The sequence below is a fragment of the Gigantopelta aegis genome, chromosome 8 (genome assembly GCF_016097555.1).
Source record: "Gigantopelta aegis isolate Gae_Host chromosome 8, Gae_host_genome, whole genome shotgun sequence".
NCBI classification, from domain to species: domain Eukaryota; kingdom Metazoa; phylum Mollusca; class Gastropoda; order Neomphalida; family Peltospiridae; genus Gigantopelta; species Gigantopelta aegis.
This window is the reverse complement of record NC_054706.1, coordinates 74,312,999-74,434,894: the sequence shown is the minus strand read 5'-3', so window position 1 is coordinate 74,434,894 and position 121,896 is coordinate 74,312,999. Positions and strand designations below refer to the sequence as shown.

At 36.6% G+C, this 121,896-nt stretch overlaps 5 protein-coding genes across 6 annotated transcripts in view; 2 read left to right on the top strand and 3 right to left on the bottom strand.

Moving 5' to 3' along the window:
• Positions 1–1,195: 1,195 nt before the first annotated feature.
• Positions 1,196–7,215, top strand: LOC121378913 (soluble calcium-activated nucleotidase 1-like). Its single transcript, XM_041507298.1, has 3 exons — positions 1,196–1,951; positions 3,858–4,061; positions 5,318–7,215. Exons 1-3 carry the CDS (start codon positions 1,291–1,293, stop codon positions 5,686–5,688), a joined length of 1,236 nt encoding a protein of 411 aa, XP_041363232.1. The 5' UTR covers positions 1,196–1,290; the 3' UTR covers positions 5,689–7,215.
• Positions 7,216–13,991: 6,776 nt separating this feature from the next.
• On the bottom strand, positions 13,992–48,250 carry LOC121379257 (eukaryotic peptide chain release factor GTP-binding subunit ERF3A-like). The gene is made up of 16 exons (XM_041507779.1): positions 47,953–48,250; positions 41,826–41,900; positions 40,633–40,674; positions 39,448–39,636; positions 38,909–38,942; positions 38,408–38,485; positions 37,396–37,576; positions 36,929–37,083; positions 36,196–36,342; positions 33,732–33,825; positions 32,933–33,013; positions 31,260–31,361; positions 29,327–29,398; positions 28,693–28,782; positions 27,783–27,954; positions 13,992–19,652 (listed from the first exon to the last, which is right to left on the bottom strand). Exons 1-16 carry the CDS (start codon positions 48,158–48,160, stop codon positions 19,609–19,611), a joined length of 1,764 nt encoding a protein of 587 aa, XP_041363713.1. The 5' UTR covers positions 48,161–48,250; the 3' UTR covers positions 13,992–19,608.
• A 2,787-nt stretch (positions 48,251–51,037) lies between these two features.
• Positions 51,038–82,617, top strand: LOC121378316 (luc7-like protein 3). Of its 2 annotated transcripts, none has more exons than XM_041506425.1 (11): positions 51,038–51,157; positions 60,509–60,575; positions 62,461–62,500; positions 62,755–62,893; positions 64,372–64,449; positions 66,800–66,895; positions 70,780–70,947; positions 71,452–71,699; positions 72,344–72,603; positions 73,914–74,259; positions 82,208–82,617. In XM_041506425.1, the coding sequence occupies exons 1-10, from the start codon at positions 51,056–51,058 to the stop codon at positions 74,225–74,227; spliced, it is 1,512 nt and encodes a 503-aa protein (XP_041362359.1). In that variant the 5' UTR covers positions 51,038–51,055; the 3' UTR covers positions 74,228–74,259; positions 82,208–82,617. The 2 variants fall into 2 exon arrangements, with proteins under 2 accessions (XP_041362359.1, XP_041362360.1); XM_041506426.1 differs by lacking the exon at positions 70,780–70,947 and adding an exon at positions 70,565–70,726.
• Positions 82,618–94,535: 11,918 nt separating this feature from the next.
• Positions 94,536–94,997, bottom strand: LOC121379825 (tyramine receptor Ser-2-like). The gene has a single exon (XM_041508477.1). The coding sequence runs from the start codon at positions 94,995–94,997 to the stop codon at positions 94,536–94,538; it is 462 nt and encodes a 153-aa protein (XP_041364411.1).
• A 21,007-nt stretch (positions 94,998–116,004) lies between these two features.
• LOC121379824 (sodium-dependent multivitamin transporter-like) overlaps positions 116,005–121,896 on the bottom strand; it is a 15,846-nt gene continuing 9,954 nt past the window's right edge. The window contains exons 10-15 of the mRNA XM_041508476.1: positions 120,586–120,653; positions 119,758–119,844; positions 119,076–119,287; positions 118,068–118,159; positions 117,559–117,677; positions 116,005–117,048 (exon numbers count right to left, since the gene is read on the bottom strand). Of these exons, the coding sequence (XP_041364410.1) occupies positions 116,815–117,048; positions 117,559–117,677; positions 118,068–118,159; positions 119,076–119,287; positions 119,758–119,844; positions 120,586–120,653 (812 nt within the window). The 3' untranslated portion in view covers positions 116,005–116,814. The remainder of the gene's footprint in view (positions 117,049–117,558; positions 117,678–118,067; positions 118,160–119,075; positions 119,288–119,757; positions 119,845–120,585; positions 120,654–121,896) is intronic.

The following is a 121,896-nucleotide window of genomic DNA, read 5'->3' as shown; positions in this document are numbered from 1 at the left end:
AGCCCCCCCCCCCCCCATCATACCATAAAAAAAAATGGAGCAAGCACGCCCATGTATCTCCAGGGTCTACTCGTCTGGGGTGGGAGCTCTACATTATGCTATTTGAGATAATCAGCTCCTAGACCCCCCCCCCCCCCAGAGGACCTTATTGGTCGCTACCTGCCACGGAATGTCCTGTGGGTGTGGGTAATTTTTGACATGCTCCATCAGAGGGGCGGGACGTAGCCCAGTGGGACAGCGCTCGCTTGATGCGCGGTCGGTTTAGGATCGATCTCTATCGGTGGCCCCATTGGACTATTTCCAGCCAGTGCTCCACAACTGGTGCAACAAAGGTCGTTGTATGTACTATCCTGCCTGTGGTATGGAATGGTGCATATAAAAGATCCCTTGCTGGTAATCGAATAGAGTAGCCTATGAAGTGGTGACAGCGGCTTTCTTCTCTATATATCTGCGTGGTCCTTAATCATGTTTGACGCCATATAACCGTAAATAAAATGTGTTGAGTCCGTCGTTAAATAAAATATTTCCTTCCTTCTGCTTCCATCCGAGAACTGTTCAAACACGCCTGTCGTGGGAACAACTTCTCACTTCGCCAGAGAGTTCTGTCCATGATAGGCGGGATGTCCTTGGCTGGCTGCTCTGGCTGTTCTCCAGTCTCTGGCGTGGTCATCTCAGTAGGAGTAGTGGAAGGGAAGGGAACAATATTAACGTGCCCACATCTTTACGGTTCGGGCACGCCCACCATGGATTTGGGTTCTGGTGTAGTGGTGATGATTTTCCTTGTCTTGCCTTCTTTAGGGGCCACTTAATCATAATGGACTCTCCTCTAACTGCCGTCGAGGTTCTGTACGATCGAGTAGGCTCAGGGTCCATGGGCTTGGAATTAACGAATGGCTTCTCATTAATAAGCAGGAGCTGGAATCTTAATCCATGCCTCAGTTGTATGTCGGCTGTCTGTATAGCCTAAATATTATTATACGACAACCGGGCATATAGCATCAGCCTGAAAGAAAAAAACTAAAAAAACCCGCAGCAAATACGATATTTAATAATATGAATTATAAGCATATACATTTGTATATTAATATTAATGTAACATCCTATAGACTTTTTATTTTAATTTTGAAGATATAATACAAATGTATTTAAACCAAACAATCGACGTATACATTATGTGCGAATCTGTAACGTTCAATATGGCCGCAAGAACAGGAAGTAGTTGGTTTGTAGACTAAATAGACACGTTGTTAGGCTGTTTTGTGTTTTATGTCATGATTTTGACATCTGTAAATGCTAAAGAAAGCATTCTCGATGAGTCTGCCATCAAATGAAGAGGAACTAGATATGATATCGGCCAGCTACCCGTCGTCTGTGCAAGAATGGATGAAAGCCATTCGTCGTCCCACGCCGTACAGAGTGGGCAATGCCAAACTGCATTTGAAAACGAGAACTGTACTTTACACAGCCTTGTTTACCGGGGCTATACTTATTCTCTTCATTATGTTTATACCACGGACATCGAATATAGCATGCAATGACTCGATGGTGGATTACACTCACTTATTGTTAGGTGTACCTTTTAACAACACGTATCCATTAACAAAACCTACAAAGGTCCAAGGAGGGTTCATGTACAAAATTGGTCTTATTACAGATCTAGATACAAATTCCAAAAGTCATGAGAAGAAAAACATTTGGATTAGTTATTTTAGAACTGGAAATCTGACAATTTCGGATGATAATAAGAAACTATTATGTAATTTGGAACAGCCTATTGTTCTCAGTTCCTCGCTGTCTCAAGGTGGTAGGGGTATGGAGTTGTCGGACCTTGTTGTTTTCAATGGTAAACTATATTCCATTGATGACAGGACAGGTGTTGTTTATGAAATTCTTAATGGCATGGCAATTCCATGGGTAGTACTTCCTGATGGCAATGGAAAACATAACAAGGGTTTGTATATATGAATCATAGTCACTTCGTACCCAAGTCATTTCGTACCATGCTGCCTGGTCATTTTATACCCTAGTCATTTCGTACATTGGTCATTTCGTACCATTGCAAAAAGTCATTTTGTACCCTAGTCATTTTGTACCATTGTGAAAAGTCATTTCGTACCCCAGTCATTTCATTCCAGTATATAGAAAACGAATTGACTATTGCATAAAAGCAGTGGGTTTTGTTTTAAAACTTTATTTTGACAGTTTGAAAACCAGAACACGTTATTGTGCAGCATATCGTTATTGATACCCATAATACCTGTCAACTGTTATTTCCATTTTACCTGACAAGAGCCGTATATGATATTTACTACTAACTGCCAACTTCGATTTTGTGTGAAATGACTCCAGATAATTAGTCAAAAACAACAAAACAATATAATGGACCAACAAAATATTATTTATTTATTAGGTCTTCTTTTCAAACTTGCTTATTTGCATCTTATTTGTTTAAGAAATAAACAATAACAGCCATTAAAACATTAACTATCTTACTGATTGCCAAATTAGCCAATTGCTAAAGTTTATACAAAGTGGCAATAATTTTTAGTCTTTTGCTGATAAAATATCTTAAATTAACCACAAATTTGTAATTTAATGTTATTTTGTAAAAGACATTACCGGGGTGATTGTTATAAATTGTTATACCATGGTACAATGTGACTTTCAGTTATGGTATGAAATAATCAAGGTACGAAATGACTAGGGTATGAAATGACTTTTTGCAATGGTATGAAATGACCATGGAACGAAATGACCAAGGTACGAAATGACTTTTTGCAATGGTACGAAATGACCAGGGTACAAAATGACCAAATTAGGTACGAAATGAAAATGGTACGAAGTGACTAGCAACCGTATATATAATATAAATCTGTCTCATTTGAGCTTATAATGTAGTATTAATTACTAGTAATACTCTGTGTTTTTCACAGCTCTGTTTAAGCATGTCAGCCTTCCCTGCTATTGTAGTTTGCTGCCCTATACCCTTATTTTTCTGTTCCCCTCTTTAATTTGCTGCATCCTACTAGTATTATATTTTACAGCACCCAGCTCCGCTATTTAAAAATGCATACATTTTTCACACGCTGAACATTTTTTATTAGTCTGTACACTGGACATCAAAGGAAACAAGCCATGATCACATGAGGATGTGTACGGAAATGCAACCGACTAAAAAATTTCAATAGCTTACGAGTTACCGTAATGTAATTTAACAGTGTTTTTAACCACCTCTATTGTGTCCCATCCATTTGTATGTTTGGTACACACCATAAAAGTTATAATCTCTGTGTGAAATAAAACCAAATTTGCCACCACGGTCATTCTGTCTATTGTGTCCACTGACTCTTGTCTGATATTTTATTCTCAATTGCAGATTTAAGTGGTCGTAATTGATGATTTTCACTTACTGGTAGTGTTCATCATTAAAATCATTAATCTTGGGTGTCAAATAATATATACACCACCTTTATAAAAACAAATCTACTTTTTATCAGTTGGAGATATTAATGTGATAGATTCATACAAAGAAATTTAGAAGATAGAAATAAAAAGAACAGAAATTTGTTATCCGGTAATCAAAAGCAATAACATTATGTTAAAACACATTTCAAAATTTGCTTACCATATATATCTTATTATATATTATTAGCCGATTCTTGAATAGGCCAACCCCTTACGCAGTTTTTAAAATTCAGTGGTGTGTGTGGAATATTAGTTGGAAGTGTTACTATTTTTATTTATAACATGTTTTTCCCCATTTGCAGGTTTTAAAAGTGAGTGGTGTATGTTGAATATTTATGTTTAAAGTGCTACTCTATACATTTTATCAATAATAGGTTTTGCTACACTTGCAGGTTTCAAAAGTGAGTGGGCGACAGTGAAGGATCAGAGGTTATATATTGGTGGTTTAGGTAAAGAATGGACATCAGTGACAGGGGAGGTAATCAACCTTGATCCTCAGTGGGTCAAGTCGGTCGGCCAGTTTGGTGATGTTCGACATTATGACTGGCACAATAAGTACAATGTTCTGAGGAAGAAAACAGGAACCCTCTCACCAGGTATTATATATTATACAGATCATGTCAGTTAACGTAGAAATGACCTTTTGGAGAAAAAGTGGATCACTTCTTTGAAATTTTTGTTAATATTTTACTCATTGTCATAACCCATGACTAGTGTTTTATACCATCAGACTAGCAAGTATTTATGCTCATGATGCCAGACAGCTATGGGGTTGTGCGAAATATCCTTGCCAAAATATAATATTTTTCTTTATTATTACCATATGTTAAAGCTAAATTTTATTAACATCAACATGCATATCATCTCTGAAATTAATATACCTATGTACTGTTTTAGTTTTATTAAAATCTAAGTTGGACAAGCAAAAATAATTCTTAAATCCCACATTGTAGGCATAATACAAACAGTAACTATTGACTCAGATTTGACCAAATAATTTCTTACTGCTGATAATGTTAACATTTTCTAATAAAACTAATCTAAAACAATTTTGTCAGTTCACTAAAAAGATGTGATATTTTGCATTTAATTTACATTCAAATTTTGTTGTCAAATGACATTTTATTATCTAGTATTATTAGTAGAATTTTGTGAATTTTGAAAATGATTAATTCCATAGCAAGTGGAGTTTTTGAAAATTCTATAATGCCTGCATACAACCTAATCTACATGTAGATATGAATTAACACAACATACACACTAGGCAAACAAAATTCAAGTTTCAAAATTAATTTAAACCACACTAAAATCCCAAAACAGTGTGTCACATACATGTAGTATTTAGTAATAAATATTAAAAATATCTTTAAAATTGTAAATATTTTAAAAACTAATGTGAGCATTTATTTTATATCTGCTTAAAATCATGTAGCATCCAACATGTCAACAGACAGCATACTATTGATATCGTGTGTATTTGTAGTATATTTCAGCAGGATGCTTGTAGTGCATCCCCTGCAATTAAGAAAATGACCACAGCCAAAAAACATGCTGTTGAAAAGAAACATAATATACTAGTAGTTCAAGGCAAAAAATTGCCATGGAGAATTAAAAACTCCACAGCATTGTCGATTGCCATGGGCAATTGCAGGAGTTGTAGTGTATTGCTCATTTTGGAATTTAATATACTTTTTCTGTGGTAATTTCAGTAATCAGCATTTTGTATATCTAGATATCTGATAGTAGCTATTCTAATAGTATGCTTTGTAACCTGCCCTGCATTCACTTAGTTTAGAGACAATGGGATTATATGTGTCATTTAAGTAAATGAAATGTTTTTGGTTTTTTTTAGGCTATATGATTCATGAATCTGGCGTTTGGAGTGATGTCCATCAGAAATGGTTTTTCCTTCCTCGCCGAGCCAGTGAGCATAAGTACGATGAAGTTTTAGATGAAAAACGTGGGACGAATTTGTTAATTACGGCAGACAAGTATTTTAAAGACATTCATGTCACCCACATTGGGGTGGCCACCCCAACCCGTGGATTCTCCTCATTCAAGTTTGTGCCTGGTACCAGGGACACAGTTATTATTGCTTTAAAATCAGAAGAGAATGCAGGAAAAATTGCATCCTACATGTTGGCATTTACTATACAGGGAGATATTATTATGCCTGAAAAACTAATTGGTAATGTTAAATATGAAGGGATTGAATTTATTTGATCTAAGCACATTTAACAACTCTGCTGATTTAGTCTGTACTTATGGTGTCAGAAATGTGAGATTAATTTTCTCATATTATCATACAGTGATATCTTCCATGTTGAGCAAATCTAAAGGTGAGGATAATGAAACTTTCTTAGACACCTGTTTGAGAATAACGCCTAATGAGATTTATGGTATCCAGGGCTAGCTCTGGCACTCACCAAATTCGCCAATTGCGACTTTTGAAATCGGTAGGTGAATTTTATTTTAGTTTGGCAAAATAATTTCATGTAATAATTGACATTTTTTAGAAAATAACTGACAATTTTGACAATTTTTGAAGTTTAATAGACAATTTGGCAAATTGTTTTGCTCACCCCGAGCTAGCCCTGGGATCACAAAGCGATCTTCCATGGAGGTGGGAGACCGAGTTAAAGACATCTGAAATAGATAGCAAAGCCAGTCAAATTATTACTGTAACAGATTATTCTATGACAGTTAATCTTGCAAGTGCCATAAATACTTAAAATAGGATTGGGTTGGTATAGATGTTAAAATTGTTTTTCAACCTTTTTGTTTTGTTTTGGTTCTTGAGGATAATTTAGAAATGGAAAACTTCACTTATGTCCATTAGATACCATTTTTCTTAGAGCTTGTTATTAGATCTCCAATTGCCTAGTAGCCACGACTTGTTGTAATTGTTAGTCGTAGAATTTTGAGTTAGGTCATGGAAAATTAGGGAAATGATGATTATTTCCACGCACACACACACACACACACACCTTCACACCCCATCTGAAACAGACACAATAAGAGATCAGCAATTCACGATGAAATATTGGAATACATGCAGATTATGTTGATGACTTAAGAAAAATTATTTAAAATCCATTTGAGAAAGTATAGATATTAAAAACATGTATCACCATTCATTTCACAGTGTACATATCTAACCTGTTCTATAGTTTAAATCTTAATACAACTGAAAGTTGTTGCAAGATCAGTTTGCAATGGCATTTTTTATTATTATAGGGTATTGTGTACATGCAAGTAGCTCGAGTGGTGTAAGTAGACCACAGATACCTGCAATTGAGTTTCATACAACTTCACATAATGAATCTGGACTGTTTGGTCCTGTTTGTGGTGCAGTATTTACGTACTCTGGTCAAGTACATGTTTTACTCACTTGTAATATTATTTTTGCCTCTTTTGCCACTCAGTATTGCTCAACAGACGTGTCAAATATCGTGCTCATACTGTTAAAAGTGTGAACAGTTGGCATTTATGGTCATTTTTTGTTTTGTGGATCTGTAAATATTTCCACAAATTTAATAAATTAACATTGAATAATTCACTATGCATAATTATATCTCTTTAAAGGTTTTATGTATTTACAAACACTGCTATTTACAGAACACTTTTATTAAAGGTAGACTAAACTCCAACAAGAGCCTTATGTGTTGGAAAGATGCATACCCGGACCACCAACACATACTGACACTTTAACAAATGAAAAACGCGTACTTTTAGAATTAATAAAAAACCGTGATTATTCCTGCTAACTGGAGGCAGCCATTTTGTTTCGTTTTTGTGACGTCCAGTGGTATAGCTTGGGGCGAAGTAACGTCAGCTCAGGTCCAACTTCTCTATTATGCAAATGCTCTAATTTACGACAAGGCGCTTCACTTTCATCAACCTGACTTGTAAAACAACATAAATGACTTGATAGTATAATAAACTATTTAACTAAATATATTTCAATTTGCATCAATATAACGAAATGGAGTTATAGTATTTTTTTCTTTGAAAAAATGCATATTATTAGGCCTATTGGTAGGATACGTTCGAGCAAAAACTACCACTCACGATACCCAAGTGATAATTTTCTTTTCTCTGGGACTACATAATTGGTCAGTTTTGTGATTTTAGATGGGAAAGTCTACTTAATCAAGGGTTTTACAGAATTACATACAGTAATAAAGCTGGCAAAGTCCATTACGATTTGAGGTTATCACACAATACCCTGTGATCTTAATAAAAGAGGCACGCCTTTTTAGTGTGTCTAGACACAGTGTCTAGGGACCGTCTAAATATACACCTGCCAATCAAGAACCACAGGTACAGGCCACGGAAAGAAAAGGCCAATTAAGCAAGAAAACACTCCGACTATTATTTCAGTACGTGGGTTAATTTATATACAAAATATAATACAGTTATTTCAACACTTTGACAATGGTGGTTTATTTTGTATTGAAAAATAAACCACATATACATGTTTTTGTGTTACCGGTATAGATTGCTATGCATCCGCAAAATCAGGTATGTTTCGTTTCTTCAGTTCGAAGACTAATTCCTGATGTGACACGTTAGGTATTACATAACCATCAGCTCGCCAGAGGGCATGTTCACTGGGATGGTACAAAATGGCTGCGCCCGTTACATATAATAGCCGCCACATTTTTCCGTTTTATTAATTAACTATACAATTATACTTGTTGATATTAAGCAATAATGTGCATTATGTATCGTTGAATATGCACACCAGTCCAAAAGCCTTGCTATAGCATTCCTTTAAGGGAAAATTGTTTGTTCATAATTTTATCAGAATATGATGTAAAAAAGAAAAAAGAAAGATCAGCTGAAGGCCGAAATTGACATGTTTTAATATTTCAACTGACCTATGGCAAATTTCACTATAAAGCTCTCTTTTTGTCTAAATTATAAATTGGTTAAATACAAACTTGATATCAAAGGCACAAGCATTTGCTTTTGTTATTGAAGGCTGGAGTCAGTAGATGAACAGGTCATAATTCACACATTATATTAAGAGATTGGCACTCGGAAAGTGGCTGATTGAAGATTAGTATACAGAATATTTCCAAATTTGACTTTATTTAATACTGAGTTTATGGCAGATTTGCATATTTGTCCCATGCGAGAGAATGCAAGTTTGGGCTCGATTTGGCTCAATCGGTTGAGTGCTCGTCTGAGGTGCTTGTGTCACAGGATCGCACCACCTCAGTGGATCCATTCAACTGATTGGGTTTTTCTCATTCCATCCAGTGCACCACAACTGGTCAAAGGCTGTGACATGTGCTTTCCTGTGTGTTGGAAAAGTGCATAATAAAAGATCACTTGCTGCTAATGAAAAAATGTAGCAGGTTTCCTCTGATGACGTCGTGTTAGAATTACCAAATGTTTGACATCCAATAGCCGATGATTAATTAATCAATGTGCTCCAGTGGTGTCATTAGACAAAGCAAACTTTCCTTGCTAGTCTTTTTGCATTGCAATGTGAGACTGCAAAATGCACAAGTTTAGTCAATTAGGTCCAAGGTTTACAAACCCCATAAAAACATGTACTTGTGATTTTGTTTTTGTTTCCACTATTGCCACTAATAAAAAAAAATATTAATATATTTTTGCTATCATTACCACTTACTAATTTATTATTTCTATGTGTTTGTGAATATACATATACATACGTTATTGAAAAACAGAATAATATACAAGACAAAATACAGTGAAAGCCCACAACGCCGGACCCTCTGTAAATCAGACATTTATTACAGTCCCCCTTAAAATAGCAGTACGGATAATAACCTCTAACTGGAAAATTCTTAAAATTGGTCACGTGGGTGTCCAGTTTAGAGGGTTTGACTGTACAATACGTTTTGAAGAAATCCAATTTATCGTTATATATTTATACTTTTCATAAAGTGATGTTACAAAGCATGTCGGTATCTGCATGGAGTAGCACGATATTTGACAGATATTTATTACGTTCTTGTTTTGTAACTTCTGCACCACAAAAACAGGCTGGTGTAACAAAGACTTCCATCTGATTAACTTATCTTTTATTGATGACAAACGACATTTTATGTCTGACATTTAGTAACTTGGCTAGTATTGAAAATTTTAAAATAGGCTTTTCATTTATAAATGCTGAATGTGTTATGAATTAAATACATGTAGTTACTGCCTGTGATACAAATTGTACATAATCTTATGTTATAACATGGTATGCTTATCATAAGTCTAAGATGTATGTTATGTATCTTATGAAAATAATAAGCACTGGGGCTGTGCAACAATTTACTAATCCTTGAGGGTGGAGGTATTATGTTTGTATTCAGAATACTTTTAAAATCATTAGAATGGGGAGGGGGGAGGGGGGGGGGTGTTACATAAATTGTCTGATTTGGCTTAATGTAATTGTTGCACATTCTCATTGTTTGCATTTTAAAATCCAAATATATTTTTTGGATATTTTAATTACTAGAATTTGCATAATGGAATGACACTAATTAATGCATCAGGATGTTTTATGATAGCAGCGAATAGAAAATGTACCATATAGAATACTATCCATTAAATGTTATTATGTGGTGTATTTTGTTGTTTTTATTTATGAGGTGTGTGTGGAGGGGGTATACTTGATGGTAGTTTTAAATCAATCTAATTAGAATTAGTTTCACTATTACATGTGGATCTAACAGCAGCCCATTGGAGCTCATGTCCAGTTGACCATTCATTCGACCAATCAAAACCTTACTTGCAAAATCATGCCAATGATCTGAAACAAATTTGAAAAGATTCGGGATTATGCCGAGGGTATACAGAATAATTCGTGTGAATTACGAAGTATGCCGGAAACTAATTGCAATATAAAATTTTATATAAAATTCGTTTCAAGACGGGAAAAAAAACGTGATGGTATAGCCATAAAATCTGTTTATACTAGTATACAATCCAAAGTTTATTATTGCACTTTTCCCCCTGTTTTTTCAATGTTGAAATAGACCAACAAGTTCGCCTATTACATAAATAGTCTCGCGCGATATTTTTAGAATTTGTTTGCTCCCGAATAATGTTATAAAAGGTGAAGTGTAATTGGTCGATCAATTTAATATTTAAATTGTTATTTATAGATGAAATGTCACCTGGACATGGGAGTCCATGCAATGTTGTTAGATCTACTGGTAGACCCAGTAGAACTAATTTTAATCAGATTGGTTTTAAATATTAAAATGAATTTCAGGTTTTTCCCCACACCCAAAATCCAGGCCATTGACAACATTAATATGTATCTGCATGTGCTATCCTTCATGTGGGGATAGCGGTAATAAGAGCAAGATTCCTCTCTCACAATACCTTGACATGCTTTATTGTTGTGAAATGTTTACTTTATATATACTACTCAAAAGAATTTAAGGGTCAAAAATTTATAACCAAATAAGTTTCAGAGTGTATTAGATTGATGATGTAAACTACACCAAATTTTTTATTTATTGTTCCATATTTACAAAAACCCACAAATAAATGTCACTGTATACAAGAAAGTCACATGACATGCTGTCAAAGTTGAAGGTTGTCAAACATGGATTTTACACATTAGAACATTCATTTAATAGTGTGTGAATCCACCCCTGGCGCGAATACACTCGACACATCGTTGCCTCATGCTGTTGATCAGACGTCTGAAGAACTCTTGGGAATGGCCTGCCACTCTGCCATAAGAAGTTGACCCAGATCATGAAGGTTGGCCGGAGGGGCATGGTTATCCCGAACTCTCCTGCCTAATTCGTCCCAGGCGTTCTCTATTGGGGCCAAGTCAGGCGAATATGCTGGCCAATCCATCCTGGCGATACCTTGTTGTCTGAGAAAGTCCGTTACCACCCTGGCGCAGTGGGGTCTGGCATTGCCATCCTGCAGAACTGCCCCGCCGCCAATCTGCTGATTTCGAACAGAATTCGTTGCTTGGTACCGTTGCCACAGTCGGCCAACGACACTCTGACTGACACCAAGTCTCAGAGCAACATTTCTTTGTGTATTGCCATCCTGAAGCCAAGCAATAGCCCTTCCTCGATCTTCGATAATCAGTTGAAGTTGTACCATTGTCGAATTTGGAGTGTGCACCGTACACGAACGCAAGCTCCAATTATACGGAAATTCAGCATTGGGAACATGGAATACACATGCAAAGCGTGCAAATGAAGCGCTTTGTGAAAAAGCAAGTTATGGGCAGACCTTTTGCTTTCGCCCTAATTTACGTGCAAATGTAAGCATGTTTTCGCCATTAGAACTAGTCGACAGTGTCAATGACAGTGGATTTTAATTCATTTATGGGTTGCTTAGACCCACTTTCGTCAAAATGGAACAATACCATGCGTGACATTATGGTCTAGCTAATATAATTGACATTCAGAAAATATCGTCTGACCCTTAAATTCTTTTGAGTAGTATATAATAAAGTAAAGTTAAAGCCAAACAACTGTTTTATTGAGTTGTACAGTAGTCAAATAATATGAGATTATGACTTTTTAACAAATGTTTTTTTTATCCCACTGCCCCCTTTCGTTTCACTCCTTTGAATTCCATCTCATTTCTTCCCGATCTGGCAACTCCTATTTTTCAACTTCTTTCGCAGTCGACCGGCCTCGGTGGCGTCGTGGTTAGGCCATTGGTCTACAGGCTGGTAGGTAATGGGTTCGGATCCCAGTCGAGGCATGGGATTTTTAATCCAGATACCGACTCCAAACCCGCAAGGCTCAATTCAATGGGTAGGTGTAAACCACTTGCACTGACCAGTGATTCATAACTGGTTCAACAAAGGTCATGGTTTGTGCTATCCTGCCTGTGGGAATCGCAGATAAAAGATCCCTTGCTGCTAATCGGAAAGAGTAACCCATGTAGTGGCGACAGCGGGTTTCCTCTCAAAATCTGTGTGGTCCTTAACCATGTCCGATGCCATATAACCGTAAATAAAATGTGTTGAGTGCGTCGTTAAATAAAACATTTTCTTTCTTTCGCAGTCCACCTCCACATCCCAGTCCTTGTCTCTCCAACTGAGACAGGTGCTTGTCTCTTGTGACTATCTATGCCACACACCTGCCAGTCTCCATCAGTGTTTAGTTGTGAGCTTAGTCTGGCCACTTCGGGGAGTGTTCAGTAGTTACTCCCGACATTGTTAAGAGGCACTTGTAACCACCTACTATGCACCCCTACTATCGGCGGTCATTAGTGTCGTGGGTCTGACCAGCTTTATTAGCGGCAGAGGACGCCAGGTGGGTGCAGGGAAATACACAGACTGCACCCGTGGAGGAAGTCGAGACAGGTAGGTGTGGACAGCTCAGAGGACAGCGTGAGGAAACTGACAGAAAGAGTCGAAACAGATTGAAATCGTGGGAGAAATTGGAAAGTTTTTTTATATTAAGATAATGAGAATGATAGGCAAAAGGTGATAGATGAAAAAGATGAATGTGTGAGCCAGCTTTGACGGGATTTGAACCACTGTCATCGGCTTGATGACTTATGTTTTAATTTTCAATAAAGGCCATTTCAATTTTATGAAAAACATTGAGAGTCCTGCATTAAAAATTCTTTTTGGCTAAAATGAACAAAGAGTAACAGTGAGATACACAATACGCCCATCAGGAGTTTGATGGAAAACCATATCTATATTGATGAATATGTTACGGGTATGATTCAAATGTAATTATGTGAAATTGTAATGGAATGGATGAACAGTTTGTTTTAGACCAACCACGGTCCCAAGTTGTTCCAACATGTGGTTTGATGGTCCTGTATGTATCTGCATGCAAGATACGATCTGGACAAGGATTTACTGTTATGCGCAATAGACTGAACAGTAGGTTACAGAGACCTAGAAATAGTACGAGACACCCCGCCATCCCAAGTTGTTCCTACATGTGAGATTTGATGGTCTTGTATGCAAGATATGGTCTGGACAAGAAAAAGTTAACAGATGGACGGACGGACAATGCCGTACCACAATACAACCCATAGATGGGTGGATCAAGAATTAACCCTTTTGAATAGGGACATAGTTTGTATCATTTTCTCTTGAATAGGGACGTAATTAGTTTTATTTCTATATAGTGGTCACATACAAGGTGTCCTTGTTTTCTGATAAAGGTTGTAACATTTAGCGTAGCCATATGTATATTGTAAGACATTTTGCAGTGCTTACATCAAAGCAAAAGTAGAAACAACTTTTTACTCTTTATTGGGAATACAAAGTACACAATAAAATAACCGACTGCAAATCGGGCTATGATAATGTCCCACCCACCAATAAAGGCGTAGCATGTGAGATATAGCTCTGATTTCCGAATGCATGTGGACTTACTGAGCTATTTTCCATTCCAATAATTCCTGTATAAAGCAGAAGTTCATTTAAAACACATCTCACGGTCATGGATAAAACATCGGTTGGCAGTGGGTTATTTCTCAATAGTAAGTCGATCTACTTTTGACCTCATCTTCACTCTGACATTAAAACAAAACAAACTAGTTACTGATTATTAAAAAATATACATTTTATTCATATTTTATGGAAGCTGAAAAGTGTCACAGATAAACTTGAAACTGTTCAATGCTTGTTTTACATTGAAACACCTGTGTTTGGTTTACATAGAGAAACCAATATATGGTTTACATAGAGAAACCAATATATGGTTTACAAAGAGAAATCAATGTTTGGTTTACACTCAGTAGTTTGGTTTACATACAAAAACCAATATTTGGTTTACAAAGACCAAGCTGACATCTGAAAACATAAAATATATCCCATGACCAATACACTTTTCTCAATTAAACAAGAAAAAGAGAAAAACATTTATATCAAACAGTGTGTTTCCTATGGTTCTGGTTAATAAGTTCCATTTACAACAGTTGGTATCTACAACAATGTTTAACTTGTACAACTGCTGTATTTTGATGTGTTGAATGGTGTTTACTCTTTAAGATGGTCTCAAATGATGTTACAATGATAAGTTATTTTCATTTCATATTTAATTGCAAATAACAATAATAGAAATTTTTAATGGTAAACAGAAATACAAAACAAAAATAGAAAACAAAAATTTGCATCTAATATAAATTGTGTAAATAACTGCATTTGCCATGTCTTATCAATAATGTTAAAATCTATTAGCACTGTTTATCTGTGACTTAACTAACTGAAATCAACAAATAAATAAAATGTTATAAGAGTTAACCACATTTGCGGAGAAGATAATATTTTAAAGAAAACAATTAAAAAATAAAACCAACACATATTATTTGATAATTTTATTTGGTTAACCACTTCATTTTTATTAATTTTTTTTATACAAAAGAAAATTACCTGCCAAGAAAATTACCTGCCGATAATCATCTATATATAGATATATCAGTAAAATTTCGTAATGAACTACAAAGTTTATTTACTGATCCCTTCAACGTCCATTATCCTCATCTGCATCAAGTTAATTACATCTTCCACATTTTCCAGCTTTCTTAGTCATGGTTACACAGTTGAACATTCAGGACCAAATGTACAAAGCCTCTTTCTTAAATGCAGGCATTTCAGCATTGTAAATGATGTCGTTACAAGCTTATAAGACAAACAGGCATTGTAAATGATGTCATTACAAGCATATAAGACAAACAGGCATTGTAAATTCGGCCCTGTCTATTTTTCATCTTGAAAAATGTTTTTCCTGTTTAAATAATGTTCATATGTATTGTATACTGATGTAACTGTTTGAGGTGTGAAGCATGGAGGTTCTGTATGAGACATTTAAAAGCCAGTGACAATACATGTACATGCAGCTCCAAATATTTACACAAACATCTTCATTAGTGCAGTATTAAAAGTAATTTCAAGGAAAAATGAAAATATTGCACCCTCATAATAAATAAAAATAAGAAGTTTTATTAATAATACTAAGTAATAACCTATATATATAAATCAGGTTCCCATTTATACATTCCTGGGAAAGATGGTTAGGATGGTTATCCCTTTCCATTACCACTGCCCTGTTTAACTGGCCCTTAAAATATATTTTTATGAATGTTTTATTTTGGATTGTGCTTCACTAGTCAGTGGCTTGAGAGAAAATTGTTTTAAGAAGCATAACATTACCACATAACAAGTGCAAATCATTTCTACTTGTGATTCAAATTTATAATAGTAAAATAACTTCAATCAAATATGTAAAATTGAATATATTATCAAAACACAAACAAAATATTCTATTTCTCTTTCTAATTTACACTATGTAAATGCGTAGGTTTTAATATTTAACATCAATATTGCAATAATGTAAATCAAACCCATTTGAATGTACATATTTGCATTTACAGAATCTGAATTGAGCTTTTGCTAGTGCATGTATTTCAAATATATACAGTGCACTGCAAATAATTTGTCAATTATAGGTAAAAACCATCATGTCTTAATAAAGAATACTTCTCCCCATCATCTCACCCACCTCCAGTGGATATTTTCATTATCATATCTTACTCATTTTCCATACCGATTCAGTTAATCCGTCACCAAATGGTTGGAAAAATTGACATGATTTTGAGGAGCGACAATGACATTTGAGTTTATATTAGATTTAAGTTGACAGCATTTGGTTCAGAGTCCTCCAATTTAATGACAGCCTGATGCAAAAACTGTCTAAACAATTCAACATGGTTAGAATCTCTACAAGTTGTACAAACAATTAACTCAATATGGTTTCTTGGTTTTGCATTGATGATAAGACCCGTGCTCTACTGTGTAATTTCTCACCCATCACCATACTGTAAATGAGGAAATGTTAGCGACCATAAAATGTTAGCAAATTTAGCGAGACCATACAAGACACTAATATTTGATGATGCTAAATTTAGAGACATCCAACAGACTGTTCCGAAAACCTTATATGCGATTGTTTTGTATGTGATTAACTGAAGACACAACAATGGTTACATACTATTAATTAAACCAAAGTGATAGCAATCAACAATAGTTAGTCAGCAAGCACATTACTTCAGTTTTGTACTAAATTCAAGATGTCTGTAAGCTGCATCCTGTCAAGATTCGTCAAAAGCATTATTTCAGCTCATCCTACAACTTAAGCTTATTTGTTTTTTAGTTTCTGATATGACGACCTCGCTGAAGTTCTATGTCGCTAATATGTCAACCCAAAAGATAAATATTAATCTGCTTTCACTGCCTCAAAATAATATTGGAAAGATGATTTTTGATAAATGTTTCATTCAGTACATTAAACTGTTTCAAATATTTATTAGATGCAAAAGAAATAACTAAACATTTTTTTACAATTCAACAGGGTTATTTTCAGTTGATTATGCGTCATTTTACACGACCAATTAAAAAAAGTTCATAAACAGCTATTTACAGCTGTATCAATGGCATTAATCTACTATTGGACCCACAACAGTAACATTTTGTCATTTTCCTAATTTGTTGTTCAAGTATTAATTTTTTTTTAATAATAATAATAATAATTAAAAAATTAAGTACAAGATATATGTACTATAAAGTAAATGAAATGAAACTGAATAAATATTTGCTACATTTTATTAAAAACAATCCAGAGAACGTTTCCAATTGATGAGTTTTAGAAGATTCTGTGAACGTGAAAAAAATTCCTGTACTGCAGACTTGTTTTACAGATCATGCCAAGCAAAAATTTGTTTTATTGTAAAAAGAAATTGGAAACTGATTGCAATTTTTAATAGGTTTTTTTTTGCTCAATCCACTTCCATTGAAAATACCATGAACCCTTTCAACAAAAGAAATTTGCATCATTTAATTAAACTAGTTGACACTCATTTCAGCTAAAACTAATCCTATGAAATAAAGATTTAGGAAATTCATTGTGCCTATCTTGTCAGAAGACAGATCCACCAAATCCACAGGTTGGATGGCGATCATACACACAGTCCAGCCCAAAATATTAGACAGTGCAACCCAGACAGATTAGACAGTCCAACCCAAAATATTAGATGGTCCAAACCAGATGTAATACAACAGTTCAACGCAGACCATCCAAAACAGGAAGTCCAACTTGAAATATTACAGTCCAAACCAGATAGATTAGACCGTCCAAACTAGACAGATTAGACAGTCCAACCCAGACAGATCAGACAGTCCAACTTTGATGATTAAACAGTCCAAGATTGTAGAATACACTGCCAAACTTAGTAGTTTAAGATAGTCTAAACCGGAAGAATAAACAGTCCAACTGAGTAGATTAAAGTCCAACTTGGTTAATTAAAGTCAAATACAGTAGAAGAGAGAGTTCAACCAACTAAGGTAAATACACATTCTTAACTAGCTGAGAATGGCTGAGCAGTCAAACTGAGGCTGGGCTGTCAAACAGAGACCGAGGCTGGGCTGTCAAACAAGAGGCCAAGGCTGGGCAGTCAAACCGAGGCTGAGATGGGCAGTCAAACTGAGGCTGGGCTATCAAACTGAGGCTGGGCTGTCAAACCGAGGCTGAGATGGGCTGTCAAACCGAGGCTGAGATGGGCTGTCAAACCGAGGCTGAGATGGGCTGTCAAACCGAGGCCGAGATGGGCAGTCAAACCGAGGGTGAGATGAGCTATCAAATGGAGGCTGTGATGGGCAGTCAAACCGAGGCTGGGCTGTCAAACTAAGGATGGGCTGTAAAACTAAGAAAACTGAGGCTGGGCTGTCAAAATGAGGCTGGGCAGTTAAACTGAGGCAATGCTATCAAACTTAGATTGGGATGTCTGAGGTTTGGCCATCAAACTAAGGCTTGGCTGTCTAACCGAGGCTGTGCCATCAAAGAGAGGCTAGGCTGTCTAACCAGTAACCAGGTGGAGTGTCCAGACTGTCCAATACATTTATCATACTTCCATAACAAATACACACTCAATATATAATTGGCAAAGAGCAAAACAAACATAAACATGTTAAAACAGAACAAAAGCGGCAAAAAATGCCAAATAATTTCAATTAAATTAATTTGTGACAAAACTATTATTTACGGAAACATATGCAAAGTGTGTCTTTACACACACTGCAACATGTATTACTAACTGGTTAAAACAAGTCGTTTTCCTGCCAGGAACATCCATTTCAATATTGGGCACAAAGAATTGACAATGTCAGTAACTTGTACGGTACTTCAATATATTCATCCTGCCTGCTGTATTCGTGTACAGATGTGTGAGCGAGTGTGTGCATGTACAGCCCTTGCAATTCAGAAGATATTCTTATTGTTCAAAATGCCAATTGACTAGTAATAGGTTCATAGCACAACCCTGCAATTAAGAAAACGTCCACGGCAAAAAAACGTCATTGAAAAACCCCCATGAATATGGTCCAAGACTAAAAAGTGCTGTGGAGAATTACAAACTCCAAGGCATTGCAGACTGCCATGGGCAATTGCAGGGGTTGACAGCAATATTCAGCTCTGGGGGGGGGGGGGGGGGGGGGGGGGGGTGTGTTTAAACAGAGAAAGGGAGAATACATTTGACTAAAATGTAATGAGCATTACAACTGTAAAATGCTGTCTAAAATTTTAACAAAGATCATGTCAAAAACTGTAATCCAAGATTTATTGACCAAAAAAAGAATTATTTTTTTTTTTTTTTTTTTTTAAAATTGAAGTTCAAATTTTACCCAAGTTTTTTCATCAGCACTGCTTAATGCCGATGCGAATTATGAATGAATTGATATTTAGCAACACCTCAACACGAAAAATACATCAAATTACGAGGGCTGATGTGTATATATATGCATGTCCTTGAATGGACTTCTTAAAGAGTTTGTAGTATTTTGATTGTACACCACGATACTGCTGTACTCCACACTGCTGTATTGTTCGGTCCTGTTAGAAAAACTGTCATCTGTCAGATCGTGGGCTTCCTCCACCTTGAAAATTGGCGTTTTAGGCTTTCTCTATGAGAGAAAAACAAATAATTGATGCTTTCCCTAGTTTAAAAAAACCCCACCACTTACTCATAAAAGCGGATCAACAACGCAACTGTTACCATGGTTATGGGAAGAAAGACATATTTTACACTTCAGTTTCACAGAAGATTTGCATAATGCCATGGAGTGTGTTCAAGTTTGATGTACCATTCTTATGAATGTTCAGAAATGCTTTATTCAATGATCTTCAGCACCTTTCCAATTGCTATGGTTTTACCTGAAATGAAAGAGATTTTGTTTTTACTTCAAAACAACATTAATGAACACCTTTCAAAGATAAATAAAAATACAGAATGACATTCAATCTCATCAAGATTTTTGCAAGTCAGATAAGATCTATACAAGAAACAATTCTAGTCCCACTGGTCTCAAGTTGGGTGCAAAAATCATATTTAAAAAAAAAGGAGTCACAATTTAAAGGATGGATTTCAAAGATAGCAACTCTGCTTACTGAACTTGCATGTTGTAGCATCCCAAGATGTCCCAAATGATCAAGATGTGCCAACTGACCAAGATATGCCAACTGACCAAGATATGCCAACTGACCAAGATGTCCTAACTGGATTAGATGGGATATTTTGAGTTGCAACTCAAGTTACTGCCAGTAGAGCTGGCAATGTGACTAATATTATGAATCGTAATCTGGAAAATAGTAACTAAACAAGTGACCCCCTCCTTCTCTCCTGGCATCAGATTCAAGATGTTCAAGTATTTACTGTTCAAAGATAGACGCATCTGAAAACTGATCCACGAAATGGGTGAATTCGTTAATGCTAAACCTTTATTCATAAAAACAGACTATTACATCAACAGAGTTGGCATGCAACTTTTGTTTTCTTTATAGCCATACAGCAACCGGTTAAGTTCCAAGACATTTTGGCACACTTATTAACTTTTTTTCAAATCACATGGACCAATTTTGTTTGACATCTGTCTCAGTTGTCAGTGTTTCATCATTCCACAGTTAGGTGGTGATAGTAAACATCATCACAGACAGGTAACCAGGTTTTCAAACAAATCTAATACGAATGGTTCTTCAAATCCCATATTTTGAGCTGACATTGTAAGATTATGAGACAAAATCCCAATATATCTAATTTACATCATTTTACAATGCCAGTGGAATCCTGAAACAAAATCCCCATTCAGTGTCTGTAGCTATTAGTGGTGGTCAGCATTCTAAAAGTAATTCTAACATGTTCAAGGTATCACAATTTTCAGTTGACATGAGGTATACATTTATACTTAATGGTATATGTTTATAGATGAAGTGTAAGTTTATATATGAGGTATACGTTTATTACATGAGGGACAAATTTAAGTATGTCTAACTGCTCTGCAACATGATACTGTAACTAAGGTAATATTATTTTATCCGTCTCAGTTTGAATGCAATCATCATTCCACAGTTAGGTGGTGATAGTAAACGTCATCATAGACAGTAAACAGTAGCACACCTAGCACTACAGTGGCTAAACAGACACAATCATAACATACTTCAATGTACTATAGTAGCTATTTAAGGATTGTCTGTTAGTTCTTTTACGTTCATCGGGGTATGGAAACTTTATTTTTTTTAGCTACAAACTGTGAATCAGCGAAGCCTTTCTCACAAAAGTTAACTCAATTTAAAACATACTTACTAATAATAACATTAAAAGTGCATATTTTATTTTGCATTATTTTTTATCCATAAACAATAACGCTCAATAAGATAAAGACCAATATAAAATGACGTCAGCAGATATGACGTTACCCGATGATGTAATTTTTAGGTTCATCGAGAAATGAACAAACTCCCGTTGCTACGGCTGGACCAGTGGGATGACGTTATATTGTAATGGTGCTGACAAGTGGTATGGTATTTAAAAGAGTGGTGAAGTATTTAACTCAAAAGAGATATTTACAAAGTTTGACTATCACTAGTGCTCTACGAGATAACATTAACTACGGTAATGTTTGTATCTGTCTCAGTGTTAATGTGTTCATCATTCCACAGTTAGGTGGTGATAGTAAACGTCATCACAGACAGATAGAAAACAACAGTGTACTTTGACCATTATCACATCAATACATTACATGTAAACAGGATCATACTGTACATCATATACCCACAGACAGATTCCCAATATTAACTCATCAAGAAACTATCCTACACTGGTGCGCGTGCCCCACACATCCAAACCCACAACCACACCCATACAAGGATTCTAAAAGTAATGTTATCTGGTGACAACTGATGCAGACAAGTGGTACGGTATTTAAATAATGGTGAAGTATGTAACTTAAAGAGATATTTACAAAGGTTTGCTATTACTATACTGTGCCAAATAAGTTTAGCAATTACGTACAAGATATGAAATACAGACAACCTGATTGGATGTTGAATTTATTTGTACACATTATTTCATTGATACAGCATTTCTGAATGTAGCCAGCAGTAACACGTTGTCACGGTGTCAATGTCGTCACTTTAATGTCAACTGATGAAATGGAGGGGTACATCTACCAAAATGTTGAGAGAGGCTCAATAATGTGTGTGTGCACCAGCGGCATTGATGACAGCAGTACATCGTCGTCTCATGCTTCTAATGAGACCATTAATCTCAGGAACAGTAACTGCATTCCATTTCCGGTTCAGAGCAATTTGTAGGTCATGTACATCAAGGATATGAGGATGGTTTTCGCGTACCCTACGGCCCAGTAGGTCCCATGCATGCTCAATTGGGGACAAGTCAGGGGACTTTGGTGGCCAGTTCAACACTTGGATGTGGTTCCGCTCAGGAAGATTAGTGGTTAGCCTAGCGGTATGTGGTCTAGCGTTGTCATGTTGAAACAGAAAGCCAGGATGCTGCTGCAGGAATGGAATGACCACTGGTGTAATGATCTCTTCGCAGTAACGTTGAGCAGTCATGTTTCCGTGAATGAAAACGAGATCTGTTTTACCTCCACCATGAATGCCGGCCCAGACCATGACGCTGCCACCGCCATATCGGTCATGCTGAATGACGTTGTCTGCATCATATCGTTCTCCCCGTCGCCTCCATACACGACGCCTACCATCCGCAAACTGAACACAAAACCTGGATTCGTCTGTGAATAATGTCTGATCCCAGTGTTGGTGTATTCTGGCCAATCTCAGACGTTCCTGAATGTGACGCGCTGTCAGGGGAACAGCAACAACAGGGCTGTTGTAATCCAGCAGCATGGAGACAGTTACGGACAGTTTGAGCATGAATTCTAGTGCCTGTGGTTTGCTGCAAAGTACAGGCTAAACGAGAAGCACTTTCGAACCTGTGACGTCGAGATGACGTCACTAAATACCGATCTTCCCTTGAAGTAGTTAATCGTGGTCTACCAGAACGTGGTCGATCTCGCACTTGCCCAGTTTGGTGTGTGTTGTCGGAGTCATGATATGGTACTGTCATGAACACGAAAATACTGAGCGACGTCGTGTACGTGTTGGCCGGCGTTAAGCCGTCCCATTGCTTCATGACGTTGATTTTCCGTTAAGCCTGGACGGTGACCCATTATAACAGGATAAATTCTTCCTTTTGGTTTTGGATAATGTTGGTTCAGTGCATCAAAATGTGATTTCAATACATCCGTATTGCATGCGCTTCTGCGACAGCACGAGCGCACCGCGTTTGCACGTGCAGTACATATAGCAGCGTGCGATATGACAAATGGTGTTCTTTTCATTACCCAAAGCGACAGGGCATATGCAACTAACATATTACCAAGTTTTATCACTTTATTTTAATTTATTTGGAAGCAAGTCATTTACAAAAACTTGCTAAACTTTTTTGGTTAAGTATATAGTTAGTGCTCCGTGAGACATTATTAACTATGGTATTGTTTGTATCTGTCTCAGTGTTAATGTGTTCATCATTCCACAGTTAGGTGGTGATAGTAAACGTCATCACAGACAGATAGTAAACAACAGTGTACTTTGACCATTATCACATCAGTACACTGCACTGTATGTACTACATACCCAAAACCATTTAAGCTGACATGCCTTAAAGGGACATACTCTAGTTTTTGAACACTGATGCATACTTGTTACTATTGTAGCCATTTTTGATAACTGAAATCATACTTTACTTAGATGTTATGAATTAGGTTATCAATTTCTGTGCATTCCAAGTGGTTTTGGTGTTTTTAATATCACAAAATGTATTTATTTTATTTTTAAAAATGCATGGGCGTCTGTGAAGCAACAGTTATGGAGTCAAGTTTTAGTCTATGTTTAGAGGGTATTTCACCATTTCATGGTCACAGACTCATGTTTCACTCAATTGTAATGTGTTAAGAGATTGTAGATTAAATAAACTTAAATGTTAATTTTCACGGGTTGAAACTAGGGTTAAAGTAGAGCCCTGATTGTATAATTGCACAATCATAACAACAATGGTATAAGTTTATACATGAGGTACAAATTTTGTATTTCTAACTGCTCTGCAACACAACAAAATGTGGAATGTTTATATGCAATAAAGTTTATCTTATCTTAACATTATTTTCCTATTTCGGTAATATTTATATCTGTCTCAGTTTGAATGCAATCATCATTCCACAGTTAGGTGGTGATAGTAAACATCATCATCGACAGTAAACAGTAGCACACCTAGCACTACAGTGGCTAAACAGACACAATCATAACATACTTCAATGTACTACAGTAGCTATTTAAGGATTGTCTGTTAGTTCTTTTACGTTCATCGGGGTATGGAAACTTTATTTTTTTAGCTACAAACTGTGAATCAGCGAAGCCTTTCTCACAAAAGTTAACTCAATTTAAAACATACTTACTAATAATAACATTAAAAGTGCATATTTTATTTTGCATTATTTTTTATCCATAAACAATAACGCTCAATAAGATAAAGACCAATATAAAATGACGTCACCTAGCACTATAGTTTAATGCATGACAGTAACTATATAGAATACAAATACTGACATATCCCCAATATCAACACATCACATTTAGTTTTAGGTAATTGTTCTCACTGTATTTTGTTAAAATTAGTGATTGAATATAAAATTTGCCATGTAGTTAACGACGACTTCAACAGACATTAGTTGTAGATGACCAACAAATAAAACAAATTTAGGTTAGAGATTTTAAATGTCACAGTTGCATATATTAAGGGAGATTGGGGAGGGGAGGAGGAGAGGAGGAAGAGGGGGAGGGAATTCAGCACTAGTCCAAATAATAATAACATTATCTCTATCAGATATCAAACCATTATGATTATCAATGTTTAACTAGACTTCTCGTATAAATTAGAAGAGTGATCTGCCTCAGTCTGACGTGCTTTTTCAACACAATTCTTCTGACAGGGTAATAGTCATCACAGGCAGATAATCACTTATTCATTTTCTTTACCTATCACTTTTTTATGCATAATTTTAGGCAACATTGACTGCTCTAAAATATAAAAATTAGTATAACCCACAGAAATAATACTTATCTTTTCATATATAAACATTAATTTATGGGTTTTTTAAGTGCAAATATGTGAGCAAAATTCATAAACTTGTACCATTCAATGTGGGGTTTTTCAAACAAAAATTAATCCAGTAGTAGTTAATTTACTCTAACAAAAGGAATTAATACGGCTACTACTGTTAAGAAAGAATGTTTTAGTATATGTTTTGGGATTAAAAGAAAATAACAAAAATAATGTGATTAATAAATAAAAATCATCCGCACACTGTAAATCGGCAAAGCCGTTCTCATTAAGTTTGTGGATGAATTGTTTTTTCCATACCCAGATGAACATTAAAGAATAACAGACAATACTTATAATTAAATTTAAAACACTAATAATAACATTAAAAGTTATTATTTTATAGTGAATTATTTTTTGGTTCTAAAACAGTAACATTCAATAAAACAATTTTTTTTTTTTTACATTCATCGAGATTTGAACAAAATCGCATTGTTATGGCTGGACCAATTAGATGACGTTATATTCAAAATGTAATGTAATGGAAATTTAATTATTATTGAGTGGGACAGGCCGCACTTAACTCTGTAATTATTAGCTCCATGATGGAATGAATGAATGAATGAATGAATGTTTAATGACACCCCAGCAGTTAAAAAAACCCATCGGCTATTGGGTGTCATAAAAGAGTGTCAACTTAATATACTACTAGCCCCTCTACATGTTTATGATGTCTGCCTCAGTTTGTCCTGTTTTCAGCAGCAGATCTATGACCTGGATAACTATTAGTCATCATTGGCAGAGCTTTAGAATAAAACACAAGAAATAAATTGACTGACCGATTTATTCATATCTGAAATGTTACTTAAAACTGTAGTCTACATCAGTTCAGTTTCTCTTTCCTTTTTTTTTTAATTTTTTTGAGGAGATAAAGGGACGGAGGTGAAATTCAATTGGCAGAGATTTGTTTTGGTGCATTTCATTCCAATATTTAGAATCTTTTAAGTTTTAGTATGACCACAGTATTGTAGGAATTCAAAACACTTAACTAGGATACAAAAACAAACAGTTTGTACTGTCGGACTGGCGGATGGAGCGACAGACACCCTTCTCCCAAAACCCAAACCACCACCCTTACTAACACACAAAACAGCAATACTCAATTAACCTTTAGACTACTGGATTAATTTTTAACAAAAACCACGTTGAGTGGGTACAAGTTTATAATTTTTACTCACATATATTCACTTAAATGTTTCATAAATACATGAAATAAAGTTCATATATGAATCGGTAAGTATTATGTTCGTGTCTTTTTTGGTAATTTTTATTATTTTAGATCGGCTAATGGTGATTAAAATTAGGCAAAAAATCGAAAAAGTTGCATTTACTTATGGGCATTTGTGGCCAGCTGTCCAGTATTTATGTCCATTATTGCCAATAACAGTGGTTTTCTGACCAGAATTTTTTTTAAACCCGAACTACGATTCATATTGCAATATTTGGTCATTTTCGTTGTTGGTAAAACGATCAAATTTATTATCAAATTAGCTGTTACAATCAGCTATCGATCCCTGAAAATGACCGCGACGTGCCGCCATTGTTGTCAGCGAAAATACTTGCCGAAAACCACTTTTTGAACTCAAAATTTCAAGGTATTTTCAATTGGAAAAATCAAAACAAAAACCACCATTTTGAAAAAAAATCCTTTTTCTTTAATTATATTTCCGTTTCTGGTGAGTGTCGTGTGCAAAACGGCGGGAAATATGAATTGGGGAATGCACTGTATACAGTGTACAGTATATCGACTGACGTGACGTCGGGCGAGATATCTCGCCTGCAGTAGTCAGAAGGTTAAGGAGTAGCTGGCATGGAAAAAAGACCATAAGCTGTTTTATTATATTGAGTCGGCTTGGAAATGTTCTGCCACATTATATACAAGAATATAATTGTGTACGGTATTCCAGAATGTTTATTAAAGTCTAAAACTAACTCAAACCCATCCTTAACCGTCAAACTGAACAAATAACTGGAATGCAGTACTTTGGCTGCATTTAATATTTTCTGACAACATCTTCTTCAGTCTTCAAAGCTATGTACACAACTAATTCAAAAGATGTCGGAAACAGGGGTGGGACAGACGGCACTGCCCACCCACCCAAGTCTGAAATGATTAGCTCATTGTTGGAAGGCAACTTAATACATTACTAGCCCCTCTAGTACATGTTTATGATGTCTGCCTCAGTCCATCCTGTTTTCAGCAGCAGATCTATGACCTGGATAACTATTAGTCATCATCGGCAGAGATCAAGAAGAAAAGGAAATGAAGGAAATGGTTTAATTAACCTTTGATGTACCAGTCGTGGTGCACTGGTTAGAGTGAGAGATCAAGAAGAAAAGGAAATGAAGGAAATGGTTTAATTAACCTTTGATGTACCAGTCGTGGTGCACTGGTTAGAGTGAGAGATCAAGAAGAAAAGGAAATGAAGGAAATGGTTTAATTAACCTTTGATGTACCAGTCGTGGTGCACTGGTTAGAGTGAGAGATCAAGAAGAAAAGGAAATGAAGGAAATGGTTTAATTAACCTTTGATGTACCAGTCGTGGTGCACTGGCTAGAGTGAGAGATCAAGAATAAAATGCAGGACATGTGACACTCATTGATTAGGCCAAGTGTGGACATGCAATCACAAATATACTGGACCACATGTATGCCACCTATCAGATGTGCTATGGGCGAAGCTCTAATGGACAATGGCGACTCTTTCTATGCTCCTGTAAATACTCATAAAAACAACTTGAAAAAGGATACACAGACAGATCATATACAATGAATATCACATAGACACATTATCACTTCTAGATCAAAACACTCGGAACAAACCATACCTTCGTCTCGCAATGTGAATCGTCCCATTTGTGGAAAATCTTTGAAGGTCTCTAAACAAATCATGCCCGCATTAACCTGAAACCGCGCAATGCCAACCTGATCCTGTTTAATGAACCTGGGCTTAATTTTAAGCTTTTCACCACTTTTCTTGTCCAATATACACAACAAGCTCTGCAAAATAAAAGAAGAAAAGAGAAATAATGAAACTTGTATATAAAGCAACATGACACCACCAGGGTACACCTTTGTAGAGTCAGTCATACAGAATACAAATCAAAGGTTAACCAAATAATTAACAAATAACAGACTAAAAGCTGATAATTAATTGGGTTAAATGTACATGTACAAAATAAGCAATGACATCTGTATTAGTTAACAGGTGAAATGTTCACACATGAGACTAATGAAATCTGTATTAAACTGCTCTAATGTAGTTATGTGCAACTGTAATTATAGTAACTGCTGTATTAAACTGGTGTAACTTACATGTCACAACAGTATTAAATATATGAGGTTAAAAAACAAACGAAAACTCAACCTCAGATGAAAATTGTTTAGTTTAACGACCCTACTGGAGCATACCGATTTATTAACAATCGGTTATTGCATGTCAAACATTTTGTATTTTGACGCCAAGAGGAAACATGATAAATGTTTTCCATCAGCAGCAACACACATTTTATAAGTAATCTGCCACAGTGACGGACACCAGATACATGGCATTTAAAATACAGTTGTGAGGAAAGCTAGTCTCTGCACTTCAGACAAGTGCTCTACCAAAAAACTACCACTACAACTGGTATAATAAAAATACACTTCATTATGTCAGCTTCTTGAACTACAGAGTTACACCTGTTTTGTCAAATCAACCATTTGTATAGAGAAAATCTCTAAATTGCTTGCACATACCTTGATTGTGACTTCCTCTGCACACGCGTGGATATGTAATACACAACTATAACCAGCACAAATAATCGACTTCAGTTCTAATATTACTATCTGAAAAAACAAACAGTGTGTTCAGTGTTATATGTTTAGTCACAACATCACAACCTTTACACAAAAGAAAACAATTTGATAAAAGTTCTAAATTTAATTTATCCAATAATTAAGAAGCATCTGGTATTGATTTCACGCTGAAAATTATGTCAATATAGGACAAAAGAAAAGGGTCACGAAAAGAAGAAAAAGTAATTTATGTACATTTCAAAACTGTATTGTTTGTAATTATAATATTAGCTGTGAGCAGGGTCTTGACATCACAGTACAAAAATAAAATTCAGTTTATTTTATAATAATTAAAATAAATTTATAAGTATGATTGAACTAGAAAATATTTCTGGCACTCATTCTTTTGTAAATGGTTTTTCTGACATTCGTCTCAAGAAAATCAATCCTTGGAGCTCACTATAGCTCATTCCAAGGACTGATTTTCTTGAGACGAATGTCAGAAAAAACATTTACAAAAGGACGAGTGCCAAAAACTATTAATCAATTAAAATTGATAACTCATTAAATGAAAGCTGAAAGCTGGAGTTTTTACCTGAGCATCAAAGACATGTCCTGTGTGACACAGGTTATCCAAAGGACACAACACAAAGCCTGCCGTGACATCCTGCAAAATAAAAACAAACTCTTAACTGCTGCATAGCAACAAAACAATGGCCAGTCAGACAAACAAGGTGTTTTAGATCACATGTCTGTTACATAATAATCTTTTATGGTTTAAACAATAATTAGGCAATAGCTGGTATTCCACAGACTGCATTTTGCATTTTTGTGTTTTCCTTTTAACTAAGCACTTGATTACAGAAATACAGTGCAAAATTTAACACTTTCAAAATTTCATTTCAAGACATACCTAAATTTACAGATCTTGTTCACCTTAAGAGTAAAAAAAGATACAAACATTATTAATCATTGCTGGATTTATTTATTATGTAACAGACAAGTACACACAAAGTATTTAAATATACTACTCAAAAGAATTTAAGGGTCAAAAATTTATAACCAAATAAGTTTCAGAGTGTATTAGATTGATGATGTAAACTACACCAAATTTTTTATTTATTGTTCCATATTTACAAAAACCCACAAATAAACGTCACTGTATACAAGAAAGTCACATGACATGCTGTCAAAGTTGAAGGTTGTCAAACATGGATTTTACACATTAGAACATTCGTTTAATAGTGTGTGAATCCACCCCTGGCGCGAATACACTCGACACATCGTTGCCTCATGCTGTTGATCAGACGTCTGAAGAACTCTTGGGAATGGCCTGCCACTCTGCCATAAGAAGTTGACCCAGATCATGAAGGTTGGCCGGAGGGGCATGGTTATCCCGAACTCTCCTGCCTAATTTGTCCCAGGCGTTCTCTATTGGGGCCAAGTCAGGCGAATATGCTGGCCAATCCATCCTGGCGATACCTTGTTGTCTGAGAAAGTCCGTTACCACCCTGGCGCGGTGGGGTCTGGCATTGTCATCCTGCAGAACTGCCCCGCCGCCAATCTGCTGATTTCGAACAGAATTCGTTGCTTGGTACCGTTGCAGAGCAACATTTCTTTGCGTATTGCCATCCTGAAGCCAAGCAATAGCCCTTCCTCGATCTTCGATAGTCAGTTGAAGTCATACCATTGTCGAATTTGGAGTGTGCACCGTACACGAATGCAAGCTCCAATTATACGGAAATTCAGCATTGGGAACATGGAATACACATGCAGAAATTCAGCATTGGGAACATGGAATACACATGCAAAGCGTGCAAATGAAGCGCTTTGTGAAAAGGCAAGTTATGGGCACTTAGCAGACCTTTCGCTTTCTCCCTAATTTACGTGCAAATGTAAGCATGTTTTCGCCATTAGAACTAGTCGACAGTGTCAATGACAGTGGATTTTAATTCATTTATGGGTTGCTTAGACCCACTTTCGTCAAAATGGAACAATACAATGCGTGACATTATGGTCTAGCTAATATAATTGACATTCAGAAAATTATGTCGAAAATATCGTCTGACCCTTAAATTCTTTTGAGTAGTATACATTAATGACAAACATGTGGAGGAACAAAGTATATATTAATGACATCAACTACATAATGGTTGTAGACAATGAGACTCCGTTTACTTAACTGAAATCCTCTTGGTAGTGTATGCAAGGAATAATATTTGATATTGAGCCATTATCATCAAATTATAAATTTTAACTGTTGTGATTTAAGTTTTAAATAAAATTAATGGAGCCATACATGAGCTAATATTTTCAATTAGCAACAAGGGATCTTTGATATGCACCATCCCAGACAGGATAGTATATACCACGACTTTTGTTAGACCAGTTGTGGAGCACTGGCTGGAGTGAGAAACAGCCCAAAGGACCTAGCACTTCATCACTGGGTACAACTTGCCCGACATTGTAGAATAAATGAAATTAGGAATAAATAAACTGAGAAAAAGGCAACTGCTATCTGTAACTACCTCCTCTTCTACACCCGTCAACTTCATTTTGATGTTTTCTCCCGGACTGGCCTCATCCACATCATTGTCATCTGACCAGATCTGCATTACTTTGACAGCAACCTGAAACCAAACACAGCGTCAAACTACATCAGGCCTCGGAATATTGCTAGAACAATTGTTTCGTTCATGCAAATCTAAGTTAGCATAACCTATGTTCTGTTCGCAGATTAAATATAGGACATCATTTACATGGACATAACAGGTTAAGCAAAAAGAAAATGGGTTACCTGAATTTATTTTTCCGTAACCAATAAATGGTTTACGCAAATATTCAATTCTCAGAGGCCTGTACACAGAAAATACATTAACAAACATAACACAGATGAAAGTTAATGTTTGTTTTGTTTAACGACACCACTAGAGCATATTGATTAATTAATCATCGGCTTTTGGATGTCAAACAGGTAATTTTTTTACTTGTTGTCAGAGGAAACCTGCCACATTTTCCTTAATGCAGTAAGTTATCTTTTATATGCACTTTCCCACAGACAGGAAAACAGATACCACAGCCTTTAACCAGTTGTGGTGCACTGGTGAGAACGAGAAAAAACACGCTCAGTTGAATGGATCCACCAAGGTGGTTTGATCCCACGACGCAAGAACTTCAAGAGAGCAATCCTGCCCCCTTCTATCAGATAAAATAAAGCAATTTATTAATCATATGCCATATAATATATGCTACATTTTTTGACAGGAAAACAAACCTACACAACTTCATAACCAACAAGACTTACAGCGTAGCTATGACATGTCTTGCTCTTGGCTTTGCAAACTTATTCAATTTAATCTTGTTTGAAAATGTTCCATCAAATCATAATGATAATGGGTAAAAAAAAAATAGAATACCCAACTCACTACTTGGCAAAACTGTTTATTTAGACTACCAGTGTCTAAATGTTTGTAATCTATTGTAGCCTAAGACTACTGTAACTGAAGTTTGTAAATGATGCAAATTCAAGACTGTCATATATGAATGTTTGTAAACTATGACAAATAAAGACTATCATATTTGAATGTTTGTAAACTATGTGAATTGAAGATGGTATACTCTGAATGTTTGTAAACACTGAATTTTAACACTGTCTTATTTGAATGTTTATAAATCATGTGAATTGAAGATTGTTGACTTTGAATGTTTGTAAACTATGTGAATTCAAGATTGTCGAATTGAATGTTTGTAAACTATGTTAATTCATGACTGTCGTATGTGAATGTTTGTGAACTAATTAAAGAACGTCGAATTTTAATGTTTGTAAACTATGTGAATTCAAGATTGTTGAATTTGAATGTTAAAAATGTTCATGAACTATGCTAGTCCAAGATTAATATTTTGTGCATCATTCTATTGTAACCTTGGACCATAAAACAATCTCCTCAATGCCATATTATAAAAGAATGTAAGTTGTCCTCGAGGCATAAAACCATATTCTGAAAGTCTACCAAAAATAATTATTTAATAAAAGAATTTAAACAGAATTGTAATATACTAAATATCTTCCTGTTGTTTATAAGTTATTATTAAAAGTAACCAAACCTGCAAATATACTAAAGTCAGAAAATATCAACCCTCAAAATAATAGTTTTATTACACAAACAAAATTATTCTATATACCACAGGGTTTCTATCTTACCTTATTTGGCATCATTTGAAGCGTCTGATTTTTAAAAACAACCCCTGACTCAACTTTGCCCAAAATAATTGTACCCATATCCTGTAATGAAAATGAATTATGAAACAATATGTGCACAGAGACAGAACTGGAAAATCAGAAATCATATACAGTGAAACCTGTAAACTGGACCCTGAACAAACAGGAATCTTGTCACAACAAGCAAAGTTTCATGGTCCAGAGTTTTTTTTACACTAAATTCTAAAACGCTACTATCTAAACACCGGATCCTATCTAAACTGGATAAATATTAGGTTCCTGGTGTGATCCAGTTTAAGACGACTTTCACTGTAAAAGCTTCAGTGAGGATTCTGCATTCTAAATTTTCCGATTTGATTGGCAACGACAATTCAATGTTTTACAGTATGTAGCTCTCTCTGCAGTTAGCCAAGACAAAATCCTTAAAATATTTTCTGTGGACATCATGCATTTTAAAGAGTTTATAATAATGGCAACTAGGAAACAACATTTCTCACTGGTCATAAAACAAGTTTAAAATAGGGGTGACTAAATAGTAGAACATTTCTCACTAGTTTCAAAACAAGTTTATAATGGGGGTGACTAAATAATAGAACATTTCTCACTTGTTTTAAAACATGTTTATAATCGGGGTGACTAAACAGTAGACAATTTTACACTGGTTTTAAAAGGGGTGACTAAATAACAGCTGTGTGACACTGGTTAGGGCACTCAATCAAGTGATCCCTTCGATGTGGCTGGCACGAACCATTACAAAATTATTTTCAAACACACTGCTTACCTTGTATCTATCAACAATTGGCAACCTGATTGGTGCATCTTTTGACCTGTCCATTGATGGCAAGGAGTCCAGGTATTCTATTAATGATGGTCCTCTGAAAATCCATAACAGAAATGTTTATAACACACGCATCTAGGCGCCGTTCATGACTACCAACATTTTCAAGAGTGTGAAGGGGTTAATGTCAATGTATGCTCTCATAATAATAAAATGTTAAAAACAACAATAACGAAAGGAATGTATGTCCACCTGTTGGTTAATGCCAATGTATGCTCTCATAATAAAAATTATAAAATAACAGTAACAAAGGGAATGTATGTCCACCTCTTGGTTAATGCCAATATATGCTCTCATAATAAAAATTATAAAATAACAATAACGAAAGGAATCTATGTCCAGCTCTGGGTTATATCATATTTATGTTTACAATCTTAGCTTCCAAAAGCAGAGATTCCCTTTACTTCTTAGCAGCATACATGACTGCCCTATCTTTTTATCAAACATGCCATTTCCACACACCTCTTGACACATACACCTTGTGAGAAATCACTAAAATTGCTTGCATTTGGAAACTTCATAATAATGTCCATGTAAATGTTCTGCAACTGGTTAATTGGGCTATAGACAGTGTGAGCCATGCACACTTAACTCCGCAAGTGAGTTCTACACCACCAAGCTACATCCAGGCCAACTATGAGATTTACACAGCTCGTTTCATTTCATTTCAACTTATTTTCGTGCTTATATCCAAGGTTTAAGCATGCTGTCATGGGCACACACTGTAGCTATCTGGGCTGTCTATCCAGGACAGTGGGTTAGTTGTTAGTGGTTAGTGAGAGAGAAGAGGGTGTAGTGGTCTTACAGCTACCCATTGACTTGTTAAAATTTGCTCTGGGTGGGAGCCGATCCTGGGCTGTGAACCCTGTACCTACCAGCCTTATGTCCGATGGCTTAACTATACTACTCAAAAGAATTTAAGGGTCAAAAATTTATAACCAAATAAGTTTCAGAGTGTATTAGATTGATGATGTAAACTACACCAATTTTTTTTATTTATTGTTCCATATTTACAAAAACCCACAAATAAACGTCACTGTATACAAGAAAGTCACATGACATGCTGTCAAAGTTGAAGGTTGTCAAACATGGATTTTACACATTAGAACATTCATTTAATAGTGTGTGAATCCACCCCTGGCGCGAATACACTCGACACATCGTTGCCTCATGCTGTTGATCAGACGTCTGAAGAACTCTTGGGGAATGGCCTGCCACTCTGCCATAAGAAGTTGACCCAGATCATGAAGGTTGGCCGGAGGGGCATGGTTATCCCGAACTCTCCTGCCTAATTCGTCCCAGGCGTGCTCTATTGGGGCCAAGTCAGGCAAATATGCTGGCCAATCCATCCTGGCGTTACCCTGTTGTCTGAGAAAGTCCGTTGTCACCCTGGCGCGGTGGGGTCTGGCATTGTCATCTTGCAGAACTGCCCCGCCACCAATCTGCTGAAGGCCTGGGAGAACCAACGGCCGGATAATCTCATTCAGATAGCGGATTCCATTCAGATTGCCATCCACCACATAGAGGGGGGTCCTGTGGTGGATAGAGATGCCGCCCCACACCATGACGCTGCCACCACCGAACCGGTGACGTTGTCTAACGTCAAACGTTAACGTCAGCGAAGCGCTCCCCAGGACGTCTGTAGACACGAACCCGACGTCGTTGAACTGGAGACTAAACCTGGACTCATCAGTGAACATCACTCGACCCCACTGAACATGTTGCCACCGCAGATGAAGCGTGCACCAGTGACGTCTGGTCGTTCTGTGACGTGGTAGGAGTGGTGGTCGAACAGCCTGGCGACGGCAGCGTAGATTATTGGCTCTCAGACGATTGCGTATGGTTTGATCAGACACTCGAGTTCCAGTCGCAGTCCGCAGATTGTCACGTAATCGGCGTGTAGTGGTTGTGCGTTGACATAGAGCCATATTGGTGATGTAGCGGTCCTCTCTATTTGTAGTGCTTCAGGGTCTTCCCGAACGTGGACGATTTCGAACAGAATTCGTTGCTTGGTACCGTTGCCACAGTCGGCCAACGACACTCTGACTGACACCAAGTCTCAGAGCAACATTTCTTTGCGTATTGCCAACCTGAAGCCAAGCAATAGCCCTTCCTCGATCTTCGATAGTCAGTTGAAGTCGTACCATTGTCGAATTTGGAGTGTGCACCGTACACGAACACACGCTCCAATTATACGGAAATTCAGCATTGGGAACATGGAATACACATGCAAAGCGTGCAAATGAAGCGCTTTGTGAAAAGGCAAGTTATGGGCACTTAGCAGACCTTTCGCTTTCTCCCTAATTTACGTGCAAATGTAAGCATGTTTTTGCCATTAGAACTAGTCGACAGTGTCAATGACAGTGGACAGCTCGTTAAGCTGGCAATTCACAAAAAACAAACTCACCTGTACCAGGGACACAAATCATCTTCAGGTACATTTCTGAGAAAAGCTCCCGTCAAACCCGAACAAGGCATAAAAAACACATCAGTCTTTGGTCTGAAGCCAACATTTTTTAAATATGGTATTAACTTATCCTTGCATTCTGTGTACCTGTAAAAACATATAAATCAAGAGTACATATTAATATTTAACCTTTTACTAGTGACGTAGTGGTTTTAAATTTCCTTGAAAAGCATTACACCAGTATTTTATACTCCATGTTTCATAAGCATTGAAGAGTAGTTTGAAAAGAGAAAAGGTATAAATCTTCCCAATAAACATACATATGCAGGTGATAATAAAATGGCAGTCAACATTATATCACACTTAAATCTATAGTGCACAATAAATGTAAGGAGTTCACAATAAACATACATATGCAGGTGATAATAAAATGGCAGTCAACATTATATCACACTTAAATCTATAGTGCACAATAAATGTAAGGAGTTCACAATAAATATACATAGATGAACAATTTCCACTTCTTGAGAAATAGAAAAACAAATCTCAGAATAAATAAGGCCTCTAAAATTCACAAGACTCAGGACTTTATAATACAACAGAACATTTTAGCCAATCACTGGCTGCTTGGACAATCAGACCAGTTCAATGGGACAGGGGGAAAAGAACAAAGTTGTTAGGCTACATATATGAAAAAAAAGAAGAAAAGAGTTCTTTGTTTAGTTTTTTTTACCTTTCTTCTGACCATTGAACTGTGGAGTCATCCATTTTATTTACAAGAACGACTAAATGTTTTACACCAGCAGTTTTCACCAACATGGCGTGCTCGCGAGTCTGTCCACCCCTTTCAAAGCCTGTTTCAAATTCTCCTTTTCTTGCAGATATCACCTAAAATTACACACAATAATTTTTAAAGAAAGCAATAGATAAAATAAGTTTTCTTTCATTTTTGTTACCCGTCTTACAACTCAAGTTATTACTGTAACAGAATAACACAAGATGGTTAGTTTTGTTTGTTTTTCTTGTTTTGTTTTGTTGGACTGTTTTGTTGGTTGTTGTTTTTTTGGGGGGTGTTCAAAGAACATTTTTATGTCAGCAAACTTCAATATAAGTACATCAATATTGTGGAAGAAATAACAGTGATGTTTTTCACTAAATGTAGAATCTTTCAAAAGGAACAAAATTGTGGTTTTAACTCACCAAAATGGCCATGTCCGCTTGTGATGCTCCACCTATCATGTTTGGCACAAAACTCTTGTGACCCGGTGCGTCAAGCACTGTGAAATGTTTCTTTTCCGTTTCAAAGAAAGCTCTTCCCACCTCAACTGTCTTTCCTTTATCTCTCTCTTCCTGGTTGGTGTCAAGTGCCCATGATAAATACCTGTAGAGGACCAATATTATATTTTTAGTGTTTATAAAAAAACACCTCTGTATCAGACCAATAATAATATAGTAGTGTTCATGATAAATACATGTATCAGACCAATAGCATATTTAGTGTAGAGTGTAGTGGACAAGGGGTACTTTTTGGTCATAACCCCTCCCCATCATAGAACAAGTTGATACCAAATTTATGCATTTAGCTTCAATATTAACAGATACACTTGAAAACAATATATTGCACTAAATCGAGTCCCGGATTTGACATGGGCACACATACAAATGCGGTTTTCAAAATGACCTACAATAAACTCATACTCACAACCATCCTTTTCCAACTCCCGAGACACCCCCCACTTCAAGAAAAAATAGGTTGTAACTTGTTCTAAGATAGGGAGGGGTAACACCCATTTCTAGAGCCTTTTTGAGATTTGGCCTCTACACTAATTAGTGTTCATTATAAATCTGTATCAGACCAATAATAACATACATGTTATTGTTCATGATAAATATCTGTACTGGACCAACACCACCAACCTATCAATTCTCAATACCTGTAAGAGATCAACAACGGCATGTTAACGTCCATGATAAATACCTGTATTAGACCCATAACAACACATTAGTGTTCATGGTAGTTACTTCATTTATGTATTAATCTTTGTTTAACACCCATCAGCTAATGTATTTTTTGTGATGGGATGTTGTTTAACATTCACTCATTACTATCATTACCAATTCAATGTGTGTAACACTATTAATATTTATTTTGTTAAAAATTAACAGGGTTGTGCAGTGTAGTAAAGATAGTGTTACTGTTAAAATAACTCACCATGTTTCTCTGTTCTTTTCTTTAGCTTCTCGTTCATACTTTTCGAGAGTTCTCTTGTCAACCATGCCGGTCAAGTACCTATAAAGGAAGGAATGTTTTATTTAACGACACACTAACCATATTTTAATTACGGTTATATGACATTATGACATGGTTAAAGACCACACAGACACTGAGAAAGGTAATCTGCAGTCACTACTCAATGGGCTACTCGTTTCGATTAGCAGCAAGGGATCATTTATATGCAGAATCCCAAAGACATTATAGTACATACTATTTCTGTACAGATGAACTGTTCACAGTGCATAATTTTGGTGTGAAAAATTAAAATCCTGTAAGGACACTGGGTTTATAGACAAACACATAGGGAGTCCATGAAGATTTGGCACTTGGCACAAATCCTGCCATAAATGTATACTAGAAAGGAAAGAGGTGGTAATTCAAAATAAACAAGGAAAGCCAGTGAAAATAAATTATTATAAAGGGAAAATAAATACTTACAAAAGGTGACCCCCAATTGTTGACTTCCCGGCATCTAAAAGAAACCAACCATATGTCAATATGCAAGAAAGAACACATGCTCATAATGGCTTATTGTAGTATATGCAGGTTAACTTGAAGAAAGCAGTTGAAAATATTTTTGGTGGGTCAATTCTTAATAGAAGGGCTTGTGGCTTTTATCATAGATCTACAGACGTGGATTTGACAGTAGTGACAAGGATAATAGATTTAAAAACACACACACGAGTATCTGGATATGATAGTGGTACATCGATAGTGTTGGTGGCATGGATGATAACTCTTTAACCATAGCTTTGTACATGAGATTCAGTTGCATGGATGGTACAGCTACAGAGATTTAGATGGTAAATACCTGGATACTTCATGAGTAATATATTTAAATATAAAGTTAACAATATTTGTTTTTATTAAAATTGCCTTTCTTCTTTATGAATGTTAAAATGTTTATTTAGCAACAACATGAACTGGACTGGGATTCACCAACAGGACCAATAGAAACACCTAGCACTGTGACTTACCAACGTGACCAATGAAGACGACGTTTATGTGTTCTTTTTTGTCTTTCGATGGTTCTTCACATACAGCCTTCTTCTTGGGCTTTACGCTCGACTCAGCAGCAGCAGACACGCCAGAGTCGTCATCGTCCTCCTCATCCTCTTCAATGTCCTCATCGGCATTGTTCGTATCATTGCCATCCCACTCCTCCGCTGTCAAACACAAAATTCATACTTTACACTTTATCAGCTTGTGTAATCTTTTTTGTACACAATTCAGCTTATTCTCAACATTACAGAACAGGCCATGTACTTATCAGGGGTGGGAATTGGTGAACTGTCAAAAAAGAGGATATCTAGAGGGGTCCCGGAAATTCTTGAAATCCTGGGTTAAAATCTGTGCCACCCATTTTGGAGGAAAGGACGATTAAAATGCGAGGAAACGCAATGTTCCATGAGAGGTAAACAGCTAATCCGAGAAGAATTCCCACCCTTGACTTATATTACTCTTGACTCAGAATTATGCATGATGGAAATAAGAGAATAATACACCAGTATCCAATGGAGGCTATTTATCTTATTATGAGTGGTTGCCAAATGTATCTAACGAGTTAAAATTCTTTTGGGAACCAAGACTTTAAGATAAATCGTCTCCAACAGGCACGTGTGTATTATTCTATTTCTTACACACCCTTAAAAATTTATTTTTAATATAATTTAACAGGAAAACACTAAACCAAAATCCTGAGCATTAGTTTGAAAGTTATAAGTCGATGACATCACTGACATAAATGTCGCACTAAAATGACGCCATCTGATTATGGTTACTTGGGACATTTTGGTCATGACCTCGGAACAACTAATCACAAGTCTCAGAACTGATTTTCAACATATGCTGAAGACGATATTGATCTACAATGGGTCATCCCTTATACAGGTTTGAAAGAAAATGTGTTCTACCCTATGTTATCATCAACTGGGCAGGCCTGCTCAATGCTACTTAAATGGTCCAACTGAAATACATGGGACAGTGAATATCAATTCTGGTACACAAGTTCAAAAACATTGCATCTGCATTACAATGAGCAATAAAAACCCACACAAATATTAGCTCAGAATACACATTATCACAGATCTGTGTAACGTGATATCTGCTAGTTATGTCCGATTATGCAGGAAACACAGAACAGATTTCTATGATTATCTTACCAACTGTTTCTGATGGTCCCTTCTGTACGTCTTCTGTATTATCTGAAATCAGAGTTTTATCTTGGTTTACAGTTACCCATGTAAATCAATCAAGTAAATCAATCACCATCATCTATGTAGTTCAGGGCCAGCTCCGGGTCAGCAGACAATTTCATCAAATTCTCTATCAAGCTTAAAAAACCCCAGTTATTTTCTAACAAAATGTCATTTATTACATGAAATTATTTCGCCAAAATAAAATCAAATTTACCAACTGTTTTGGCGAGTGCCAGAGCTAACTTTGTATTTAACTAATCCATAATAGTAAAACATCAAAACAAATTAGGTAATTAAAAATGCAAATCAAACATCACAGGGCTAGCTCTGGGTGAGCAAAACATTTCGCCAAATTATTTTTAAAAAGACATAACCCAGTTATTTTCCTACAAAACCCAGTTATTTTCCAATAAAACGCCAATTATCACTTGAATTTTTTTTCACCAAATTAAAATAAAATTAACCAATTATTCATAAAATTCGCAATTGGCAAATTTGGCGAGTGGCAGAGCTATCCCTGCATCAACATGTTTAAATAAAATGCTAGTTAAAAACAACATCTTCAGTGAGAACATCATCTTTATAGTTAAATGCTAGTTACAAAACATCTGCATAGTTAATCATGCTAGTGGAGGGGTAGAATCAATCACCCTCAATGGATTGTTCTTTTCCCCTATTTTATTTGTATACGTCATCACAACTGTTTAAATATCCACCGAGCTGTTTTGTACAGGTTTACATTTGTAAAACCGGCCTCAGTGGCATCATGGATATGCCACTGGTCATAAGGCTGATAGGTACAGGGTTCACAGCCGGTACCCGGCTACCACCCAGAGCGAGTCTTAATGACTTGATGAGTAGGTATAAGGCCACTACACCCTCTTCTCTCTCACAAACCACCACCAACAACTAACCCACTGTCCTGGACAGACAACCTAAATAGCTGGTGTGCCCAGGACAGTGTGCTTGAACCGTAACTGGACATAAGCAGAATTCTTTTGTTTTGAACATTTGTAAAACCAAAGTAGCCATACATGTTTTCTACACACTACACAGGTATAGAAATGTAGAATATTTCTCAAATATGATAACTATCTCCTACAGACCAATTTTCAAAAACTGAGTTGAAACAACTTTACAGGCTGACACACACTAACCTGTATCCATCGCTTCCTGTGGAGTTGATCCTCCAGGGGGCGTTTCATCTGGCACTGTAGGTTGATTAGGATTTTCTGGAACAAAACAACAGACTTAATAAATTTCACATTACTAATATTTTGTTTTTTTTACTCAATTTAACAAATGAAACTGTTCGCCAGTTTTGCAATACAATGCATTTCAAAACTACTTGGCACAAAAGTATTGCACAGCTGGTGTCCAATTATTAACAAACTTCAACACTTCACACAGAAAACATTCTAACATACAAAAAAAATGCAATGTGGATCGATGCTTGACAAGATTATGAAGAGAAAAGAAAGAAAGAAATGTTTTATTTAACGACGCACTCAACACATTTTAGTTATGGTTATATGGCGTCAGACATATGGTTAAGGACCACACAGATTTTGAGAGGAAACCCACTGATGCCACTACATGGGCTACTCTTTCCGATTAGCAGCAAGGGATTTCTTATTTGCACTTCCCACAGGCAGGATAGCACAAACCATGGCCTTTGTTGAACCATTGAGCCTTGCGGAGCACTCTCAGGGTTTGGAGTCGGTATCTGGATTAAAAATCCCATGCCTAGACTGGGATCCGAACCCAGTACCTACCAGCCTGTAGACTGATGGCCTAACCACGATGCCACCGAGGCCGGTATGAAGAGAAAAATAATTATGCATAGACAGGCCGAAAAAATGCATGTTGGTCATACTTCATAGCTTTTTCAAAATAAATATCTGGTTCAGTTTTTATTACTATTGAAGGGAAAGTATATTTTAATTAAGGTTATTTAATTCCTATGTATGGTAATATAATCTTGACATTAATGCAATTTACAGAACACTTTTAATGTTCACTCATATTCAGTAATAAATTCCAGTGTCTTGAATTTTAAAGCTAAAATGTTATTTGGCTGAGAGGTCTACATTTAAGGGGCATTCTCATTATTATGTGATTTTGCACTGACTTGTTGCATCGACATGTCACATGTGATGAATTGTACTATGAAAACGTGCAACTCGGAATGACATTAGTCTTATATGATAGTACATACCACAGCCTTTGTTACATCAGTTGTGGAGCACTGGCTGGAATGAGAAATAGCCCAATGGGTCCACCGACTGGGGATCGATCATAGACCAACAGCGCATCAAGATATTTTGAATTTTTTTCATTTGAAAATAAATTTTGAGTTCAAAAAGTGGTTTTCGTCAATTGCGGCACATCGCAGTCATTTTTAGGGATCGATAGCTGATTGTGACAGTTAATTTGATCCTACATTTGATCGTTTTACCAACAACGAAAATCACCAAATATTGCAATATGAATCGTAGTTCTTTTTTTTCTCTGGTCAGAAAACCACTGTTACCGGGAATAATGGACATAAATACTGGACAGCTGACCACAAATGCCCATATGTAAACGCATCTAAAAATCATTAAATGTAAAAAAAACCATGAAAATAATACTTACCAATTCATTTATGATCTTTATTTCATATATTTATAAAGAATTTAAGTAAATATATATGAGTAAAAATTATAAACTTGTACCCAATCAACATGGTTTTTGTTAAAAATTAATCCAGTAGTCTAAAGGTTAAAGTTCAACTGCTCAGTGTTGTCACCTCACTTTTTTTGTTGGTTTATAAAGTTAACGTGTCAAAATCCATTTGTACAGATGTGGACAACAATTGTTTTGTTACATAATATGATCAGTAAATTTTCTACATTCATGTTTTCCATACAATTTGAGTCGCTACAACATACCGCACATGACTAGTAGGTGAGACAAATTGCATAATGAGAACGCTACATAGACCTAGACTTTTAAGTATGACAGCCGAGGGTATAGATGATTGAAATTACATAGAATAGGGATGCCATGATACATAGTTCAAAATTATTATCAAGTTAGAAACAGATGAAACTTGTGACATGTGGATAAATCAACAGAAAATAAATGCTTTATTTGCCATTCATCAATCAGAAAAGGAGGTTAATCATCAGACTATTGATGTAAATTTTTAATACTCATCCATCACAATTTGCATTGACAAGTGTTAAGCGGATGGAGCAAATTGACCAAGAATTGAGCAAGTTGGAAGGAAGCAAGTCAATTTTGGTGCAGTTTGACTAGCATTCCTTTAATTAGTCAGGGCAGTCAGTGTGTTAGCTTAGGTAGGGTCAACTCAAACAAGAGCCGTATGTGTTGGAAAGATGCATACATGGACCACCAACACATACTGACACTTTAACAAATGAAAAACGTGTAATTTTAGAGTTAATAAAAAACCATGATTATTCCTGCTAACTGGGGGCAGCCATTTTGTTTCATTTTTGTGACGTCCGATAGGATAGCTTGGGGTAAAGTGACGTCGGCTCCTGACCATCTCCTGTATGTAGTGTAAACAAAAGCAGTAATTTTCGACACGGCGCTTCTCTTTGACCAACCTGACTTGTAAAACAGCATAAATGACATAATAATATAATAAACTATTTAACTAAATATATTTCAAGTTGCATTAACGGAACAAAATGGTGTTATAGTATTTTTCTCTGTTAAATAATCCAAAGGAAAAATGTACACTATTAGGCCTATTGGAATGCTATGTTGGAGCAAAAACGACAACCCACGATACCCAAGTGATAATTTTCTTTTCTTTGGGACTACTTAATTGGTCAGTTCTGTGGTTTTAGATGGAAAAGTCTACTTAATCAATAGTTTTACAAAACTATTTACAGTAATAAACCATGTCCATTACCATTTTAGGGGGGACAGGTAATATTCCACAATACCGGTATGTATTTTTGTGTCTAGACAGCGTCAATTAATTGGCTCGTCTGGTTACCAATCAAATACACACCTGCCAATCAGGAATCACAGGTAGAAGCAACTAACAGCATAGACCAATTAACTAAGAAAACACTCAGTGTATCATTTCAGTACGTAGGTTAATGCATGGACAAAACATTGTTAATTATTTCGACTTGTGTAGCCAATTTGACAATGGTCTTTTATTTTGTATTGAAAAATAATATATATAGTTCTGGATATACTTATTGCTGGCTTACTGGGATGTGTATTATTACAGAACATTGCAATGTATGACTATTTATCATCCCGCAAAAGGATGTGTATTATTACAGAACATTGCAATGTATGACTATTTATCATCCTGCAATAACAGGTAGATTGTGTTTCTCTAGTTCTAAGGCTCAGTCATGACGTTACGCATTAAGTATTACGTAACCACCAGCTCGCCAGAGGGCGTACTCACTGAGATGGTACAAAATGGCTGTGGCCGTTATATATAATAGCCGTCACATTTAACCGTTTTATTAATTAACTATACGATTATACGTGTTGATATTAAGCAATAATGTGCATTATATATCGTTGAATATGCATACCAGGCCAAATGCCTTAATTGTCCCTTCCTTTAAGTTTGACGATCTCAGTTCTGGTGCCATCATTATAAAACTTCTAGTCTATACTCAACTTGGGCATCATAGCAACACCATACAAACTGCATGCATGAGACATCATTAGAGATTGACCGGCTTCGGTGGCGTCGTGGTTAGGCAATCGGTCTACAGGCTAGTAGGTACTGTGTTCGGATCTCAGTCGAGGCATAGGATTTTTAATCCAGATACCGACTCCAAATCGTGTGAGTGCTCCGCAAGGCTCAATGGGTAGGTGTAAACCACTTGCACCGACCAGTGATCCATAAATGGTTCAACAAAGGCCATGGTTTGTGCTATCCTGCTTGTGGGAAGTGCAAATAAAAGATCCCTTGCTGCTAATCGGAAAGAGTAGCCCATGTAGTGGCGACAGCGGGTTTCTTCTCAAAATCTGTGTGGTCCTTAACCTTCTGACTACTGCAGGCGAGATATCTCGCCCGACATCACGTCAGTCGACATACTGTATACTGCTTGACAACAATGGCGGCACGGCGCGGTCATTTTCAGGGATCGATAGCTGATTGTGACAGCTAATTTGATAATAAATTTGATAGTTTTACCGACAACGAAATTCACCAAATATTGCAATATGAATCTTTGTTCAGGATTTTAAAAAAATTCTGGTCAGAAAACCACTGTTATCAGGAATATTGGACATAAATACTGGACAGATGGCCACAAATGCCAGTAAGTAAACGCGACTTTTTATATTTTTTGCCTAATTTTAATCACCATTAACTGATCTCAAAATCATAAAAAATTACAAAAACCCATGAAAATAATACTTACCCGATTCATATATGAACTTTATTTCATGTATTTATAAAACATTTAAGTGAATATATGTCAGTAAAAATTATAAACTTGTACCCACTCAACATGGTTTTTGTTACAAATTAATCCAGTAGTCTAAAGGTTAACCATATGTCTGACGCCATATAACCGTAAATAAAATGTGTCGAGTGCATCGTTAAATAAAACATTTCTTTCTTTCTTTCATTAAAGATTGAGTCAAGACTCTAAAACGTTTTATAAGCACGGGCCCTGATCCATCACTGGCTATGAATTTATATTTTCTACCCAACCAGTGCAAACTTCACTAGGGTACCAGTGCCCCAAACTTCACTAGAGTAACAATAAAACAATAAGTATTGTGCACATGAAAGTAATTACATACATTCTGTAGGGTGTATCCCACTGATTCTCAACACGAGAACTGGTCCATGTTGCTTATTAATATATTATACAAATTCTTCCTATGTTCAAATAAATCTAACCGATTGTGTAATCGAAAGTTCATTGGTTAATGCCAACTGATTATAGCCAATGATCTATGTTGAAATTTCAACCGATTCCCAACACTTACAGTTTTATCAAAACTAAAAAAAACTAAACCTGAGCATACCAGTTCACCTATTTATTTCCCCTGTGTTCACTGAAAACACTTACGTCAATAAACATGCACAACATGTTCATTCCAGTAAAAGGTATGTAAAGGCTTTCCAGACGGTTCGTACTCTGGATGTTTCGTCCACAGACGATTCGTACACCATACAATTTGTCCACGTACAATTCATCCACCCACCTTGAACAATTCATCCACCCACCTTGAACAATTCATCCACCCACCTTGAACAATTCATCCACTCAATTACAACATTTAGACCAATAAATCTAAAATGATATTTCTTAGCCATTGAAATAGTCAGTTATTTTCATTTTGTGGTAAACTACTATTAGTATATAAAACAAACTAAAGTTTAATGGCACTATCAATTTGTTATTGTCTGTTTGTGTCCATTATAGTACTTCACTGATATTTTGTTATTCAAACTGCTCTTCAATTACACCTATAATTCGGACATACTATTTAGAAAACAAAGCTAGTAACTAAACTAAAATTTCGTCAAAATCTCAAAAATGTCATTCGAAGTAACCAACTAATAAACAACGATATTATATCCATTCCGCTACCAAGTTCCAGCCAATTTTAACTATAAAAATTATAGTGGACAAATGGTCTAAGAACAATTTTTGGTTGTGGACGAATCGTCTCGAGTTCAACAGTGGACAAATTTTTCGTGCACTAAACATCTACATCCAATGTAAAGTATATAATTTTAAAATAAACTTATATTCCTTCACTAAAATAAATATTGCATGACAAGCATATGGCAATAAATTTCATAATAAATTTGTGAAATGTGTACAAGAAAACAAACCTCTCAAAGTTATAAGCCTATGTTAGGGTATTGTAGATATGCCTATTAACACAAATGAAATCAATAAAAATTGCACAATAATTAGAAATATATATTTTTAAAATAAAAATTACTTCATAAATTGGTTGATGAAAAATCGTCTTAAAGATAGGAAACCGAAAAATGTTAGTAATAATTTTTAAAAATAACATTTTAATTACAGCAAAGATCTAACATGGCTTTCCATAGGGGTTCGATAGACTGGACATTTAATCCATGTGACGATGACGTTGACTCGACATGTCTGTCTCAGTGTCTGTGAAGCTTTCAATAAATAATTTAAATAAACTAACACACACATAAATATGTACGTCTTGATCCATAGTTTACTTACAAATAATATATTATTTGGGAAGAAGAAAAGTAACTTGAGAACACACAAACAGTAAAATCACCTGTTGTATCGTCATTTTCATCTGGGGTTGTGGAAGGCACGAACACTGGGGCAAACACATTTTGACCTGGAACAAATGCAGGTGCCTCCACATTTAGAGATGAAAATGTTTTAGATACTTGAGAAACTGAGTCTCCACTACCAGCCGGTCCGGGTCCACTTTCTTCCCAGGATTCCGGTATTGAATCCTGACCATTTTGAGAAGCCATGTGTTATTTTGACGGAATGAAATCGTTGTTTTCGTTAACTTGCTTGTCCACCTCGTGGAACACCAGATCGTGACGTCACACCAAACGCAGTTTCGCACTATTGACTAAAACTTATTAGTAATATATACTACTACAACGATGTATGTGTATTTATTGATGTATATGTTGTTGTCAAAATTATTGATTTCACATTTATAAAAATATTGTAGTTTTGCAAATAAGTATGCTACGAGTATACTCGAAAATGTTCGTAAATATCCGTCCAGCACTATACTTGTGTGCCAAAGTTTTTAAATGTACACATTGCAAACCAAGATCAATTCGTTTTCGCTGTCAAATCGGTTCTTATATGAACCGTTTTAACGTAAACGGTTTTCACATCAATAGCTAAATAGTCTTTGGAAACAGAGTCGATTTCTAATTCATAAAAACTATCAGTGTAAATATGGGGAGAGAACACGCGTTGCGTATTTACATAATACCCTACAATACAAAATGCTTTATTACCGTGCTTACATACGATGTATACTTATAATTATATACGTATAAACACAGTCTAGTGACCCAGCAATAATAAAGACAATGATAAGAATAATGAACAATTAACTATATAGACAAAATAAAACAATTTATTGTTATAAGTGCTACTTGCCCCAACAGAGCTGTTTCAAGATGGGCAGCAGGGAAGTTGATAATACAGTAGCATTTTACATAGCTGTTTATTGATTGGAATGCAGGAAACTCATCTATGAGTTTGTGAAAATGTTTTTGTCTTGTTATTTGAAGTTCAGGACAATTAATAAGAACGTGTTTTACCCTCAACTGTGATACTGCATAGTTTACATAACCTTTTGTTTGTCAGTATATTATGTATTAGGCCTAATTATTATGATTTTATTTTGTGTTGGAGTGTGGGGTGGGAGCTGTTGCGCATTAGGAAGGAATTCAAAAATACAAAATATTGCATTACGTAATTGTTGAACTGACCCTATATAATATTATCTGTAAGTATAATTCTAATTTTACTATACTTTCTTTTTATCAGACGTGTTCTTTTGAGTGAAAGAAACACGCACTTTCCCCCCCACCAAACCCCCCCCAAACACGCACAAAACCCCCACAAATCCCCCAAAAAACAAACAAACAAAACAAACAAACAACAACAACAACAACAACAACCCCACAACAAAACCCCAAAACAAACCCAAACATTCAGCATGATATAAATTTATTAATAAAAAATATTATTTTCTGTCCCAACCTGCACTAAAAGTATCCTCTTAACTCACTGGCGTAGCCAGGATTTTATATTGGGTGGCAACCCACTATTGGGGGAGCAACCCACTCTATGTATGTATTGATGTATGAATATCTATATATTGTATGTATGTCGAGATTGACTGTTACATACATAGATATTAACGCACTGGCGCAGAGGATAATTCAATCCTTTCTGGCCTCACAAATTGTCCGATGCCTTTGCTGGTACTCGAACCCGTGACACCGAACCGCCCGCAAATTGCAGACTAACCACGATGCGCTCTGCGCTATTAGGGCATCCATAAAAAGGATGCTCTTTAACTCAACCACATGCATGGAGCCTAAAATCTACGCGGTCGATCCCCTTTACGTGCATGAAACAGTGGGCAGACCTATTTATATATTGTATGTATGTCGAGGTTGACTGTTACATACAATTAGACTCGAACCTATGGCACCGAATCGCCCGCAAATAGCAAGATTAACCACGATGCGCTCTGAGCTATTAGGGCATCCATAAAAAGCATGCTTTTTAACTCAACCACATACTGGAACCTATGGCACCGAATCGCCCGCAAATTACAAGACTAACCACGATGCGTTCTGAGCTACTGAGGCATCCATAAAAAGGATGCTCTTTAACTCAACCACATGCATGGGGCCTACAATCTACGCGGTCGATCCTGTTACGTGCATGAAACAGTGGGCAGACTAGCTGGCTAGCATGTATTGATGTATGGATATCTATATATTGTATGTATGTCGAGGTTGACTGTTACATACATAGATATTAACGCACTGGCGCAAGGGATAAATAAATCCTTTCTGGCCTCACAAATTGTCCCGTGCCGTTGCTGGAACAAATAGATGTATGTACTTTTCAATACATTTTCTCTCCTTTTACGTCAAGCAAAGTAAAATTATTTATTGACACCACCAAACAAAAAAGAAGAAAAAGTTTGTTTTGTTTAACGACATTACTAGAGCACATTGATTAATTAATCATCTACTATTGGATGTCAAACAGTTGGTAATTCTGGCTCATAGTCATCAGAGGAATCCCACTACATATTTTTCATAAGCAGCAAAGGATATTTTATATGCACTTACCCACAGACGAGAAAGCACGGCCTTTAACCAGTGGTGGTGCACTGGTTGAAATACCCCCCCCCCCCCCCCCCCCCCCCCTTAAAGATCACTTCCAAGCATCCATGCATAATAATAATAATTTAAAAATAATAATAATCTTAATTTAAAGAAGGTTACACAAATAGTAGTGCACTGATCTCCCTTGTGGCCTGTATATTAAGCATTAAAAATTATTACTCTACATATAATGAAATAAACAATGTAGTAACAAAACACAACATATTTATCCTTCATTAAATGCATCGAAAATATCCATCCATCCATTTAGCCAGTAACGCGAATACATTGTACCTGTATTTATATTTTCTAAATTTAAAGAAAAAAGTAATTGTTAAAAATATTTTTATCACATTTTCACTTTTTGGTCTGACAAGCATCTCTTGTTGGACAATTTTGTAATAAAATTATTGGCACACAGCTGTATTGGTTTTCGGCTATCTGATTGAACGAAAACGACCGATTGAAACCATTCCGGAACATACCAAAATGGCGGCTAGTGCAGCGGCGTTATTAGATGAATTAATGGGAAGAGGTAGAAACCTTGCCCCAACAGACCAGAAAAGTGAAGTTCACTGGGATGATCCAGAGGTAGGTATCATGACATTTCTTTTATCATTATTGGGTGTTTGTTTAGTTGATATTTGTATTAAATTGCCGTCACAAATGTAATTTCACGAGCTGTCCTCTCCTTCCCCCACCATTATTGTCACCAAAAGGAAACACTGTAGATCCAGTCCTTGGAAATTCAGATAATTTGGCGAAGGCAATTGTGTAGAAATAATAGCAAAGTGCATACCTGATAATAATAAAAATGCTGTTGCAGACCAATTTTGCTACATTTTAAAATATGTTTTTCCCATCATCCATGGCAATGACTGAATGAGATCAGGGTGCTAAGGACATGAGAATGAAAGTTATAGATTTGCATCCACCGCCTGCATGCCGTGAAAGGTACCGCTCAAAATTTTCATTATTTGCACAAAAAGGCACTTAATGATCATCGCACAAATTCAAGTTCCAAATCGTCAATAGTGGTAATGTCTACGAGGTCCTTCGCGCCAAAACTGCCATCTCCGTCATAAATTCTGAAGTGTAGCCCAGTAGAGCATCGAATCCTCAAGCAGGAAGCAGTATATTCCAAACATTGACAAAAATTGCCAAACTCTTGATGTGTCGAACGATGTGATTGGTCAGTAGTTTATATTCCACCTTCAAACATGCCAAAGACCTCATTTGGACTTGAATCTACTATGGCAATAATAGATCAATAAAAATAATAAAAAATGAAAAAAAGCCTCATGGGTTTTTAAAATTGTTCGGACGCAAATCTATAACTTTCATTCTCTTGGCCTAAAAATAGTAAAATGGCACCGCTACCAAAATGGAACCAGTTTGCCTATAATGGCACCTCAATGTTTTGGTGATAACGGAACCTGTTTCGGTGAAAATGGAACCATTAAATTTTTTTTTAATATAGGCCTAGCAGGGGTGCAGAAAGTACTCGCTCGCCAAATGCTATTAATAATTTTGACGGACGAGTTAAAAAATGCAACTACCAATTCAACGGGCAATCCATCGTTTTCTGACTAACTGTAAATTTATATATATTTTTTTTTAACGTTGAATCTGCGATTCCGCTTCAGCCATGCCAGAATTCAAAACCATTCAAACAAAAGGGTCAGCATTTGCTGACTTTAGAGTTCCGAACTGCGCAGGCGCGACATTCCAGAAACGGGTTATAGCGAAAATGGAACAGTGCCAAAACAAAACCAAAATGGACAAAACGGGACCAAGAATTAAAAAATGTATGGCTAAAACGGCATTACAATTTCGTGCTAAAGTGGACATGGAGTGAAAAAATCAAATCATGTTATTCCTTACATTATTAAGATTGTTTTTAATGTAAAATTGTCTGGAGAATCCAATCTGATAATTAGCATATTGTAAAATAAATGGATGTGTTTGACTTTAGCTGGGCAATGCCACGGTAACTGACGCAACATTCAGATATTTTTTAATGTCTTGATTATTATTATTTTTTAAAAGTATTCAATAAAATTCTTAAGAATGTTTTTGATTGAAATAAATATGTTGTGACAAAGTCATGTCAAAAGAAAATTTCATTGCATACAATCTCAGCGCAACTACAATCACAAATGAAGTAACTTGTATTTGACATCTTTGAACTTGCCATAATTCTCTCAAAGAAAAAAGTATTTCATTTTATTTAAGAATCAAGTTTTTAGGTATATATATATATAGAAATGTGTAGTGCACAGGTAATCTATGATCACTAGAACAAGAGAACTAAGTTTTCAACAAGGAATTTTTTATTAACTTTTTTATTAATGGGTAACTGACGTAACACTAAAAGTAACTGATGCAACATTTGCCAATCATAAAAACTAATGAGAACATATTTTGAAAATAAAACATTTGTCTTTGGCAACTGGTTCATCTGAATTGTAAGAAATACATAAATCTTAAAGGGAATTAAAAAAACTAACAATAGGGGCATGTTCAGGGTGGTGGTGTTGGGGGGTCAAGCCCCCATTTCCAGGGATGAGAATATGGTTATTTTGGCCAAAAAATCTGAAATTCCAAGTTTCAGCTTAATCGGACCAACAGTTTCTGAGTTATGGCCTTTTCGGTTTTTTAAATTGCCATAACTCAGCAACCAATGGTCCAATTTTGACAAATGAGGTATCATTGGAAAGGGGGAATGTTTCATTAATCAGCAATTTCAGATTGAAATATGTTTACCTGTTGTTCTATGCTCTCTGTATAGACTGCATGCCATTTCACTATTAAATGTATATGCGTCAACACTGTAAATGTTATGAATGTTAATGATACAATATAGTGTGGCAACCAGGCAACCAATTGATTAAGGAAAATAGAATCTATAAATCACTACTGGTAGTTTCCTTCATCTTTTGTTAATGTTATATATTATTGTATTTCTGTTTATTTGAGGAGTCTGACTACTTGTTTGAAATCACAAGCTTTCTAGTCTTTAACTATCCATGTTGAACAGACGTTGGAAATTCTGACGAGATCATTTTGGCAGATACTGCAATTCATGGATGAAAGTAAAGTAAAGTTTGTTTTATTTAACGACGCCGCTAGAGCACATTGATCTTTTATCTTATCATCGGCTATTGGACGTCAAACATATGGTCATTCTGACACTGTTTTTAGAGGAAATCCGCTGTCGCCACATAGGCTACTCTTTTTACGACAGGCAGCAAGGGATCTTTTATTTGCGCTTCCCACAGGCAGGATAGCACAAAACATGGCCTTTGTTGAACCAGTTATGGATCACTGGTCGGTGCAAGTGGTTTACACCTACCCATTGAGCCTTGCGGAGCACTCACTCAGGGTTTGGAGTCGGTATCTCGATTAAAAATCCCATGCCTCGACTGGGATCCGAACCCAGTACCTACCAGCCTGTAGACCGATGACCTGCCACGACGCCACCGAGGCCGATTTCCTGGATGAAGATGGATGTCAAGGATGGGGTGTTTATAACGCAAAGTATATCCCTTTCTGGAATCCAACACCTGTCTACTTTTGACGGCCAGTGGAACTGCCTTGAAGGTCCATGAGGGTGCATGAACTTGACGTTATAGTCTCCAAATTCCTCTGAAACTTCATCCACCAAACCAATCCAACGAAGACAATCATAGAGGCTGCAGACAAAGTTCTGCGCCTTTATCTCTAGTGGAATTTGTGAATCGTCAGTACTGCAGGGTTTTGTTTAACGACACCACTAGAGCTCATTGATTTATTAATCATTGGCTATTGGACGTCAAACATTTTGTAATTTTGACCTATAGTCTTAGAGAGGAAACCTGTTACGTTTTTCAATTAGTAGCAATTGATCTTTTATATGCACCATCCCAGAGACAGGATAGCACATACCATGGCCTTTGATATACCAGTTGTAGTGCACTGGATGGAGCAAAAAATAGCCCACTGACAGGGATCATTCCCAGACTGTCAGTGCACCAAGCGGGTGCTTTACCACAGGGCTACATACCTCCCCTGCCCTCTATTTAACTATGTACAATGAAATAGCATTTGTTTGGCATTTTAAAAAGTTGCATATATATGACTATTTTTCTGCCATTTATTTTAAATTCCTTATCCATTAAAAAAATTTGTTTTACCCTTCATTATTTATACATGTACAACATTGTAGGCCTATCACTAAGTGCTATAAGTAACTTTTTTCAGTTGGATTCTCTGCTGCTTACGGTACAGGCCTATGCTTGAAACCTTAGAAAATAAGTGTCAAATTGTGATGCAGTACCTATGGTGAATAAACTAATTATTATTTAGCAATCTTACCATAATGACTTGCTCAATGACATGATGTAGATTTTAAAGTACAAACATTCTTCACTTCATCAATAAGGATGTAAATGTACACACATAAGTGTGCCAGTAGGCCTACAGACCACAGATAGTAATTAATCTTTAAAATAATTATCAATACTAATTACATATATAAGTAATAAGGATCAATTAGCTCTTTTGTTTGTCAGTTACCTACTGGAGATTTTCTGATACTTACATTTTAATGGATCTTGGAAATGGAGGGAAATCCGAGATCTAATGGATAAACATAAATTTCTTCGATTTTAGATATTCATGCAGCATGCTCAGAATTGGGGTTGGGGGGCTGCAGTTTCCTCCACATGGGGTCAAAAGTCCATTCAAGGGGCCATAACTTCCTTTCAATGTAGTCCCCATCGTAATATAGTTTAGCCTGTTCTAAACAATATGAGATGTTGGCACAACATGTTTTTGATAATTAGGCAATATTTCAAAAAATTAATCTTAAATCTGTTGGATGCTGGACTATATTGTTAGAACATTCATGACATTTACAGTGTTGATGCATGTACATTTAATAGTGCTTAAATACATGTGCAGTCTATACACAGCATAGAACAGCAGCAGGTAAACATATTTCAATTTGAAATTGCTGACTAATGAAACATTTTCCACCTCCAATTTTTTTATATGTTGTAAATAACATGTTGGGCTATAATTTTAATCAAAGGTCATCTCAAGGTCATGTGTCCCACAAGGTCAATTTCAAGGTCAAAATATAGGTCAAACGGTCATCAGCCCAAAAGTAACCCAAATGTCAGCAATAATGCCAGATTTCGATTCTTTGTAATTCCCCCTTTCCAATGATACATCATTTGTCAAAATTGGACCATTGGTTGCCGAGTTATGGCAAATTAAAAAAGGGTGGCCACGCCTTTTTTTTTTTTTTTATACAAAATTTAAAAAAAAGAAAAGGCCATAACTTGGAAACCGTTGGTCCGATTGAGCTGAAACTTGGAATTTCAGGTTTTTTTTTCATTGAAATTGGAGAGGGTAGGGTTTAAATTTCCTTTTTTTGGGGTGATTTGACACGGAATGACCCTATACGAAAATAAAACAAAAGTGTAATGATTTTGGGGTTGTTGTTTTTTTTGCAATTTCCAAGTATATATACTGCATTGACTTTTTTATGACAATACCATATCACTTAACTGAACTAAATATTTCGTAAGAAATCGATGGGAATAAGGCAGATATTGTAAATAACCCATATTCTTTCTTTAAAATCTGGGGTGGGTTTTTTTCAGCATGCTGTCCTATCTCATTTTTATTCCTGTTTCATTTCACATTTGCTCCATTTTTGACTATTCTCTGTTCTTTTCCCCTCTCCAGCCTCTTTCTATCTTCGTTCAAATGTGCTTGATTCTCGTTCATTTTCTAGGTTGCTGTCTTGGGAGGTATTCTACTAAAAACATCAGCAACTTGAGATATTTTTAGGAGTAGTAACCAATTTATCAAATAAAAGGACATTTGCTATCTTATAGTTGCATAATATATTTCCAAAAATTATTATTATTTTATTTATGTTTTGAAATGTAAAGATTATTCTTGAATTAAGTTACATGCCCATAAAATATTACAACCAAATAACTTCATTTACAGGTAAAAAAGAATTATATCATTATAAAATTAATTTCAGGTGACCAACAGTTAATTGCGTGAAATCACATTTTGAATTTGAGTTGCAATTGCCAAGATGACAAAGGATTGGCTGTTTTGTTGAATAACTGATGCAAACTGTTTATGTACTTTACAATTTTAGCCAAGAATTCACGGGAAACCACTGTGGCAGTACGGTGTAATGTTGATTTATTTTTCTGAATTAATTATGAAAGATTATGTATGAAATCATCTAATGTGTAGTTATTTATCATAAATAAATGTAATAATTGGCAAAATAAGTGACTTGCCCCTACATGTATGAAACTGCAATTTTAAATTTGTGTTTCCACAGTGCTCTACAAAGTGAGTAAAATACTCGCCATGGCGATTAAAAACATTCCCTGGCGTCTAAAAAATAAAATCACATTCGCCAGTTGGCGACTGTCCAATAATTTTACTTTAATCTGTAAACAAAACTGGACATCGGAAAACACAGTGGACCAGTAGCAATTTATCTTCCATAAAACGTGTATTCTATCAATAATTTATTTGAAAAATAAAAATTTGAGACATGTTAATCGGACTATGAATAACGATTTTCCAGTATTCAAGAGTAAACACGGTGACGTTAAGTTGGGGGTAATACTTTGTTATGATGTTATCTCCCTTAACTTGAATATCAAGCGTTTGGAAATAATTCGGCCCCAGTTCATTTTACGACCAAGTCGGTCCTGTCCCATTTAGAGCCAAGTTTTATTTATGTATTAAAATGACATTGTTGAGCCACTGTATGTCCCTTCTTGTCTGTTTGAAACTCAAACGTTAATTATTTTAAATGTCGACTTGTGTATGTGTTATGCTGCGCTCCAATCGTCTCGTCCTTATCGTGATAACGGGTCCCTTCACAATAAGGATGTCAAAAGGTAACTGATGCAACGAGGTCATACTATAAGTTCAAGTTTTTATTCATAAAAATCTATTCCAAATTTATTAATTTGTGTTGTTTGGGAATTACCATTAAGATCTTAGAAACAAAATGTAATACTTACCTTTATGATATTCATACAATTTTAATTACATTTTTAAAAAAGATTTCAATGCAATTTGGGTTCTATTCTTAGGAGGAAATAGCACAAATTAAAGATAGCCGCCAGGTCACATGACACGGTTTTGATTAAAACATGAGTATTTTATGGTTTATTGATTATCAACAAATAATTCTATGTGAAAAATAAAGGCATAACAGTGAAAACAAATTTCACTCAAAAGGTGTCATTTTTCGTGGAATTGCCCAGCTATTTTATGAGGATACCGTCACACTAAAAATATGACACTTACGTAATATACACTATGAACTTGTGTACAGCAGCCATGTAATTGAAGGTTCATAGATATATGTAATCAAGGAATCAACTCATATTCTCTGAGTAAATGTTAATGAACATAATCATGCACATTTACTTTCAAATTCATGCATTATTAGTAAAATTATAGCTGTCAACATATGTTACATAATTCTGTTACCATAGGTTTGTAATTCCGTTAATGCCTTTGGTATATTTTGTCAAGAAACACTTTAGTATAAACCTACATAATACATAGTACTAAAATCTACACTCTTATTCATATACTCATATCAAGTGATGTAACAAAATCTTTTTAAAAATCCATATGGTAATAGTACTAGTAGTGACACCAAATGCATTTGCGGAACACCCATAGCAAATATAAAAGTCATCCACTAACAATATAGAAACTAAGGAAATCTGATCAACCAAACTACTACTAAAAAGCTTCATTATGCTAACTAAACATCTGCAAATCTTCAAACTTGGAAATAGCGTCCAATATGCTTTACAGCTAATGTAAAAAATAAATATGTATTCCTTGTGTGTGCAATCAAAATGTTTAATCCTTGCAAACATGGTATATGAAGTAGGATACAGTTTAAAATTGTCATATTCAAATTAAATTAGACATTAACGCGGTTCTGGAATCTGCTCTTTGCAAATGAACAGGGGCATACAGCAAGTGCTACTAACAAGTTTATAATTTCCGAGTTCATTTGAACAAAACATAAATATTATGAACTGTATTCTTATAAAACTTTCAACTTTGTGTAAAATGAACATGTGAGGTGAAGTTAGATTTCATTAGCCTTACGTCATAATCGTGACAAGTTAGATTTTATTAGCCCTACGCCATAATCGTGATGGTGTGATGCCATCTAAGCATACATGAATATATTCTTTTTTCTGCTTTATTAATAGTTTTTAACAAATAAATTATGCTCAATAAATTAAAAATACAAGGCTGCAATTGATGTACATCCCTTCCCCTGTTGTTGTTTACCAAGCCTGCACTATTTAAAAACATTTGCAGAATAACAGCTTTGAGGGTAAAAACATCCTAGAGAAGTGTTTTGGGGCAGAGAGTGTTAAATAATATACTTAAAATAATGACACATGGCCAAAATCCCCAAACAATTTTGAAAGTGGAAAGGGATCTCACTATATCCACAGCCATACAACAAGTGGTCACAAAGACATACATTGACAGTGACACAATAATTATATTTAGATGAACAAGTGGACACTATTAAACAAATAACAAAGTTTAAATCAACAAATGGACACTATTTAAAAAAATAAAGTTTAAATCAACAAGTAGAGAAGACAGTGGATACTACTGGACAGACATATATATTTAGTACTTCCTGGGTAAGTGTTGTAACCTACTGGAAAAATTCTTTATTTGTGCAATTAAACCAATTACTTTCAAGATTATTACATTATTAAGCATTGTATTAAATTAAATTAAATAGGAGTAACACAATTGGTTACCTTAAGAAGTTTGGGCAATTTGGAAAATATATAGGCAAGTAAATATCTGATTGGCACTTGCCCTGTGGCAAGTAATATTAAAAAAAAAATTGGAACCCCTGACTGTCCACTTTCCATAAATGTAGTCATGTTCAAAGTACCACTTTATGCTGAGGCCTGTTTGTACACTAATTGTTTGATTGGTATCACAGCTCATCTTGGTATCAAAGATCGTTACTGATAGTCACTTAACAAACAACATGACAAGTGTGGTAACAAAAGGATTGCATGACTATTGTGTAGGTACCTTTATTTTGTCACTCAGATGGTCTAAATACATTTTTCTAAATATTTCTAATCTGCTTTCGTGCCGTGTTGGGTTACTTCACACTTTAGACCTGTAATCGAGACCACCACTTGTAAAAACAACAGGCTTTGGTTCGACACTATAGCACCCCATACGTAAAATCACTAACCATTGGATGGGCATAACGAAATGAAACAGATGTGACCAATCACAAGAGCCATAATGATTGCACTACTTAAAGCTTTTCATGGCGGTAAGCGTGTGAACATTATTAATTAGGCTAAACATGGTAAAACGATTGGCTAAGGAAGAGGAATCACAATTTTGTTAGAAAATGTGACATTCCAAGTAAGGCACTGTGTGTTTACTGTAATGACTTGATTAATTACGGTTCACATCATAATTTTGAAAAATCCCCGAACCCCCACACGTGGAGGGGGGGAATCCCCCCTCCTCGACCCTCACCCCTCACGGCCTTTGGCCGTGTACTGTCCGCTTTGTGCACAGTTCGCAAAGCTTTCAGCTGATTTCATCAAGTGTCATTGTCATGCCTGATATAGCCTCATTAAAGCAGTAACATTTAGCTAAACATAATTAGTACAAAAAGATAGCTATGTGCATAATAAACACACTGTTTTCGAACATATATTTGCCAAATTTAACTTTAAATCACATTTGATGATATGGTGAACAACAGCTTAAACACTGCATAAAATTATTGTTTTACTATATATTGTGAACTGTTAAGTTATGTAATCTAGTAAATGAAGTATGTTCATGTTTTTTTGTTTTTTTCATTATTTGTAGATTTGTAAATATTTCCTGTGTGGCTTCTGTCCACATGAATTGTTTGTCAACACCCGGGCTGATCTTGGTAAGTACATTTTCTAAGTGATCTCAAAAGTACATCTTTTAACTGAACTCAGTTAGGTACATTTTCAAACTGATCTCAGTAAAAATATATTTCATTTTAATGGAGTCATTTTCAGAAATGATTCTTTGACCATTTTAACATGGATAACCTACTGTGATTCATAAATCCATCAGATTTCTAAAGAATCACAAGGATCAGGGTTGAAGAGGATTACGGCTAGGGTCAGTGAATCAGGGCTGAAGAGGGTTAGGGCTGAGGTCAGTGAATCAGTGTTGAAGCGGGTTAGGGCTGAAGTCAGAGGTCAGAGAATCAGGGTTGAAGCGGGTTAGGGCTGGGGTCAGTGAATCAGGGTTGAAGAAGATGGTTAGGGCTGGGGTAAGTGAATCAGGGTTGAAGAGGATTAGGGCTTGGGTCAGTGAATCAGGGTTAAAGAGGATTATGGCTGGGGTCAGTGAATCAGGGTTGAAGAGGGTGGTTAGGGCTGGGGTCAGTGGATCAGGTTGAAGAGGATTAGTGCTGGGGTCAGTGAATCAGGGTTGAAGAGGATTAGGGCTGGGGTCAGTGAATCAGGGTTGAAGAGGATTAGGGCTGGGGTCAGTGGATCAGGTTGAAGAGGATTAGGGCTGGGGTCAGTGAATCAGGGTTGAAGAGGGTGGTTAGGGCTGGGGTCAGTGAATCAGGGTTGAAGAGGATTAGGGCTGGGGTCAGTGAATCAGGGTTGAAGAGGATTAGGGCTGGGGTCAGTGAATCAGGGTTGAAGAGGGTGGTTAGGGCTGGGGTCAGTGAATCAGGGTTGAAGAGGGTTACGGCTGGGGTCAGTGAATCAGGGTTGAAGAGGGTGGTTATGGCTGGGGTCAGTGAATAATGGTTGAAGATGATTATGGCTGGGGTCAGTGAATCAGGGTTGAAGAGGGTGGTTAGGGCTGGGGTCAGTGAATCAGGGTTGAAGAGGATTAGGGCTGGGGTCAGTGAATCAGGGTTGAAGAGGGTGGTTAGGGCTGGGGTCAGTGAATCAGGGTTGAAGAGGGTGGTTAGGGCTGGGGTCAGTGAATCAGGGTTGAAGAGGGTGGTTAGGGCTGGGGTCAGTGAATCAGGGTTGAAGAGGGTTACGGCTGGGGTCAGTGAATCAGGGTTGAAGAGGATTAGGGCTGGGGTCAGTGAATCAGGGTTGAAGAGGATTAGGGCTGGGGTCAGTAAATCAGGGTTGAAGAGGGTTAGGGCTGGGGTCAGTGAATCAGGGTTGAAGAGGATTAGGGCTGGGGTCAGTGAATCAGGGTTGAAGAGGGTTATGGCTGGGGTCAGTGAATCAGGGTTGAAGATGATTAGGGTTGGGGTCAGTGAATCAGGGTTTTAGCGTAGCAAACATTACTGTACATATTCAAACATTATTGTGTACTATTAAAGGGTAATTATATATAAGATAATGGTTAACCATGAGCTATACAGTTTAAATGTATTTAATTTTATTGTTTACTTTGTATTCCTAATAATGAGTAGAGTGTTATTCCTACTTCTGCTTTCACACAAGCACTGCAAAGCATCTTACAAACTACAGGTACCTCTGCTAAATTTTCCAAACTTTCTTTGACGTCATTCTAGATCATTTTCAACACATACACAACACAGCAAATAGGACAATTTTAGCCGGAAATCTTTTTTAATGCAAGATTTTCAGTTATTATTTTTTTAAATAAGTGAATAGTCTTTATTGAAAATGAAAGCATATGCAATGTCATCTTGGTTAAAACATTTTTGTCTGGTTTTAACTTACTTCTTTATAACGTATCTTTAAATTAATCTTTAAAATATTAATTACTGTACATTATTATGGTTTGTGTATACATTGCCATGACTGATTAAAGTTTTGTTTGTTGTTTTCTTGCAGGCCAGTGTCCTAAGGTGCATGATGATATACTTAGAAAAGAGTAAGTAACATTGTGCCATGATATTTTGTATCGACCTCTCTCTCTCCGGCTTTACTTTGTATTTGATCAAATGTACTAAATGCTCATTGAAGATTTATGAATTTGCAATTGTGTATTTGTAAATGTTTTAGTGGCCCTTTCTGCAATAGAAACAAGATGATACACACACTAAATTTTTAACTGTTGTCGTGCACTTCTATTATAAAGAAATTAAATGTACAAATTTATGAGCATGTCATATTTTGTCCTTTTAGATATGAACAAAGTTCCCGTTTTCAAAAATGCGGTTATGAAGAAGATTTTATGCGGTTTTTGCAAAGTCTGATAGCTGATGTGGAAAAAAGAATTCGAAGAGGACATCAGCGACTGGCATTAAATGCTATGCAAGGAACCGTAAGCAGCTGCTTTGAGTATTCATTTGTTTACTTAATGCTATGCATGGAACAGTAAGCAGCTGTTTTGAGCATTCATTTGTTTACGTAATGCTATGTAGGGAACCATAAGCAGCTGCTTTGAGCATTCATTTGTTTACTTAATGCTGAGTAGGAAGCTATAAGCAGCTGTTTTTGAGGTCCATAATATTATGCAAGGAACAGTAGCCAGATATTTTTTAAAATCATGCTATTCCTTGGAATTTGTTTTAAAATATAATTGCCCAATTGAAAAAGTACCTTGATTAGTGACAAAGAATTGCAGTAAGCAGAGCTGCCAACTGCTACACTTAGTCGACGTTTGCTACTCTCATGCCCAAATTTCTACGCTCAGTTGAAAAAAAATCCAATATGATAAGCTGATGAAAACCAGTAATAACTTTTGCAACAGATAAACATAACTGGATGATTAGTTTCTACTAACAAATTATGTTTTATTTGCCAAGGATATACGTATTATCTTTATCACAAATTATAGATCTACAGAGTAGAGTACAGTTGAAAAACGGGCGATTTCTGGCAGTTATACTAAAAATTGGATGTAATCTTGGAATACAGTAACTAAAAACTGAATTCCTCATTGCTGTGGCTTTTTTTTTGGTTTATTATTCCAACATATAATTTGTTGATTAAAAACCATTGTAAAACAGTTATAGTAAGATGTATTCATTAACAGACCGACCCCAGTGTCGCGTACTATAAAACCTTCAAAGAACTGTTCTTTAGTTATGTTATGCTTGAATGCCGTGACTATAGAAAACTGCAAGTGAACGTATACCAATTATGAATAGAGTAATTTAAATTTTAACTTGAAAAAGAATATAAGCATTCAAATTTAGTATTGATCACATCATCGCACCACAGTTAATTTGGGTTTATTGCATTTCAATGCTGTTTTTAAAAAAAATTCTGGTCATTCATAATCCTGTTCAAATTGCCTGACTTATTTGACAACATTCGTTACATTTCGGGTATGTCCGTATCCCTTAACCGACGACAAGCGTTATCTATGCTAAAAATAGCATGACCCAGTCTTTTGCGGTTGCTATGACGTAGTCTTCATTATTAACCAATGAGCGTTTGCGTTGGGGGAAAAAAAAAGACTCATTTGTAACAGGATCTGTCTCGAAAGTTTATATAGCAGTTTCTTTCAACTTAAAATTCAAGAGAACAACCGTATGTGATGCTAGTAGAATGAATAATGCATCTTTGCGTTCAAAGTTATTTGGTGTTTTCTTTTGCTGCTATTTATGACATTCGGTCATGCTACGCTCAAATATCATTTGCTACACTCACTTTTGGCTAGGGGTTGGCAGCTCTGAGTAAGTATTGTGGTTAGAAGATGTGAAATGCACAGGTTTAGGACAGTAGTATCTTGATTGGGATTTATCTGGGTGATGAGGATAGGATGTGTGAAAGTCTATATTATTTTTGTTCCAGCTAAATGGAAGCTTTCCCGGTGCTAAGGAAGACAAGTCTGAGATGCTCACCGAGAAGATCAACGAGCTCGTTAATCAGGTACGTGGCAGGTGTAATTAACTCGTTAATCAGGTACATAGCAGTTGCAATTAACTCGTTAATCAGGTACATAGCAGTTGCAATTAACTTGTTAATCAGTTATGTGGCAGGTGTAATTAACTGGTTTATGAGGTACGTGGCAGTGGTAATTAACTCGTTAAACAGGTACGTGCCAGTGGTAATTAACTTGTTAACCAGGTACATGGCAGTTGTAATTCACTTGTTAATCAGGTAACAATTGTTATTAACTATCAGGTACGTAACAGTTGTAATTAACTCATTAATCAGGTACGTAACACTTGTAATTAACTCGTTGATCAGGTATGTAACAGTTGTAATTAACTTGATAATCAGGTACGTAATGGTTGTAATTAACTCGTTAATCAGGTATGTGACAGTTGTAATTAACTTGTTATTCAGGTACATGGCAGTTGTAATTAACTTGGTAATCAGGGACATGGCAGTTGTAATTAACTCGTTAATCTGGTACATACCAGTTGTAATTAGACCCAGTGGTTTTCTGTTTCAAAAAAACATTTTTTTTCCGTTTCATATTTTTGTAAATTCCGTTTCATTTCCGTTTCAGGATACAATATGTTGGCCTAATTAACAATTTAAATAACATAAGTTGTGACAAATTAACATAACAGGCAGACAAAACACTGTTTACTTTTTAATTTTTCATAATTCTTGACAAAATATTAATTTTTTAAGTTTTAAAAGATGAAAAACATAAAAAGTACCTATTGTCAAATATATCATTAAAAAAATACCGTTGGTTTGGTTTTATTTACTTTGTATGAAACCAAAATAAGGGTCTGAAAATTGACTGGCGTCAACATGCGGTGCTATTTGTTGTTAAATCAAAGTAGGCCTTCATATTAGTAGCAAAAAATCGGAGCAGAGGTTACAGTTATAACAAATACATAAAGCATAATTGTCCAACAACTGAGTGCACTGTTTTATTCAACGGGGCTTAGTGTTAACAAAACATAAACATTTATTTTTATCACCGCTTTGACAGTCTAACATCGTCTGCAATGTGAAGTATGTGCATGACACAGCGGAAATAAAGTAACGTTGCAACGTTCAACCAGCTGTTTTTTGCTAAACGTTTGCAAACATATTTTGACTGGTTCCCGAAGTGGTCATTACCGTGAAGCGTATAATTCAGTCTAGTGGACGTTTTTCCGCTTGGTCTGGCTGAATGTAGCCCTGGTAAATACGACACTACGCATTTGCCAATAGTACTGCACATGGGCCAATCGTCAGTTTTACAGTGTGTGACAATAGTAAAATGGTAATAATTTTTTTTACTTCGTGGAAAATCGTAATTCCATTTCACAATGGGAATTCCGTGAATTCCGTTCGTTTTCCGCGATTGCGGAAAATCACTGGGTCTATGTAATTAACTCGTTAATCAGGTACGTAACAGTTGTAATTAACTCGTTAATCAGGTACATAGCAGTTGTAATTAACTCGTTAATCAGGTACGTAACAGTTGTAATTAACTCGTTAATCAGGTACCTAGCAGTTGTAATTAACTCATTAATCAGGTACGTAGCAGTTGTAATTAACTCGTTAATCAGGTACATAGCAGTTGTAATTAACTCGTTAATCAGGTACGTAACAGTTGTAATTAACTCGTTAATCAGGTACCTAGCAGTTGTAATTAACTCATTAATCAGGTACGTAGCAGTTGTAATTAACTCGTTAATCAGGTACGTAGCAGTTGTAATTAACTCGTTAATCAGGTACATAACAGTTGTAATTAACTCGTTAATCAGGTACGTAGCAGTTGTAATTAACTCGTTAATCAGGTACGTAACAGTTGTAATTAACTCGTTAATCAGGTACCTAGCAGTTGTAATTAACTCGTTAATCAGGTACGTAGCAGTTGTAATTAACTCGTTAATCAGGTACGTAGCAGTTGTAATTAACTCATTAATCAGGTACGTAGCCGTTGTAATTAACTCGTTAATCAGGTATGTAACAGTTGTAATTAACTCGTTAATCAGGTACATAGCAGTTGTAATTAACTCGTTAATTAGATTTGCCTTATTTTGACGGTTATGTCTCTGGAAACTTATGAGCTGCTGAAATTTGTTAGGCCCATTAGTGGTACTCTCAGATTGCTGATTTTTTGTTTCTGCAATCATGATTGTTTGCAAACACTGATTCATATTTGTACTTGAATAAAGTAGCCTAATTGATAGAAGTAGTTATAAATTTAAAACCTAATTTAAGGTAGGCGGTCAGTTAGAATCAAGTATTTTTAAAAGTTGTGGTAGAATGTTATATAATCGTGATTGTGTTGCTTGTACAAAGTTTGTAATGTGTATTTCTTTAGGCTGAACAGCTGGGGTGTGAGGGTAAGGTCGAAGAAGCTCAAGGTGTTATGAAGCTGTGTGACCAGTTACGTGAAGAAAGGCGCCAACTCGAAATGGTAGGTGTTTTTCCTTCTTTGTTTTATTGTTGTACTACATGTACTTCTATTGTATTATCAGTAAATGTTTGCTCTCAGAAATTTTCAAACACTTTCTGTCCAGAATCTAATAATGGTTCTACTATATCGGGTGCATTTCAAACACTTTCTGTCCAAAACCTAATGATGGTTCTACTATATCGGGTGCATTTCAAACACTTTCTGTCCAGAATCTAATAATGGTTCTACTATATCAGGTGCATTTCAAACACTTTCTGTCCAAAATCTAATGATGGTTCTACTATATTGGGTGCATTTCAAACACTTTCTGTCCAAAACCTAATGATGGTTCTACTATATCGGGTGCATTTCAAACACTTTCTGTCCAAAATCTAATGATGGTTCTACTATATCGGGTGCATTTCAAACACTTTCTGTCCAAAATCTAATAATGGTTCTACTATATCGGGTGCATTTCGGAGATTTAAGAGTTTTAAGGACTCGTTAGCCAATTGCTAATTTTTATACAAAGTGGATACAATTTTTAATCTGGCTAATAAAAAATATCACTAAATTAACTACATTTAATAATTTTCAAACAAATATTAAATATATCTGAAAATTAGCTAAGGCCAATAATTATTATTATTATTTATCATCATTATCATTGTTATTGTTGTCGTTGTTGTAGTAGTAGTAATAGTAGTATTGGTATGCACTGTTTGTGTATTTCCTTAAATTAATGGGACATTTGTATTAATTTCGTTGTTCTTAATTTAAATACTTTATGCAAACATTTGAGATGCATTAATAATAAGACCTGTTGATTTAAGTGAAGATGAGAATTAAGCTGAATTGATACGATTATATTTAATCGAAATAACCTGTACCAAGGCTATGTTCGTACATTTGGTTACTTCCGTGACCGACTAAGCTGTTCGGTGGTAGCTAATCAGGGGAAGGAACTCTATTACAAAAGCTTTTCCATAATTTCTCGATGTTTTTCGGAAGGGAATTACATGTGCAAAATGTATCGTATAATAGTACGTAAACAGTGTGCAAGGAAGGAAATACTCTTGTTTGGTGATGTTGTCCTCTTTTTTTTTTCTTTTTTCTTTTTTTCAGTTTAAGATTAGGGTCGGGGAGGGGGGGTAAAACTAGGGACGGTCGGTCAACTGGAAACACACCTATTTTTTTGTTTGGCCTAAAGCAAAATTTGTTCCAATGAAAATCCTGGAGTTGTTTTTATAAAAATTAGAGTTTTGTTTTCCTTCATTGTGCAAGTTTCTTTGATTTATTATGTATTACATATAATGTAGGTCATCAGCAAAAGTCCTTTTAGCCACACCGGCACATAAAAGGTGGTATGTGCTGGCTTGTTAACATTTTCTTAAATGATGGCTGGATTTAACTCAGTTGGTAGAGCACTCACTTGAAGTGCTTTGGTCATTAGATTGATTTTCTTTAAACACATTTGCTTTAGTAATCGCCAACAGCATTCTGAAAATGGATATTGTGGCAACATGTCATTCATTCAAATTTAAAAACAACTATATTATTACTATGTTTTATTACACCAAAATAGTTCTGATTTCCACATTGTGCAGACAAGGCTGTTTAAATGTTACAGTATAATTTTTTTTAAAATAATTTTTGATAATGCATTTACTATTTCATTCCCATTCTTGATTAAAAAACTACCGTAAAACCCCATTCTCGACTGCTATCAAAATTCACATGAGTTATCTATCTTGATTCTGTGAACACTAGAATCTGGTAGAATAACAATCAAACTCGCTCCAGGGGCGGCAAAAATGCCCTTCACAGGTGTATTTGAAAGAAGAGTCTTGCAACCTCGAGCCGTACCACTATTAGTTTTTTTACACTCTGCCACGCCTGGCTATGTACTGACTGGTATTCATATTTAAATTGTGTATTGCTATATCAAAAGAAAACAACAGTCTATAATTGTGTAAATGTTATTGATGATGTAACAAAAATATGTGATTGATTTTTTAAAATTTTAAAATATTTCTTTTAAAACATGTTGTACATGTCATTATTTAATGAAAGTTGTAGATGTTTAAAAAGATGTATTTGCCAAAAATAACTAATAATACAACCTTTAAAGAAGATGATGGTTGGGATTACTCATAGTCGAGTGAAAGTGAAAATAAACTTTATAAAAGCGTCATAAACTAACATCAGTGATCATGATTGTAGAGTGGGTTTTTTGTTGTGTTTTTTTATATTTTTAAAACTATTAATTAGTTCTACTGTAAATTTAATTATGGTAATTAGACTCATTAAGATCTCCCATAATATTACACACATCAAGAGTATGTTATGTTAGTTGCTTTCTTACAGTTTTAATTGTAAAATTGTGAAAAATGGAGGTTTAAAATGTCAAGTTTCACATTGGAAACTTGGTTCAATGATGACATTTCTGAATGTAAAGCTGGATGCATAAGAGTCTAGTAAAAAAATTTAAATTGAAAAAGAAAAGAAAAAAATACCATAGTTCAGATATAATATTTAAGAAATAGCTGTTGGATATACTATATTTTTTTGTGTACGAAGCCAAAACGATTGTGTGGGAATTGTCTGTTATTGACTGCAGTTCAAGAATAAACCCGTTCACATTGATTTCATAAAATGTGAGATGAATGTGCAATGTTTTGCATGTATATATGTTTTATTCCATTTGTGTTATATTGTGATTAGTAGATTTGTCATTGACAAGTTGGAGGAGATCTGAATTAGTGAAAAAGAGAGATCACAGTAATTAATCTACATAGTTTTATATTGGGTCGATTAGTTCAACTTGACATTTCCCTAAATTCATTAAAGTTTAACACGAGAAAGTATTTCTTCTGAAATAAGAAAAATAGTTTTACTTGTACTTTAAAAATGGTGAATTTCTCCTGAAAGGAAATGAATACGTTGAAGCAGTGTTTCGCAGACCATTTGTCATGAATGTGAAGTAACCAAATTGAGTGTTTTTGTTCAACCATCATGAGTTTGAAGTAACAAAGTTCAAAGCTTCGTTGAGTTTGAAGTGAGCAACTTGAGAACTGCCACTGAACCATCGTGAGTTGGAAGTGCCTAAGTGGGGGAGGACTGCGACTAAAAGTGATCTTCATGATAATGAAGTGACAAACTGCAAACTTACTATTTGTGAATTTGAAGTGGCTAAGTTGATGAGAGCCAGTGCGTGGCAGGAGTTAAGGTGCCTGGTAGCCTTCACACACAGCCATCTTCAGAAGACTGTTTATGCAGCTGTCGGATTACACAGTGATGCAGCAATTTCATTGCCGTCTGTCATCAAAGAGTATTTGTGCAGACTTGTTTGTTTATTCAGCTGTCAGTTTACTCGGTAATATAGCAATTTGGTTGCCATCTGCAATCAAACAGTGCTTGTGTGGATGTGTTCTATGAAACCTGCAACTCCTGAACAGAACTGTTGTATACACCACAGTTCATCTGTAAAATGTAGCTTTGAAACAAACAACCGGACTGTTATAACCACTCAGTTTATCTGTAAAACATGGCTTTAAGAACATCAGAACTGTTAAGCACCCAAATTTCATCTGTTAAAAAACCCCACCCCAAAATGGTATGTTTTACACTACGCACAGACCCACCCTGCTTCGTAGATTAATTACTGGATCTGTCTTTTTTACTTGACAGCAACCAATGCCCGAGCTACCGCCGCTAAAACAAATGTCAGTGTGCGAAGTTTGCGGTGCGTTCTTGATCGTTGGAGACATGCCCCAGCGGCAGGACGAGCACATACTCGGCAAGCAGCATGCGGGCTATGCTACTGTGCGAGCCACGGTTGAGAAATTCAAGGTGAGTGTCCTTCAATGAGGTCGTAATGTTCTGTCCTTTTCTTCATGTTGTAGAACCCTTCCGGGCCCCAGTGGGCTGAGCCCGAAAAGACACTGGAAGTGTGCAGTGTGTGTAGTGCTTTCCTCGTTGTCGGGGACGCTCAGCAGCGTATTGACGAACACTTGTACGGTAGACAACACACTGGATATGCACGAATTAGGGCCTATGTTGATGACAAGCAGGTAGGGCGGCTCACGTGCCACGTGTTTATTGTGTCTTTGGTATTGTGGGGTTTTTAAATACCTTTAATAGCCAATAACTAAAATTGTCATTTCTAGTGGGGACTTTCGGTGGAAGTTGTGAATGCTGTTACTGGGTCAAAATACACAAGTTAAATGTTACTGCATTACATAAAGCTGGTATACTATTAGAACCTACTTTGTTAAAATACTGGGTCAAAATACACACATTAAATGTTACTACATAACATAAAGCTGATATACTATTGTGGCCTACTTTGTTAAAATAGTCTTTGATTACACTTACTGCATTTTGATGATGGATTTTGATTTTGATTTATACTACATATATTTTTTTAATGTGTTAAAAGTCGTGTTTTAACTTACTAGACAGAATAAAACTAGCAGAATTATTTTTCTATTGTGCATTAATTTAGGTGGTTAAACATTATTATTGCAGCTTGTACTGTAATTTAAAGCACATTTTCTTTTTGTTTTCTCTGTTAGAAAAAACACAGAGAAGAAGCTGAAGAAAGGGAGGCCAAGGAACTAAAACTGGCAAAAGAACGTGAAAACCGCGAGAAAGAACGTGAGAGAGAAAGAGAGGAAAGGAGGAAAAAAGAAAAGGAAAAAGAGGATAAGGAAAGAGAAGAACGAAGGAAAGAAAGAGAAAAGAAGCGAAAGGATCGTAGTCGATCAAAGAGTAGAGGTCGACGGTCGCGGAGTCGTGATAGACGAGATCGTAGTAGGGAGAGGTTAGTAGTGTTTGTTTTTGTAATATGTTTCTGAGTAACAGACGTTTTAACAGTTAAAATTACCTGTTAAATACATTTTTTGTTTGTTGACAATATCGTGTGTGTACATATCACGTTTCTGGTCATCCTGATGTGTGTAGTAGCTAAAAGTTCTCTTTTTTTCCAAATATGTTTTCTATTTGGTAGAAATGATCAATGCATGTACGCAAATTTTGCAGGTGATGCTGATATGGGTTAACTTTAATTTTTCTTGTTAAACATGTTGCATAGTGATATATATATATACCCCCGATATATATTTGACTTTTTAAACACATTTGTTTAGATTAAAGGGGTAGAGTTTTTTCCTGTTGTATTCGTATTTAGAAAATTAATGTTGAGTAAATTTTTTATATTGATTAGAAAGTCTAGCTCCTCCTTGAGTTTTGATTGGATAGTTCGGATTATTTTGTAAATTAGAATTTTCAATGTTTATTAAATTAAAAAATGTGTAAATCTAGTTTTCATAATTTTAAAACATTAACTAGATGTTGCTAATCAATTTTTAAATTAATCAGCACTGTAGCTAATCAAAATTTAGAAAACAAAATGTTCCCTGCTTATTAATTACTGTTTATTAATTACTGAATGATATTGTATTACAGAAAACGGCGTTCACGCAGTAGGAGCAGGCACAGAAAACATTCACGAAGCAAGGACCGCCACAGGTCGAGTAGATCCGCTCGCTCATCGCGCTCCAGGAGCAGATCGCGGAGACGATCAGGGAGTCGGATTCGGGGTCGCGACCGGGACTCGAAACGGGGGACCCGGAGTCGAGAAAGAGACGTGAAACGCAGATCTCGAAGCAAAGACCGCGATGGCAGACGAAGATCACGGAGTAAAGATCGCAATAGCAGGGATAAAGGTAATGCAGAAAGCATCCATGCTAAGAACAGTTAAAAAAGAATATTAGGTAGTTAATTTAGTAAAGATATGGATGGGAGCTCCAAAATATGAATATTCGGTAGACTATAAAATTCTTGTTCCAACCAGTGCACCACAACTGGTCAAAGGTTGTATGTGCTTTCCTGTCTGTGGGACAGTGTATATAAAAGATCACTTGCTGCTAATGAAAAAATGTAGTGGGTTTCTAAATATTTGACATCCAATTAATAGCCAATGATTAATTAATCAATGTTCTCCAGTGGTGTCGTTGAACAAAGCAAACTTTTAACTTTGTTTACTACTTGCCCTTTTGATACTAATAAAACTGGGGGCGGGATCGAGCTCAGTAGGCCTGAGGTGCTTGTGTCAATAAATTGAACCACTTCAGTGGACCCAGTGTACTATGACCAGTGTTCAAGATTAAAAATTTTGGGCAGTATCCCATTTGGGTACTAATATTTCAAAATTTGGTATCGCACCTGAGAATTTAGTATCCCACTTAAATGAAATTCATAAATAACATTGTAACAAACTTGTTTGACACTGTTCTCGTTCCCAGTCTATATTCCTATGCCGTAATTGAAATTGCGGAATTCGTAAAATTCGCAATCAAACGGAATTAGCAAAAAATTTTGCATAATACTGACATAAATTAATATTTAGCAGTAATCTATAAGTGTTTCTTACATTATTAATGATAAACCTACCTGTAGACCTATCAATTTTTTGCAGATGTGGAATAATTATCCCAAATAAAAACAATAGCGACTTAGTAGTTTTGTCTATTGCTACGCCGCTATTTCTTCAGTGTAGCATTAGACTGGGTACGAGTTGGGGGAGATATTGTTATGGCATAGTATTAGACTGGGTACGAGCTGGAAAATACTGTTACTTAACTTCACCAATAAATTATGACTTTCATTGTTTCAGCGAAAAATAAAAACGCAGGATTTAATTATTTTTTTATATGGTATCCCAGTGGGATACTGGCTTATTGAAGTCTGGTATCCCTGGGATATTGGGATACCGTTAATCTCGAACACTGCTATGACTGATATATCAAAGGTCGTGGTATGTGCTGTCCTTTCTGTAGGAAAGATCCCTTGCTGCTAATGGAAAAAATGTGGTGTGTTTCCTGTAAGACTACGAGTCAAAAATTTCCAAATGTTTGACATCCAATTAACTAATAGTACTAATGGTAATTTTTATTCATTTTTTGTGTTGTTGGTTACCGATTGTGAACATAACTCTGTGATCTGTTTGAGAATAAATAACATTAACTTTTGACAGCGAAGCGGAGTGAAGACAGAAGCTATAAACGTAGCAGGTCTAGAGAGAAACGGAGCAGATCTGCAGAGAAACGAAGCAAGTCTAGAGAGAAGCGAAGCATGTCTGCGGAGAAACGTAGCAAGTCAAGAGAGAAACAGAGCATGTCTGAAGATGACCAGAAGCATGATGAAGTAAGCCATTCCCCAGAAAGACAATACCAGACGAACGAGGTGGAAAACAGGAAGGTTGACGAAGACGTGAACTCGGCAGAAAATCATTCTGGGCAGCAGAATAATGGTACTGGTGCTGACAACATGGAGACGGCTGACCTGTGACGACAATCATAGAGGTAGCTTTTCACACCAAGGTAAGTGCTGCTTGTTAACCGATTCAATCCTCACTCGTGAAGCTTTTTCTTTTCAGTTTCTCAGGTGAGTGCTCTTCTCTATTTAGCAAAAGAAGGGTTAGGGAGCTTTCATAAACAGCCCTTGCAGTTCAAAAAAGTACGTTGGGGTGGTGTGGAAGAAATGCTGAGACAAAGGTGGAAATACATGCTGTCATGACATTCTCACAATGATATGTTTTGGCAAAAAAAAAGAAGCTGAAGCCTAAAAAAATGTGTTTCTGGGAACCCAACCCTACCTAGAAAAAAGGGCTGACTCTACTTTTTTTGTCCCGGTGTATCAGTGTTTTTTTTATTATTAAAAAAATTAATATGTAGGTAAAAAAGTGTATATGGTACATGACATCAGGCCTTCAGATTTCATCACGGAAACGATTGTTTTGGGTAGCGTGTTGGTAAAGTCACAGAACCGAAATTTTGTTTCACATGATTGTTATATCGAGTACAACTATTCAACGAAAATAATATATATATATATATATATATATATATATATATAAAATAATTTTTTAAAAACAGTTTCCTATTTGGGTTCTTTGATAACAAGGCACGGAACTGAAAAAGTGTTTCCCATGAACTTTGAACTCCTATGGTCTGTGATATTTTATCATAGAGATGAATGTAGTAAAAAAAAAGAGAGAAAAAAGCTGACCACGCCTACCTAATATTTTTCTGCACCTTTCCACAAACACACAATTTTTTTTCTCTTCAGCTTTTAGATCAGCAGTGCTGAATGCTGACAAACTACAAGGGCTGGTAATTGAAAGCTTGTCATTTTGTAGGTTGACTTTCAAGTTTCTCGTTTTGTTGAAAAAATTCTGTTATGAAATAAATATATTGAATTAATCTTGTATTTTGTTGTGTAACATTTTGTTTCGTCAGAGCTCTATGCGATTGATGGAATTCATGTGACTACTGAAAAGTAATAGCAGGCTAAAAATCTCTTTAAGAGCAGTATGTTTAAAACGAGAACGTCGTCCTGATATTTTTACTACAGTTACCCAAATGCATAACAACATTTTATCTTTAAGCATGCACTGCAGTTAGTAAGATATAACATAAAAATGCCCCAAAAAACCCAAGCCTTTTATTTGTGAATGTCCTGCAGTTAGCAAGCTCATACATAAAAATGCTAGAAAACCATCCTTTATTATCTTTAAATGTGCAATGCAGTTAATAAGTTATCAATCTAATTAAAATTAGCTCCATTATTACATGTGGATCTAACGACAGCCCATTGGAGCTCATGTCTAGTTGACCTTTCTTTCGACCAATCAAAACCTTACTTGCAAAATCATGCCAGTGATTTCAAAAGAATGATTCGGGTGAATTACGAAGTATGCCGGAAACTAATTGCAATATAAAATTTTATATAAAATTTGTTTCAAGACGGGGGGGTGGGGAAACCCTGTGATGGTATAGCCATAAAATCTGTTTATACTAGTATACAATCCAGAGTTTATTACTGCACTTTTCTCCCTGTTTTTTTAATGTTGAAATAGACTAACAAGTTCGCCTATTGCATAAATAGTCTCGCCCAATATTTTTAGAATTTATATGTTCCCGAATAACGCTATAAAAGGCAAAGTGTAATTGGTCAATATTAAAATTGTTATTTATAGATGAAATGTAACCTGGACATGGGAGTCCACGCAATGCTGTTAGATCTACTGGTAGACCAGTAAAGCTAATTTTAATCAGATTAATAAGTTATAAGATTATTTCAAGGACTGCATAGCATTTTTTTTTTAAATTCCTTTTTTGAACATACATCACAGTTAGAAAACTATAACATAAAAAGGCATTTAAAAACCCCCATATTGGTGCTTATACGATGAATAATTCTTTTTCTGATATGTAGCATATCAGTGATTAAATTGAAAATATATCATTGCAAAATCAGTTTGTTTAATACACAAGTGGAATATTAGTGCAATAGCGAACCATCATACAAAATAATTTACCGGTTAGGAAATTTCAGGTTGGTAAAAATCACTTGAACTATATCCATTAGTCTAAAATGTTTTTTTTTAATTGTTTAAAATGCACATTTAATTTTAGTGTAGTACAAAACCTAGTTCAAGTGAGTTAATATTAGATACTTCATTATTTAGGCAATAAATAATAAATCATGTAACTCAAATATATCTGTTACTTAGGTGAAAATAACTTGAGCTGTTTCCCATTTACCTGAAAGTTTAAAATGTTATCTACTGTAGTGAAGTCTTATCAAACATTACTTTAAGATATTGGTTTACAGATATCAATTCGTTTAAACCTTTGTACACCGTTCCCATTAGCAAACATTTCTCTTTATAGATAACTCATGGTCCTGATTTTCTGTTTTTACTTTCAACTTTAATGTTCAGTTAAATCTTTACCTTAAAAAAACAAATTGCTACGTCCAAAATGTATTCAATTTAGTAAGACTTGAAGATGATGGGATTAAGTATACCATTTCAAAGAAAGCAAATGAGTAATTTAAAACTTTTTAATTTAGACTTAATAAATTATCAAGAAAGTGCTTGATTGTGACATATCATACGATAACTTTCTAAGTGAAAGCAAAACATATCTTAAGTAGAGATGCCAATTATTAAGGATTTTGCAAGAACATTTTGAAATTTATGTGCAACCTTTATCGAATTCAGAGTAAGGTTTTTTCATGTTTGCCCATTGTTATTTCAAATTATTAAGTCTTTGATCTAATACTGATTGTAGTGGGTTTCGTGCAACAGGTAACACTTAGTTTGCAGAAGTTTTAAAAAAAGGTTTTGAGAGAATCCAGACTTAATGAATGTTATACATTTTTTGACATAGTGCCTGACATGAACCACACATGATTGTCCTTAATCTTTCACCATTTTCCAGAAAAGAAATGTGCTTATCGTTATATTTTCTCATACATCAGTTGTGAGTTAATCAAAGGTATATTTAGTTATTAAATTTATTTACAAAATGTTGATTACAGTATAGCTTTCAGATACTTGACAAATGTTTTACTGGGTTGGTAGTTGGGGGAGCGGTCAGAAAGCACTTTAATTATTGTTTGATGGCATTTTTCATAAAAGTGAATCCTTCATACAAGGGTTTAAAAATTACTCTCACAAGAAAAGAAAAGAATTTTATATATTTAATTTGTTACTGCTAAAAAAAGATAATCTTGGTATAATTTTTTGTTTATTAAAGTAGCTAAATAAATTTTACTTTCTTCATTAATTTCCAAAACAGTTTTACTTCAACTAAAGTTATTGATAATTTTGGTTAGGCAAAAACTGCACAATTTAGATTTTCAGGGGTATAGAAATGGAACATATCTCACTAATCCACGGATTAGTACCAACCAATATTTACTAGTCCTCCAAAATTTCTACTAGTTAATCAGCCTATGGGACAATATTGTTATAATACAAATTTCATATGATCCAGTGAAATTAAAATATGTTGGGACTTTTTAAATTTCAACCTGAATAAAGCTGTCCGAAAAAAATACAGATGACTCCCTTGTACTGCTGGTTATATATCTTGTCCATCACAATTTGGCGAAGTACTGGTACTTTTAGCATCTCAATATTTTCAGATCTGTTGGCAGTGTGTTTTGTATGACAGTGTGTGCTGTTTTTGATTAGCCAGATACGGGTTTACCTGTCGATGAACATGCACATTCTCAGTCATGCTTTTGTTAAGATGCACATAACATTTTATAAAATGTGTATAGATGATCGAGCGCTTGTCCTCTGAACAAACTAAAATAAGAAAGAACCTTCTGACCCCCCCCTACCTTCGTCTAACTATTTTAGTATCCTTAACTGCACTGTGTAATTACACTAACCATGAAACAGGTATGACTATTTGTGTTACCATTAGACTGAACAAAAAAGACTTCAGTAAAGAAAATTAAAACATCTTGCTATTTTATGATGCATGTATTAGGGATAAATAGGGCTGGACATAGGAATTAAAAGGCATTCTGCTGGAAATAAGATAGCATGGGGACGAAGGAAGGGTTTGGGAGGGTACAAAAAATCAGAGCATTATGTGATTAAAATATAGCAGAAGCACAAGCTGAAAAACAGATGAGATAAGTCTTGTCACTAAAAAAAATGTGGCTACCTTTTTTTGGGAGAGGGGCACAGGCAGATACTGCGAGCCCTGATAAAGCTTTTTTAGAAAGCAGATCTACATCAAACTTCAAGCTGACAGCTGTATACTTAGAGTGATATCAGAATGATAAAGCGTTTTAGAAAGCATATCTACATCAAACTTCAAGCTGACAGCTGTATACTCTCAGAGTGATATCAGAATGATAAAGCTTTTTAGAAAGCAGATCTACTTTAAGCTGACAGCTGTATACTCTCAAAGTGATATCAGAATGATAAGAGCTTCAAAATTTATGAGGCAAACAGACCTGAATATTAAGAGTATTAATGCCTTAATGTTTAGACCACAATGAGAAGTATATTCACTGTTTGTTTTAGACCACAATGTTAAGGGTACTCATGCTGTCAGTTTTAGAAGTACAACACCAGGGTTTTCATTCAGTTTTTATTAGACCACAGTATTAAGGGTAAACAATGCTGCAATACTGCCTGGTTCAGACAGCTGTACTGAGTTTCCAGCTTCTTGTTTTTTTAAACTACAACTCTAAAAGGATACACATGCAATCTGTTGTAGACAATAATAGGTCTGTTCATATTAGGCCAGAAGGCTAAGATCACCTATTTTGTATAATTGAAGTGAATGTTGAGACTAGAATGCATAAAAGACATTCAAGATGTCTGAAGCCAAAAAGAAGATTGGACATGGAAGCATTCTTTAGTACATAGAACTAGAATAAAGACCTAGTTAATATGGTCAGTTTAATGTGCAGGTCAAACAGATTTCCAGGGGATTCGCATCCTATCATTCCTCCTTTTCTAACCAATCTCTTATAATCATGTTCCATTGCTTTTTTGTTTGATGTTGCCTACATATTAACAACTGAATGCTAAGTAAAAAAAGTGTTTTGGTTCACTGGAGAGGTGTGTGTGATGTTAAGGTGAAGTGAAGTAGCCTTGATGCTGCTGTGTAACGGTCACCAATACAAGCTGTTCATGCATCCAGGGACATGGCAGTCACCTGCAGCGATGTTCATTTCACATTTGTGGAATTTCAAAGTTTATTTATACAGGTATTTCTTGTGGTGACAGCTTTTTATATGTATTTTTATTGCCTCAAATCATGTGTAAAAAGGTGATTCGGGCTTATATGTATATATGTTTACTATAGTTGATAATGTTTTGATTGTACAAACGAAAAAATGTTTATGAATGTGAAACAAAATCATAAAATTCCTTTGAGACTAACATAACTGGAGGTCATTATTTTTATTTTTTTAATACATATAGTTTTCTTTCGTCATTTGGTGCTTTATCTACCTATAGTTCTGTTCAGAATAGTAAAAATACTCGAAAACATATTCTTAAGTCAACTTTCTTAGATGTACTGAAAACATAAATCCACTTCAGGGATAGTAATTAAACTTATGGAGTCCAAGTTAGGATAGAACAGGGACACATAAGAAGTTGGAAATGGCCATTGTCTGTTCCATTTGAGAAAAGGAGAAGGCAGGAGGGATATTGATATAAAAAGTGGCAATCGTATGCACAAGAAACAAGTGGCAACAAACTGGATATGAATTAGAATAATATTTCAACAAAACAATAAATAAATGAATGAATGTTTTATTTAATGATATATGCAACTTATTTTAATTACGATTATATGGTGTCGGTCATATGGTTAAGAACCACTCAAATAATGATAGAGGAAACCCACTGCCACCATACAATGGGCTACTGTTAGCAGCAAGTCCGAATAGTACATACCACAATCTTTGTTGCAACAGTTGTGGAGCACTGGCTGATATTCTAACAAGTGCCTGCATGCTGTTTCCAAATATTCCTGTCTGACTGTTCTTTGGTTCCAAGGCAAGTGATCAGTTACTTCAGGTGGTAGGCCATTTGTTTTTAAGCCAATGAAAGTTGCTGTTTTATCATACTGAATGTGCTATATCGCCATGTAGATAAAATGACATGTGGAATGATGCTTGACAACATCTATATTTGTAAATCACAGTTAATCCATTTCTGACTCTTTGTGTCACTGTTCTACTCAGTAAGAAGATTATTCTTTTTACACAACTCAGTATTCTGGCACTGTAACTTTCTAAATACAGAACACCACTACACATGATCAAATTGCATATACGCTATAATCTGGTTGGTATAAAAATGAAAAACTTTAAACCAAAAACATTGTTCCAACTTTTTGTTTAAAAAAACCCTGCTGTAGTGGAGATTATATGAGGAAGTGTGGATTTAGGAAAACTTATTTACACGGTCCTTAGGGCCAAGATAAATATTTTTTATGAATGCACCCATTCAAATGCATTCTCCAGTTTAATCCTTTATTCATGAAAGTTTTAATGTGATTGCAAAATTGACTATTATATATTTTTGACAGGGTCAATTCGGCCCTCGACTGAATGATTTGACCAGTATTTTCTTAGTAGTGGATGGGTGGCATTAATGATCATACACTTACAAATATGTGCAATCTTTGATTTCCAATTTAATATTTGCCAATCTTAGTTTAATTCCGTCTGAATACATTACTATCACTAGTGTCGCTAGTTTAAATGTCATGTTCAAGTGAGAGAGAAGATGGTGTCGGGGCCATTCACCTCCCTCTGTATCATTATTAATCAATGCTTTCAATGTACAAAATGCCAAAGACATTCTTAAAGTTGGCTCAATGCTTGGTCCAGCCTGGCTGATGGGTCAACTTGAGGTACCTCAATGGTGTTTGAATCAGCAAGATTATACTGTATTTGTAAGAGTGAACATGTATAATGAAAATATTTAAAACATAAATAATGCTTAAAAATACTTTTTGAGTTAATAATATTTTAAAAAATTTGAAAGTAAGTTGAGTAGAACAAATAAATAATTAAAATGTTATTAAATTTAGTTGAACAGAGCAAATATTAGCTAGCTAAATGTTAACAAAGTAAAGTACTTGTTGATTTTTCATTCTTTGATGGCTGTTAAGAGGGATAGGTTTTAGGTTCAATTTGTGTGGAATAAGTTGCCCAATTAACTTCATATACATTGTAGTTCAGTATTTTGCATGAAATTGTTACATTAAAAAAAGAAAAGAAAATTAATAATTTTTAATTTTAAATTTTTTTATTATTTAAAAATAAAAATGTATTGTATAATGTCCCCATCGATTAGTTGTTACATTAACAAGAAGGTACTTTTAACCCGTGTGGTGGCTGTTTGTAAACTAAACTGTCCAGTTTCTATTCCACGAATGATTCAGCCATACATCCGTGCAATGCCTAGGAGGTGTCGAGGAAAGGGAACACCAATTTGTGAAATCCACTGCAACGTTTCATCTCACAGGTGTACTTTTTTTCAGAGGTGGGTGATATCTATGCAATATACTAGTTTCCAAAACAGTCCTGTGTGTGTCCTCCATTTGTAGCTCCACCGAGAGCCAAATCTCACATCCCACATCACTGACCACTTGTATTACTGGACAGCATTAGATCTTTATGAGATACTGCACATTTTCAAATTCTTTACACTCTCTGCCACAATTTTTAGTACAGTTTGGATTATAACTTTTATGATAAAAAAAGAAATTAAAATTAATATTTGTTTTGTTGTTTTTTGAAAGGTTTTCTATTTTTGTTTTTATGTGTGGAATGTGAGATTTCTCTCTTTTTATTCATAAACCAAAAAAAAAAGAAGGAAAAAGAAAGAAAATCAAATAAAAGACGGGGTAGGGATTGGTTTGTTTGACTTAGGTATGATTTTATTTGCTGTTGTATTAAAAGAATATTTTGTGTTTTGTTCTTTTTCAGAGCTTTGCAGTGAGATTTGTGGCAGTATCAGTGATGTGGTAAAAAGGACTTGATTTCCTCAGTGTCCAAACATGTTGGAATTGTTCATCCTAAAAAGGTTTTCTCATATGATCTACTTTTTAGCAGATTATAGAGGTTAGAGCATCTTTTTGAATAACACCATGTCGTTTCTTTTTTTTCTTTTTTTTATTATTATTATTTTTTATTATTTGTGTCCACACATTTAACTGATTAGTAATGCCATTTACTTCTGAATTTTAAACAGTTGTTTGTACATTGTCGGATGGAATACATCAGTTGTGTATCATTATATCACTGTTCCTTTTTTAAAAATATAGTTTTGTTAACGAAATCAATGAATCGGTCTGTAATGTGTACATTAATAAAGGTGTTATGTCTTAAATGCTTAACTGTGTGTGTTGTTTTATGTTTTAGAAGGACACCATATGCTTTAACTACTCTTACCTCTGATAATTATGAGAACCATTTTGGTTATAGTGTATTAGCTGACAAACTTTAAATGATATCATTAAAGTCATTTTTAGAAAATTGCTGTATCAGACAATTTTTAAACTGGATATATTGTGCATAATTCATCATGTTTGCTATATACAAACCTCTATGAGATCCGTAGAATATAAGGTGAGTCTTGATGATACAAAACATTAAAGGTTTTCGTTAAAAAAAAATAATATTAAAAAAAAGAAAAATAGAAAAACTAATGAAAAAAAAAAGATGCCAATATTGTTTTTTTTTTTAGTACCTACACATCTTTTAAGCATGCTAGTACATGTTACACTAACACAAGTTTAAATCCAATTAAATAAGTTAACTTTCCAGACAAAACACAAATGTGACAGGTCATGGCACATATTTCACCAATGGCAGGTGTGGAAATATTAAAAGCTCTGTTAAAGTTGGGAATGTATATCAGACAAGATTCTATGTAGTAGACTGCTACTTTTTGAATGAGTCAATGGGGGAATTTTAAAAATGTATTATTATGTGCTTTGTATATAGCTGAACTGCCATTTCCCATGGTCATCTTTCCTAACCCACTTGCAGGAAGACTGCTGTTAACAGAACTCAATGAATATATTCATAGAATTAGCTGCACTCCTTAATCACTGTCGAAACTGGTATTATGCATTTTCGTACTCCAGAAGTGGTATCCACGATGAGCACGGCCAACAGCTGTTGTACATCCCATCATTTTATGATTTGACCTCAACAGAATTAATTTTTTATGTTAAAATACTTTAGTGAGTAGTGTCTTTAGCACAAATCCTATGACCAAAGCATCTCGGGCAAGCGCTCTCCCGACTGAGATGCTCCTCCCCATCCCTCAACCATTAAGTAAATAACATTGGAATTTTATGAGGTTGAGGGTTTTATACTATTAAGCTACTTGTTAAAATAATTTTGAAAACATTGTCAAATAAATTATAACTGACAAGGATGGGTGCTATGTTATTTTAGATATTGCGATAGAAAACCAACTGTTTTTTCTGATAAATCTATGTGGTCCAAATCTTACTCACCTCAGTACTCGGATAATCTTCAACAGAATTAATTATGGCAGGCATTTGAAATGTAAACGACCATACTTTAGACACAAATACAAAAGAAAAAACAACTCACAGCGGCATGTTGGAAATTAAAGAATATTTGAGGTTAAAACATCATTGGATAATGTTGTATTCCGATATATGCGTGTGTATATATATATATATATATATATATGACGACTATCAAATTTAATAGATTATATTAGATTATTGTTTTTGGGGGGGGGGGGGGGGGGGAGGGCATCCTCAAAATGATTCTCCGGTTATGTTGTTATCAAAAGATGACAGTAATTTCAAGTGCCAGCAGAGACATATTCTGTATAAATCAATAACATGTTGGTTTTGTAGTTTTAATTATAATAATACTTTGTCTGTCAGCAGGCACATAATTGGATGATATCTAATCAAAGACATCTATTTAGAACTCTGTGGGTGTTTATTTAAAACAGTCTGCGAAAAGATTAATTTTCAAGCTTGCCTCTTGGGAACTATACTCTGTCAAAAAAGAAACGCATAGGCGAAACAGTCGTGGAATTATCTCTTTAATACAAAGTGGCATAATTTCGTTATTTATGATCGTATTACAGTCAAATTCGACATGAGTATGTGACAATGTTCTTGCTATGGACTGACGGCAGTGGAGGCGTTTTCGTCACCAAGCATGAGAGCGCTGAAATTAGTATCTTGTGTGGCCACCAGCAGCAGCAATCACTGCACGACATCTCCTTGGCATAGACTGAATGAGTCTCTGAATCCGGGCACGTGGAATCCTAGCCCATTCTCCATGCAGTGCATGTGACAGTTGCGGAAGCGTCTGAGGCTCCGAGTAACGCTGGCGTACACGTCTGTTCAGTTTGTCCCATAGATGTTCAGTGGGATTGAGATCTGGCGATCTTGATGGCCATGGCAGCACATTAATGTTCTCATTCTGTAGGAAATCCATTGTTACACGTGTCGTATGCGACCTGGCATTGTCCTGCTGAAAGAGAGCTCTCTGTCGATCCAAAATGGGAAGCATGTGACGGCGAAGAATTTCATCCCGGTAGCGTACAACTGTCCGGTTGCTTTGTACAAACACAAAATCACGTCTGCCGGTGTATGAGATGGGTCCCCATATCATGACACTTCTCCCACTGAATCTGTCAACTTGGGCGATGCAGTTGTTGGCAAAACGTTCATTGCGGCATCTGTAAACACGTCGTCCATCACGTCGCTGTAGAAGGAAACATGACTCGTCGCTGAACCAAACTCGCCGCCAGTTTCCCAAGTTCCACCTCTCTACATTCGTGCACCAGCGAACACATAAATGTCGATGTTGACGTCGCAGGACGGTCTCCTAGCCCGTAAACCAGCTGGTAAACCGGTTCCGAATGGTTTGTGCAGACGCCCTTCTCAAACCAGGTATGCGTCCAGCAGTGTTCGTTGCTGTGGCAGTTCGGTGACGCAAGTGCAGAACCCGGACGTAGCGATTTTGTGCTGCAGTTGTTATGCGAGGTCTTCCACTTCTGGACCGGTCTTCAGCTGATTGAAACTGCTCGTACCTGTCCCAGAGACGTGAAATGGTGCTCTGATGGACGTTCATGTGGCGTGCGACTGCTGACTGCGATTCACCTAACTGGAGGCGGTCTATTGCAATGTTTCAATTCGGCACGTTTAGTCTTGGCATCTTGTAACTCGTCTACGTTGAAATGGAAATGAGGCATCATTGCGAGCATTGCAGCTTTAAATACCCATCACTACCCCCAATATTTTCCCCGAGTGCCACGTGCATTCGCCAAAATCTGACCATTTCACGCCGATATCCTGCAATTGTCGCACAACGTGCCATAACGTGCGTTAAATTTGTTTTAGGGTGCATTTGGGCATGCTGTCCCATTCCAGGAACATTAACAAACATGGTCATTCAGCAACATTTTACAAAAAAATGATACTTTGTAAAATCAAACACTTTTCTTCTTTCCCTATCACCTATGCGTTTCTTTTTTGACAGAGTATACTTTGAGATAATTGTTTTTATTTAAGCTAAAAAAAACAACCCAACAAATAAAAAAACAAAAAAGGCTGTTAAGATATTTTCATAAAAAAAGAAAAAGTGTACAAAATCAAAATAGGGTATAACAGCATACATCATTTTAGTTGTCAAATTGGGAATTCTGAGATGGTGTGAGATGGACGTACCTGAACCTTCACAAGATATAGGCAAGTCAAATACGTTTAAACAGATCAAATCGGGAAATCGTCTTCTAGACGTTTTGAAAGCCTTCAGGAGGTCTCATTTGTCTAATTCTGGTGAAACAACTGTCAGATGATTTGGCTTTGTTTGAAATCGGTATTCAATGAACATGCCTTGAGATATCTCAGACGTTGTGGTATGTAGACACCAAAAGCTGGCATAGTTTGACACCCAATAGCCGATGTAGTTTCCGTGCTGCTGTGTCGTTAAAAATGTAATCGAAAAGCTGGAGGAGAAGAAACATTTCTCAACATTAGGGAACATTTACCATTGTAAAGTTGGAAGTCATACATTAGTTAGGGAGGCCACTGCCGTTTTCAATATGCATAGACACTTTTACCGGACTATATTCAATTAATGTTCAGGCAAAGGAGAGGTGTAAGTTTGAAGTAGGCGGAATTTGCATTAGAAATGAGTAAGATCCCCAAATTACTATCCGGACGTAAAATTATAGGCCATATGAATAGAACATTGTTTGCTGTGCCAAAACTTTTATGGTGATTTTGAGCAATCTAGACGGTCCGCCAAAATAAAGGTTTACACACCCAAAAAAGTCAGATGTGGACCTAAGAACTAGACGAAAAGTACAGGAGAGATGGGCATTGGTGAGTTTGGGAGGAGTGACGGCAGCTCGGGAAATCCATCTACGAAGATCTTAAAATCATCCTTCCCGAGCATGATTGTCAGCATCTTCTGGATGGTGCGAGCGTCCATGGTTGCTGGAATCCATGCCTGTCCTGCGTGAATCGGGGTTCCTGCTTCTGTAGTCCGTCAGTATTCACTTCGTCATGTTGAGCTGTAGTGGACCTTGTGGATGTCCTCGATGTCTTCGAAGATATAGCGATGGTAATTGGGCGCCAACGAAGTCTTGGCCACGTTCCATGGACTGGATTCCGAAGTAGAATGTGTTACTGGGCGCAACGGTTTCGCGTTGGCACTCTTCCGAGATGATGTCGCCTTCCCCTTATGACCACCTCGGTGGATCCATTCAGCTGATTGGGGTTTTCTCGTTCCAACCAGTGCACAATAACTGGACAAAGGCCGTGGTATGTGCTTTACTGTCTGTGGGAAAGTGCATATAAACGATCCCTTTCTGCATTAGGAAAAATGTAGCAGGTTTCCTCTGATGACTACGAGTCAGAATTACGAACTGTTTGACATCCAATAGCCGATGATTAATTTTAAACAAAACGATTTTTTTAACCTTCCCCTTATGAGTCCTGTATGTAGACGGCAATTAGGCCACAGAGCGTGTTAAAAAAAATTGTTTTGTTTAACGACACCACTAGAGCACGTTGATTTATTAATCATCGGCTATTGGATGTCAGATGTTTGGTAATTCTGACAGTCTCACAGAGGAAACCCACTACAATTTTCATTAGTAGCAAGTGGTATTTTATATGCATCAGATCACAAACAGAATAGCGCATACCAGGGTCTTTGATATACCAGGCATGGTGCACTGGCTGGGACGAAAGATAGCCAAGGACGGGGATCGATCCTATGAAAGTTTGTTTATACTTTTAGTAGTTTCTCTTATTCCTGACTCTAGTCCAGGGCCAGTTGTCCACATATAATCTCTCTGACGCTCTGCATAAATCAATGGATGGTATCTGCTACCCTGCTATTATTTAAGTATAGCAGAAATGTTTTTATTTTTAAATTACATTTTAACCAGATTCTTGATTTAACTTTATTAGTGATAAAGTCTATGGATTGAGAGACACATAGATCAGCAATGGAACACAGCGCCCATGTGGATTCATACTAACTGAAATCTGGAATATCTATATATAAAAAAGACGAGGAAGAAATATTTTATTTAAGGACGTACTTGACATATTTTACTTTATTTTATTATGGTTATATGGCGTAGGACATATTGTTACGGACCACAGATTTTGTGAAAGGAAACTATTTTCCACCACTACGTGTGGGTACTCTTGTCGATTAGCAGCAAAGGGTCTTTTAATGGATCACCCCACATATGTTCGTATCGTGTAATGCTAAACTCTGGAGAGAAGATAGCAGTGATAGATCCTAGATCGACCGCACATCAAACGATTGTACGCTTCAATAAGGCAGATAATTCAGCTACTAGAACGAAGACTGTTGTTGCAGTACATAAAAAAATAGCAGAACTTTAAATTCTGACTATAATTTGACTGATGCTACAGCGATTGGTCACATTTTGTTTGTCAGTTTTGTTTAACGAAACTACTAGAGCATATTGATTTATTAATCATCGGTTATTGGTTGGCAAATATTTGGTAATTCTAACAGTCTTGGAGAGGAAACCCGCTACATTTTTTTCCATTAGTAGCAAGGAATCTTTCATATGAATCATTCCAGACAGGATAGCACATACCACGGCCTTTGATATACCAGTTGTGGTGCACTGGCTAGAATGATGTCATGTTTTGTGACTTTTATACACAAGAATAATTAATTTCAGTTTTGGACAACACATGAATATTTATCTTAGTCGGTAGATTGCTAGCCAAAAGTGCATGAGTCGTAGGATCGAACTACCTTGGTGGACCCATTTCTCTGACTGTGTTTTTTGTCGTCCCAACCTGTGCTCCACGACTAGTAAATCAAAAGTTGTGGTATGTGTTATCCTGTCTGTGGGGAATTACATGTGAAAGATCCCTTGATATTAAGGGAAAATTAGCAGGTTTTACCAAATGTTCTACATCCAATAACTGTTAATCAATATGCTCTAATAGTGTTGTTAAACAAAACAAAGCTCATCGCGAATCATGTACACAACGTATATCCATTGTATTTTCGGTCATCAGTTCTGATGATATCAAACTAGAAACCAATTCTTATTTATTTATTATTATTATCTCTTAAAATCCCACCTCTACCGTCTGTTAATTTTTAATTTTCACATTTCAGACAGCCGTGATTATTGTTAATATCCAGGGCCCTGTTCCACGAAGCGATCTTGGCCCTAAGATCACCTTAAGTTTATAACGACTATATACACTTAAAGTGATCTTAGCTCTAAGATCAACTTAAGTGCATAAGGTAGCTATGCACTTAAGGTGATCTTAGGGCTAAGATCGCTTCGCGGAACGGGGCACTGGGCTGTAGCTAAACAATTTTTATTTAAAAACCAATTTACAATTTACCTGTTATTGATACTGACGTTTTAAGTATGTAACCTCTCTAAAATGGCTGCAAAATGGTATTTCAGCGCCTCTAGATTTCAAACTTTTCGGGGGTGGGGGCCATGCCTCCAGATTCCTAGTGTCTTGCGCTTTCTATGTTCGTTCGATCCAAGAATTCGTCTGTCAAGTTAGACGTGAGGCAGGAAATGGTTTTAACATGTCGGAGGCTTATAGATCAGTGCCTGTATTTGACGATCAGGAGGTAGCATGTTCTTTCAACTTTTTGAACGGGCCGCTAAGCAGCTAAATTGGCCGCAGTCTAAGTGGACATTGTTAGCCGTGTCTAAGTTTAAGGGGAAGGCTAGTATAGCTTATAATTCAATGAGTGATGAGCGAGCAAGTCAGTACGACCTAGTTAAGTCTGCAGTGTTGAGGGCGTATGAATTACGACCTGAGGATTATCGTTTACGGTATAGCGAGTTGAGAAAAACGCAGGGTCAGTCTTATAGTGAGTTTGTGGCTAAGAAGGCAGGGATGTTTGATAAATGGGTGGTGTCTCATCAGGTAGAGTCATATACCGAGTTACGGGAGTTGTTGATCTTACAGGACATTAAAAATGGATTACCAGTTAGCTTACGTATTCATTTAGAGGTTCGTGATGTCAAAAAGATAAAGGAGGCAGGCATAGTGGCAGATGATTACGTGTTAATACACAAAGCTCAAGCAGTACCGGGTAGCTCTTTACAACAGGGTGATAAGAAGAAATTTCAGCCAAGTTTTTCCCGGGAAAGTAACTATCGGGGAGAGTCATCTAGTTGGTCAGCTAGTCAGGCAAGGAATGCACCTGGTGGGCAAAGTAAGGATAGGCCTGCATTATCAGCCAATGCACGAACTTTTCGTCCACAGTGCAGTTACTGTAAAAAGGATAACCATCTTATCGGGGACTGTTTTAAAAGGAAACGCGATAATGCGCAAGTGGTCGGTTTAGTGAGGTCAGCTCCGTTAGCGAGAGAGTTAATGGTTAGTCCCATGGCAGAGAAAGTAAACCCGTATGTGTCCACTGGTATGGTTTGTGATGTGAAACAAGAATTGAGTCCTAAGGCTATATCAATCTATAGAGATACCGGGTGTAGTCAGAGTTTGATCACGCAAGAGTGTTTAGCTGGTATTGAAAATTCAGACATAGGACGTAGTTTGGTTTTAACCTCGGTTACTGGAGAAAATATGGTTGTCAGGTTACATAAGGTTTTCTTGTGTTCGAAGTTTGTGACGGGACCAGTCATTATGGGTGTTGTGAAGGACTTGCCTGTTGAAAACATAGGAGTTTTGTTGGGAAATGATTTGACTAGTCAGTGTTGTCAGCCGAAATGTGACCAACTGTTAATTAAAGACAGCATGTTACCAATAGAAGAGTGTGAGGTTGATGAGATTAAATATTCTGCGTGTGTAATGACTAGGGATATGACCAGTAGGTTAGCACAAGACGCAGAGGATATTTGTGATTTGTCTGATACGTGTGTGAGCCATGAAATTGGAGTGGATGATGTTATCAGTAAAATGGTAGATAAGTCAACTGACAAATTAAATGTGGTGGAACCTGTTGATCTCCCGCAGAGGGGAATTGAACCAGTTGTGTTTGATAGAGGGGCCTTACCTTGTAATAGACAAGAGTTAGTTCTAGAGCAGGGGGCTGATCCAAAATTGTTGGCAGTTCGCACTACATTGTTAACTGAGAGAGTATTGATGAATAAAAGAGTTAGGGATAGGAGGTTGCCGGCGACCGAACTAGCTAGGAAGCAACTGAGCCATGCTCAGAGCAAAATAAAATCAGTGTTTGATAGGAAGGCTAAGAGTCGGGAATTTAAACCAGGGGATAAGGTGCTGCTGTACCTTCCCATTAAACGGGGTTTTGTGCAGAACAGGTATTTCGGGCCCTATGTTGTGCTCAAACGAGTTAATGAGACAGGGTATGTGATAAACACTCCTGATAGGGTTAGGAAAAGTAGGTATTGTCACATCAATTTGCTAAAAGGTTATTTTGACAGACTGCCGATAGTTCCAGAGAGACCGGTCCAAATTGAGAGACACTCAATTTCCTGTGATGACGTGAAGACTGCGGAGATCAAGTTGGCCAACAGCCAGATTTTAGCAGACTTGAACCCCCAGCAAGCAAAGCTGACTACATTGATACAAGACAATGTTTCCATTTGTCGGGACCTTCCAACGGTTACCAATACCTTAAGCCAAGATGTGCGCTTGGAACCCAACGCTACACAGATTCGACAGCATGCCTGTCGGAGAAGACCTGGAAAACGTGCGACGCTGAAAAAGAGGGAAACGAAGTTCCATTGGTCAGGTGAATGCAAGAAGTCATTCAACCGGCTCAAGCAGAGGCGCTACTCGTCTCCCGCGATGGCAGCACCAGACTACCGAATGCCGTTCAAGCTAGCTGTGGGTGCCAGTGACGTGGGTGCTGGAGCTGTGCTGTTCCAAGAAGACGAAGACGGACTGGACCATCCTAATGAAAGCCTCCAACCAGAGAGTTTTGAGATGGAGTCTTCCTCTGCAAGAATACCCAATTACCATTGGACATATCAAGGGCACATCCAATGTAATCGCTGATGCCCTGTCCCGAAGTTGAACGTTATGATTATTTGTTGACATTCTTGATTCTGTTTTGTTTATATATATTTTATTTGTATACCAGGGACTCAGAGACTCAGTGTGATTACTGGTAGTCACCTTATTATTACATGTGTTATAAATGCCCGTATGCGTCGGTTAACGCACCCTTTTTGTTTTAATGTAGTATATTTCCTTATTCCTAGAGTAGAGGAAATATCCTTTTTGAGGTGGGGGTGTGTCACGGAACATGCTCTTAAATTTGTTTTCGCCTGTGCAGTTTAAATGCACTTAGCTAGCTGGGCAACTTGTTACGTAATACTTCGCGCAATCGGGCATTCCAATACACACCCTTAGCCAGGTGCGGAGGCCATGTGGCTAGTAGTTACGTAATATCTCCGGTAGTGCTGTTTATGGCCAGGAGATTGTTCGCGGTTGGCGACAGCCAGACTGACGATCAGAGAGAAATATACCGACTCTAGTAGATTAGGAATATGAGATGATACGTGAGGTACCGCCCTGTACTCCCAGGCAAAATCCTGATTTATAATAAATAGCTAGTGTTTTAGAGATATCGAGGAGAACGAATAGGAAGGCTCCGAGGGAACGTTAGTCCGTTTGGACTTTGGTAAATATATTATTTCTGCTCTGTGTATAACCTTGATGTGATTGATGTGACCTTAAATATTTTAATACTGTATTATACCAATATTCTTTAGACAGTGTCTTCGGTCATCTGACGAAGTAAATCGTAGACTTTTTGTTCTAACATTATACGAGTATTTGGTAATATAAAGCTTAGCCAGTCATTCTAGACGACCTAGGTACACTGTAGGTTATTGTCTTTATTGTGATCGGTACCAGTATTAATTCTGTGTTACAAGGTTACTGAATGAGTAGTTAGGGGTAATTAAAAATTAACCCGTTAGGAATAGAGCTGTAATTCCTTTATTAATTAAGTTCCCCTGGAAGCGTTCCTAAATTATCACACGTTACTGAACGAGTAGTAAGGGTTAATTAAAAATTAACCAGTTAGGAATGGTGTTGTAATTCCTTTATTAATTAACTTCTCCTGGAAGCGTTTCTCAATTATCACACGTGTGGGTGTGGTGTAACGGTGAAGTGATTCGCATATTGTGTAACTAGACACCTAGAGATTAACTAATTAAGTGATCAGTTCTGGGTTGTTATTATTGCTGTTATTAATTAACTACTACGGCTGTACATTTGTCAGCGTAGATTAATACAGATTCCAAAGTGTATTGTGTTTTTGTTATGTTTCTAGTGAGCTAAACGTGCTATAAATATATATACTTTATATAAGATCGTATCTCTGATCATACCTAGAAACGAGCCATACTAGGGTTAACAGCCTGTTACAGAGATATCTAATAGATATACAAGTAGGAGAGACATTTTGATAATCGTGTTTTATTCGGTTACGGGAATTATAGAATCCCCGTGACAATGGATATAAATATGTTTTGGAGATACGAGACAACTCCTCAATCAAGACAGTTAAATTTGTTCAAAAATTGCGAAATCTCACGTGATCTCTTGTTGGGGGAATTCTATACTTGTGATAAGCCAATGAAAACCGAGATCGGTACGAGCCCGTCAAAAGTGTCCCACTTTCAAAATACTGGCTTTGTTTTTGACCTGGATAAGCCAGCGTAGTGAAACCAATGCGGAGTGCGGCGTCATATATGCACCAAACGTAATTAGGATTTTCTGTTCTATATGCTTAAATAATAAAAATATTCCAGGGAATGTAGTTTTAATCAAAGATAATTTGTATATTGGATGCTTTGGTAGCAGGCACGGCGGAAGCTAGTCGACATTGGGGGGGGGGGGGGGTGGGGGGGGGGGGGGGGGGGGGGGGGGGGGGTGGGGGGGGGGGGGGGGGGGGGGGGGGGGGGGGGGGCAGTCCCGTTCAGTGATGTTCCAAAGATTGATCGGTTTGGCTCCACCGATGTGATGATCGATTATAAAAATCCATAATCGATTGTGTGTGGAAAATGTTAACTAATTGTTCCTCCAGTTTGGATGTACATATAGGCCTATTGAGGTTGGTGTTTGTTTTCATGGATACATAAAAAAAACCCAGAAAGAAGAGATATTAAATAGTTATTAAAGGTAAAATTAGCAAACAGCAATTGATGATGAAATTCTAACCGATTCCCATCAGCATCACTAGTCCATTTAATTAGTATTTTTTAAAAGATTGTTTTCTCACTGTTGTCCACTTTGTGATAGTTACATTTCCATTGCTTCCACTTTACAATGTAATAACAGTTTGAACGCGTACTTAAATTCTTGACTGAAAATGTAATACAAAAACGGATTCATCATCGAGTTTAGATAGCCTAGCCAAGCGAGCGCCTGCAGTATTAAATACGGAACGAGCTGAAACTTGGTGATGATATCCACCACCAAAATTATACAGAAAGGCATCCAGCATAAGAAGAAAACGCTGACGACGATGGCTAGAGTCCTGGCCGCTTTGGTTCTCTTCATGGACGACTGGTTTTCCTTCTTCACTTCCTCCGTGACGGTCAAGTCCTGGATTGCGCGTGCGTGGCGTCTGGCCGTGGCGAAGATCTTCCAATACACGAAGAGCAGGAGTTCTCCGGGCAGGGCGAAGACGATGACGTCAGCGAAGTAGACGATGAACTCGCTCTGGATGAAGACGCACCTCCCTGCGACAGGCAGAACTCGTAGCCTTCAAGTCCAACCGCGTTCCACCCGTTGGCGAAGAGCACCAGCCAAAACCCGAGGGGCACTATTCATGAGAAAGCGATTGCTAGAGCGCTAGCAGTGCGGGAGATCTTCATATGGACAAATGGATGGCAGACCGCTAGGTAGCGATCGAGGGCAAGAACACGCAGGTTGTAGGTGGACACGGCACACATGCCAGCGTCGACGATGTTTCGAAAGTAACAGAACCAGTGAGGCAGGTCCCAGCCACCGTTCCACGATTCGTACATGTGAAGCGGCATCACCACGACCGCCACACCGATATCTGCGCAGGCCAGCGACACGATATAGACGTTCGACTGTTTCCGGAGGAAGCGGAATTTGAAAAAGGCGACGATCACTATGATGTTGACGATGGCGGTGAAGAGGGTGAAGACGTGCATGAACGTGCAGTAGGCTCCCACCCCAACGGCTGACATAGCAGGGGGTACTGCGGGCTCCATGGATTTGAAGATGGTATCACTGTCGAATTTGCTGCTGCTGTTATTCATCTTTCTGAATTTAAATAGCCAGTTCTGAAAATGTAATAAATATTTGCCTGAATATTATTAATTGAATGTGTGTGTGTGTGTGTGTGTGTGTGTGTGTGTGTGTGTGTGTGTGTGTGTATTACTGGTTACTGACTTAAGATTCCGGCTTTATCCTGCCATGAGATCGGGAAGTAGTCCAGTGGTAAAGCGCACGCTTGAATTTGGGCTATTTCTCGTTCTAGCCAGTGAAAAACGACTTGTACATCAAAGGCCGTGGTATGTTCTATCCTGCCTGTGTGATGGTGCATATAAAAGATCCCTTGCTACTAATGGAAAAAACTGCAAAGACACCTACAACATCAACATTCAGCTGTCAAATCATCAGAGCGGACAGTGCAGGCCTAAAAGAAGGCGCGACGTCCACCGGCAAGACACCGTTCACCTTCAGTAACCAACAAGCCGGTACTGACGTAACAGACAACATGAGGTCCGCCACTAAGCAACCTGGCGCAACAGGTAGCAAGCCGAACCATCAAAACGACTCCAACTCGGGTAAAAAAAGCCAGTCCCTCGTTCAGAGTAGTTGCTAACAAGCAAATTTGCAATAGAAAAGTTAGGAGCCCAGTAAAAACACACCAAACCACTGACAGCTGCGTCCTTCGTCAAAACTAAAATAAATAAACCATCTCAACCAGAAAAAAGAGTCGAGATAACCAGTCAAACCACCAAAGTGCCCAATAAGGTAGTGAACCCACCCACTAACAACACCTCAGTGTCCCCTGGGCCATTTTATAAAGAGGTGACCATCAAGGCCACTGGTAGCTTGAAGCACCAGCCACAACAGCACAGCCAACCACCATGCCAATCCACCCCTACCCCACCAACTAACACCCATTCCAACCTAACCGCTCCACTGAACCTTACCAACAAGTGGCTAGCCAAACTTCACCCACTTCCACCTCAGGCCACAGCTTTAGCCACCCTCAAAACTGATAACTCCCACCTTGAGATTCACGATGCCACCACGTGGTCAACTGGATATGTTCTTATATCAACCACCACCACCGGCGACATGCACATCGTCATCAATGGTCGCCAACATCAGATTCTTCCATTTGAAAGGAAGCCAAGCAAATGCCAACACTGCCAACAGTGGGGGTACGGGGCTGCAAAATGCCGACATTATAGGGAACCTCCTACTTGTAGCCGATGTGGTCAAAAACATCCATGGAGTTCTAGAAACTCCCCCTGTACCCAACCGATACAATACGCAAACTGTCTTAATAGGCACATGGCACATGACCCCAGGTGCCATCACTACCAGAGGGCTCTTCGACAACTTAACAACAAACTAAACCAAGTTAGTCAAACCAAGCAAAGCAGACCTACTTTTTCTAAACCAGAAACAGTTACTCAATCAATTACATATGCCGACAAACTTAAAACTACTGACCAAACTCAGGTTAGAGAACTCAAAACTATCATCGAACAACTAGTTCAGGAAATGTCTAATATTAAATCCAGCCTGGTAACCTCTAAAAACTAAAGCTAAAACTAAACAATATATATCATCAACCATAATTTCGGGGCTGCGTAATGGGAGATACGTCTCCACACGCCCCCACTAATAATATCAACACAGTAAAAAAGGGCCTTAGCGTTCTCCAATGGAACGCTAAAGGCCTCCATTCAATGGGACATGGTGCTGAACTCATTCAACTAATTAGCACCAGCAACATCAAGCCAGATATAATTTGCCTACAAGAAACATGGCTAGGAATCGGCACTAAAAATAAAAATAAAACAACTAAAGTATTTAAAATTCCAGGATATACTAGTTACTATAAAAATAGAGATAACAGCACCAGAGGTGGAATAGCCACATTAATTAAAAATACCATACCTCATACTGAAATTAAATACGATTCTATTAATACAAACTTAGAAGTCCAAGGACTTACTATACAAAACGATAAAATGCCTATTGACGTCATCAATGTTTATAGCCCACCGGGAACAGCCCATAATCAACTAACGTTAAGAGACTACAATAAACTCATAAGCTCAAACAATGACTTGATTCTTGTAGGAGATTTTAATTGTCATAGCACACTGTGGTGAGGTCTGCACTCCGAAGCACAGGGAGACATACTAGAGGAATTCATCAATACACACAATCTAGTATGTCTCAACGATGGAAGTACTACTTTTATCCACGATTATCTGGGCACATCCGCCATCGACCTAACCATCACCTCTAACAATATAGGTGCAAACGCCCAATGGGAGGTGTTAGAAGCTCTCAACAGCGACCACCTCCCCAGCTATAAATGTAATACTACTTATACAGAAGAAAAATTTATATTTAAATTTAAATTTAGTGTAGCTAACTTTACAAGTGACTGTAGCAAAATTAAGTTAGAAAATAGCTTAAACATTGACGACGCCACTAATAAATTTACTAATAAAATAATAGAAATAGCTGAAAAGAATATTCCTAAATCTAAACCCTTCAATAAAAATAGACCAGTTAACTGGTGGACGGACGAAATTAAATCTAAATGTGGCTTTAGGAACAATATGCGTAAACTTTATAAAAAAAACAAGGAAACAAGACTACCACACTAAATATAAAATAGCCAAAAACGAAGTAGGTAAGCTTATCATCAATGCTAAACAAGCCAGCTGGCATAAATCTTGCGGTGAAATTAACAATAGAACATCTATTAAAAAAATGTGGGAAAAAATTAAGGCTATTTAAGGACAACGCGCTAATTCCACAGTCCTTCAAAAACATAAAACAGCAACTACTAATAAACAAAAGGCCGACCTTCTCAGTAAAATGTTCAGTAAAAACAGTAGCAACGAAAATGTTCCTAAACAATTTTTGGAGAAACTTAAGAAAGATAACACTCTACCAACTAATGATACTAAAACAGCAAATCACCCAACTACTGATAATTTAGAATTTAATAAACCGATAACAATGTTAGAATTAAAAACAGCTCTTAAAGCTAAAAAAAAAAAGTACTGCCACCGGGCCTGATCAAATAAGTTACACATTACTCAAGCATATGCCGGACCTAGCCCGAAAAGTAGTGTTATCGCTCTTTAACCGAATCTAGAGGGAGGGTCAAATGCCCACTGCGTGGAAACATGCAGAATGCTTTAGTCTCCCTAAAGCGGGAAAAGACCATTCCCTCCCGGTGAGTTATAGACCGATAACACTCACGTCCCACATATGCAAAACCTTAGAAACTATTATCAATAAACGACTCAACAATTACCTACTCGAAAATAACCTAATAACTAATGTACAGAGCGGATTTAGAACTAAACATTCAACAATAGATCTAATAGTTAGATTACAAAATAGTATTAATGATGCATTTCGAAAATCTCATACGGTCTTAACAATATTCATAGATATTGAAAAAGCTTTTGATATGGTATGGCGTCAAGGTCTACTAAATAAACTACAGAGTAACGGTATTAAAGATAATATGTTTAATTTTATCAACAATTTCATCCATAATAGATCAATCTCAGTTAGAGTGAACGGTCACTATTCAGATAGAACCGAAATAATTAATGGCATATCACAAGGTTCGGTCCCCTCACCAACCTTATTCGACAGTTTTATTAATGACATAACTAAAGCACTTAATGCTAAAGGAAAAACAAAAACGACCACGCCATTAAACACAGCACTATTTGCCGATGATTGCGCCATCTGGCGCACAGGCAACACAACCACTAATTTATTTCACCTAATGCAAGCTGATATAAATAGACTTAACAAATGGGCCCTGGACTGGGGCATTAAACTATCAGAAACTAAAACTGTCTATATGCTTTTTAATAAAGTCAATAAATCAGATAATCACCAACTTAAATCAGGTGATAAAATAATTCCTGGAGTCAACATTTTTTAATTTCTAGGTGTAACTTTTGACTCAAAACTAACCTTTAGTGATCATATCAATGACATAGTCAGGAACTCAAAAAATACTCTAAACTTGTTAAGAGCCATCTCAGGTACCAGTTGGGGAGCGCAAACAGAGGCAATGCTTATGGTTTACAAAGCATGCATACTCTCCAGAATAGATTATGGAGCCCAAGCCTACAGTTGCGCCGCCCCCAAACTGTTACATAAATTAGATGTTATTCAAAACCAAGCTCTTAGAATCATAGCTAAAGTTCCATCAAATACCAGCGGACAGAGCTTAGAAGTTGAGTTTAACATTATGCCACTGAAATATCGTCGCAATCTTCAACACCTTAATTATCATCTAAAAATCCACTCTCTTAAACTAGATCACCCAGTTCAGGAACTCACTCCTATCATAGCTAAACCAGGACTAGTATTCAAAACCAATCAAAATCTTAATGATTCTTTCGCCACTAAAGCTAGTAAAATAGAAATAGAAGTAGGTATAGACAACACGCCAGTGGCACTATACCATATCAATTAGCCAGTCGAGTGCCACACACCATATCTAATTAAACAAGCTACGGATTCAACTCCATTTCCACCATTTAAGAAAATCCTGTTCGATGCCGACTTCTGTGCCTATGACAGGCGTGCGCTAAAACAGCTTGCTCTGAATGTGCACGTTAAACCCTTTGACCTGACCTGACCTAAAACATGGGATAGACCCACACACACACCACCCCACCCCTCGTCCCAACCAGCGCCCCACAATTAGCAGGTATTCTGCCAGAGGGTTCGGAGGATAAAATTACGTACCCTCAAATATTGGAAATATATGGATATATTTCGTGGGGTAAAATTACGTACCTTAAAATCTTGGAAGTTTATGGATATATTTCGTAGGGTAAAATTACGTACCTTAAAATCTTGGAAGTTTATGGATATATTTCGTAGGGTAAAATTACGTACCTTAAAATCTTGGAAGTTTATGGATATATTTCGTGGGAAAAATTATATACCCTAAAATCTCTGAAATTTATGGATATATAACCACGACGAATGATCTGAAAAACAGTTACCCACAGTCTGAGTCAAGTGTCATTTGCAATATAAAAAGTCGTATTTCCAGAATGTGAACCATTTAAATGTCGTAGCCCACTGTTTTACAGGGATCTAAAAGTTTCTTACCAACTTGATTATTTATCATTTTGCCTTCATTGTTGCGTGGTCTGATATCAGTACCAGGAAAGTATTCTACAGCATTCGATCAAACATGGACTGATAGTTCTGATATAGTGTAGTAGAGTTATGGTATATTAGTGCAAAATGTGATACTAACATGCAGCTTTACATGTAGTTAGGCCATCAATGTGTAGAGTAAAACGTGATGTAGGACCAACCTGGCAGTGACCCCTATTGGCCAGGTTTGGTCACAATTCAAAATGGCCGCCAATACACTATTTCTCACTGTTTGTATCACATTTAATGGCGTAAGGTATAAAATATTAGCTCTATTGACACATTTCAGACAATATTATTACTGTTTAATAGTATGTCGTGTGCAGTTAAGTTATGACCAGTTCCAACACGATTATTAAAATCACCAATAGCAACGTTTCTGGTACTCATAAAGTTTGTAGTATCTCAAACAATATTTGATTTGATATGTAGGAAAGTACCTTATTGGAGGTAGGATCTGGTTGGAGCTACTACAAAGGTACTCTAAACACATTGAATTTGGGCATTAAAAATATAATTTTATTTGTTAATGTTGTTGTATTAGCTGAACACCTGTTACATTAGCTACTAAGTCGGGAATGTCCCTTTAAACTTCATTTACCAATTAATAAATGCATGCTGGGTTAGTTTAAAAGTATGAATATAAATAATAAGTGAATAATTATATATTAATTATGTTCATATAGTGAACCTACCCTTATTTTGACCATCTCAAAGAATATTAATTTGAGCTATGCATAGTTAAAGCTATCTACCGGTGTTGGAAATAATACGTGCTTCAAACAATATGAATAACTTATTTCCGAAGAACAAATATTAAACACTAATTCAATTTATTATTAATTTATTACTTAAAAATGGAAAATGTATATACCGTCATGATTCATATTTATGTGTTATTGGCTTTAAAGCAGGATGTACAGTACTGCCATTTATATATCAGTATAGCAGAGATGGGGTAATCATAATCAGTTAATGTTATAGCTAAGATATATTCAGTCATATTAAAAGAACGTCTTGAATCATGGGCAGATAAGAAGAACATCATGTGTAATGCACAGTTTGGTTTCTGAAGCTGGTAAATACACAACTGATTGTATTTTTATTATACCGTCTGTTATTAACACGTGTCTTAACACAATATATATAAACTATTTTGATTACACTAAAGCGTTTGATTGAACAAACGGGAATTATTTATGGTTTAAACTGCAAAAATACTATGCAAGCTATAAGATTGTCAGATCTATGAAAGCTATGTCTGCTAATGTACAGCTACATGTTAAATACAACAATACTGTTTCTCGAGCAATTCAGTCGTTTGACGGGGTGAAACGGGGAACCATTATCTCCACTACTGATTTTACTGTTATCAATGATTTTGTGAATTCCATAGATATATTTTTTTTTTCACTTCAAAAATATACAATATCAAATATAGTGCTGATATATATTGATAAAATAAACATGTAACAATTAAATAGATGATGCATTATAAAATGGTCTCATACGAATTAATATAATTAATCTGTAAATCATTTCTATATATTCTGTAAATATAAAGTACTCATAAATAATTCTAAAACATAAATGTACATTATATTTTATACAATTAGTTTTGTCCAACAATTCCACTTCTCTTTAAATTGGAATGTTCTGTTATTTATTATGGAAATATACTTATCTATATGATAATACGTGTTCAGACTAGTCTGGGTGCCAGTTAAAGTTAGGTGTTGACTTTTGCATTTTGTTTTGTATATGTATTGTTTGGCAATTAGCAGTATTAAATTTATAAATATTATATTTTTTAGAATAGTTAGGGATGCCTAAAACAATTCTTTGTGCATTCAGTTGAAGTCTGACTTAGTCTTTAAGAACATCCAATTTATAGCAGTATTCCAGAATGTCTGAACATGTTTACATAACCAAATAAGGTGCATTAAATCTTCACTAAACATACGACAAAATTCACATTTATCTGAATCTTTTATACCATATATTACCAAGTACTTATTTGTGCTTAAAATAAATAAACAATCTTGTACTGAAAGTAACGAAGACCTGTGTCCGTAGTTAGCTTGAAAAGATATAAATATTTCCACCATTTGTCACATAACTCTATTCCAAAAATATGATGCCATTTTACTTGTACGTTTACTTTGTGTTTAGATGTATATTCGTCTACACACTCATTGTAAAACGTTTTACAAGCATTTGTTTCAAGAAGTTCTTATAGCCTATTAGGTGTTATCGATCGACATTTGTAATGTTACTAATTCTGTATAAACATTCAATTTATAATATTTTTTAATTTCTAAAATCAACCCAGTATAAGCTGTAAATGGTGGTTTAAACTCATATTTCATACAGAATTCGTCATATGTAAGACAATTGGTATTATTATAAAGATCTTTTAAGAACATGATTCCTTTGATATAGGAGTTATACCAAATTGGTAATTTAAGTACTTTTATTTTGTCAATTCTAGCTTCACATTTTTCTAAAAGGTTTGATCATATATTTAACACATTTTTCCAAAAGGATTTATGCATGTCAGTGATTTTGTTTTGCTGACACAAAAGTAAATACTAACCAAGCTTTAAACTGCAAGCAATTACTTAATAAACAGGCATGGTCTTGGTTTAAATACACACTTTTCATCCACGATATTTTTTGTGCGTTGCAAAATACTGCTCTTAAACCACCATTTTGATAATCCTTAATTAATGTTTTTCTACCTATTTTATCAAAGCTTTTTATTCCATATAAATTGAAAGAAATATATTTCTAAGTTTTTGAAGAAAGCATCTGTTGGGGTTGGAAGTGAGGAATAAAGATAAACAAATTTTGATAAAACCAAACTTTTAATTACAGCAATTTTCCCTGCTGTTGATAAAGAACTTTTTGACCATTGTTCAAGTAACGTTTTAGCTTCTTTTAGGTTAACATTATGGTTTATTTCTTGTATTTGATATATATTAGTAGAGAATCACACACCAATGACTGTAAATTCAGTAGTCCATTTTAACTTATGTTTTTTGGACACTTTTTTCTATGATCAGTTCTATCCTATCTTATTATATTTGTTTTATCTATATTAACTTTTAGACCTGAGATTTTTGTAAAATATTGTAATGTTTCCATGGATGTTGTAGGAGATTTTTTAGCACCAATCTAATAGTAATGTTGTATCATCGGCAAATTGCGATATTTAAAATTCCTTACCGTTTATCTCAATCCCTTTTATGTCGTTGTTATTTCTTACTATGATCCCAAGAATTTCAACACACAAAATAAAAATATAGGGTGATAAAGGATCACCATGTCTACATACTCTGCCAAGTTTAAAGCGTCCAGCAATATTACCATTTATAGATAAACACGATGCACATTCATTATAGAAAGTTGTTATCCATTTCTGTATTGACACAGCAAATTTAAAATAAGCTAAAACGTTTGTTATAAAACTCCAAGAAAGTGGGACCCCCCCCACCCCCCACCCCCCACCCCCTGTATTTACTGGCCTGCATGACGGCACATAAGTCTGAGCAGCAAACATTAAAATAACCACTTCTGTCGCTAATATTTACAGAAATAGCAAACAAATAATGAATCCGACTTTTTGTAAGTTCTAAACAACAAACATTTCCTGTTGTAGTCTGTTTCGGAAAAATTTAGATTATGCAAATGAGATAAATATAAATGGTGTTCCATACTCCTTAGTTTGGACTACACAAAATGACACTATTAAAAAAAGCCAATGTCAAAATTTTCATCATTATTCAACAAAAGTTGTCTGTTATTAACTGTAAATGAGCACAAATAGTGTTCGTTAGACATATAGGACAATCAATGATAATTTTCAAACAGACTACAGCTAAAATAGGCCATGCTGTAAGTGCAAGCTTCAATCAAAGTCTGTGTGAAGTCATTTTGCATTGTGTCACTCGAAGGGAAATTCAAAGTATGTTTGGATGTTTACGTTAACAGATAAAATAAAACATTGATTTCATTTATGGATTCATAAATTACAATAAGGTATGTATTGAAGCTTCTATGTAAACTTGTGTAAATTGATATACAAGGCTGATCATTGCAACGTTCACAGACACGTGTTGACAGGTAATACAAAAAACCGTTGATCGAGGCTGGCAAAAGTATACTTTTAGTGGATTAATTAGGAATTTTTTTTCAATCAAATTGTTATTTACCAGTTTTATACATATATTCACAATCAAGATGTGTTGTTTTAACAACGGTTTTATGAATTAAATTAATGTTGTTTGTTTGTTTACAAACATACCCCAACATTTGTTTCAAGACGTAATGTAACATAATTAACGTGCGCAGACATTTGTGCCTCGCAGACTAAGGTGACGTTTCCGTTTTAAGAATGTTAGAAAAATTCCAATGCAAAATTGCTATTGACATTTTTTTTGTTTGAACATTAGTAATGAATATTACTAAAAAAATTGTACCTGTCACGAAATATGGATTTCAAGTGAAATTACGGTGAAATATGCTATATTTATTGTGTACGAAGCCAAAACAAGGGTGCGAAACATGAATGTCGTCGACCGTAGTACTTTTTGTGTATTTCCGTTAATAGGAGTTCTAAGAAGAACTAATCATTTATTGTCAGTGTACATTTTCATTAGAAGTATTGATAATATTCATTGGATTACATACATATACAGTATACTGACATGTCTCTCTTTTTTTTATTAATTCTAAGTAATGAATTTCTAAATTTCTATAACTCGTACATCTGTAAATGACAGAGCTTTAATGTACAAGACTAGACCGAATAACCAGCTCGATAATTGCTTTCAGTCCATAGGTTAGCTACGTGATTTATTAGTGTACGCAGTTAATTGTCTATTTGCATGAATTAACGTTCTATCAATAAGGATATCATGATCCAACTAAAATTGTCTAATGGAGACCTCGAGTTGTTGGGTTGTTTTGTGTTTGGAGTTTTGATTTATTTTTGTTTTTGTTTTGTTTTTGTTTTGTTTAGTTTTTTAGTTTTTTTTTTTGGGGGGGGGGGTGTTTGTTTGTTTTTATTATTATTATTATTATTATTTATTATTATTATTATTATTATTTAATTAATTACTTCACCAAAGACAATTAATAACCAGAAAATGGGTTAAGTAATAGTTTAGGGTTAGGATTAAGAAAACCATACAGTAATAATAAGAGTAATTCATTTTGTCAAAGAGTTAACTTAAAATAATAAAATCTGCCAAGCAATTTGGGTATAGCGCCATACCCGTTTTACCCTCTGGCGGAAACCCTGATAGCCTAAATTACAAAGAATGATCACCCTTTTAGAAAAATTTAAAACACCAGGTAGCAAATTTAACTACTTTTAATAGTAGTAAAGAAACTGTCCTGAGTTTGAATGAATGAATGAATGAATAAATGAATGAATGTTTAACGACACACCAGCACGAAACATTGTCCTCAGTTACCTATAAATGCAAGATGTTTCTATAGTTCGTCCCACAGGGAACGCCTCTTTTATGCTATTGAATTTACTACAAGTTATTTATTTCTGAGCCGATTGTTTTCTAAATTGGACACAAAAATAGTTTGGTTGTTTGTTGTTGTTTTTTTGTAGTTTTTTTTTTGTTATTTCCACGTCAAACAGAACTGAAAAAAAGAGTGTAGGATGAAACGGACTGTAGCTAATAGAGCTCTTTTTGACAAGTAAAGTTATAAATGACATTTGTTTGTTTTGTTTAGAACATCTAACGGGGGGGGGGGGGGGGGGGCAATCCGGAAAAAATTATAGAAACGTAAAGAAAATTCTCTTCTTAACCGTTTAAGGAGTTTTAGACTATAGTAACTACTCAGTTGTACACCCCCCCCCCCACACACACACACACCCAACAAAACATCCTAGCTACGGCCCTGGGTACCTGTATATCCAACGTGTTTCTCACCGTCCTCTTTGTTTGTAATAACTCAAACTTCATTTATATTTTGTCGTACGTGCACAGACCTGTATTGAGAAGTAAAATCACATTTGGGCTGCTACACGTTTAAGCGTACGAGACAGAAGAAGTTTCCATTACCATAGTTTGACACCCAATAGCCGATGTATTTTTCGTGCTGGGGTGTCGTTAAACATTCATTCATTCATTCAGAAGAAGAAGTTTGTTTTGTTTAACGATACCACTAGAGTATATTAATTAATTAATTATCGGCCATTGAGTGTCAAACATTTGGTAATTCTGACTCGTAGTCATCAGAGGAAACCCGCTACATTTTCTTAATGCAGAAAGGGATCTTTTATATGCACTTTCCCACAGACAGGAAGACACATACCACGGCCTTGACCAGTTGTGGTACACTGGTTGGAACGATAAAAAATACAATTAGTTGAATGGATCCCACCGAGACAGTTGGATCCTGCGACACAAGCACCTCAAGTGAGCAGTCAACCGACTGAGCTAGATCACGCCAATGCTGCATGTTCTTCTAACCCAGTGCTCAACACAGGCGTATGGGCTCCCATTATTTTTAAGGGGCAGGCTAGGGTTTTCCCGAATTAAACGAACGTACACGAATCTGGATAACAACATTTATTCATATCAGGACAAATATATACTTAATAAGACGAGTTGTTTCCCTTTACCAAGACCAAATGTAACTTCTTGTTCACACTGTCGCGGTCACCATGAGAAATAAGAAATAATTGCAGCACAGCACACCCCATTACCGCGGGTCTTATCGGAAAATGGGATTCTGAATGAACGATTTTTTTTTTGTATTTTTTTTTTGCTGTTTTCTTATTCATGCTTTCATGCATATAATGAAATAAAAAATAAGGTTGTTTTGGGGTTGGTTTTTTTTGTTGTTGTTGTTTTAGAATCACCCAAAATCAAGCACTTTTCAAATCTGCATGAACCTCAAGGGACTCCAAATTCCATGCAATTTAACGGAACTAATTACACTAGGACGTTTTTTTTAAATAACACACCGTCTGGGTATATCATCTGTTTATAGCAAATTACGATAATTTTTTATAACATTAGTTTACAAAACTGCCTTTGTTCGACTCGATAGAATGCATATTGTAAAATAATTGTTGTAATATTAGATTGGTGAACCTAATGGATTAAAAGTCCATTCTTTAGTGTCAACGATTAAAACGTCCATGTAACGATCATGTAGTGTTTTCGCAGAGCGGTCTTAATTTTGAGCAATATTACGGTTCAAAAATCTATCCGAACACGTTTTATTGAAGATCATATATTTACTAAGTGCTTTACATATATTTTCTCAGTTGTAATAGTTTGTAAAACAAATATTTTATTTTCAAATGTCTTTAAAACGTAATATTTATGGCTTTCTCAGCCATGAAAGTCATTTAAGCAACTCTGTTTGTGTACACATTTATCCTGATATGTAGTATTATTACCAAACAGCTTATATAGTGTTGCAAACGAATCACTTCGCATTTTTACGTAGATTACAACTAATTTTGAAGGTAGAATGATGCAAATACATAGTAAAAACGTCTATATCTATCATTTTTGCCCGAATTTGAGGTTTTGCTCCATAACTAGGGGATGGCAGCTGCGCTTGTGGCTCCACAATTGGTGTATCAAAGCCCGTGATATGTACTAGCCTGTCTGTGAGGTGGTGCATATGAAAGATCCTTTGTTGCTAAACCAAACGTGTAGTCCATGGAGTGGCGGCAACGTGTTTAATTATCTGGGTCATATAATTGTCATTAAAATAATGAGTGCGCCGTTAAATAAAATATTTCTTTCTTTGTCTGAATATCTTTAATATCTATATCGAATGTCAGTTTAGTTACTTTCAAGTTTCTCCCCCTCTCTCTCTCTCTCTCTCTCTCTCTCTCTCTCTCTCTCTCTCTCTCTCTCTCTCTCTCTCTCTCTCTCTCTCTCTCTCTCTCTCTCTCTCTCTCTCTCTCTCTCTCTCTCTCTCTCTCTCTCTCTCTCTCTCTCTCTCTATCTCTGTGTATGTCTGTGACGGAACATGCTCTTATCTTTTCGCCTGTGGCGATGTTAATTGTTTTAGAGGGCCGTGTGCAGCTTGGTTACGTAATACTTCCGCACGACCGTACCCCCTAATACACACTTAGACCAGGTGTGGAGGCCATGTGGCCAGTAGTTACGTAATACCTTCTGTAGTTCAGTTTACGATCGGGGTAATGCTAGCGGAATGGCGACACTAAGTCTGACCATCTAAGAAAATATACCGTCTCTGGGAGTTGTGGCAATATCACATGATAGGTGAGGTACCGCGTTGTGCCCCCAGGCGATATTCGCTCTCTCTGAGATTTTTGAATAAATAGCTAGGATTTTAGATATATCGAGGAGAAACATAGGAAGGCTCCCGGGGAATGTTTGTCCGTCTGGACTGGTAAATATATTTTTCTGCTCTGTTGTATAACCTTGATGTGATTGATGTGACTTTAAATATTTTAATACTGTATTATACCAATATTCTTTAGACAGTGTCTTCGGTATTCTGACGAAGTAAATTGTAGACTTCACTGTTCTAATATTTTATACGAGTATTTGGTAAGATCAAGCTTAGCCGGTCATCCTAGAGGACCTAGGTAAACTGTATGTTATTGTCTTTATTGTGATATGTACCAGTATTAATTCTGTATTACAAGGTTACTGAATGAGTAGTTAAGGGTTAATTAAAAATTAACCAGTTACGAATAGAGTTGTAATTCCTTCTTAATTAAGTTCCCCCGGCAGCGTTTCTCAATTATCACACGTGTGTGTATCACAGTGAAGTGATTAGAATATTGTGTAAACTAGACACCTAGTGATTAACTAATTAAGTGATTAGTTCTGGGTTGTTATTATATTGTTGTTGTTAATTAACTACTGCGGCAAGTACATTTGTCAGCATAGTGTTAATACAGATTCCAAAGAGTATTGTGTTTTGTTGCGTTTTCTAGTGAACTAAACGTGCTATATTATATATATTTATATAAGATCTTATCTCTGATATACCTAGAGCCGAGCCACTCGGGTATTCGACTGCCCGATACAGAGAGATCTAATAGATATACAGTTAGGAGAGATATTTGGATAAACGTGTTTTATTCAGTTACAGGTATTATAGGATCCCCGTGACAGAGGTAAACATGGGGGCACTCGTCCCGGATCTGAAACGGGACATGCATATTTAAAAAGTATTGTTTGTAAATGGGGGCTTTATAAATTATTTTTACAAATTAACTAGAAGTAGCAACGTTGTTCACTAGATTTTTTTAAATTAATAATAAGTGCGTCATATCTAAACATGGATAAGAATTTGCTGGATACGCTCAGTGTAGTGGAGATAAAGCGAGCGCGTAAGGCCGAGTTAGTTGAAATCGCGAGTGAGCGGGAAATTGATTTAACATCAGCTAAAACATTAAGAGGTATAAAGACAATTATTATCCAGGAATTTTTTGGTGATAGTCCTGTTATGGAAGAAAGTGAGATTGTTCCAGAGATAAATGACATGAGTATGGAACAACAGTTATCTTTTAAAAAGCTTGAGTACGAAAGAGAAGAACGTGCATTAGATAGATAGAGAGAGAGAGAGAGAGAGAGAGAGAGAGAGAGAGAGAGAGAGAGAGAGAGAGAGAGAGAGAGAGAGAGAGAGAGAGAGAGAGAGAGAGAAAAGACAGAGTTAGGGATAGAGAATTCCAGTTAGCAAACTTAAAAGTGGAACATGAGTTAAAGTTGAATACTGAAGAAGTTAGACGGGAGGCAGGAAATGGGTTTAACATGTCAGAGGCTTATAGATCAGTGCCTGTATTTGACGACCAGGAGGTAGATATGTTCTTCCAACTTTTTGAACGGGCCGCTAAGCAGCTAAATTGGCCGCAGTCTAAGTGGACATTGTTAGCCGTGTCTAAGTTTAAGGGGAAGGCTAGCGTAGCTTATAATTCAATGAGTGATGAGCGAGCAAGTCAGTACGACCTAGTTAAGTCTGCAGTGTTGAGGGCTTATGAGTTACGACCTGAGGAGGCAGGAATGTTTGATAAATGGGTGGTTTCTCATCAGGAAGAGTCATATACCGAGTTACGAGAGTTGTTGATCTTACAGGACATTAAAAATGGATTACCGGTTAGCTTACGTATTCATTTAGAGGATCGTGATATCAAAAAAATAGAGGAGGCAGGCATAGTGGCAGATGATTACGTGTTAATACAGAAAGCTCAGGCAGTACAGGGTAGCTCTATACAACAAGGTAATAAGAAGAAATTTCAGCCAGGTTTTTCACAGGAAAGTAACTATCGGGGAGAGTCATCTAGTTGGTCAGCTAGTCAGGCAAGGAATGCACCTGGTGGGCAAAGTAAGGATAAACCTGCATTATCAGCCAATGCACGAACTTTTCGTCCACATTGCAGTTACTGTAAAAAGGATAACCATCTTGTTGGGGACTGTTTTAAAAGGAAACGCGATAATGCGCAAGTGGTCGGTTTAGTGAGGTCAGCTCCGTTAGCGAGAGAGTTAATGGTTAGTCCCATGGCAGAGAAAGTAAACCCATATGTGTCCACTGGTATGGTTTGTGATGTGAAACAAGCGTTGAGTCCTAAGGCAATATCAATCTATCGGGATACAGGGTGTAGCCAGCCGCTTATAACGTCAGATTGCTTAGCTGGTATAGAGAATTCAGATACAGGACGTAGTTTGGCCTTAACCTCAGTTACTGGAGAAAATATGGTTGTCCGATTACATAACGTTTTCTTGTGTTCGAAGTTTATGACGGGACCAGTTGTTATGGGTGTTGTGAAGGACTTGCCTTTTGAAAACATAGGATTTTTGTTGGGTAACGATTTGACTAGTCAGTGTTGCCAGCCGCAAGGTGACCAGTTGTTAATTGAAGACAGCCCTTTACCCACAGAAGAGTGTGAGGTTGATGAGATTAGTTATCCTGCGTGTGTAATGACTAGGGCTGTGGTCGGAAGGGTAGCACGAGACCCAGAGGAAAATTGTGATTTGTCTTATACGTGTGTGAGCCATGAAATTGGAGTGGATGAGGTTATTAGTAAAATGGTAGATAAGTCAACTGCGGAACTAAAGGTGGTGGAACCTGTTGACCTCCCGCAGAGGGTAAATGAACCAGTTGTGTTTGATAGAGGGGACTTACCTTGTAATAGACAAGAGTTAATCCTAGAGCAGGGGGCTGATGCAAATTTGTTGGCAGCTCGCACTACATTGTTAACAGAGGGTGAGATGGAGGATCAGATGTCAGGTTATTATATGGACAAGGAAGTATTAATGAATAAGAGATAGGAGGTGGTCGGCAACCGAACTAGCTAGGAAGCATCTGAGCTATGCTCAGAGCAAAATAAAAGCAGTGTTTGATAGGAAGGCTAGGAGTCGGGAATTTAAACCAGGGGATAAAGTGCTGCTTTACCTTCCCATTAAACGGGGTTCATTGCAGAACAGGTATTTCGGTCCCTATGTTGTGCACAAACGGGTTAATGAGACAGGGTATGTGATAAACACTCCTGATAGGGTTATGAAAAGTAGGTATTGTCACATCAATTTGCTAAAAGGTTATTTTGACAGACTGCCGATAGTTCCAGAGTTACCTGTCCACATTGAGAGTCACTCAATTTCCTGTGATGACGTCAAGACTGCAGAGATCAAATTAACCAACAGCCAGATTCCCAAAGGCCTTTCAAGCTGGCTGTGGATGCCAGTGACGTGGGAGCTGGAGCTGTGCTGTTCCAAGAAGACGAAAATGGACTGGACTATCCTGTAAGTTTCTTCTCCAAAAAGTTTGACAAACACCAGGTGAACTATTCCACTATAGAGAAGGAAGCTTTGGCCATGGTACAAGCTCTGAAGCATTTTCAGATCTACGTGAAATCGGCATTGCATCAAGTGGTGGTCTTTACTGATCATAATCCGCTTACTTTCATTCACAGAATGAAAGCCACCAACCAGAGAGTTTTGAGATGGAGTCTTCTTCCGCAGGAATTCCCAATTACCATAGAACACATCAAGAGCACATCCAATGTAATCGCTGATGCCCTGTCCCGAAGTTGAACGTTGTGCTAATGTGTTGACGTTCTTGATTTCTTTTTTTGTTTTTATATATTTTATTGTATACCAGGGACTCAGAGACTCAGTGTGATTACTGGTAGTCACCTTATTACTATGTGTTATAAATGCCCGGATGCGTCGGTTAACGCACATTTTGTTTTGTTTAAATGTAGTATATTTCCCTATTCCTAGAGTATATCCTTTTTGAGGTGGGGGTGTGTGACGAAACATGCTCTTATCTTTTCGCCTGTGGCGATGTAAATTGTTTTAGAGGGCCGTGTGCAGCTTGGTTACGTAATACCTCCGCACGACCGTACCCCCTAATACACACTTAGACCAGGTGTGGAGGCCATGTGGCCAGTAGTTACGTAATACCTTCGGTAGTTCAGTTTACGATCGGGGTAATGCTAGCGGAATGGCGACACTAAGTCTGACCATCTAAGAAAATATACCGTCTCTGGTAGTTGTGGCAATATCACATGATAGGTGAGGTACCGCGTTGTGCCCCCAGGCTATATTCGCTCTCTCTGAGATTTTTGAATAAATAGCTAGGATTTTAGATATATCGAGGAGAAACATAGGAAGGCTCCCGGGGAACGTTTGTCCGTCTGGACTGGTAAATATATTTTTCTGCTCTGTTGTATAACCTTGATGTGATTGATGTGACTTTAAATATTTTAATACGGTATTATACCAATATTCTTTAGACAGTGTCTTCGGTATTCTGACGAAGTAAATTGTAGATTTCACTGTTCTAATATTTTATACGAGTATTTGGTAAGATCAAGCTTAGCCAGTCATCCTAGAGGACCTAGGTAAACTGTATGTTATTGTCTTTATTGTGTTATGGACCGGCCTCGGTGGCGTCGTGGCAGGCCATTGGTCTACAGGCTGGTAGGTACTGGGTTCGGATCCCAGTTGAGGCATGGGATTTTTAATCCAGATACCGACTCCAAACCCTGAGTGAGTGCTCCGCAAGGCTCAATGGGTAGATGTAAACCACTTGCACCGACCAGTGATCCATAACTGGTTCAACAAAGGCCATGGTTTGTGCTATCCTGCCTGTGGGAAGCGCAAATAAAAGATCCCTTGCTGCCTGTCATAAAAAAGAGTAGCCTACGTGGCGACAGCGGGTTTCCTCTAAAAACAGTGTCAGAATGACCATATGTTTGACATCCAATAGCCGATGATAAGATTAAAAATCAATGTGCTCTAGTGGCGTCGTTAAATAAAACAAACTTTACTTTTTATTGTGATATGTACCAGTATTAATTCTGTATTACAAGGTTACTGAATGAGTAGTTAAGGGTTAATTAAAAATTAACCAGTTAGGACTAGAGTTGTAATTCCTTATTAAGTTCCCCAGGCAGCGTTTCTCAGTTATCACACGTGTGTGTGTGTGTGTGTGTGTGTGTGTGTGTGTGTGTGTGTGTGTGGTGTGTGTGTGTGTGTGTGTCACGGTGAAGTGATTAGAATATTGTGTAAACTAGACACCTAGTAATTAACTAATTAAGTGATTAGTTCTGGGTTGGTATTATATTGTTGTTGTTAATTAACTACTGCGGCAAGTACATTTGTCAGCGTAGTGTTAATACAGATTCCAAAGAGTATTGTGTTTTGTTGCGTTTTCTAGTGAACTAAACGTGCTACATATATATATTTATATAAGATATTATCTCTGATTATACCTAGAGCCGAGCCACTCGGGTATTAGACTGCCCGATACAGAGAGATCTAATAGATATACAGTTAGGAGAGATATTTGGATAATCGTGTTTTATTCAGTTACGGGTACTATAGGATCCCCGTGACAGGAGTAAAAATTAGGGCACTCGTCCCGGATCTGAAACGGGACATGCATATTTAAAAAGTATTGTTTGTAAATGGGGGCTTTATAAATTATTTTTACAAATTAACTAGAAGTAGCAACGTTGTTCACTAGATTTTTTTTAAATTAATAATAAGTGCGTCATATCTAAACATGGGTAAGAATTTGCTGGATACGCTCAGTGTAGTGGGGATAAAGCGAGCGCGTAAGGCCGAGTTAGTTGAAATCGCGAGTGAGCGGGAAATTGATTTAACATCAGCTAAAACATTAGGAGATATAAGGACAATTATTATCCAGGAAGTTTTTGGTGATAATCCTGTTATGGAAGAAAGTGAGATTGTTCCAGAGATAGAGATAAATGACATGAGTATGGAACAACAGTTAGCTTTTAAAAAGCTTGAGTACGAAAGAGAAGAACGTGCATTAGAGAGAGAGAGAGAGAGAGAGAGAGAGAGAGAGAGAGAGAGAGAGAGAGAGAGAGAGAGAGAGAGAGAGAGAAGAGAGGGATAGAGAAAAAGAAGAGAGAGAGAAAGGGAAGAGAGCGATAGAGAACAAGAAGATAGAGATAGAGAAGAGAGGAAGAGAGATAGATAGAGAAAAAGAAGATATATATATATATAGAGAGAGAGAGAGAGAAGAGAGAGATAGAGAGAGAGATAAAGAAAAAGAAGATAGATATAGAGAAAGAGAAGAGAGAGAGAGAGAGAGAGAGAGAGAGAGAGAGAGAGAGAGAGAGAGAGAGAGAGAGAGAGAGAGAGAGAGAGAGAGAGAGAAGACAGAAGACAGAGATAGGGATAGAGAATTCCAGTTAGCAAAGTTAAAAGTGGAACATGAGTTAAAGTTGAATACTGAAGAAGTTAGACGGGAGGCAGGAAATGGGTTTAACATGTCGGAGGCTTATAGATCAGTGCCTGTATTTGACGACCAGGAGGTAGATATGTTCTTCCAACTTTTTGAACGGGCCGCTAAGCAGCTAAATTGGCCGCAGTCTAAGTGGACATTGTTAGCTGTGTCTAAGTTTAAGGGGAAGGCTAGTGTAGCTTATAATTCAATGAGTGATGAGCGAGCAAGTCAGTACGACCTAGTTAAGTCTGCAGTGTTGAGGGCTTATGAGTTACGACCTAAGGAGGCAGGGATGTTTGATAAATGGGTGGTTTCTCATCAGGTAGAGTCATATACCGAGTTACGGAAGTTGTTGATCTTACAGGACATTAAAAATGGATTACCGGTTAGCTTACGTATTCATTTAGAGGAATTTCATGGTATCGAAATAAGGTGTCCATATCCGATTAAGGTTTATACTGGCTGTTTTTGTAACCCAGGAACCTGAAATGCCAGGTTCACAACTAGTGGGGTGAAATCAAAAAGCCAAAATAAATGTGAGAATAAATAGCAGAATATTCAGTATTCTTTCATATACAGATCATATAAACTAATGGAGAATGTACGAGGGTGTGTGAATTCGTGAAAAATAATTCACGAACTCCATAGGTGTGAATTGATGGTTTTTCATGGCTCTACACTTCTGACAAACTTTGCTTTACCTAAATGTATTATTATCACTAGTATCAGGTTTATAAGGCTTCCATTACATATGTATTTGTTGATGCAGATATTTGTTCATGTAATTAATGTACATGTATATTTATGTTACTGTTACTACAGAGAAATGTATATTATATTGTTATTTTTGCTCTGCCCATATGCGGGTGTTATGCAAATAAATTATTCTATTCTATTCTATTCTATACACATGTTGTATTTGAAGTGGCAGATGTAGTGGCAGCTGTGGACGCAGTCGTTGCCATGGTGGTAGACAATGTGGTGGTCAGCGTTGTGGTTGTGATGTTCCAGTTACAGCCGTGAGTCCACGTGGGAGAGCGAGGTGTTCCCATACGTTTTATATGCATGACGTCATTGTTTCAATTTGAATCGCTTCTCCATAATAACAAATGACAGAACAGAACAAAACTAAATAGAACTTTATTAAACTCGAAGCCATCATTCGATGGCCTTAGAGGAATTCACATATAATATAACAGCATCAAGATGCACAATATACATAACAGACTACTTGTTGCTATATCGGTGGATTCGTCTTGGGGAAACCACTGTTTACACCGAGAACCAGAATTAAGCTAATCGACTACTCGTCAGTCGATGTCGGTGGTAAAGTACGAATCTACCGTTATTACTTCGACTAATAAATATTTTTACCGACCAGTATTAAATATTACATATGTATTTTCTTGCTTAGAATAGCAGTGTCTGAATATTCAATGTGCTCCTGGTAAAGATTTGTAAGTAGCCCAAAATTATTATTAGGATATAAAGTTAAGTTTGACTTAGTGCAAACACTAGAACTATCAGAAATATGTTTAATATACAATCACTGATATTTTATTTAGTAAACTATATTTAACATGTAATTACAGTCGTTATAAAGTCTCTATTGGTCGACATCATCTTAATCGCCAAAATCTCTAATCCGCGGGTTCTGTAGCACAAATAACAGCGTGGGCCTCTTCCCAGGATATTACTTTTACTAAAAGTATAGGAAGCAAAGCAGAGGCAGTCAAAGACAGTAAGGCAAAGAAGTAATTTCAAGATCTAATAAAAATCTGGAAAATAAATTCATCGGTTTTTTGTTTTTTTGCGTTTTTTTGTTTGTTTGTTTGTTTGTTTTGTGTTTATGGAGCGCGGGGACCGTAGCACGTGCTACTAGGATAAACTGGCTCTGGATATAGTCCCTTTAATTCGTGTGTACAATGTTCATTCTTTCGGTCACATCTTGGTATCTTCATTTTGTTGAGATAAATGAAATCCAGGGTTGTCCATACCCTGTGTTTCCTTATTGGAATTGGCTGCTTCCTTATTTATGTAGCTATTGTCATTGTTAAAATGATTGTTTTTGTCTGTTGAACATTTTTCTATATCCGTGAACAGAGAGGGTTTGTCGGATATGGGGGCTCGCTTGAAAACGTGATCCCAGTGTTCAGGAATTGGACGGTCGTATTTCTGAAACAAAATAGACTTAATACCATCACGATTTTTAAAAAAATACAAAATATTCATTTCATTTCAACTTATGTTCGTGCTTATATCCAATTAAGGTCAAAGCACGCTGTCCTGGGCACACATCTCAGCTATTTGGGCTGTCTGTCCAGGACAGTGGGTTAGTTGTTCTTGGTTAGTGTTTAGTGAGAGAGAAGAGGGTGTAGTGGCCATACACCTACCCACTGAGCCCTTAAGAACTCGCTCTGGGCTGGAGCCGGTACCGGGCTGTGAACCTAGTACCTACCAGCCTGTAGTCCGATGGCTTAACTACTGCGCCACCGAGGCCGGTAGCACACACAACAGACGTATGTACACAATCAAAAACAACCACTGATTTTTTTTTTAATGGAGCATGTCAGCTTTTAAAGGCCATTAACATAAAATGTCATTTCTATATGTCTTGTCATTTATTAACAATAGTATATGATTATGCAAACAATACAGAACTATTCTTAAATTATTAATACTTACTCCTTTGTGGTCAATCCCAAACCTGAGAGGTTTAAGTATTACTTCAGGGAGACAGGGGAACAGTCTATCAAACAAGGGGCAGATAAGTCTAGCGTCGAGAGACGATGGTCTTGTATAACCTGAAAACAAAATAGCAATCGTTTCCATAACAACAGGTGTGACTATGCCACCCCAAATATGGCTTCTCGCATTTATGGTAAATACTATTATTTTACTAAGGGACATCAGATGCGACGATATCCCTACCCTACCTCAATTTTTTATTAACAGAAATGTTTATTTGATCAATCCTATACAGATGCACCTTTAGAAGTGCATATAATTTATATTATTTCAACACGTAAAGGATAGAATGTTCCTGCTTTCCCCCCCCCCCACCACCACCCATCACCCACCCGCACCATTGTAATTAGTGTGACGATTGTTATTATACACACCCCCCCCCCCCCACACACACACTTCCTAGATGAAAATTCGTTACAACGAGCCGATCATCCCGACATACACACCTGTCAAAAAGCTGACTATTAATCCAACGACCACCACCGTCACCATGGCAACAGGAGTGTAGTAGAAGTAAGACATGGTGTAGATGGGAAGGCTGAAAGAAAAAAAATATAACTATTAATTTGGAAGACGGATACGACCAAAAAATGCAACACACAATCATAGTACAAACAGCAGGCAAGACCTACTTATACTACGTGAGTGCCCGTTAGATACTGTTTATCTTACAGTGAATTTTTTGAAACTGCAACAGTGAGCGAAAGCAAGTTGGTTACGTCTATAAACAATGGTAGTTCATTTCATGTCAACTTATTTTCGTGCTTATATCCAATTAAGGTTCAAGCATGCTGTCCTGGGCACACACCTCAGCTATCTGGGCTGTCTGTCCAGAACAGTGGGTTAGTTGTTTGTTGGTTAGTGATTAGTGAAAGAGAAGAGGGTGTAGTGGTCTTACACCTACCCACTGAGCCCTTAAGAACTCGCTCTGGGTTGGAGCCAGTACCGGGCTGCGAACCCTGTACCTACCAGCCTGTAGTCCGATGGCTTAACCACTGCGCCACCGAGGCCGGTACATAATGGTAGTGTCAATTTTATTGGACAGTGTAGTTTTGGCGTCCGGGTCATCACAGTGGAGCAGCTAATTCACAAAGCAACATCGCGTCATCCTTATGTCTTATTGCATTGTACTTCGATACTGCAGAATTGAGAGAATTTAGTGTATTAGTCCCCAGATGTCTTTAAATCGATTCTCTACATGGGACATCGCTGTATAATACCACACATTCCACAATGTTTTATTCAATAGGTATGCAAGAAACACACCATGTGGTGTCTTGGTGTATGCTTGGTGTTATGGTATAACGTGGTGTATGTGTCGTAGCATTGTATTGAAATAATACCCATGCTCACATTCAAATAAGTTTGTCTATGTAAACCCAAGACAGTCCAGGAGAATAAAAAGAGTAAAGTATAAATGGTAAAATCATTGTGAAAATATTAAAAAGACGCACATAGACTTTGTAGTAGAAGCTGTAGTGGCAGCTGTGGACGCAGTCGTAGCTATGGTGGTAGACAGTGTGGTGGTCAGCGTTGTGGTTGTGATGTTCCAGTTACAGCCGTCAGTCCACGTGGGTGAGCGAGGTGTTCTCACTTTGTTCACGAACGCTCCAATTCCGATCCATAGCGTGAACGCCAGGGAGGTCAAACACCCAACAAACGCGCCCTGGTAAAAGAAAGGAATGTATGCTTTACGTAAACCTAGCAACTTGTTTAGCGAGCCTAGTATAATTTTTAAAACATTTAAAAAGGTGGTCGGGAATCCAACATACATTTGTATTCATTCGTACACAGGCAGGCGCATCACCAGGGGATATGTTACGGGCTGTAAGCGAATCCCATTGTGTTGGGGGTTGCATTTGGATATTTTTTGGGGTGGGTTAATATGTTGTTTTATTTGTTTTGCCTTGAGACAAATAAAATAGTTGTCATAAAATGATTAATGTAACAGTTCAATACGATATTTGATGTTTCGTGAAGACGTGTGCAGTTTTAAAAAAAACACTATTTTTTGTGTCAATCCTTGTGTCTAAAAGGTTATGCACAGAATGTAATCAGCTTAATGATGTTTTAACGTGATCTAGGCGTAACCACACGAACCAGCATTATATATTTGTCTGCAAGGTGTTTACTCACCCACTGGTTTCCCCACGGGAAGAACATCCCAAACAAAAACAGTCCAAACAGAGGTCCGTTAATAATGCTGAACACGCTGTAGGCAGCCTGAAAGTGAAAGACAAATTAGAAAACGAGAGTGAGCATTGGCGAAGTCAGCGCTTTAAACTGGTATAGCATTTAACATAGTTTTCCATCATGCAGTAGTTTAAAAGTAAACTGTGTATTGACGTCCCCCCCCCCCCCAATGAGCCTAGCCGTGCACACACCCCGGGTCTGAGACTATCCTGGAATGACAAGACCTCATTACCTCGGATGGGGGAGCTACGAGAAACTGTTAAAACGTTCGTTTTACTAGCTACTGAAAGCGATATGGCAGATCACATGTCTTTAAATTACTTTTCAATATTATCTTCAATCTCAGTGAATTTGGCCTAATAATTCTTCAAGCCAATGATGCCAGAAAAACAAAACTGAAATTTCGGAACAATCACCAACCATACGTTTGTGAATTTCAAAGGGATTTTCACCATCCTTGGTGAGAAACTGACAGCGGCTCTTTGCTCCAACCTGCTCAAATTCACGGTTTCAGGTGGGTAAGTTCCAGTTAAGCAATAATATGTTAATATACAAATGAGAGTCGTGTTATGGATAGGACAGTTTGTATGAAAGAACAAGTGTTCACAAAAACCCAAACATACGACGATGTAGCAAACTTTCGTATCTAGTTCTATGGACGTTTTGACTGCCCCTCGTATCCAGTACCTACAAGACGAGATTGCCAAAAGATTTACTCCATAAAAACCTAGAACACGTGACAGGACAAACTGTAAGATATAGTATACACACCTGTAAGACGCCTCCAAGTAGAGAGCAGACGTAAGCCAGGCACATAGACACCAGACCAAAAGTCAAAACTGAAAATGAAACGGAAATAAGAACTGAATGAGTAAATACAGATAACTAAACTACTGTTGGAAATAAAATGTTATCTTTATATGATTGGGTGTATGAGTAATTAATACAGAATTATGATAGCATACACTTACAAACAGGTGGACACAATCTTGATACCAGAAATCACAAATTGCCGAGGGTTAAACGTATGAGTGCCATCAAACTAGGGGATATTATCAGATATCACTTTAGTAAGCATTGATGTGAAAGGTCTTCATCATAAGCGTTGGATGCGGGGTTTGACAAGGGATCACAGCCTCCTCCAGATATGACTTTAGTAAGCATTGATGTGAAAGGTCCTCATCATAGGCGTTGGAAGCGGGGTTTGACAAGGGATCACAGCCCCCTCCAGACATGACTTTAGTAAGCATTGACGTGAAAGGTCCTCACCATAGGTGTTGGAAGTGGGGTTCGACAAGGGATCACAGCCTCCTCCAACTCCACCCTGTGTTCATGAGACTATTTATGATATAACATTTGAACAACTACACTTATTAACAAACTGCGACAGCAGTGGATTTTAGCAAGTGGTTGCAAATTACTTTTCAGTACACCATAGAATAGTTGGTGGTGTGTGACCATCAAAAAGAGACCCATGTACTTTGACGTTGGAGAACTATCTCTTGATAGTAATGGATGATGTGCTTTGAAGAAGTGCTCAGAACTACAATATGACTTGGCTGGCATGTCGTATACAGATAGCAAGTGCTACCAGAATGGGCACCAAAACGATCAAGGGAACGGAAACTGGGGGAAGGGTCATCAAAATGTTGAACATCTAGCCTTGGCGTTATTAACAGTACTCATTTTAATCTAATAGTATTAACAAAAACCTGACAGAAATATTCAGAGATATTCTGTCTATGCCAACCACCTTGGCGCCCATGACTGTCATCGTGTTACAGTATTGCCATTTACGTATACAAACCAACTATCTTGGTTACTATGAGTTTAATCTCCTTATTATAAGACCACATAACATAATCACCGGTGAGCGTCTCTGGCTACCCACTCATCCGAAAAGGACCTACCTAACATTTTTTAAATAATGTATTTTAAAGATATGACCCAACGTCACTCTTCAAGAATTAAGGGCATTGCAGAAAACTTCTGAAAATAGAATTATCCCTAAAATCTCAAGAACAGTTACCAATATGAAATATTGCAGAGAACCTTCCTAAGGTGACATTTTTGCCGTGCACA

Coding starts and splice junctions, on each gene's coding strand:
- LOC121378913 (XM_041507298.1), top strand. CDS start 1,291: ATGCTAAAGAAAGCATTCTCGATGAGTCTGCCATCAAATGAAGAGGAA. Junction 1,952..3,857: donor CAATGGAAAACATAACAAGG/GTTTGTATATAT, acceptor CTACACTTGCAG/GTTTCAAAAGTGAGTGGGCG. Junction 4,062..5,317: donor AACAGGAACCCTCTCACCAG/GTATTATATATT, acceptor GGTTTTTTTTAG/GCTATATGATTCATGAATCT.
- LOC121379257 (XM_041507779.1), bottom strand. CDS start 48,160: ATGGCTTCTCAAAATGGTCAGGATTCAATACCGGAATCCTGGGAAGAA. Junction 41,901..47,952: donor TGAAAATGACGATACAACAG/GTGATTTTACTG, acceptor GTTTTGTTCCAG/AAAATCCTAATCAACCTACA. Junction 37,084..37,395: donor AAGCGGACATGGCCATTTTG/GTGAGTTAAAAC, acceptor GTGTAATTTTAG/GTGATATCTGCAAGAAAAGG.
- LOC121378316 (XM_041506425.1), top strand. CDS start 51,056: ATGGCGGCTAGTGCAGCGGCGTTATTAGATGAATTAATGGGAAGAGGT. Junction 66,896..70,779: donor AAAGGCGCCAACTCGAAATG/GTAGGTGTTTTT, acceptor TTCATGTTGTAG/AACCCTTCCGGGCCCCAGTG. Junction 72,604..73,913: donor TCGCAATAGCAGGGATAAAG/GTAATGCAGAAA, acceptor AACTTTTGACAG/CGAAGCGGAGTGAAGACAGA.
- LOC121379825 (XM_041508477.1), bottom strand. CDS start 94,997: ATGAATAACAGCAGCAGCAAATTCGACAGTGATACCATCTTCAAATCC.